The 107,949-nt window shown below is 56.9% G+C and overlaps 9 protein-coding genes across 11 annotated transcripts in view; all 9 read right to left on the minus strand.

Moving 5' to 3' along the window:
* The window catches only part of LOC136556834 (microtubule-associated protein 4-like), a 69,799-nt gene extending 51,976 nt beyond the window's left edge, over positions 1-17,823 (minus strand). For both annotated transcript variants that reach the window (XM_066550245.1, XM_066550237.1), the window contains exon 1: positions 17,699-17,823. The gene's annotated coding sequence lies outside the window, so the exon portion shown is untranslated. The remainder of the gene's footprint in view (positions 1-17,698) is intronic.
* A 22,440-nt stretch (positions 17,824-40,263) lies between these two features.
* Positions 40,264-55,018, minus strand: CDC25A (cell division cycle 25A). Of its 2 annotated transcripts, XM_066550055.1 has the most exons (16): positions 54,819-55,018; positions 53,036-53,106; positions 51,869-51,923; positions 51,467-51,499; positions 51,299-51,335; positions 50,829-50,930; positions 50,005-50,103; positions 49,249-49,380; positions 48,508-48,582; positions 47,780-47,929; positions 47,425-47,517; positions 46,921-46,983; positions 46,715-46,813; positions 43,461-43,591; positions 43,027-43,138; positions 40,264-41,682 (listed from the first exon to the last, which is right to left on the minus strand). In XM_066550055.1, the coding sequence occupies exons 1-16, from the start codon at positions 54,968-54,970 to the stop codon at positions 41,542-41,544; spliced, it is 1,545 nt and encodes a 514-aa protein (XP_066406152.1). In that variant the 5' UTR covers positions 54,971-55,018; the 3' UTR covers positions 40,264-41,541. The 2 variants fall into 2 exon arrangements, with proteins under 2 accessions (XP_066406152.1, XP_066406160.1); XM_066550063.1 differs by lacking the exon at positions 49,249-49,380.
* A 1,700-nt stretch (positions 55,019-56,718) lies between these two features.
* On the minus strand, positions 56,719-62,143 carry LOC136556851 (E3 ubiquitin-protein ligase TRIM7-like). Its single transcript, XM_066550256.1, is given in 7 exon segments — positions 56,719-57,424; positions 58,456-58,495; positions 58,733-58,848; positions 59,135-59,157; positions 60,067-60,297; positions 60,608-60,694; positions 61,733-62,143. Coding segments are annotated over 7 exon segments (1,431 nt in total). The 3' UTR covers positions 56,719-56,901.
* A 2,437-nt stretch (positions 62,144-64,580) lies between these two features.
* LOC136556706 (E3 ubiquitin-protein ligase TRIM7-like) lies at positions 64,581-70,065 on the minus strand. The gene is made up of 7 exons (XM_066550074.1): positions 69,655-70,065; positions 68,532-68,618; positions 67,990-68,220; positions 66,954-66,976; positions 66,552-66,667; positions 66,279-66,314; positions 64,581-65,269 (listed from the first exon to the last, which is right to left on the minus strand). The coding sequence occupies exons 1-7, from the start codon at positions 70,063-70,065 to the stop codon at positions 64,755-64,757; spliced, it is 1,419 nt and encodes a 472-aa protein (XP_066406171.1). The 3' UTR covers positions 64,581-64,754.
* A 2,568-nt stretch (positions 70,066-72,633) lies between these two features.
* Positions 72,634-77,451, minus strand: LOC136556751 (E3 ubiquitin-protein ligase TRIM7-like). Its single transcript, XM_066550132.1, has 7 exons — positions 77,041-77,451; positions 75,917-76,003; positions 75,376-75,606; positions 74,832-74,854; positions 74,431-74,546; positions 74,158-74,193; positions 72,634-73,148 (listed from the first exon to the last, which is right to left on the minus strand). Exons 1-7 carry the CDS (start codon positions 77,449-77,451, stop codon positions 72,634-72,636), a joined length of 1,419 nt encoding a protein of 472 aa, XP_066406229.1.
* Positions 77,452-79,896: 2,445 nt separating this feature from the next.
* Positions 79,897-84,828, minus strand: LOC136556724 (E3 ubiquitin-protein ligase TRIM7-like). The gene is made up of 7 exons (XM_066550096.1): positions 84,418-84,828; positions 83,294-83,380; positions 82,751-82,981; positions 82,220-82,242; positions 81,818-81,933; positions 81,545-81,580; positions 79,897-80,535 (listed from the first exon to the last, which is right to left on the minus strand). Exons 1-7 carry the CDS (start codon positions 84,826-84,828, stop codon positions 80,021-80,023), a joined length of 1,419 nt encoding a protein of 472 aa, XP_066406193.1. The 3' UTR covers positions 79,897-80,020.
* Positions 84,829-87,269: 2,441 nt separating this feature from the next.
* Positions 87,270-92,778, minus strand: LOC136556857 (E3 ubiquitin-protein ligase TRIM7-like). Its single transcript, XM_066550269.1, is given in 7 exon segments — positions 87,270-87,959; positions 88,988-89,027; positions 89,265-89,380; positions 89,667-89,689; positions 90,703-90,933; positions 91,245-91,331; positions 92,368-92,778. Coding segments are annotated over 7 exon segments (1,431 nt in total). The 3' UTR covers positions 87,270-87,436.
* Positions 92,779-95,331: 2,553 nt separating this feature from the next.
* Positions 95,332-100,149, minus strand: LOC136556761 (E3 ubiquitin-protein ligase TRIM7-like). The gene is made up of 7 exons (XM_066550143.1): positions 99,739-100,149; positions 98,615-98,701; positions 98,074-98,304; positions 97,530-97,552; positions 97,129-97,244; positions 96,856-96,891; positions 95,332-95,846 (listed from the first exon to the last, which is right to left on the minus strand). Exons 1-7 carry the CDS (start codon positions 100,147-100,149, stop codon positions 95,332-95,334), a joined length of 1,419 nt encoding a protein of 472 aa, XP_066406240.1.
* Positions 100,150-102,604: 2,455 nt separating this feature from the next.
* Positions 102,605-107,530, minus strand: LOC136556733 (E3 ubiquitin-protein ligase TRIM7-like). Its single transcript, XM_066550108.1, has 7 exons — positions 107,120-107,530; positions 105,996-106,082; positions 105,455-105,685; positions 104,919-104,941; positions 104,517-104,632; positions 104,244-104,279; positions 102,605-103,234 (listed from the first exon to the last, which is right to left on the minus strand). The coding sequence occupies exons 1-7, from the start codon at positions 107,528-107,530 to the stop codon at positions 102,720-102,722; spliced, it is 1,419 nt and encodes a 472-aa protein (XP_066406205.1). The 3' UTR covers positions 102,605-102,719.
* Between the last annotated feature and the right edge of the window lie 419 nt (positions 107,531-107,949).

The raw sequence follows: 107,949 nt of genomic DNA on the forward strand, positions 1-107,949 counted from the left end.
CAGCCCAGAGCTCTGAGCGCCACATCCAGGAATTCCTGGGGCACCTCCAGGGCTGGGCACTCCAAACCTCCCGATCCCTGAGCATCCTTTCCATGGGGAAATTCCTGCTGTGCCCACCCTGAGCCCATCCCCTCTGCTCCTGTCCCTTGCTCACCACAAACTCCTGTAGAGAGAGAAGTTCCCCCCTGAGAGCTGAGCACTTTCACTTTGCTGCATTTTTGAAGGTTCAGCCACAGTAAACAATGAGCTGGGTAAGAACTTCAGGGAAAATAAAAACCAAGGGAGAGATTCAGCACCTTCCAAGCTCCATCCCCACAGCCCCTCTTATCCTGGGAGAGCGGAGGAGCAGCTCTCACCCTGGCTGTGCTATCAGAGCAATGACAGCCTGAGCCCAGGGAGCTGCTGCAAGTGTTTGCTCTGATCCCTGCTCTGGGCTTATCAAGGAAAGCAACTCCTGCTCTGAAAATGCAGCAGGACCAGCAGCAGTTTCCTCATCAAGATTGGAACCAGTACAAAGTGTGTTACTTCACACCCCAACCAAATAAATCAGTGCACTCACTGCTCCAAAACCTCAAATAACCCCTTCAGAAATCAAAAGCTGCATTAATAAATACTGAATTATGACTGAATAAAAATGCTTCAGAGGTACCTGTAAAATGAATTTCCAGCACTATATTTAATCCACCTGATTTCTATTTCTCACAGCAACTGGAATTCAGAAAGTTCTGTGGTTTAATGCACAGGTTCTTACTGCAAAGACCAATTAAAAAATAATTATACCATCCAGCTTTTAATCTGGACTTAAAACTGTTCAGCTCAGACTCATTAACAAAAAAAAAAATAGAAAAAAGAAAAGCCCAGCTGTTCATACATGCATATCCACACTTTCACTTGCTCCTGGCTGGGACACAAACCCATTCCTGCTGCTGGTCACTCAGCCAGAGCCACAGGAAAGCAGCAGTGCTGAGGAAATGGGGTGTGCAGGTGTGTGAGACCCCACTGCAGAGCTGCCCCAGATCCACCAGCACAGGCACCTGGAGCTGCTGCAGGGCTGGAGCCAGGCTGGGAGAGCTGGGAATGTTCCCCTGGAGAGGAGAAGGCTCCAGGCAGAGCTCAGAGCCCCTGGCAGGGCCTGGAGGGGCTCCAGGAGAGCTGGAGAGGGACTGGGGACAAGGCATGGAGGGACAGGACACAGGGAATGGCTCCCAGTGCCAGAGGGCAGGCATGGATGGGAGACTGGGAATTGGGAATTCCTGGCTGGGATGGAATTGCCAGAGCAGCTGGGGCTGCCCCTGGATCCCTGGCAGTGCCCAAGGCCAGGTTGGACACTGGGGCTTGGAGCACCTGGGGCAGTGGGAGGTGTCCCTGCCATGGCAGGGGTGGCACTGGGTGATCCCCAAGCTCCCTTCCAGCCCAAACCATCCTGGGATCCCAGGATCCAGCAAAGCTCCTTCACTGCTGCTCTGTCCCTGCATGCCAGGCTCCACTCACCACTGCAGGAACACACCCAGGAGCTGGGAATGCTCCCTGGAGCTGGGAATGCAGTGCCACTGGCCTGTGCACCACATCTGACAGCTCCTGAGGAAACCAGAGCCCTGCTCCTGCAGGGCTTGGGCATCTGAGTCAGCCCCACCACGATGGATCAGCTGATCCTGCTGCACTCACGGGCAGGAGCTGCTACAACTCCAGCTCCTTCTCCCACAGCTTCAAAGACAAATCCCAGTGACAAGGGAGACAAGTCTAACACATTGTCTCACATGCAATTCCCTTATTTTCACTGTTCTCAGCATTTCTTTAGTTGGCAGAAATAAGAGATGTGTACTGGAGCTGCAGCAGCCTCCAAAGCTTCCAGCCTCCCCTGCACACAGATATTGCAACTGAACCTGGAACCAGCATCAGGCTCCCAGCGCCTCCAAGGACAACAAAGCAGCTATCAGGGTGAGAAACTGAGAGAACAAAGGATAATACAAAACTTCTGGTGTTTAAAGTTGACTTAGAATGAAGCAAACTCTGTGTTTCTGGCACATCACTGAATTCCCACTCAGCAAGATCCCGGTGTCAGCCCCCACAAGCACTGCACAAGTTGAATATTCAGGGTTTGCCCTTACTACAAGTAGTTTTAACAACCAAGTGCATCATTTTAAAAACAGAAGCAGGTAGAAAGCACAGAAGGCACACTGAATCACCATACTATGTTTTAAAAGGAGTTACTTAAAATTATGAAGCCAAGAGCCACTGATATATAATATTTAATTTCAATCTTGCCTGCCTCCACCTCAAGACCTAAGTGATGTTTCTCAGTGAAGATTGGGCCCACATTTTTTCACTCTTCTGTAACCTGTCCTCGTTAGAGAGGTTTGGGTTGGAGGGGCCTTAAGGATCACCCAGTGCCACCCCTGGCGTGGCAGGGACACCTCCCACTGTCCCAGGCTGCTCCAGCCCGGCCCTGGGCACGGCCAGGGATGCAGGGGCAGCCCCAGCTGCTCTGGGCACCAGTGCCAGGGCTCACCATGCTCACAGCCAGAACTCCTCCCCAATAAACAATTCAAATCCACCTCCTTCAGTTCCAAGCCATTCCCCCCTGCCCTGGCACTCCATGCCCTTTGTAAAGAGTCCCTCTCCAGCTCTCTCTATGCACCTCAAATCAATGCAATTGCCAGAAAAACAAATACAGCAAATCCACACTCCAAACTGGTGCTGAGCTCACCTGGAAGCTGCAGGTGGGAGGCTGGGATGGCCCCACACTCCCAGCAGGACCCCAGCCCACGCTGGGACCAGCAAACAGCTCCAGCCCTGCCCAGTGCCCAGCTGGGCACCAGGATGAGCTCATTCCAGCAGCAAACTCCATCAAAAAGCTTTTTGTTACAAGCTGCTGTCCTTCAGTTTGCTTGGGTTTTGGATTAATTAGTAAAGATGTTTCACAGAAAGATCCACTTTATTATTCAGAAAATGTTCAGTACTTCCCCCCCTCTCCTCCTCTTACACTTCTGCCTCTTTAGACTTAGAATATTTATAAGGCATTTTTCAATTTTTTAGCCAAATTGTTAGAATCATGAGGGGATGGATTCTGGAGGGGCTTTTTGGGTTTTTTCTCTCTTTGGTGTTTAAAAGAAGAAATACTTTCAGGTTCTACTTTCAGGTCTGTCCATCCCCTTCCTAACCAGGCATTCCAGGTTTTGACTTCTGTTTCAGGAACTGCTTCTGTGTTTCATGCAAGAAACTTTCTGGAATAAAACAAAAATAATTCCAGACTGTTTTGGGTTGGAAGGGACCTTAGGGATCATCCCAATCCACCCTATTCCATGGGCAGGGACACCTCCCATTGTCCCAGGGTGCTCCAGCCTGGCCTTGGGCACTGCCAGGGATCCAGGGGCAGCCACAGCTGCTCTGGAAATTCCATCCCAGCCAGGAATTCCTGCCCAATATCCCACCTACCCCTGTCCTGTGCCAGTTACAGAATTCAGACTGTACAGGCCAGAACTGCAATCACAGCACAGGGACATTTATGAACAGCCAGGAGTTAGGAGGGCACAAACCAGAAGCCCTGCAGTGTTTAGGAATCAAAGAACCTCTGATTATGTTCTGTGAAATGCCCAGCCTTGAGATCTGCACTGAGGCACAGGCTGCCCATTCCCCATTCACTCTCCAGAAGGAAGCTCAGATGCCTCAGAGAGTTTCACTCTGTGCTGGGTTTGTTTTTCCCTTCACCCCATCATGTGCAGCCTCAGCCAGACTGAATGAATGAGTCACTTAATTAACCCAGAATTTACACAAAGGACATGGGAGAGCAAAAGCCTGCCTTGAATCTGGTCAGCCTGATGAGCATCTGAAAACACTCCATTTTTCTTTTTTTAAAAATATTTTTTTAAAAAAATAGTAGAGTAACAGAATTCAGTAAAAACTTGCTGAGAGAACAATCCACATGCAACTTCCACATAAAAAACCATAAGATTTCAGTCAATTCCCTAAAACACAGCCTACATCCCTGCTTAGCAGCTGGAAATTCTCCTCCCAGTACACAACCCCCTTTTTTATGTTTCTGAAAAGTACCATATAAAGTACACAAGTACAATATAAAGCATTTCATCTGGAAATCCCAGCTCCTGTACTTGGAGAGATAACCAGAAAACTCCCACAGGAGATAAGCAGGGTTCAGTGTGAGCTGCAGGTGTGAAACCCTGGGCTGAGAGGACAAAGGTGACAGTGGCAGCCACAGATCATTTTTTATTTGCCAGTATTGAGACTTTAGAGCTGGGTTATTTCCTTGGCACCAGCAGGGCCAACCTGTGCACTTGGCTTGGAGGAGGGAAAGGCATTTGCTGCTGCAGAGAAGATGGAGAGACCCTGAAAAAGCCAAATTAGACACCTGGGATGGGGCACCCTGGGCACTCTGCTGGTGACACCGAGCTCTGGGTGCTGTCCCAGCCGCAGGGAGGGGATGGATGGGGCACCCACAGGGACCTGGACAGGTGGGGCTGTGCCAACCCCAGGAGGCTCAACAAGGCCAAGGGAATGGTCCTGCACCTGGGCTGGGACAATCCCAAGCACAAATCCACAAATCCAGGCTGGGAATGAACAGCCCTGGGGAGGAGGACTGAGGGATGAGGAGCTGAGCATTGCCTGGCCAGGGAGCCCCTGTGCCTGGGCTGATCCCAGCCTGGGCTGCAGGAAATGGGGGTTCTGCCCCTCAGGTGAGAGCCCACTGCAGAGCTGCCCCAGCCCTGAGCCAGCAGCACAGGGACCTGGAGCCAGGCTGGGAATGCTCCCCTGGAGAGGAGAAGGCTCCAGGGAGAGCTCAGAGGGGCTCCAGGAGGGGCAGGGATGACCCTCAGGGTTTGGATTGTGTGACCAGAACCCCACACAGCCCCCAGGACCCTCGGAGGCTGCAGCACAAACAAAGCCATGGGGACGCTGCCCCCACTCCCCCAGCACCCAAGAGTGAAAGCCAAGGAGATGAAAAAAGGACAGAACAGACACCAAACCTGCTCTGCACATGTACAGGAACCTTTTGCCTGATGTGCTGTCACAGTTTTTACAATCTGATTTAATATGCCATAAAATGGGGAGTGCAATTCTGTACTGCTGACTGCCAAACACACATCACAGTAACTGACTCACCTCACCCTCCTGCTCTGCTGTTCATGCTGAATTATTTGCATTTATTCCTCTGATCCAGCTTTTTTTTCTCCCTACCCCTAATCCCACAAAAAAAGTTTAGGCTTGAATTTAAAGCATTAACAGGATTGCTGAAAGAAAACTACTTTGAAAAGCCTGTTATCAGTCAGAGAGTGCAGCTGGTGGATACCCAGCCTCCCTTTGTAGCTGCAATTCTCTAATAAAGGAACATCTGAGCTTAATCCAAAGCCTCTGTTTGATAAATAATGAGATTCTGCAATCTATCATTTGAAAACTAAACTAATTTAAGGACAAAATGCAGGTCCCTCCGAGGCAATTTGGAAACCCTGGCTTTGAAGCAAGGGTTAAAAATTCAGTATGGAAAATTACACTGCTCAAGGTGATCTGTGTTAAACAAGATCTCCATCAGCAGAGCCCCCCTGCTTCACTGCTGCCTTTCAGAGGATCATTTCCCAATCTCTGTTTCTGTTGCACACCTCAGTTTACAAGTTGGGAAGTTTCTTTTAAGTTATACAACTATTTAGAATAAAGCAGGGTGTTACACTTGTACAACCAGGATGCTCTGATGCATTTCCATTTAGATTAACTATTTTCATTACTCCTTGTGCTCCCCCCACACATTTGCAAAATTACTTCAGCACAATGTTTAATTATTTAAATAGAGCTGAAAAAATAACTCCCACTGAAATTTTGATGAGGTGTAAATTTTGATGAGGTGTTAAGGATCTGTAACCTGCTTCCCCCCCTCCTCAGGCATAAACTGCCATCTCTTAATTAAAAAATGAGCAAAAGCAAAGTTACTGAATAGTACAAACAGCTACACGAAAAATACACAAAAGTAACAATTCCACACGGATTTTAAGAGCAAACTTTGCACTACATAATTTCTCGTTGAGGTCAAATTCAAGGGTTTGATTACATCAGCACCTCAAAATGATCCTGGAAGAAGTGAAGCTTGCCAGGGAATTTCACTGGGGAAACCTAACAAGCACAGTCAGCATATCTGGCTGCTGAAAAAATATTCTACAGATAAATTACATACTAGAAAAAATAAACATACCCCAGACTAGCAGGAAAACCAGCTTAATTTTGATGAATGGTGGGCATTTTCCATGTTTCTGTGGGCATACCCCAGCCCAGGGAAATCAATATTCAATTTTAAACGCCCAGGGAGCTCAGAGCTGCAGGAGCATTGTGTGCAGGGGGACTCTGAACTCCTGGGGCAGGAGCTAGGAAAGCTCAGGGAGCTCAGTGACTCCCTGCCAGAATCCAGCTGGGGTCCCCAGAGTGTATCCCAGCCTCCCAAAAACCCTGCTGAGGGACAGCAGCCTGCTCTGGGAATTCCCATCTTTACCCCATCCCAAAACCCAGCTGAGGGACAGCAACCTGCTCTGGGAACTGCCATCTTTACCCCATCCCAAAACCCTGCTGAGGGACAGCAACCTGCTCTGGGAATTCCCATCTTTACCCCATCCCAAAACCCAGCTGAGGGACAGCAACCTGCTCTGGGAACTGCCATCTTTACCCCAAAAACCCTGCTGAGGGACAGCAACCTGCTCTGGGAATTCCCATATTTACCCCAAAACCCAGCTGAGTGAGGGACAGCAACCTGCTCTGGGAATTCCCATATTTACCCCAAAACCCAGCTGAGTGAGGGACAGCAACCTGCTCTGGGAACTGCCATCTTTACCCCATCCCAAAAACCCTGCTGAGGGACAGCAACCTGCTCTGGGAACTGCCATCTTTACCCCAGCAACAGCAGAAAAAGGCAATTTTCACCCTGGCTCCTGCACAGGCCTTGGCACTCCTGGCAGGGAAGCAGAGGAATTAGTCAGTCCCCTGGAGACAAAGCCACATGCACAAATTCAAAATTAACTTCTACACGTGGCTTCAAATCCATCAGCCAAAGGCAGCACAGCTCTTGGAGGGTCAGACCTGGAGACTTCTGCTTGGGAGCAGCTTATGGAGGAGAGGAAATGCAGCTTGGAAAGGGTTAAATCCTGCAAGAGGAATCCTAGATGAGCACTGCCCAGCTCTGTCCCCAGCACAACCTTCCTTGCACTGCTCTGCCCTGGTCACTCCCTCATCTCATTCCTTAAATGTGCTCCTCTCACTTTCCCAAGAGCACTCGAGTTACCCATGCCCTCCTGAGCGAATTTCCTATTCTCCTGTCCAACGGTCAGCCACCAAAATAACTTTTCTATTCTCCCAGTGTCACTTTTGGAGTATTTCCTTCTCTCATTATATAACCACAGAGCTCTGCTTTAAAAGGGAATCTCCTTTTATCACAGGAAGTCAAACCCCTAGGGGAAAAAACATCAAGTCTGTGGTATGTTTAAACAAGACACCATCAGCTGATGCCAGCCAGAGTCAGGATCTCTGGGAGCAGTTGCCAAACTCTGTGCTCCAATCACCTTTTCTTTTTAAAAGGTCCTTGTAGGAAAAAGAAAAAAAGAAACCAACCCTATACTGAATACATTTAGATGGCCTAGAACAGGATCTGAGCAAACAAATATGGGAGAAAAAGCAGCAGCTGGGAGCTTTGGGGAGAGAGCAGAGGGAAACCTGTGGCACAAACACAGCTCAGGGCAATGAAGGGAAAAATGCAAATGGGGGCTCTGGAGCCGCAGGGCTTGGTGAATCCCAGCCTCTCCCTCCTCCAGCACCACCTGAGGGCTCCCAGAGCTGCAGTGGCACCCAGCAGGGCAGGGGGCTCAGAAAACCCCTCTGAAGCCCAGGCTGCAGGCAGAATTAGGTGCCAGGCTCTGCCCAGAGAGCAGAACACAGGGATGTGCCCAGGGGCAGAGTCTGTCAGCAGGAGCAGCAATTACTGCTCATTTCAAAACCTTCACTGCAGAAAACTCAGCTTGGAGGTGCAAGGAGCTTCCTTGATGCTCCCCAACGCCTTCAAATTCATGGGAATTCCTTCCAGGAGAGGGAAATCCCACTGAAGCTGCCAGCTAAGGGACACATACACCAAAATAATGCAGAACAGCATGGGTGAAAGAGTTGTTACAGTTCTAAGAACAAGACAGTGGCTGGTGCAATGGAAGAATCCTGGGAAGTTGGTAATGATAAAGGGGTTTTTCCACACCATTAACACCCAGAGGTCTCAAATCTGCAGCTTTTGGGATAAATTTGGGTTTCAGCCAGCAGACAATGCTGTGCAACACTGCTCTACATTCATATTTAGAACTATTAAATCCTGGCAAAACCACCATTGCTTTTAAAGGAAAATACAGGCAAATTATAGCATCCCTCCTTAAAAGTGAATTCCCCAAGCTGAAAATAGTTTGGAGCAAAAGCAAATCAGCTCGAGTCCCATCAAACCAGGGCTAATGCAGATATACATCCCTATAAATCCAGTCATTCACCAATTACACCCATGCAAGCTCCTAAGAGGGTCACTCCAGGACAAATATGTAATCCCAATGTGACACTTGATCCTATTGCCCTACATGCTCTGTCCAAATCCCAATGCAAAAAAAAAAAAGTACATTTTATCTAAAAAAAACCCCAAGTTAAAGAAAATCCAGCCCTCAGAACACGAGATGGAAATATCCTTTAATTCTCATGTCGTAAATGCTTAAATAGGTTAAAATACAGCCTAAGGAAAATTAATATGTATGCTTTAAGCATGAAGATATCCTGGAAAAATTAACCCTGCAGATTACAGACACTGTAGTTTCATGTATAAATGCAAATTTGTGATATCCAGTCCAGCACCAGCCACCCAGAGCACCCTGCAGTCCCATTGGGGTGGTGTCACAGGACCACCTGCCATGGACACTGTGTGCCACCCCCACAGCATGGCACCCCAAAGGGACTGAATGCAGGGCTCGGCCCCAGTGAGCCCCTGAGGGTGTGTCCATCATCCTGCAGGACCCTGCCCATGGAGGTGGAACCAACCTCCACTCTGGGGTCACATCCTGCAGACCTGGGCAGGAGCACTCACAGCACCCAGAGCAGCTGCTGAGCTGAGCAAACACTCCAGAATCAGAGACCCAGGATGGACTGGGCTGGAAGGGACCTCAGAGCCCACCCAGTGCCACCCCTGCCATGGCAGGGACACCTCCCTCTGTCCCAGGGTGATCCAGCCTGGCCTTGGGCACTGCCAGGGATCCAGGGGCAGCCACGGCTGCTCTGGCAATTCCAGCCCAGGCAGGAATTCCCAATTCCCAATCTCCCATCCATGCCTGCCCTCTGGCAGTGGGAGCCATTCCCTGTGTCCTGTCCCTCCATCCCTTGTCCCCAGCCCCTCTCCAGCTCTCCTGGAGCCCCTCCAGGCCCTGGAAGGCCACACTGAGCTCACCCCAAAGCTTCTCCTCTCCAGGGGAACATTCCCAGCTCTCCCAGCAGAGCTGCTCCATCCCTGGGATCCCCCGGTGCCTCCTCTGGGCTCTCTGCAGCAGCTCCAGCTCCTGCCTGTGCTGGGCCCAGGGCTGGGGGCTGCACTCAGAGCTGTGAAATCCACACTGCTGAGGCTGGGCAGCCACAGCATCCCAGAGGGAATCCAGCACCAGCCCATCACACACTCTGTTCCATTTACTGCTGCTTATTTATCCCACTTAAATCCACAGCTCCTGCTAAGTGAGGAGTTTGAATGATGCACCCATTAACATCCAGAACCCCGTTGCTAATTGCTCAGATTTATGACTTAAAACAGAAACGATTCCCTCCCACCACAAGAGTCCAAAGGAAGGAAGAGAGGGTGACTCAGTTCTTTGTCTCATTCTCTGCCTCCCCTGTCTGCAGAGCCTCATTCAGAGCCTCTGCTGGAGCTGCTTGGGGATTTTTGTCCTTGCTCTCCCAGGTTGGAAGTTTCCCCTAATTAACAGCAGTGGAAGTATCCATGGACAGCAGAAAAACTTCTGAGATTCCCTTAAAACCAGAGCTGAATAAAGTTGCAACAGAGAAATGGCTGAAACTGAGAGGTTCAACAGAAAACACCCACAGAGGAACACACCCCATCAACACCACCAAAATCCCCAGCCCTGGAAGTGCCCAAGGCCAGGCTGGACAGGGCCTGGAGCAGCCTGGGATAGTGAAGGGGTCCTGCCCATGGCAGGGGTAGAATGAGATGATCTTCCAACCCACACCATTCTGTGATTCTAGGGAAAATTAACACTGCAAATTCAGGGCTGTGTTTGGTGTTAACAGCATTTCAGTGCACCACAAAGGGCACCTGGGTGCAGAGAGCAGTGAGGGCACAGGCAGGAGTTAAACACTTGGAACTGCTATAAACAGCACCAACAATGACATTTAAAAACACTTTCTTTAAGCCGCTGTTCACAATTGGGTTTTGCTCAGTATTTCCAACAGCATTTCACATCCAACATCGTTGCTGACTTCACCTCATTGCTGATTTTCCCCTCGAGTGTGCACCAAGCTGTCCTTGCCCACAGGGAAGGGAGCAGGTGAACTTCCTGAGCAGATGTCGCTTCATCAGCAGATGGCACTGCCAGGGGCACCTCCCAGGGACCCTCAGCCTAAGCCAGGGAACTCCTCTCACCACCTCCTCCTCTGAGTAAGCCTGAAACCCAGGCAGATCTGAACTCCTGAGAGTCAGGTGCTTGAAAACACCCAGTGCTTTCCAGAGGGGGTTACAGGAAAGTGTCAGTGAAGCACAACTTTCAGATCTGCATTTGCATCCTGCTCAGAGCAGTTCCACGTGCTTCATTCCTGCCCTGTCCTCACTGAGCTCTGCACTCAGGTCCCTTTCTGATGAGCTGAAATGGAGTTAACAGCAAACACAGCAACACTGAATTTGGATTTGGCGTCTGGATCCTTTCCCAGATGAGGAGAGGCTGCAGGAGAAATCCCCGCTGGGCTGCAGGGGTCCTGCCTGCTCTGCTCAGCCCAGCTTTCCCACCACCTCCCACAGAGGACACCCACCCTTTCCCCCTGAGGGGAGCCCTGTGGAGATGGGGATGGCGCCAGACTCTGCTCAGTGACAGCACCAGGAGCAGTGGCACAAAGCAAAGCACAGCAGCTCCAGCCCAGCAGCAGGAACAGCCTCTGTCCATGCAGGGCCAGAGCCCTGGAACAGCTGCCCAGGGGGGCTGGAGTCTCCTCTCTGGAGACATCCCAGAGCCACCTGGACACAGCCCAGGGGACCCTGCCCTGGCAGGGGGCTGGCCTGGGTCATCTCCTTCCAGCTCCAACCATTCCGGGATCCAGGTGTGCCTGGCAGCCTCAGCCTTTCCAATGAAACCTGGCCAAGGATTTTTCACCCCAAGCTCTTACTCATCCCACTGACAGCATCTCCCCACCACATTTTCCCCAGCAAAGCCAGTGTGCTCAGTGCTTGGCATCCCCTCCTCCAAGAAGTTGTTTCTACTTCCCCTTTAACAGAATTGATGCAGCTTCTAAAATCAGTTGCAGAAATCCCACCTGAGCACTGACCCATTTCTCACTGCCCCATTTCACGGCACTGAACTTCTGCCACAACAACCTGACAGAAAGCATGAAGTGGAGGAGGGCTGCAACCTCAAACGAGCTCTGTTAGAGAAAACCAAGTCACAATATGGAAACAAACCCTCAGTATCAACTCCTGGAAGGACAAACTGCCAGAGTATCTCCAGCCAAGAGCCAACACACCACAGCCCCTGCAAGAAACACGTGGGAGGAGGGAGAAGTAAGAGCAGGTAAAAGCACCTGGATGTTTCTCTGCCCCTTCCTGAGGATTTTAAGCACTTCACAAACATCATTCAAGTTCCATGGAGATATTTGCCCCAGTCCTCAGAGTGAGAGCTGAGGGTTTCCACTCCCGAGGATGAATTGAGCCCCGGCACTTCGGGAGTCACAACTCCAGAGTATGTAAACACACTTGGAAATTGCTCTGATAAATGCTCCCATAGCTTTACTTTGTTTAGAGCGAGTGTCAACACCCTAAATTCAGCTGAAAAACAGCTTTTGGGGATGATGTAGCTCTAATACAATTTTACAAAAGACAATGACTCACTCCCAGGCGGGAATGTGTTGGAAGTGAATGACCTAATGCTCAGAGACGTTGGCTTTTCCAAAAAGGTCCAGTTTGAGAATGTACAGTATCTCCCCAACCAGCGAAGTTTTTAAAAAAGAGAGTTTTTGCACACAGGAATTCACACAATTACCTCATTTTTTGTCTTTTTTTCCATTTCTAGTCAAAATCCAACCAGCTGATGTGCAGTTTCCCTACCCTCAATTTCAGCCTTGTTTTTCCCTATCACCCCATCCCTGGACTTGTTCTCCAGCCCATTCAGCTCTGGCTGCTGGAGGCCAGAGGAGCCCTGCCCCAAGGTGCCAGCCAGCACAAGCAGCTCCTCAGCACACAGGGATGGAGATGTTAAAATCCAAGTGTCAGGACACAAGGACACACCAGGCATGGACTGTGAGCAAGACCAGCCTACTCTGTGCTCAGCTGGATTCCCCCCAGTCCTGCTGAGGCTCCTCCAGCTGTGAAGGGCTGATTTTTCAGATGTTCTCTTCAGCCAGCAGCTGGGCAGCTTTCTGAGGAACTTTGCTCCAACACAAAGCCCAGAATCCTGGGATCCATTCACTGCTGCTCACAGTTGCAAACGCCCCGGATAAACAGGGGCAAAGTGTAGGAGGAAAATGGGAGTGAGTGACACAGGCTAATCAGGATTTTAATCATGCTAATGGATGTGATTAACTGCATACTTGTCCCAGGAGCTCCTCGGAGTAGCCTGATAGGCAGCACGCAGCCAGGGCACCTGCTCATCCCACCTTAATCCACAGCTCCAGGAGGCTGGCACGTCACCTGTCACCTGCCCAGGTACACCTGGGGCTGAACCCTCCTCCCACCCACACAGCCACTCCTGGGCAGGGGACAGACTCCAGCACGGTGCTTGTCTGTATTAAACTCCCTTTACAAGGGCAGCTCCAGCTCCAGGAGGCTGGAAATCCAAGCTTGGCCGAGGAAAGCTAATCCAGGGCCTGTTGTGTTACACAAACCTCCCTCGATAACGCAACTACAACTCTTGGTTTTGTCTGCCAGTTTTGTTCAAATCACAGGGACACTGTGAGCTTTATCTCAGTGCTGCTATCTTGCTACTCCCCGGAGGAACTACCCATTCAGCAGTTGCCACTCTACCCGAGAAAAGTTCTAAGAGGCAGGGAGTAAAATAAAATAAGGCAAGGATTAAAAGAGCAGCAAGGAGCAGCAAGCCTTTACTGAGAGAGAGGGAAGAAATCAGCCCCTTCCCTCCCTGTCTCCAGGGGAGCACAGAATAAATAACCCAGCACCCTCCCAGCAGACATTTCCAGGGAACAATGTGCATCCTGGAGGTGGAATACACCATCATTTACATGCACAGCCATTTTTATCCAGGGAGTAACCTACACTTCCTATTAACTCGGTGTCTCCCCTGTTTTCTACAGCAGCAACTGCAAAAAGTTTTGTTCTTCAGCATCCAAAATACGGGCTCTTGTGGCAACACACAAAAATGAGTAATTTACTCCAAGGAGTCCAAGGCTGATCTTGTTTGGGGCAAATCCTCAGCACTATCCTGATGTAATTTTTAAGAGTGCTAGAGCATCATACCAATGTCTGCTCATAATCCTTCAGGGTCAGATTTCCCAATAATTTTAAATAAATTTAATATTTAATAATTTCTAACGTAATATTAAGAACCCAGAGCAACACAGGGCACCAGTGTGAGCCACAAGTATTTCATTCTTCTCACTACCAAGTTAAAATCTGCATAACATCTACAGCAACTGATTTCACTGACCTTTTCTTCCCACGAGAAATTCCTTCCCCTGTGCGCAACACTAAGCCATGGAATTGCTTTGTGAGCTGTAGGAGGAGAAATCCCCCATGGGATCCAGGAGTCCTACCTGCTCTGCCAGCCCAGCTTCTCCACCATCTCCCAGGAATCTGCTCCAGAGGACTTGCACCCTTCCTCCTGGAGATGAACCCTGTGGAGATGATGCAGCTCTGGTGGCTCCAGCTCAAGCTCTCTGCCCCCTCCCACGGGCTGTAATCACAGACCCCTGGCTGCTCTGATCTACAGCTGGCTATAATTCCATTTGCCTTCAAGGAGGAAAGAAAGAAAGCACAGAAATAATCAGTTCAATTGCTGTTAAAGCACGAGGAAGCTGTGGACACAGACATTTGACTAAGCAAGAGTTTCATCTGTTTCATTTGAGACAGGAAGCATAAACTCAGAGTTCCAGGAAATAACTCTGCCTTTCAGAGCACTATCAGCTTCTCCAATTTGCCTTTGAAACTGCACAGGTACCTACACAAATTATAATTTTGTTGTCTGCAATCTGACTCGCAACAACACGATGAGTAACACGCCTTGAACTCTTCATTCTCAGCGGAGGAGGCTGGAATTTTATCTTCCAATCTATGTCTGGCATAGCAAAATAAATTATTTGGGTTTTTTCTGGACCAAACCAAGGCATAGTCACACATTATTTCACTTTCAAGTAACCATCACTTTCATTTGAATTGCAAGTAGTTTGAATTCACCCTGACAGACCTAAACCCTGTCTGACCAGTGGTTTCCCTGAGTCATAACTTTGGTGTAGGTCAGAATTTGGAAGCTTGCACATCAAGACACAGTGCAGAGAGACAAATGCAGCCCAAGGACTGAGCAATGGAGACACCACTGGTTCAGCAAACAGCAGGTGAGTTTAAGCCTGAGGTGCGCAAGGGCAAGAACACGCAATGGGTGTAAAACCAGACCTGAACTCTGCCACAACTCAGAGCTGACTGAATGGCTCAGATTCATTTATTTCTAGGGAAGACAGACAACCACTAAAATACTACAGGGGTTGGGACCTCAAATATAATTACAGCTCCATTGGCTGAAATTACAGCTGTGTCAGCCCTTTTACCAGCAGGAATACGTAATTCATCTGGTCCAAGTGAGCACTCCTCAGACTGCACATAACGAGCTTAAGGCTGGAAATCCAGCCCTGCCCCAGCCTCCACTCAGCCTCACCTTCTGCCCCTCCAAAACCCAATTTGCTTCTGTTCTCACTGCTGCTCAGGCTGCTGGAGGCGTGGGGGTGTTTGATATCATCACAGAACAGTCTGGGCAATGCTCTGCTGCTTAAAACCTTGCCTTACACTGCCTGGTGTCCCTGGGAGGGAACAGACGAGTGCACTGAGCCGAAGAGTTCACAATTAGTACTGCCACCTGTAAATGACACTCAGCAGAGTAACTCCAGGTTGGTTCCAGCAGGGGCTGGGAGCCTCTGGGGGGACTATTCACCACTGGTCATTCCAGTGCTCACCCACACAGGGCTGCTCTCATCACTTCCCACAGCACCCACAGCCTTCAGAGCTCCCCACAGCCAAATCAGGCAGCTTGTTGGAGCAGATCTCCAGATGTGCTGCAGCTGGCAGAGAGGAGCCCTGGTGTGTCACGGTGTCCCCACTCCTGGGAGCCTGCCTGGCATCAGTGGCCAGCACAGGACAGTGCCTGGCACAGCCCTGCCTTGGAGGAACAAGCTGATAAAGCCAGGATCTGCTGCCATGAGTGTCCTCCAGCAGCCTCCCCGTTTGTTCTTTAAGGCCAGGAGTGACATAATCCTCTCCTAATATCAGCTGAGGGCTCGGGGGGAACCAGGGTGACCCACAAACTGTACCCATGGCAACACTGGGCTCTAGCTGAACTCCCCAGGCTGGCATCTTCAAACCACTGACACTTCTTTGTATTATCTGATCTTTCCCTGATGTCATTTCTGCAGAGACACATAAAAACAGATTTAATAATATCCACGGCCTTCAGCTTCAGAGTCAACAATCACAGTCACAAACAGATCAGCTATTCTGCTTCAAGCTTGTTATTTGTCACTAACATGTAATTATTACCAAACAAAACAAAAGACACAGGATATTGTTGCTGTTGCAACAGCAAGTAAGTTAAGCTCTTTTTCAAACTGAAAAAGCCCATTTCTTCTGATGCAAGAAGGCACAAAAGAATAAAAAAATTTAAAACTTCAAAAGAGCCCGTGAATCCTGCAAAATGCATCTGGAAGGACAATCAGAAATGTCATTGCTTCTCACAAAGAAAAACAAACAAAAGCCCCTAAAGTGAATTTGACAGACAGGTCTGTCCAGCCAATGACACCTTTGTCATAACTGTATTGTCAACCTGAATAATTCTGAGTTACAATCTCTCTTTCTCAAATAAAGGGGGAGTTCATCAAGCTGCAACAGCACCTTATGGATACAATACCAGCAAAACATACCAGATGGGACATCAGGCCCTGGCAAGGAGAAAAGAAGCTTTGGAGTTGTAAAACTCCAGTGCAGTCCTGTCCCTTCAGTTTACAAAATGAAGCTACAGCAGCATCACACGCAGAGCAGGAGGAGGCCCCGAGCAAGGCTTGTTACCCCACACTGAAACTCTGAGCAGGACTTGGGTGGCTACTGTATTATTATTCAAGAAGCCTTCCAGCTGGACTTGCAAACTGGGAAGAACGTGGTTCACTGAATAGATGATTCCAGCTTGAAAAATAAATTAAAACTTCTTTAAAAGCTCTAAAATCAATGGGTTAATCTGCTAAATCCGTACAGGAATCAGGGGAAGGAAATAAGAGAGGGAACAACCAAGAAGGAGAGATCAAGAACCACCTAAAGAAAAGAGAACTAAACATCCAAATTCAGGTTCAGTACGTTCACAGAGCAGGCTTTTAACACACCCCTCGAAGAGAGGCAGAGCCTACAACGCTCATACTACCAGGATACACTTAGAAGCAGCTTTTGGCAGCAGAACAGCATCTGCAGAACCCAAAACTGCACCGCCGTGAGCTTAAACTTATTAACAGCAGCCCCGCATGGCGCCGTGGCGAGCATTTGTTTAATTCCTGTACCCCGAGCCCGGCCGAGCTCTGCAGGAGAAATTTGCTCATCCCGAAAGCGGCCCCGCTCGGTTTGCGGCCGGGCTGCGGGGCGATGACTGAGCAGAGGCCTGGCTGGAGCCTGGCGCATCCCGGCCCGCCACACCCAGCGCTCCGAGCCGCGCTCTGCCCATGCTCATCATCATCCCCAGCCCGCGGCCGCTGCGAGCCCGCCGCCCTCCTTATAAAGCCGGCAATGAGGGACCCGGGGCGGCCAGCGGGGCAGCACGGGGCGCGAAGGCGGCACGGAAACTTTCCAGCCGTCCCGAGGAGAACTACGGAGCCGCTGCGCCGCCCTTGAGCGAAACGCGCGGCTCCGTGTGCCCGGGGCAGCCGGGCCCGGAGGGGCCCTGCGGGAGCAAGGCCGGGCAACGCCCGGGGCCCCCCGATCCCCGCACCCAGCCCCGCCGCTGCCCCCGAGCAACAAAGCCGCGCCCCGGCAGCGCCCGCTCCCTCCGCCGGCTCCCCCGGGAGATGCTCGGGGATGCTGCGGGCGCTCCCTGCGCGGCTCCCAAGCCCCGCAGCCCCGGCCACCTCCCGGCCCGGCCCGGCCCGGCCGGCCCCGGCCCCCCAGACACCGGCGAGGCCGGAGCCCCCGCTCGGCCCGGGCCGCCCCTCCGCCGCGTCGGAGGGCGCCGCGCCCGCAGCGCGGCGTCCCCGCGCCCCGTCCCCGGCCGCAGCCCCCTCCCCGCGGCCTTACCGAGCGGCGGGGGCGCGGGGCAGCGCCGGGACGGAGGCGCCTGGCGAGTGTCGCTGTCCCCTACGGGCCCGGCGGGAGGAGGAGCGGGGAGCGGAGCCGCGCTGGCCGCGCGCCGAGCGCACTACCCTGCTGGCTGGGGGGGCGGGGCTCGCGCCGCCTGACCAATCAGCGCCGCGCCGCGCCTGGCACCGACCAATCAGCGCCAGCGCGGGCGGCGCGCGGCCGCGCGGGGCGGAGGCGGCGTTGCGGTGAACGGGCAGAGCGGTTGGGTGCGGCGCGGGGCGGGGGTGGGGGCGGGGCCAGTTGTGGGGGGCGGGGCGGGGGTGGGGCCAAGGCGCGGCGATGGAGGACCGGGATGAGGGGACGGGGCTGAGGGGACACGGCTGAGGGGACACAGCTGAGGGGTCGTGGCTGAAGGGACAAGGCTGAGGGCATGAAGGAGATCCCACCTTTGGGAAGGGTGATGTGGGCAGGAAAGGGCGATATTTAAAGCAGGAGAGGAAGCCCTGGGAGCGTGTGCACGCCTGTGTGGCACAGCATGCGTGGCTGTGAGGGAGCTGAAGGAGGCTGCTGATAGAGCCGGGCCCAGGGACAGATGGAGCGCCCAGCCGCCCCCTCCAGGTGGCCGAACAGCAGGGACCACTCGTGCTGCTGCTCCTAATCCTCCGTGGCCCTTCTGGCCCAGAAAGGCAGCCCTCTGCACATGCAGGAGGGCAGGAAATCAGGATAAAGGGATGAAGTGTAGATAGCAGGACGGTGAGGGATGAAGGGATGTGTTTTTACAGCAGACACAGCTGCAGAGTCACAGAATCACAGACTGGCTTAGGTTGGAACCAACCTTAAGGATCATCCCAGTGCCACCCCTGCCATGGCAGGAACACCTTCCACTGTCCCAGGCTGCTCCAAGCCCTGTCCAGCCTGGCCTGAGACACTGCCAGGGATGCAGGGGCAGCCACAGCTGCTCTGGGCACCCTGTGCCAGGGACTGCCCACCCTCACATCGACCCCCCTTGACTTTAAAGCCATTCCCTGTGTCCTGTTCTTCCATCCCTTGTCCCCAGTCCCTCTGCAGCTCTCCTGGAGCCCCTTCAGGTCCTGGAACTCCCGAACCCTGAGTGTCCCTCTTGTCGCTGCTCTGCACTGACACTGAGCCAGTGACCACAAGTCTGAGTGTGACCACGCAGCCCCTTCCTCGTCCACCGAGTGTTGCACCCAGGAAATCCCTGTCCCTCAGTTTGGGGACAAGGACGTGGTGTGGGACAGTATGGAACACTTTGCACAAGTCCAGGTGGGTGACACGAGTCACTGTTCATCCACCACCACTGTCACCTCATCCATAACTGTTCCCTCATCCACCACCACTGTCAGCTCCAGTGTTTGTCCTCAGTGAAACCATTTGGCTGAAACTCCCTGGAACGAGTGTGAGGTGACGCTGGGTTGGTGCAGTGACAGCAAGCACGCAGGAGGAACATCCAGCCTCGTTCTTCAGGGAGAAACCATTACAACGTGCTTTGGGAGTGAACCCAGGCAGCAGGCAGGGAGGGACACTGTCCCCTGCCTGTTGACAGCCAAGCTCCTGCATGTCCCGAGGGCTCTGTGTCACCCATCTGCCCAGAGGGAGCTGCAGAGCTACTAAATCATGAAAATACGGGACACGCTGGCCTGCCAGATAAGCAAATCAAAGCACAGTGACTAAATTAAAACAAAAATAGGTGTGGCTCATGTCTGGTCACTGGAGGGTGGAAACACCCTTGGCATGAAGAGTGGGAGGGGGCACACCCCATCCAGGCAGGGTTAAGCTGCACCCTCTGCCCACCCCTCTCCCAGCCTCCCAAGCCTGGGTACCTTTCCAGGGCTGGAGCCGGTAAGGGGAAATCCCGTGTCCTGATGAAAGGCAGATCCATAACAACTGCTTGTACCATGTGCTATTTTTAAGCTCCGAGATAAAATAGCATCCTGATGGCTCTCTTTGGGAGGGTCAGGCAGCAGTTTGAATTTCAGGGCTGTCCCAGCCTACCCTGATCATCAGACACTTAAAGATCCCTCTCTCCTTAGGAAATCCACCTCTCTTCCCCTCTGGAGCCTTTCTGCTGCCTGTCTCTGAGACAGGGTGCACCCCAGCCCTAGAGCAGGACAGTGCTCCCTGTGTCTGTGGAACAGACTCAGTAACACAACAAAAAGCAGGGGTTACAACACAACAATACAACAAAAATTACTGAGTTACATCATTACGTGTCTGACCACTGGGCTGACTGCTTTTGGCTTCAAAAAGAGCTTCTGGGTCATTCCTTCTAAGTTCTGAGCCTAGAATTTATTCCCCAGAAGAAAAGCCTGAGAGCCCAAAGCCAGGCCTTCACTGCACAGTGATCACACAGGAGCAAACCTTTGGTGGATTAAGGACACAGTGTGCCCAGGCTTCTCCCTGTCACACCACAGCTCTGGCACCTCACCCAAATCCCAGCCAGGTACACCTGAAATCAGAGCAGGTAGAGCCCTGTAATACCACAGGTGTGTCCATTGTAAAGTATAAATTGCAGCAGGCAACTGTCCACTGTAATCCAGGCAACTGTAATCCAGGCATCCCTACGGAATTGCATGAGGGCTTCTGACCTCCCCAAGCCAGGAAGGAAGGAAGGAAGGAAGGAAGGAAGGAAGGAAGGAAGGAAGGAAGGAAGGAAGGAAGGAAGGAAGGATGGATTCCTAGCATGGCTTCCCAGGGCACTGTTTAATATGAAACTTCCTTGGTTTAGTTTAATCTGATGTCTGTTCTCTGCTTCCTGGGAGCAACCTCAGGCCACATGTTGCCTCCCCACATACTTCACCTGTGCAAAAATTCAAAGCATCTCCTTTATCTTTGTTTGTCCCTCTGAAGAAAATAACCTGTTTTCTTTCCACTTGCTTTTGCAGACTCTGAGTCCTCCCCATCTCCATGTGGCCTGGAAGGGAGGGCAGCAGGGGCCAATGTCCTTGGTGTGAGGCAGACAAGATCTGTGAGACACCACAGGTGTGTCTGTCCTTGTCCCAGCAGAGGGGGGGATTTGGTTTGGTGGGGTTGGTGGCAGGACAGAAGGTGTTTAGGCAATGGCTCTGCCCTTTCATCAGGCCAGACAGGGAAAGTGGCTGTGGAAAAGGGAAAGGGCCCAGCTCATCTCCCTAAGGAGTCACTCCTGGCCAGCCCCATTAGCCCAGCAGGGCAGGTAGGGCAGCCAGCACCGGGGCTGCTCTCAGTGTGGGCCTGGCCCGTGCTGGGTGAGTCCTCTGTGGGCAATGGGAGAGCTGGAAAGGGAAAGCTCAGTCTGGGGAATGCTCGTTTGTCACCGCTTTGATGGGAGCCGGTGCAAATGAAGGACGCTGGGTGACACAGGCGATCCCAGGGCACTGACAGCACAAGTGTTGGAGAGAAGCAGTAATGAACCAGGCACCTTTCCTGCCTGTTTGGCAAGAGTTCATCATTCCCTGCTCAAAGCAGAGTGCTGGGTGCCTACAGGGGCAGTGCTGCGGGGTCTGCCTGGATCCGGGGTCTGTCCGGGCTCTGGGGTCTGTCTGAGCTCCAGGATCTGTCCAGGCTCCGAGATCTGTCTGGGCTCCGGGGTCTGTCCAGGCTCTGGGGTCTGTCTGAGCTCCAGGATCTGTCCAGGCTCTGAGGTCTGTCTGAGCTCTGAGGTCTGTCCGAGCTCCAGGGTCTGTCTGAGCTCTGCGGTCTGTCCAGGCTCCAAGGTCTGTCCAGGCTCTGGGGTCTGTCTGAGCTCCAGGGTCTGTCTGAGCTCTGCGGTCTGTCCGAGCTCCGGGGTCTGTTCAGGCTCCAAGGTCTGTCCAGGCTCTGGGGGTCTGTCTGAGCTCTGGGGTCTGTCCATGCTCCAAGGTCTGTCCATGCTCTAAGGTCTGTCCAGACTCTGAGGTCTGTCTGAGCTCCGGGGTCTGTCCAGGCTCTGAGGTCTGTCTGAGCTCTGAGGTCTGTCTGAGCTCTGCGGTCTGTCCGAGCTCCGGGGTCTGTTCAGGCTCCAAGGTCTGTCCAGGCTCTGGGGGTCTGTCTGAGCTCTGGGGTCTGTCCATGCTCCAAGGTCTGTCCATGCTCCAAGGTCTGTCCAGGCTCTGAGGTCTGTCTGAGCTCCGGGGTCTGTCCAGGCTCTGAGGTCTGTCTGAGCTCTGAGGTCTGTCCGAGCTCCGGGCTCTGTCTGAGCTCTGGGGTCTGTCCAGGCTCTGGGGTCTGTCCAGGCTCTGGGGGTGTGTCTGAGCTCTGGGGTCTGTCCATGCTCCAAGGTCTGTCCATGCTCCAAGGTCTGTCCATGCTCTAAGGTCTGTCCAGGGTCTGGGGTCTGTCCATGCTCTGAGGTCTGTCTGAGCTCCAAGGTCTGTCCAGGCTCTGGGGTCCATCCCTGCTCCAGGGAAACGGCACTGCCGGGGCTGAGCTGTCACTCCTCACATCTCTCACTCATCCCAGACAGGCAGCAGAGCCCGTGCAGGGGTCATATCCAAAAAGGAGTGCCCAGCAGTGCAGTCAGTAAGTAATGAACCTGAACTCTATCGAGGAGAAAAACTCATGAAGCAGATCTGGAAAGGGTTTGAGTGGAATTGCCTCCACACTTGGAGCAGCACCCACAGACTCTCACCTTCAGGAAATTTCATCTCATTCACTTTTGAAAGTGAATGTCTGTGAGCAGCTTGGAGAATTTGAATACTCTTACAAAATAAATGTCTCATCACTGCCCTATCGTGGATCAGGGATGCAAGGAGAAGGTAACTACTCAATGAGGCAGGACGCTGCTCTGGAGACAACAAAAGCATTGTGGGTCACTGGCAGACATTTGCCAGCCAGACAGGGCTGTTCTGCTCATCAAAGCTGACTGCAGCACAATGGAAGGCATGGAATTTTGGCCAGGGATCCCTGCCATCCCAGAGACCTGTCAAGGCTCTCTGACTGGTCATGGGATTTGCCTTGCAGCTGGCACACCCTGTGATCTCCTGATCTGGGACCTCTCCGTCAGCTGTAACCTGGTGTGGGGCCCCAGAGAAGGAGGAAGAGGAGGAGGAAGGTGGCTGGGGGCTGCACTGAAGCTGGGGCAGTGACTTCCACTGCCAAGAGCTCTGTAGTCCCAAAAAACACAGCTCCTGCTGCTGTCCTGCACCACAGGTCCTGCTGTGGGTGACCTGGGACACTTCCCACCCGCAGCTCGGGAACAGGAGCTTGGGATTTCACATGTGGGAAGAGGAGAGCCTGCAGAGGCTTGTCAGGATGCAGGAGCTGATATTTGCATCGCTCTTTCTCCAAGCAGAGTCCTGGGAAGCACAGGGCAGCCTGGCCTTCTGCAGGGCTTCATCCTGCTCCTCTGGAGAGGCCTGTTGCTATCAGAGCTGATCTCTTCTCTAGCCTGGGCCTTCATAAACCGAGCCCAGTTATTCTGAGGCTGAAGAATCTGTGCTGTAATGACAGAATGAAATGTCCTCAGGAGTTTGCGCGTAGCCTTAAGTTACCTTTTATAAATAGGTTAACAGCTGGAGGGCCCGTGGTTGTTTAAAGGGAAAAGACATACAGGACATGCCCTATATGATATGTTCCATCCTAAGCAATTCTGCCACTCTGCTGATTTATATCTGCAGATTAAAGGATTTGCCTTTCAATCAAATTATTCTCCTCAAACTCCCAAGTGGGGGACAGAGGGGAGTGTGACATTCCCCACTCAGTGCAGCTCTCCCTGGTACAGCCATGGATGTTTTCTTCCTTGCTGTGTGAAAATGCAGCTCCCAAATTACTCCTGATCACTTGGATGGGGATTTGCTATTTCTGTCCTGCTTCTGGTGCACAGGACACTTGGGGGACAGGAGAGGGTGAGAGGTCTTTGGGCCCTGAGGAGCTCCCAGCCAGAACTAGACAGAGCATGTAACCAGGACTGACAAAAGCTGCCTGATGAGACAGAAGACGACTGTTCTGGGGGAAAGCCATCTGCAAAGAGCCCTCTCCACCAGGCCTGAGGGTCTGCAAGAAGGTTTGTGCAAGTCATTCCCTCCACTGACAAGGCCTGGCTGGTTTTATTGACTGTTCCTTCCCTGGGTGAGCAAGCACAAGATCAGGTGCAGAGAGCAGCAGAGGGGAAAGTTCTGCCCACTCACTGCAGGCTGGGAGGAGAGGCCTGAGGGCGCTCACATGAAGGACACGGTGTCCAGAGGATTTCCAGGCCTCTGCTGTGAGACCTGCTGGCACTGCTGGGACAAAAGGAGGGAATTGTGAAAGGCAACCAAAGGCCACATCTGGTGTGGGGCTGTGTGTGGGGACAGCTGTGCCAGGGGTGCTGTGCCAGGGGTGCTGTGCCAGGCACAGGCCAGGCCAAACCCAAATCAGGGGGTGATCTCCTCATGCTGAGTCTCCTCCTGGGCTGCTGGGAGCTCTGGGACAGGACTTTTCAGAGCACACACTTTTCACACCACTCCTCAGGACTACTCTGGGCAATGCTGGGACCCAGCAGTCCACTTCTTTCTGAGTCCTCCTAACCCAGGGACAGCACTTCCTCGGGGCTGTAATTTACAGAGGAGAGTGGTCCTGCCTTCTAATTCCTCTGTTTTCATGTTACAACAGATAAAACAATGGAGGCTTTCTGCTGCAGCTTCCCTTGGCCATTCAGAATTTGCTCTGGTTCCATCACATCATTTCTCACCTCTCCTGAGGTGGCTGATCTCTCAGTGTCTCACTAAATGCTCTCCTCTCTTCCACAGGTGTCCCTCCTGCTCTGGTGAACTCTCCTGAATCTTGCAGTGTGCTGTGGGAATTGCCTTTGCAAAGGCTGGGCTGTCTCCATGAATTTCCTGATCACTCATCCGTGTTCCAATATTTCCATCTCCCTTCATCTCCCTTCCCTTCAGTCTCTGGCACCGTGTTCCTCCTGCTCCAGCCTGGCAGAGGTCAGGACACTCTGTACAGTAGTGCCCAGGCCAGATTTTGGAAATGCCCCTTTAGAAACCTGACTCCCATGAAGCTCCCCTGGCCATGGGGATGGCTGGGGGCACTTGGGCTGCCTGAAGAATTCCCAGGGCATTTTTTTGTTGTTTATTTTCAGTTTGGGCAGCCAGGCCATTTGCATGCAGCCTGTGAAGGACATGGGTGCTGGGCAGGACACGAGTGATGCTCCTCATGAGCTGTGCAGCCACTGCTGGCCCTGTCCTGCACACTCAGCACTCCAGGCATGCAAATAAAGGGTGTGTGGCTTTCATGCAGATGCTACAGCTTTAAATATGAGCAGCACAGGGAAATTGCATGAAAAACACCTTTTCAGGCTAGAAGCCTGTGTGGATTAAAGGCAGTGTCACCTCAGCAGCAAGGGCAGAGCTCTGCTTGAGTGGAGAATTCCTGGTTTGGCTGGGAAGGGACCTTGAGGATGATCCCATTCCAACCCTGCCATGGGCAGAGGGGCCCAGCCCTCGGGGCAGCTCCGTGGCCTCCTCTGGATCCCCTGGAGGAGCCAGAGCTGGTTCCTGTCCCTGGCAGCCCCTCAGCCCCAGCTGCTTGTGCTGGGCTGGACTGGCAGCTCCAGTGCCAGGTAAGGAATCCCACACAGCTCCACAGCCCTGGAACATGAACCCTCCACACCAATCCCCTCACCAGGAAGGTTTTCCAGGCTCAGAAAAGTTTCCTGCCTCTGCTCCCAAGCCCCTGCTGCCAGAGCAGAGCAGAGCAGAGTGAATCAGCTCAGCCCTGAGGCTGGGGCAGAGAAGGGAACTCTGAGGAGCTGTCTCCCATCCAAAGCTGGGCTGAGGACAAGGGAGGGACAGCTGGGGTGAGGGTGTGACTGCAGAAAGGGTCCCAAGGAGCACAGTGAAAGTGCAGCACAGGCTGCAGCAGAGCTGCTCCAGTTACAGCTGAGCCAGAGGCTGGCTGACCGGGGAATTAAAAGTTGCCTGGAAATGCCGAAGGATGAAACTCAATCTGTCATCTAATTTAATCACCACGTTGGTAAAGCCCAGCTTTCTGGAAGAGACAACATAAACACAGGCTCTAGAAGGAGATTTCTTCCCTTGAGACTCCACAGCAGACCTGGAGACCTGATTGTGAAATTCCATCATTGCAGGAAGGAAAAAAAGGCCAATAATACCCAAAGCTTGTGCTCAAAGGCCACAAACTGCCATGATTTCTCTACATCTCTTTCTGCTCTTGCTTTTAAGACATGAGAGCTGGGGGAAATGACAGCAGCTCTCAGTACTGTGGGGGAGAATTCCCATTTAAATTCTTATTCATCTCCCAAAAATGAGCGGCTTTAAGGGGGAGGGGGTGAATGTGCTGCAGTTGCTTGGAATAGGAATACAACTTGTTATACAAAGCATGGAAAATAATGATAATCCAAGGGGAAAAAAATCTTGGCAGGCTATGAAATTCAAAAAAGACAGAAAACTAGAAAGTCTGAGCAATGGCAGAAGCAAAAAGACTGAGAGACAGCCCCTTTCCAGCATTCTGAGAGATAAAACAGCCTTTGGGGAGAGCAGGCAGGTCTGAGGGCCCAGCAAAGGAGGCTGTTGGCAACTGATCTTAAGTATTATCTTGGCATTTTAATTTTTGCAGCCAAGAGGATTTATCACAGAAAACAGCAGGGCAGCAGACAGGCAGGAATTAAGGAAAATTTAGGCCCCTACCTCTGTGAATTGATTATAATGGGAAGCATCCACCAGCCAAGGATCCAGGCAACCAAACAGCCCAATTCAGCTATTTTCAAGTTTTTGGTAAACTGAATGAATCCCTAATAGCAGCACTCAGCTGTGGAGTGGTGTCTGCATTAAAAACTGCTTTTAAGGGGAAGAAAACAAACTCTGAAGGAATCAAAGCCCCCCTTGTCGAAACTACTCCCAAATCCTCTGATGTAAAGAAGGTTTGTGGCAGCTGGGAAAGTGAAGGGCATGAAATGCCACACCAAGTAGGTGATAAAGAAATAAGTGCTGAAGACATCTATAAATAGAGGTGTGCAGTGCCAGCATCAGGCATTGAACAGGGCATGGTACAGGCAGAGCAAGCTTGGGAAAAGCTCCTGGAGAAGGAGAGGGGAAGATGACAGGAGAGTCGTGAAGATCAGAGAGCTCTGTGGTAATTAACTCGTGTCAGGGAGAGATGAAGGTGACAGACAAAGGAAGCCTCAGGATGCCACGTGAAATGGGGGCCATGGTGGCTGGGGAGCCTGAATGACTCAAGGATCCTTTCCCTAATTAAAGCCAGTCCCCAAAGGTCGTTACACATCATAATGAGACACCCAGTACAGTCTCTGCTCAGGAGAAAATCCTCAGGTCCTCAGCTGGCCCAGGCTCTGGGCTTGCCCAGTCTGTGAGCCACAGACTCACTGAGGGCCTGTGGGAGGGCCTCACCCCCTCCCAGCCAAGAATTTCCTCTCAATAAACAATCTAAATGTACCCTCCTTCAGTTTAAAGCCATTCCCTGTGTCCTGTCCCTCCATGCCTTGTCCCCAGCCCCTCTGCAGCTCTCCTGGAGCCCCTTCAGGCCCTGCCAGGGGCTCTGAGCTCTCCCTGGAGCTTCTCCTCTCCAGGTGAACACTCCCACGTGGGGTGGACTGAACCTGAGCTGAGGTAACAGGAGAGGCTGTAGAGGCAACAGGGAGTTTGGAATGCTGTGGGGTCATTTAGTGCCCAGACAGATGGGACAAGGCATTTAAGGTGTCTCAGCACGTCCCTGAGGGTGACCTTCAGGCTGCCATTCCTTCCAAGAGCAGCACCCACAGTCCATGGAAGAGCTGCTGGAGTTCAGCCTTTGCTGTGTGCAGTTCTTTCCAGGCCTGTTACTAAATCACTGATAAAAGATTTTAACTAAAATTCTGCAGAAAACAGGGTTTCAGCTGAAAACCCTGCAGGCTGTGCTTGTGGCTTCTATAAACCCCATCTGAACCCAGATGAGGCCAGGACAGCATCCAGATCCTGCTAGGAGAGCACTTGGAAACCTTCACAGGGCTTGGTTTCATGGAGCAGAGAGCCTTTTAATCTCTCTCTGCAGAGGCAGTTTTGGGAAGGGAATCTGCTTGAAGTCGTGTCCCATGTGGACATCGCTCCCTTTCCTCGTTAATGGATGGCTTCTGTCAGAGTTGGCCTCAGAGCAGTTTTCAAAGGCAGTGAATTAATTCTCCTCCCTCTGAGAACAGGCTCCCATGGCTGCTGTCTCCTCTCCTTGGCCGTGGAGTCTTCGGAAGGGAGAATTAGGGATAATCAGTTTGTCACAAGTGTCAGGAACGCGCTGCGCAGAGTTTTACATGCTGACAGAGTGGTGCTGGTTGTAACCAGCCCAAGCATTTCCCTAAAATTAGTATCTAAATAAATCCATTCCTCTGGGAAAGCATCTGCTTGGGAATTAAATTATTCCAGATCTGAACATTAGCAGGATTTTTGCTAAACTCGAGCTGTCACCCTACCAGAGCACAATTAAACATTAAATCTGCAACAAATTTCTCAGGAAACCTGAGAAGTCAAATGTGAAACCACTGAAAAGAACCAAATGACTTCAATGTCAAATTGCTGCTTCAGCAAATGGAAGCAGATTTGGGGCACTGGGGGAAGATGCAATTTCTGGGTTGAGAAGATGAGCCACAGCCATAATGAGTGTTTTGCCAAGCCTGTATCTAGTTTCAAAACCTTCCCACAGTCATCCCAAACAAGCACTGCTGAGAGGGAGTCATTAAAGAGGGGATGGACTAAGAGCAGCCTGAGCATTAATGAATGAGTGCAGGTTTGCAACAGAGCTTGTTACATCAGGGAACTGCTCGGGTTCTCACATGGGGACAGGATGGGGAGAGCAGCTGGAATGAGCTTTGCTGTGTCCCACCAGGGCTCCAGCAGCTGAGCTCTGCAGCCTCACAGCACTGCTGCTCCCAGCCTCTCCTCCCACAGTGGCTGGGCTGGAAGGGACCTCAAGGATCATCCAGTGCCACCCCTGCCATGGCAGGGACACTTCCACTGTCCCAGGCTGCTCCAAGCCCTGTCCAGCCTGGCCTGGGACACTGCCAGGGATCCAGGGGCAGCCACAGCTGCTCTGGGCACCCTGTGCCAGGGCCTGCCCACCCTCCCAGCAAAGAATTTCCTCTCAATAAACAATCTAAATGTACCCTCCTTCAGCTGAAGCCATTCCCTGGGTCCTGTCCCTCCATGCCTTGTCCCCAGTCCCTCTCCAGCTCTCCTGGAGCCCCTCCAGGCCCTGCCAGGGGCTCTGAGCTCTCCCTGGAGCCTTCTCCTCTCCAGGGGAACATTCCCAGCTCTCCCAGCCCGGCTCCAGCCCTGCAGCAGCTCCAGGTCCTTGTGCTGTTGGCTCAGGGCTGGGGCAGCTCTGCAGGTGGGGTCTCATCTGAGGGGCAGAGGGGCAGAATCCCCTCCCTCAGGATCACCCAGGAGCACCAGGATCCCCTCACTGCTGCTCCCTGTGTCCCTCTGTGTCCCCCAGGGCAGAGCTGTGGCCATTCCCTCCCTGTGTCCCTCTGTGTCCCCCAGGGCAGAGCTGAGGCCATTCCCTCTCTGTGTCCCCCAGGGCAGAGCTGAGGCCATTCCCTCCCTGTGTCCCTCTGTGTCCCCCAGGGCAGAGCTGTGGCCATTCCCTCCCTGTGTCCCTCTGTGTCCCCCAGGGCAGAGCTGTGGCCATTCCCTCCCTGTGTCCCTCTGTGTCCCCCAGGGCAGAGCTGTGGCCATTCCCTCCCTGTGTCCCTCTCTGTCCCCCAGGGCAGAGCTGTGGCCATTCCCTCTCTGTGTCCCCCAGGGCAGAGCTGAGGCCATTCCTCCCTGTGTCCCTCTGTGTCCCCCAGGGCAGAGCTGAGGCCATTCCTCCCTGTGTCCCTCGGTGTCCCCATGTCCCCCCAGCCAATCCTTGCCATGATCCTGGGCTCTGCCCTGCTCCAGCAGCCACAGCCCAGCCCTGACTGCTCCAGGGGAGCTGCACAGAGACAGGAGAGGAAATAAAAAGGAATTGAGGGTGGGGAAAGGGGCCTGACTGCAGAACTGCTGGACAGGCTCTTCCAGGAGCTCTGGGATCTGACCAAGGCCATGGGCTCAAGGGAGAGGTGACAGAAGGGCAGCAGTGCCCCTGATTGCCCTCTTCACTGCAAAAAGCCATGAGTGTAATTATGCCCTGTGTTAATTGCAGCCCAGACTCGCTGCCTCCACAAATGCACTCAGGTGTTTTAGCAGAGGTGACTCCTCTCCTTTTTTATATTCTGGCTGGGCCAGAGGAGCAAGGCCTTGCTGTTCCTCAGCAGCTTTAAACTGTCACCATGAAATGGAGACTGATAAAACCAAGAAACACTGAAAGAAACTTTCCTTACTTGTTTGGAAACTCCAGCATAACACCCCCAGGTCCTCCATGGAGCACTGGAGCTGATGGGAAGGGCTGGAGCAGGGGAGATCCCAGGAACTGGGACCACAGGAGCCCCTGCAGCTTCCCAATCCTCTCCTTTCACTTCAGGGATGGTGCATTGCAGGAAAAAGAAACCATTTTTTCCTTTGCTGATGGTTCTGCTGCCAAGGTCCTGCACCAAACTCTCCGTGAGCTGCCACCAAGTGAGGCTTTGGTCTGGGAGAAGAGAACCAACAACAGAATTTGGCAGGGTGCTGAAAGACCTCTGGAGGAAGGATTGTGTGCAAGCTTTCTCTAGGATTACATTAAAAGAGAAGAAATCCTAGAGGGTTTGTGATGAAAGAGAAATTTTTTGTCTGCATGGTAAACACGCCCCTTTATTAAAGCGCATTAGGATGTGATTTGTAACCAAATATTACAAATATGGCTATTTATTACCAAATTATCCCTGGTAATCCCTCAGGGCTTCCCAGCCAGGCCACTCCAGCATGGAGAGAGGGGAGATCATCTGTCCTCTGGCATCTGACAGCAGACAGGCTCTATTCAGAGAGAAAACCAGGCCCAAACTGCAAGAATGGCTCAGGAAAAGCAAGGCTGCTCTTAGGGAGGGTTGGAGCACCCACAAAAAACTGCTCAACCCCCCAAAAAAGGCATGGGCAGGGGGCTTGGCTGTTGGCTGCTATTCATTTATCACTGAAATGGCACTGAGCTGAAAACAATCAGCATATTTTGGAGCACTGGTGTTCATTAGAATAAAATATTTCCTTTTCTGCCAGGCCAGCAGAGGAAATGGAACCAAACCCCCCGAGATGGCACCGTGATTGTGCATAGCCTCACCACAGCGCCGGGGGGAGCAGCTTCAGCTGAGCCCCACAGCAGCTCTGTCTGGTTCTAATCTTTCCAGGCCATTAATCCTGCAGCAGTTAAAGCTGCCAAACAAAGAGACAGCGTAAAATAGACATTTTGGGCATATACATCTCTGTAACCATGTGCAGGAGGGATTGCTGCTATTGTTTCTTCAGGGAGTCATGGAAGCATGGGATCCCACAGTGGTGTGGCTTGGAAGGGATCTCCAAACTCACCTCCTGCCATGGGTGTGGAAATGAGTGGGTGATGTTGCTCTCTGTCACCTGGGGGTGGCTGTGGCAGGTCCTGCTCCTGGCTGTGTGCCATGGGAGCTGTGGGGCTGGAGGGACACTGGTGAAGGGAAGGGAGTCAGGATGCTGCCAAACCCCACACTTCAGAAAAGACCAGGCCTTTCATCCCTGCACCTCCTGTCCCCACCTTGAGCACCCCTCATTCAGGAGCTGGGCTCCATGGTCCTTGTGGGCCCTTCCAATTCAGGATATTCCCTGATTTACTTGTGGGAGAAAGGCTCAGGGGGTGCCAAAAAGCACCTTCTGCCCAGTTTGTCCATGCTGGCATACAAACCCCACAAAGGATCACGTTCCAGCGCTGAAATAATCCCACTGGCACAAATCTTGGCTGCTGCTATTTGAATATTGAATTTCTTCTCACAGGAAGTGTGATGGAGCATGGAAGTGCCTCAGGGCACTGATTTTGCTGGGGGGAGAAGATGGGAAGCCCTCATGTCTCCTGGGCTCCTTGAAGTGTTACAGACTGAACCTCCCTGCACATGCAGCCAGGCCGTGAAGTGCTGAACTGTTCTGTTCTTTTCTGCTGGAACAGCTTCTCCTCCTGGGCTGATTAAAATGTCTTGCACTGAAAGGCAGCCCCAGGAGAGCCAGGCTGCCCCGGATCAGCTGCAGAGGCAGCTCTGGCTGGGCTGCTCTGCTGGGAAAAGGAGCAGCGCTCACCACAGCACAGATCCAGGGGGATCATGGCAAAGGCCAGCTCTGTTAGGCAATAACCAAGTTATTTATGAGTGGGTGGGTGGCTACATGCTTCTGTCAATAGCAACATCGTCCCACAGAAAGAAAAGACTCTTCTGGCTGTCCTGTGGTGAGGGAGGAGAAAGAGCCTGGCAGGGAGCTCCTCATCACTTCCAGGAGGAAGATAAAGCACCCGAGCCCCAGTTTGGCCATCAATGTTCAGCAAGGCAGGGAAGCTCCTCCTTGGTTCCAGCCAAAAGCAGGCTGGGAGAGGAAGCTGCTCCAAGGGCTGAGAACAAAACACTCCACATTTTCCTGGGGCTCTCCTGTAACAGCAGCAAGATGTGAGTGCGGACAGCAGCCAGCGCTTCCTGCCCGCTCCGTGCAGAGGAGCAGCCCTGGGACAGCGCCTGGCTCCTGCTCCATGGGTAGGAAATGCCCAGGATGCCGCAAATTCCCTGCTGTGCTCAGCCAGACTCGGGGCAGCGCTGCCGGGAGATGCTCTGGGGGCAGGAGCGGTGACTGTGAGTGTGTGAGTGAGTGTGCAGGGGTGGTGACACTCAGGACAGGTGACACAGCTCCGTGCTCACCTGAACCCCGCGGAGGAACCGGCGCCTGTGACCCAGAAGGGATCCGGAGCTCCAGGCGGTCTCAGCCCGCCGGAACCGGAGCAGTTCTGCGGGGAAAGGGGCTGAGAATGCCCACCCTGTCCCTCAGACCCTCCCACGGGCCTCAGGGATGACACCAAGGGCAGCCCTGAGCACCCCGCAGCGCCCACCCGGGATGCCGGGAGCACGGGGTGCCATGGGCTGGCCCGGCTGGCACAGACAGGACGGGGACAGAGGGACAGGGGTACACAGCCCTCGGTGACATGTGGCTGCTCCCAGGGTGGCTGCTCTCCGTCTCAGCAGAAGCCAGGCGGAAATTCCCGGAGCTCTCCTGTCCGGAGGCGCTGCTGGATGCTCCCTCCAGCCCCCCGAGCCTGGTCCCCGGCCCAGCCTGGAGCTGCAGCGCTGCTGTCCCGGTGCCTGCCCGCTGCTCCGTGCCCAGCTGCCGGGCGGCTCCCAGTGCCCACAGGGGCACCGGGCAATTGTTTTCCGGGGCTCCAGCTGCTGCTTGGCAGCGCCCAGAGACCCCGGGGCAGCCTCGCTCCTCCCGAGCCCCGGCAGCAACAATCGCGCCTTTGTCCGCGCCTCCCGACGGCTCCCTGGCCGCTGCCAGCTCTGCGGGCAGGACACGGCTCCCAGGCCCGGCCACACGGACAGCAGCTGCTGCTGCTCCAGGGAATATCCCTCTCCTTGCTGCTTCTCCTGCCCAGCTCAGAGCGGGCCCTGCTCGGCCCCAGCCCCGCTGGGGACACGAATGGTGGCTCCCATCCTGCCTGAGGTGAATCTGGAGTGAAATGGCCCGGGAACAGGTCCTGGGGCACAGTGAGGGCTGTGCTGGGCACGGGGAGCACAGGGAGCCCTGGCACCCAAAGCCGCTGCTGCAGAGAGCTCCTGGTCACAGCTCCTGACAAAATCCACACTGGGAACAGCTCCACGATCCCAGCAGTGCCGCAGGCAGCCCCGGGCAGCTGGGAGCAGCTGGCAACGGGAACAAACAAACACCCTCAGGGCATGCAAAGGCCTCTGTGCACAGCTGCAGTGTGGGGCTGGGGTGTGCACGTACCGGGGCACGGGGAGCTTCTCTGTTGCCCGGGACAGTGCCAGGCAGTGCCCTGAGGGAAGCCCTGCCCTGAGGGATGGCCCTGCCCTGAGGGATGGCTCTGCTGCCCAAGGCCAGTGCCAGGCAGTGCCCTGAGGGGAGCCCTGCCCTGAGGGTGAGCCCTGCTACCCAGGGTCAGTGCCAGGCAGTGCCCTGAGGGTGAGCTCTGCCCTGAGGGATGGCTCTGCTGCCCGGGACAGTGCCAGGCAGTGCCCTGAGGGTGAGCCCTGCCCTAAGGGATGGCTCTGCTGCCCAGGGACCCCTCTGGCAGTGCCCTGAGGGATGGCCATGCCCTGAGGGTGAGCCCTGCTGCCCAGGGAACTCTGCTGCAAAGGGACCACTCTGGCAGTGCCAGGCCGGGCCCTGAGGGATGGCCCTGCCCTGAGGAATGGCCCTGCCCTGAGGGATGGCCCTGCCCTGAGGGATGGCCCTGCCCTGAGGGATGGCCTTGCCCTGAGGGATGGCCCTGCCCTGAGGAATGGCCCTGCTGCCAGGCCCAGGGAGGAGCAGCTCCTGCTGCTCCCCAGCAGGACATGCTGGAGAAGATGAGATGAGAGGAGAGCAGCTCTCCTGTGGAGGGCTGGGCTGTCGGGCCTGGAGAAGAGAAGGCCATTCCCCCTTACCCTGTCACTCCAGGGCCTTGCCCAGAGTCCCTCCCCATCGTTCTTGTAGCTCCTTCAGGCACTGGAAGGCCTCCGTGTAATCACCCCAAAGTTTCTCTTTTCCAGGCTGAACAATCCCAATTCTCTCTCCTTGCAGCAGAGCTGCTCCATCCCTCTGATCACCTTGGTGGCCCCATCTGGACTGGATCCAAGAGATGCATGCTCAGACCTCTTACCCAATTCCAGCCACACTGGATGGAGGGGAGAGGAGCAGCCCAGGGGCTGAGGATTGCTGAGGATGTGACCAGTTGTTCCCAGTGCAGAGTTGTGGCACCACTCCTGCTGCAACAGGAAAATGTTCAGCACCAAATTCATCCCTTCCACACACAAAACACCAGCTCTGCACCCAGGAGAGCCCCAAACACAGCCCCAAATTCCCTTGTGCTCACTCTGCCAGGACAGACCCCACATCTCCTGGGACCCTGGTGATAGTGGGAGAGTTCCCATGAGCACAACATTCCCCCATGGACCTCAGCACTCGCCAAACTGGTTCAGTGGGTTTGGATCCTTTGTAATGCTGCTTCTCAAAGCACAGCTCTTATCCTGAACCTGCTTCCCAAACCACAGCTCTGCTCCTGAACCTGCTTCCCAAAGCACAGCTCTGCCCCCCAAAGCACAGCTCTGCCCCCAAAGCACGGCTCAGCCCCCAAAGCACGGCTCTGCCCCCAAAGCACGGCTCTGCCCCCAAAGCACAGCTCTGCCCCCCAAAGCACAGCTCAGCCCACCAAAGCACAGCTCTGCCCCCAAAGCACAGCTCTGCCCCCCAAAGCACAGCTCTGCCCCCCAAAGCACGGCTCAGCCCCCAAAGCACGGCTCTGCCCTCAAAGCACAGCTCAGCCCCCAAAGCACAGCTCTGCCCCCACCAAAGCACAGCTCAGCCCACCAAAGCACAGCTCTGCCCCCCAAAGCACTGCTCTGCCCCCCAAAGCACAGCTCTGCCCCCCAAAGCACAGCTCAGCCCCCCAAAGCACAGCTCTGCCCCCCAAAGCACAGCTCAGCCCCCCAAAGCACAGCTCAGCCCCCCAAAGCACAGCTCTGTTCCCCAAAGCACAGCTCTGCCCCCAAAGCACAGCTCAGCCCCCCAAAGCACAGCTCTGCCCCCCAAAGCACAGCTCTGTTCCCCAAAGCACAGCTCTGTCCCCAAAGCACAGCTCTGTCCCCCAAAGCACAGCTCAGCCCCCAAAGCACAGCTCTGCCCCCCAAAGCACAGCTCTGCCCCCCAAAGCACAGCTCAGCCCCCCAAAGCACAGCTCTGTTCCCCAAAGCACAGCTCTGTCCCCAAAGCACAGCTCTGTCCCCCAAAGCACAGCTCAGCCCCCAAAGCACAGCTCTGCCCCCCAAAGCACTGCTCTGCCCCCCAAAGCACAGCTCTGCCCCCAAAGCACAGCTCAGCCCCCCAAAGCACAGCTCTGTTCCCCAAAGCACAGCTCTGCCCCCAAAGCACAGCTCAGCCCCCCAAAGCACAGCTCTGTTCCCCAAAGCACAGCTCTGCCCCCAAAGCACTGCTCTGCCCCCCAAAGCACAGCTCAGCCCCCAAAGCACAGCTCTGCCCTCCAAAGCACAGCTCTGCACAGCTTAGCCCCCCCCAAAGCACAGCTCTGCCCCTCAGTCTGTGTGCCAAGGGCTGCAGCGGGTGGGTATGGGCAGTGGGGGACCTGCGTGGGCCCAGCTGTGCCTCTGTGACTCCTCCCGGGAGGAGGAGGATGGTGGGAAGAGGAAGCAGGGCTGAAGCAGGGCTGAACCGGGGACAAACCCCAGCAGCACTGGCACCTGCTCATTATGGCAGTGGCAGTGCCAGCACAGGCAGGACTGTGGCTGCTCCCAGGGCACAGCCCAAAGCCTGGCACCTCCTCTGTCCCCTCCCAGGGCACAGCCACCTCCTGTGCCCAGAAAGGCTCCTTGGGGAGCCTCCACTGATCCGTGCTGGGTGTCACAGAGCCCTGATGTCACACGGGTCACACCCTGGGGCAGCTGCCAGGTGACCCTGGGTGCCAGCTCGGGATTCCCTTGTGGGGTTTCCTGAGCTGCCTGGGGCAGGAATCCCAGTGAGGAGGTGACAGAGACCAGCAGCACAGAGCTGGGGTTGTGCCCTCCCGTGGCACCTGGCAGGGGGTGGCAGGGGTTACCCGTGGGGTGTTTGCACCCACTGCTCTCCTCCCCACAGAGCAGCCACCATCTCCTTCCCCACCCTGCTCAATTCCTTCAGGGGAGACCGCCAGGAGCCAGCCCCAGCACCCCCAGCAGGGGGTCCTGGCACCTTCCCGTGCCACCAAAGGTGGTGGCAGGAGCCACCCTAAGTGGACAATCCCACACCGGAGGGGGAGCTCCAGCAGAGTTCCACCCTGCCCCTGGGCCCCTCTCCCCAGGTTCCCTGTCCTCCCTGGGCCTTAGCTGCTGTTGGGGTCATTCTTGTGGTGGCACAGCCATGGCCACGTCCCCGTGGTGGCAGAGCCATGGCCATGTCTGGCACAGGGATGTCCCCGTGGTGGCCATGTCCCTGTGGTGGCCATGTCCCCATGGTGGCACAGCTGTGGCCATGTCTGGCACAGGGATGTCCCTGTGGTGGCCATGTCCCTGTGGTGGCCATGTCCCCATGGTGGCACAGCTGTGGCCATGTCTGGCACAGGGATGTCCCTGTGGTGGCACAGCTGAGGCCATGTCTGGCACAGGGATGTCCCTGTGGTGGCCATGTCCCGGTGGTGGCAGAGCCATGGCCATGTCTGGCACAGGGATGTCCCCATGATGGCCATGTCCCCATGGCCATGTCTGGCACAGGGATGTCCCTGTGGTGGCCATGTCCCCATGGTGGCAGAGCCGTGGCCATGTCTGGCACAGGGATGTCCCACAGACTGGGGGATTTCCCTCACAGAGCAAAAGACAAAGAAGGAAAGGGCTCTTGGCCATGTTCCTCTTGGCCTCCTTCCACTTTCTGCTTTTGATGATGTTCTCCCTTTTACAGCTCCTTGCTCGAGCCCCAGTGAGTGTGGGGGGTTCATCCAGCAGGAGCAGCCAGGGAGGGAGAGCAGCACACACAGCCCTGGGCAGCGCTCCCGACGGGGCTGTGCCCCCCAGGGCAGACAGAGCCCAGACAGACCCCTCTGGTGGCCAGCTCAGTGACATCCCTCCCTTCTCCAAAGGTGCCCGAGGGCCTTCAGACACCCCAGAGAGTGGCCCATGTGCAGGAGGTGACAAGGCTGGATGGGACACACAAGGACCTGAATTGCTGCCTGCCCCCACTGCCACCTGCACTCTGCCCTTCCAGGGGAGGGATTTGGGGTCAGGAAAACCCTGTCAGTGCCACCCCTGCCCGCTGCCCTCTGCTGCCTGGGGTTGGTGGCAGTGATGGATCTGATGGCACCGGTGGATCCAGAGGCTGAGCAGAGCCTGCTCCCCTCAGGAAGGAGAACTTGGGGGAAGCCATCATTGCTCTGTGCCACCCCAGCTCCCCCTGTGCCACTGCCTTTGAGCAGCCCCAAGGCCACCCTGGGAACACAGTGGGACCCAGGGCCACTGCCAGCCCCAGAGCTGGCACTGCACCCACCAGAGCTTGGCTGGCCAGCAGGAGATCAGCTTCCTTCCAGCTCTGCCTGCATTTGGTGACCTCTAACAGGGACCTTGCACCCTGCCTGGCAAACCCCACTCCTTGCTGCTGCCCAGGATGCCTGGCACAGTCCCCTGGCCCTGCTGGGGAGCTGGCAATGTCCCCTGGGCCTGCCCCTGTGCAGCTGTGCCCAGAGGGAGCCCAGGTGAGGACCAGGCCGTGGCACAGCAGGATCACCCCGTGCAGGAGGGACTGTGGGCACTGGGGTGTGATGGAGCCCCAGGAATGTCCCTGTGGGAGCAGCCACCACCCAGCCCCAGTCCCACAGCTGGCAGCCTGGCCCCAGCCTGGCACCAACATTTCCAGGAATTTTGGGGCACTGCTGCCCACGCAGCAGCTCTCCAGGAGCCAGCTTGGCACTAAAGGCCACTGCCAGGACAAGAAGCCAAGAATTTTCTTAAAGCAGGTTCTGCCCAGCAAGGCCACGTGAATCCCCCTCAGGAAACAATCCACTCACCAAGATACAGCCAAGATTTCAGCCCAGGCAATTCCTGCTGTGTCTTCTCCTTGCCAAACCCCTCAGCTCTGGGGAGAGGGGGCTCTCCCAGCCACTGCCTGACACATCTGGCAGCACCACTTGCAAACCTGCAGGAACTTGGCTTGTTGGGGAATTTTAGTGAATTTTACCTGATTTGAACCTCAGCCCAAAGCAGCAGCAGCACTCAGGCCCTGCAGAGATCCTGCTTTGCCCTTTCCTGGGTCTCACCACGTGCTCCTGCCTCCAGCTGGGACAATCCCTCCTGGCCCAGCAGAGCCTCACCTGGGGCAGCTTCACTGGACAAAAAAAACTACAGAAAATTCCAAGTTTGGAATTCACAGGGGCTGGGCATGTGCAGGGCAGGAATAGGGATGTGGGAAAGGAGCAGGGATGTGGGAACAGGCTCCAAGAGGCCTGGGAAGAGAGCTGCTGCACAAAGAAAACAGAGGAGGCAAAAAGGCAAAGACAGAAAGTTTGTTTGAAAAGATGCAAAAGGATTTAAAACCAGAGAATTGCCTGGTTATGGCTAAAATCACCTTTTGGCTGTTCTTAAGGGAGCCTGAACACCCCTGAGGCAGCACTGGGGGGATGTCCAACACCCACTGCCAATTCCCAAGGGAATCCAGGGGCTCCAGGAGCTGCTGGCACAGCAGGGCAGCTGGCCCTTTGCAGCTGGCCTTTATGAGCCCCAGAGCATGAGAGTCCTTTAGGCCACAAGGGTAATGGGGTATGGGAGGAAGCACCGAGCTCTGCAGCCTTTGGGAGCTGGGGGCTGAGGCTGATGAAGGTTTAAGCTGCTTTCAGCATCAGTTTTCAGGGTGACAGATGGAGGGAAGGGGGAAAGAAACCCCACCCCATTCTCTGCCCGAGCCTTTGGAGGCACCATGCTGGAGTTCCAGGGAAGCTTTTCAATCTGATCCCATTGTCAGCCTCCTGCTTGTCACATCCTCGACACAAGAGGCCCTTCAGGTGCCCCCCTGGGAAAAAGTCCAGCACAGAGCAGGATCCTCAGCCAGAAGCCAGCTGTGACTGGCCCCAGCATGGATGGAGTGAGGGGAGCACACAGCTCTGATGCTCAGGGGGCTGCAGCCCTGACGGTGGAACCTCAAATGGTTTGGGTTCAAGGGCCCTCAAAGCCCACCCAGTGCCACCCCTGCCATGGCAGGGACACTTCCCACTGTCCCAGGCTGCTCCCACCTGGCCTTGGGCACTGCCAGGGATGCAGGGGCAGCCACAGCTGCTCTGGGAGTTTATCCTGGAAGCAACAAGCAAAGACACAGAAAGCACCCAACACCAGCCTGGGGTTCTGCCACCACGAGCAAGCAGCTCATCCACGTCCTGCTGCAAGGAGAGGTGCAGGCAGTAACTTGGGGTTTTAGGACTTTTTCCCTGTTCCCATGGCAATCTCTCAGTTTTGAGTTTGGATCCTGTTTAGATCCCTCTCACACAGAACAAGGTGGGCTGGGACAGGGACAGGGGGGTCTCCTCTGCACCCCTCTGGGGTTTCAGCCATTCCCAAATCCCTGCACTGCTGGGACTCAGCCACACCAGCCACCCCACACCCTGAGCACCAGGAGGGTGGGACAAGGAGCAGTGAGGGGAAGTGCAGCTGTGAACCAGGACTGCTGCCAGGGTTGTGCTGCAGCTGAGTGACCTTGGAAAGGAGCAGCCTGACCCAGGCCAGTGTCCATCTGCTCTTTCTGGACAGGAGGAGGAGTTAAACATTCCCATGGAGCAACAGCTGGATGGCAGAGGGGGACTGAGAGATCCTGCCCAGCCCTTGTGGTGCTGAGCTGGTGCTTCACCCCTGGGCTGGACCAAAGGGCAGTGTGGGGCACTCAGCGACCTTTCCTGACTCTCCAGCACCCCACATCCCCTTCCCAGAGTTCAGCCCTTCCCAAGGCAATGGGAGAAAATTGTAACCATCACCTCTTATTTAACATTTCATCATCTCCCCATTCAAGAGATTCAGCTCTGAGGGAAAACAGCAAATTCCAATATTTTTTTTAAACAAGAAAGAAGTCCAAGTTTAATCCTCTTGGGAGCAAAAGGATTAACAGCAGGTTTTAAGAAATAGGTTTCAAAAAAAAAGCAAGTTAAAATTCCACACAAGGCACCCCCATTTCAGTATTTTTTGACATGGATACAGAGTGAACCAGGAAGTTCCCAGGCACGTGGAGCTTCCCAGGAGCAGCAGTTTTCACCTGGAAGTTGGTGTGAGGAAGATGGCTTTAGGAGCTGGGGCTGAAGTGACCCCAAAACCAGCAGCAAAGCAGTTTGGGACTGCAGAACTCCCTCATCTGCAGGGGTCCAACACAGCTGAGGAAGTTCTGCTTCCCCCACGGATAAATTCCACCTCCTGCCTTTCCTAGCAGATGGAGAGGTGGCCACAGCCACTCCCAGGGAAGAGGTGTCAGAGTCAGAGCAGCTTCTGGGATCCCTCACAGCCAGGATCTGCTCTGGCACCGTTGCAGGATAAGAACAACAACTCACAGGCTCAGAGGCAGCAGCGGCACCACTGAGAATCCTGGGATCCCCCAACTGAGAATCCTGGGATCCCACAACTGCTGGAGCCCCTCAGCTCCCAAAACCTCTCCCTCCACCAAAACACCAACTCCTCCAGAACCACCACAGCCAACCCATGAAATGAAACACCCTGGAGTGAACGAGGTGAATGTGATATTTATGAACAATAAGCAGTTTCCCTCAGATGGGCTCCCAGGGCTTCCTGCAGCACTGGCCCAGGTGGGAATCCTGAGCCATCGTGGGATATTTCCCATTTTCCTTCCCATAATGCTACACAGAACCAAAACTGCATTGAGAAAAACAACAACCCCCCAGTCCCCCAGCAGGTCGCCCTGGAGCAGAAACAAGGTTTAAGTACAATCCAGATGATCCAACCGCAGCGGTATTGGCTTCATTTGACTGTATTTAAATAAAATTAAGCATTTAAAAAATTAACAGGCACTACAATTCCCTGGCAGTGCTGACACCGAGCCCAGCCCCACGAGGCTGTCCCCACCCTCCCTGGGTGATCTGGGGGTGTCACACAACACAAGAAGCCACAACATTTTCACGAAGCAACGTAACCAAAAGAATCCCAAGGCAGCTCCCAGCCGGAATCCGGCTCGCGGGGCCGAGGTCCAGGTGATCCCAGGGAGGAGACAGCCCAGGGGGGTGGGAGCACAGGAACACGTGGCTGTCCCACTGCAGCCCCCAGGCTGGGCAGTCCTTGCAGGTCCCTGCAGCCCTCAGAGCTTCTTGAGCCGACTGTACATCTCCCTCTTGCTCTTCTCCCCGGCCCAGGTCCGGCTCTTGGTGCGGAACCTCTTCAGGTCCTCCTTGAAGTCCTTGTGGTGCATCGGGCGGTAGCTCTGGGGCTCGCAGAAGCTCTGGGGAACCAAACAGGAGCTGGGGTCACCTCAGTGCCACCAGGGTGCTGATCCCAGCACCAGCAGCCACTGGAGCAAACAGGGACAGACCCCCCCCCTTCCAGGCAGGAGCTCCATGGCAGACACGCAGAGCCCAGGGAGATTCAGGTTACAGCCACCAAAACAAGGGCTTTGTGTACAGGGCTCTCATCCCAAATTTCCTGGCAGAGAACACACAGGCTGAGCCGATTGAGAGTTCACCTTGCAAGGCACAGACTGGGAGGATGTTCCAGCTCAGATGGTCAGAGCAGGGTGGCTGATCGTGGGTTTAGGGAACAATGATCACTGCGGGTCCCCTCCAGCCCCGAGCGTTCCATGATCCGCGTGCCTCGGGCCAGCTCCTGGCTCCCAGGGAGCTGCCCTTGCCTGTCCCGTGCTGCCACCTTGAGGCCTCGGTGCCCTCTCCTCAGGACAGCCCCAAGTCCACGGGGACACCCCAAACCCCAGGTGTCCCTCAGCCCAGGGGAGGGAGCAGATCACAGGGAGAGCCAAAACCCGGGCAGCACTGGCTGCCATCAACTGCCCGGCTGGGAGAGCCAACATCCCACAGGAGAGGAGCTGACAGCCCCATCCAGCTGGCCTTGAACAGGCCAGGGATCTCCCACCTCCCAGGGATGACTGGAAGTGTGGGGGCCTCAGGAGCTGAGGCCTGTTTGTGTCACAGCAGCAGGACAGATCCCAGGAGCGCTGGGACCATGGAAATGCTGCAGGAGCAGGAGCCAAGGACAGGAGAAATCCCAGCCCTCAAGTGCTGGGAAGAGCTGGGGGCGGGTTTTAATTTCCTTGTCTCAATTAGAGGCTGCAAACTCCAAGCTCAGGTTTTCAATTTTGCTGGTTTAGGACTGTACAAGATCTCAGGTTTCCATTTATTATCCAGCAATTACTGTCAAGCCTTGTGTTTGAGCAGGCTGAAATCCTTTCTCTGAGTGACAGTTTGTTCTAAAGGGGCAGAAACCTCTTCTATTTTACTTGAGACAAGTGGAAAAGCCCTTCAGCTATGGCAGGAAGACAGCTCCAAGACATGGAACAGGCTGAGCTGCTCTGGGACCAGCCCAGTGAAAAAGAGAGAGAGGAGGAAAAGCCCCTCAGCCAAACCACTCTGCCCCAAGAAGAAGTTTGAGTAGGAAGAAATTAATATTATTTGAGTGTGATAGAGACCACAGAAAGGTTGGGTTGGAGGACCCTAAAAGGTCTTGTTCCACACTCTGCCATGGGCAGGGACACCTTCCACTACCCCAGGCTGCTCCAAGCCCCTTCCTACCTGGCCTTGGACACTAGCAGGGATGAGAAATCCACATTACTCACCTGGCACCTCGAGAAGAAATCCTTGTAGCCTCCCTTGAGCACGTAGAGCTCTGGGTAGTGCAGGTTGGGGTACTCATTGCTCAGCCTGTCCTGCTCCCTCACAAACCGGCACCTGCAGCGGGGAAAATCCCATGTTAAATCCCACACTGACCCAGTAACTCCCAAATCTGCACCCCAAACCTCCCATCTCTCAAAGGAGGAGCTGGAGCTGCCTGTCAGGGAGAGCCTGAGCAGCCCCACAGCTCAGAGGCTTTTCCTTTCCCCTCTGAACACTGCAGTGCTCCAGCCCAGGCCCAGCACGGCTCCTCACCCCCCAGGCTGTGCCAACCTCTGCCAGAGGTGCCAACCACCCCGTGCACAGCAAGTGGAGGCAGCCCAGCCCCTCCCAGTGCTCCCAGTGCAGTGGGAAGCCTGCCCCAGGGAGAGGAGCTCACATGCGCGGGCCCCGCTCCGAGGAGAACTCGCAGTGGAACACCACGATGACGCGCTTGTCCTCCGACGGCTGGATGGGCTTCTTCAGCAGGAAATTCTGCACCTCCTCCTCCATGTGCAGGTTTATGGCACCCTGCAGGGCACAGTGCAAGCACTGAGTGCAGGGGAACAGCCACAAACTCACCCCGCTCCCTTGGGAACCAATGCCTCATCTGGGTCTGCTGGAGGAGCTCTGCAACCCTCTCCCAGCACAGCTCCAAACCCCACCAGGGCACCACAGACAGCCTGGAACCCTCTCCCAGCACAGCTCCAAACCCCACCAGGACACCACAGACAGCCTGGAACCCTCTCCCAGCACAGCTCCAAACCCCACCAGGGCACCACAGACAGCCTGGAACCCTCTCCCAGCACAGCTCCAAACCCCACCAGGACACCACAGACAGCCTGGAACCCTCTCCCAGCACAGCTCCAAACCCCACCAGGACACCACAGACAGCCTGGAACCCTCTCCCAGCACAGCTCCAAACCCCACCAGGACACCATGGACAGCCTGCAACCCTCTCCCAGCACAGCTCCAAACCCCACCAGGACATCACAGACAGCCTGGAACCCTCTCCCAGCACAGCTCCAAACCCCACCTGGACACCATGCACAGCCTGGAACCCTCTCCCAGCACAGCTCCAAACCCCACCAGGGCACCATGCACAGCCTGCAACCCTCTCCCAGCACAGCTCCAAACCCCACCAGGGCACCACAGACAGCCTGGAACCCTCTCCCAGCACAGCTCCAAACCCCACCAGGGCACCACAGACAGCCTGGAACCCTCTCCCAGCACAGCTCCAAACCCCACCAGGACACCATGCACAGCCTGGAACCCTCTCCCAGCACAGCTCCAAACCCCACCAGGACACCACAGACAGCCTGGAACCCTCTCCCAGCACAGCTCCAAACCCCACCAGGACACCACAGACAGCCTGGAACCCTCTCCCAGCACAGCTCCAAACCCCACCAGGACACCACAGACAGCCTGGAACCCTCTCCCAGCACAGCTCCAAACCCCACCAGGACATCACAGACAGCCTGGAACCCTCTCCCAGCACAGCTCCAAACCCCACCAGGACATCACAGACAGCCTGGAACCCTCTCCCAGCACAGCTCCAAACCCCACCAGGACACCATGCACAGCCTGGAACCCTCTCCCAGCACAGCTCCAAACCCCACCAGGGCACCACAGACAGCCTGGAACCCTCTCCCAGCACAGCTCCAAACCCCACCAGGGCACCACAGACAGCCTGGAACCCTCTCCCAGCACAGCTCCAAACCCCACCAGGACATCACAGACAGCCTGGAACCCTCTCCCAGCACAGCTCCAAACCCCACCAGGACATCACAGACAGCCTGGAACCCTCTCCCAGCACAGCTCCAAACCCCACCAGGACACCATGCACAGCCTGGAACCCTCTCCCAGCACAGCTCCAAACCCCACCAGGGCACCACAGACAGCCTGGAACCCTCTCCCAGCACAGCTCCAAACCCCACCAGGACACCACAGACAGCCTGGAACCCTCTCCCAGCACAGCTCCAAACCCCACCAGGGCACCACAGACAGCCTGGAACCCTCTCCCAGCACAGCTCCAAACCCCACCAGGACACCACAGACAGCCTGGAACCCTCTCCCAGCACAGCTCCAAACCCCACCAGGACACCACAGACAGCCTGGAACCCTCTCCCAGCACAGCTCCAAACCCCACCAGGACACCATGGACAGCCTGCAACCCTCTCCCAGCACAGCTCCAAACCCCACCAGGACATCACAGACAGCCTGGAACCCTCTCCCAGCACAGCTCCAAACCCCACCTGGACACCATGCACAGCCTGGAACCCTCTCCCAGCACAGCTCCAAACCCCACCAGGGCACCATGCACAGCCTGCAACCCTCTCCCAGCACAGCTCCAAACCCCACCAGGGCACCACAGACAGCCTGGAACCCTCTCCCAGCACAGCTCCAAACCCCACCAGGGCACCACAGACAGCCTGGAACCCTCTCCCAGCACAGCTCCAAACCCCACCAGGACACCATGCACAGCCTGGAACCCTCTCCCAGCACAGCTCCAAACCCCACCAGGACACCACAGACAGCCTGGAACCCTCTCCCAGCACAGCTCCAAACCCCACCAGGACACCACAGACAGCCTGGAACCCTCTCCCAGCACAGCTCCAAACCCCACCAGGACACCACAGACAGCCTGGAACCCTCTCCCAGCACAGCTCCAAACCCCACCAGGACATCACAGACAGCCTGGAACCCTCTCCCAGCACAGCTCCAAACCCCACCAGGACATCACAGACAGCCTGGAACCCTCTCCCAGCACAGCTCCAAACCCCACCAGGACACCATGCACAGCCTGGAACCCTCTCCCAGCACAGCTCCAAACCCCACCAGGGCACCACAGACAGCCTGGAACCCTCTCCCAGCACAGCTCCAAACCCCACCAGGGCACCACAGACAGCCTGGAACCCTCTCCCAGCACAGCTCCAAACCCCACCAGGGCACCACAGACAGCCTGGAACCCTCTCCCAGCACAGCTCCAAACCCCACCAGGACATCACAGACAGCCTGGAACCCTCTCCCAGCACAGCTCCAAACCCCACCAGGGCACCATGCACAGCCTGGAACTTGCTCTGTGTGATTCCTCAGCCAGGAATTCCCAATTCCCAATCTCCCATCCATCCCTGCCCTCTGGCAGTGGGAGCCATTCCCTGGGTCCTGTCCCTCCATGCCTTGTCCCCAGTCCCTCTCCAGCTCTGCTGGAGCCCCTCCAGGCACTGAAAGGGGCTCAAACACCACAAGGTCTGGGTGATCTGTTCCTGGTTGTTTTACACAGCCATTTTTCCTTTGAAGTCTGTCACTGAAATGAAGTTTAGCACTCCAATTTTAGCCTCCTGAGATATGAGGATGCTGGACACTGAGTGTCACATCCTCCTCAGGAACCTCTGTCACCCTGAGGGCCACAGGCCCCTCCTCTGCTTACAGAGAGCAGAACATCCCCTCTTCTGAGGGAACAGCCACTTCATGGCCCACGTGTGGGCTCAGGGTCCAAACCCAGGCAGTGGGTGAGCATGACAGGATCCCAGAGGGGCCCCTCAGGAATAACATTTCCACAGGGCCTTGGATAAAAATCAGCCCCACAGGGATCCCAGAGACCCCAGGCTGCAGCTTCAGAGCACCTGCCCTGCTCTTATGGGGCCAACATACCTTGATGTGCCCCCCTTCATACTCATAGGGGTATCTACAGTCAATTATCACACACTGCTTGATGAAGCTCTCAAACTTCCCAGTCAGCACAGACACAATCTGAGAAAAAAAGAGCACAAAAACCAGAGTTCAGCTGTTTCAAGCCATTTCTGTGTAGCTCCCCAGCCTCCACTAAAGGATTTTTCTGGCTCCCTTGGAGCACTCACCATTTCAGAGTCGATGTATTTTAAATCTTGATGTTTCCCATCAACAGTGTCAAATAAATAACTCTGGAAGGATTGAGAAAATTCCAGCTGTGAATCACATGGGTGACAGCATCCAGCAGTTCACTCTCTGACAGACACTCTGCTGGCCAGAACCTCTGCAGGAGTTAAAGCTCCTAAGAATGCTAAAATCAGGCACAGAATTTCGTTTTTGGCTCCCACAGTAGAGGATTTTATAGGGCTTTAACCACAAATGGATTAGTTTGTGTCCAACCTGGGCCATCCCCTTCTCACCAACAGCCTCTCCTGGTTGTTTGAAGACCAAAGAATTGTTAAGATTAGAAAAGACCTCCAAGATCAAGTCCAAAGAAGCAAGGCAGGTGTATGAGGGAACAGAAGAGCCTCTCTAAAGGGAAGTGTTTTTCTGGGCTGGTTTGAGACATCCCCACCAAGAGAGGCCCTTAAAACACTTCATTCAACATCTGGCCACGGAATCTCTGGAATTACCTTGGAGAAGTCCCCGATAAGGTCCCTCTGGTCACTGTCCAAAATGCTCTCAATCTCTGCTGTGGAGGGCTGGGTCCTCACCAGCTTCAGGCTCTGCAGGACACAGGTCAGAGATCCATGAGGGCAGACATGTCCCATTCCCCGTTTCCCACAGCTGACAGCTTGGAGTGCACTGCCAAGCCCTGAACTGCCCCCTCAGCTTCCCTGCTCAGGGCAGAGCTCGGGTTCAGCACTGTGGAATTGCTGCCCCAACAATCCACCAGGAAAAGCTCCCAGCAACCTTCACAAACCAGACCCCAGCTCTGCATGTCCCCTCATCAATTCTGTGTCACAAACTGGATGCTGAGCCACCAACCGTGGAGTCCTCAGAAGTTTCTGGCAGGCTTTTCCTCTTCTTGCTTTTCCCTGGAGAATTCTCCTCCTGGGATCTCTCCATCCTTTTCTGGGTGGTTCTTCCTGCAATGCTTGACATGGATGAAGAGCCAAACAGCCGGCACCGCTTGGCCTGCGAGGGAGGAGAGGAGTTGAGTTGTCCAGCAAAGGTTTATAAAAGAAAATAAACACAGCTCAGGCTTTCAGATTATTCCAATCTTGGCCTCATTTAAGGCACCATCACTGCAGAGCATCAGGGGGCTGTTAATCTGAATTATCCAGGCTTTGCATTTCCAGTAACACTTGTTACTGGGGGAGCTTGGGGCAGCACAAGCAAGATAAAGAGCCAGCAAAATGCTCTACATCAATTAGCAGCCAATTTATCAGCAGATTAAAGAGCTTTCTGCTGGAGCTGCTTTCCCAGTCTGTTATCAAAGCATCAGGTTACAGCATTGCAGGTGAGTCCCTGCAGAGTGAATTCCACATATGCCAAGATTCTGATAAGGGAAGTCAAGATCTTCTCACATTTATGAAGTGCAAGAAGAAATTCTATTCCTATAAGCACCACTTGTTCCACAGCGACAGAGTCTGCCAGGTGAACAGCCCCAGAGATAAGGGAATCGTGCAGGGGGTTATGCCAGGGCTTGTTCTGCTCTCAGGGATGCAGGGGACAGCGGGGTGACACAGTCCCTGTCCCTGTGGGACACTCACCCGGCTGTCCGCTCTCCTCATGACCAGCGGCGCCGTCCAGAGACTGGACACGTCCGAGGGCATCTCCTCGTGGTTCTGCAAGAGAGGGAATCCTGCTCATCCCTCCCCACAGACACACTGCAGCTACAGCTCCTGCCTGCCTCAGGTGCACATCCCAGCTGGAACCAGCTCCCAGAGCAGCTGCAGGGATTTAACTCCATCACCAGTGCAATTCTTCAGGAAATAATGGAACTGAGCGGAAACACGTTGGACAAGGTGAGTTTATCAATTCACTGATTGATTAACAAAGATGAGCCTCCAGGGCTTTAAGCATTTCAAACTCCCTTGAAAACAGTTTGGCTCAAAGCAATACCACCTCTGACTTTTTCAGCAAGTTTCTAAAGAAAAATGCCAACTGTTCCCTCAAGTCCTCAAACTAAAAATAACTCACTTGTTCAGACCCCAAACAAATCCCACTGGCTGCACTAGGAAAGAGCAGTTATGAGATAAAGGCACCCCAGTGTGAGTTAGAAAAGATAATGAAAACTAATTAATCTCCTTGTGGGAGATGTCCCTGCCCATGGCAGGGGATTGGAACTGGATAAGCTTTAAGGTCCCTTCCAACCCAGAGCAGTCTGGGCTTCTGTGACTGCCAAAAACCCAGCGTGGTGCACTCTGAGCACCATGACTGCAGCCACAGCACAGCAGACACATCAGGCAGAGCTGATCTGGGGATCTCCACCCCATCCCCTCTGCACACACCTTCAAGTCCTGGTCATCCAGCAGCTCCATGAAGCCATCATCATCCTCACTCTCCGAGGAGGGCAGGGAATGCTGCTGCAGGAAGGCTGCGCTGGAGTTCTGTTCCCCAGAGGCTGCTTCCCCCATGGGCAGCTGAGGGGAGACAGAGAGAGTTTGAACAGCATTCCCTCTGCTCCCTGCAGGATGCTGCAGCCAAGGAGGGGCTGCCAGGGCTCTCTGCACTCCAGGGAACACCGTGGTTACCCCCAGCCCTGAGCTGCAGCACAGGCAGGGATCAGCAGGATTCTGGAAGGGCTGCTGGATCCAGGGAGCTGACACAAGGCTTGCCCCCCCAGCTCTGTTTCTGTACAATCATTTTTCAGTTGCCTTTTCTAAACAACGGGGTATGAATAAGGTAATTTTTCTTCCTGGATGTCACATCTGGACACCAAATCCAGCTGCATTTACAGAGTTTGGTTTGTTGTTCCAAATGCATCTGCCTGAACATTCAGTACCAACTTTACTGATCATTTCCATCCAAATCAATGTCCACACTCCCTCCACTTACTGAGCAGAACCCCAGCTCTGTCCTGACTCATCTTTCCCAGAACAAGGTTTCAAATTTCTCATGAGCCAAAGGTGAGAAGAATTCTCTTATCTGGCAGATAAATAAGTTTTTCTATCTGGCACCTGACTGACATCACCACTTCAGAACCCTGATTTGGTTATTTTGATGGCAGAGAATTAGGTGAGAATTAATTGAGAAGAACCAAGTACCTGGGCTGGAGATGAGTTTTGCCTTGCTGCAGGAACACCCCTCCCATCACGGAAGCCACGAGAAGCTGGTTTGGTTGGCTTCTTGAACTCAAATGATTCCTGAAATTAAAAACAGCAAAATGACCATTTTACCAAAATTACAAACTGTGTTAAGCTGCTTGGATCCTTTTATCTTTTCCAATTTCTTAAAGTGCCTGACATTTTGGATTTAAGCTCCCTGCTGCCAACAGAATAGGCTGAAGGTGAATGTTTTCAAATTAAAGATGTTACAGCAGTGTTTCATCTAACATAATCCAGCATTTATGCTCTTGGCATCACCTACAGGCTTCAGGGCTTCTCTATTCCTGGTCAGTCAATTCTCTGCAGAATAAATCAATCATTCTTGGAGGCAGCCAAGCACTGACACTTCATCCCCCACAGGATTCCCAGCAGCCAGGGCAGACCCAGGACACAGAATCCAAGAGGAACCACAGGGCTCCCCATGGCAGCAGTGGGGACAGCCAGGGGTGACCTCCCCAAACCCCTTCTGGAGGCACTCCTACCCAGAGCAAGCAGGGGGAACAGATTTTCCTCTGCCACAGCCAGAAAGGAGTCAGGGTCAGTGGCACCAAGGCAGAACTGGGCAAAGCCTTCCCCATTTTTATTAACCAACAGCTCTAATCAGAGCTGCAAGTTCCCTTCAGAAAAACTGAGCTACAGGTGGCTGTGCTTGAAGAACAGCCTGGCAGGGAGGAACTGAAGCCTTTCCCATGACATTCCCTGTGCAGGGATGTGCTAATCCCCCTCTCCCTCCCCTCCCACAGGCATCAGGAAAGAGCACTCACATTTTCCTTATTTTCATCCTGATCCAAAGGCTGGAAAGCATCAGTGTCCAGAGAGTCAGAGTGGTTTCTCTTCAGAGCAGGGCTGGAGCCCAGCAGGCTTTGCTGCAACACAGAAGGGACGGTTCAGGACTGCATCAGTGCTTGCACAAGCACATTTCAAGCACTAAAGGGGTTAACAAAGACTGGAAAGCCTCTGACTACAGATTTTGCACACCCTGTGCAGGAATCCTCTGCTGACATCTTGGTACAGGGACCGAAATGCTTCAGTGCAGCAGAGATGGAGCCACATCACAGAAATTTCACACTAAATTAAGTGAGATTGGGAATTTACAAACTGCAGTTCTGACATTAAGTACCCCAGCATCTGGTGTTGAAGCCACAAAATTAACAAGTATTCAACTAAATGCGTTCAACTAAAACCATGCTAAATCCTTTAACATGTATAAAACATCAATCCCACTCTCACTTACTGGCAGGGAATGGATTCTTCTGAAAGGTATTCGAAGGCTACAATGAAAGAGAACCAAAGTTTATTTCAACATTTTGCTTTAAAAGGCAGGGACATGAATAGAAATCACCCCCAGTTCCATAATCTAAAAGAGACACCAAGGAAGAATTTAAAATAGAATTATACTTACTTCAGCCTGCTGGATTTGATTGCTTTCTCAAACCTAAAAGCAAAAGACCAAAGGTTGGACTTGAAGGTCTTAGAGGTCTTTCCCAAATTAAATGTTTCTGTGGCTCTAAAGGCACAGACTTAAACCAAACGTTAAAAGGTACAATTCAGACAGACCTTGGTGCAGCCCCAGGCTGCAGGTGGGTGCCAGTGCCATGTGGCTGGCACAACACCCAGCTCAGAGGCAGCACTGCAGTGCCCTGGGCAGGGGCAGGGCCAACCCCAGCATTCCAGCTCTGGAGCACAGGGAGAGGTGCAGCAGGGGAGCCCCAGTGCACTGGGCCAGCAGAGGAAAGCCCTGCCCAGGCCTCATCAGCCCAGGTTTGTTTGTTAACCATGCCAGGTTTCACACAGGGGCACTCACGTGTCCTCCATGGCGTCGTGTGAGGTCCCAGGGCCAGGAGAATCCAAAGCCAAACCTGCACAGGAGACACAGATTTCCCACTGATCCATACCCAGGGAGTACCACACACTGCTACACACTTCCACAGAAAAACCCAGGAAATTCCTGTGCAAAGTCCCACCTGCAGCCTGATCCGGTGCAGAATAAAAAAGAGTTACAGGCACTCCCCACCGTGGGTTTGGCTGTGGATCATCAAGTGCCAGTGCTTGAGAATTTAAAGAAACCCCCCAAGCCCTGCATGGAATACTCTGTTTACCCACCACACACCTTAATAAACAATTCAGTCCTTTAAGGGTTTTTTTAAGCCATGTTTTTAGTTACACCTATGAAGAAATTTTGGGCTCATTCCCAAAAATAAGCAGTCAAAAGGCCCTTCTGAATGTCCTGGAATTAACAGGAAGCACTTCAGAAGCACAAAGCAAGCCCAGCTTTATAGCCCCAGAGCATTTCAGACACATCCAGAGTCACTCCAGCACAGATTCCTGAGGAGCCACAGAAAGTGAGGATTTAGCAAGGCTGGTTGCTCTGTCCTGCTCCATGGTCTGTGAGTTGTACTCGTGCTTTAGCACTTCACAAAATTCTTTTTTAGGCTGAAAGTGCCCTCAAAATGGGGCATAAATCCAGGTGGAAACAGTGATTTCCCTCAGCTGGAGCAATGAACCACCAGAGGGAATCTACAGGTTATGGGGTGAGAGCTTATTTCATTTTCACTGATAAAACAACTCGTGTGAAAAACAGGAAATCCTCCCAGGAAGTAGCAGAACTGAGGGGTTTCAGATCATCAAGCAGCTCTTGGTGACAGGAGAACACAGGACAGAGCCACTCACTGGCACAGTTTGGGTTTAAAGAGAGAAAACACAGTGAGGACTTGTTTTCCCTCCCTACTGCTCACAGTCTCCAGGACAATGAAAGCAAAAAAAAAAAAAGAAAAAAAGAAAAAAAGAATTAAAAATATATATATCTATATACACCCACAGCCCAAACCCTGAGCTGCAGAGGTTTCTTGGGGCATTTTCCACCTGCCTCCCTCCTTCCAAGGGCCAGTTCTCTCTCCAAACCCCAGGTGCCATGTAGAAGTGCATTGCTTTCCAATTCCTAACCAATGTTTGTTAATAGAGGCAGCCCCACCTGAGTCTGTGGACTCTGAAGAGGCTGATCTGTGCAGTCCATTTTTGGTTCCCACGTCTTGATCACCCTGCCTGGAAAGGAAAGTTTGGGATTTGTTTTAAAAGCAAGAAACACAACACTGCAGGTAAGTACAGCACAGGTGGGCATCACTTGGATTCCTCCCAGAGTCCAGTTATCCTTCCTGGAACTGCAATCCTCTCTTTGGCAGCCACCTCTTTAATTCAGGTTTTGCATAGAGAAAATTGCCAAATTTCTAATTCAAACCCATTTTGATAAATAGTTACCTCCCAAATTTTGTTTTATCTGCTAAACCTTAGTGCTGTGAAGAAACTCATATGGAGCCCCACATATATAAGGGAAAAGCTACTTGAGTGAGGCTCCAGCAAGTGGTTAATTAAAAAAAAAAAAAAAAAAAGTAGCCAGGGCTACAAATTCAAAGGGCTGAATAACTTCCAAGGGGGGCACTGCCAATGGTCTGCAGGAATCCCAGGAATCTGAAGGAAGGAAGGACCATAAAGCAGGTGGTGGCAGAAATGAGAATGACAGAAAATCAACAAATAAAACCCAGGAGGGTCATTGAGACCTGAGTGGGCCAGGACAAAACAGGAGTCACAGAAGGGAGGAGCTGTGGGAATAATGGGATTAGAGGAGTTCAGAGAGCAGCAAAATGGAGCAGCTGTGGCTGCAGTTTGGGGAACGGGAGCAGCTGCAGAGCACAGACTGCGGCACCTGGAACACAGAGCAGAGAGCAGGAACGGGGCTGGCATGGAACAGGGCAGGCAGGGGGACACGGAAGGGACACAAAGGGATTTGTGGGACAGAGGGAAGGGCTCAGGAGGGAGGAGGATGCCCAGAGCAGAAGCAGGGCAGGGGGAAGGTGTCCCAGAGCGGGGATCCATGCGGGATGGGGCAGGAGGAGAGAACAGAGGGAGGCACCCGCAAAGGGGTGGGGGACACTAAGGGACACATGGAGGTGTGCAGGGTGGGAGGGCTAAAACTCAGGCCTCGTGGGTAGGGAGAAGAAACAGCTCCGGGAGGCGCCGATTTTGGGGGAAGGGCTGGGAGAAGGGGTGCTACAGGCCTGGGCTGGAGCGTGGGGAGTGGGGCTGGAAGGAGAGCAGGCAGGATGAGCCCGCAGTGCCTCACTGCAGGGGGAAGAAGGGCACGAAGAGACCCCCGAGGCCTCCAGTGGGGATGGGGGAAAGGAAAAGGAGGGATCCACGAGGCCTCGCTGGGTTTTTTTGCGGGTGAGGACAGAGGAGAACCCTGAGGCCTTCCTTCGGGAATGAGGGGGACAGGGAAGGAAATGAGAGCTCTCCTGAGAGGCGGCAGGGCCGAGGAGGGAGCAGAGACATTCCGGAGGGCCTGGGGAAGGGTGTGTTAAACTGGGGCTTTGGGGCTTCAGAGGGGCATGAAGGCATCCCAGGGGAGTTTGGGGTTTCGTTTTTTTTTTTTGGAGGGGCGGGCGGGAATTCCAAAAGGCTTCACTGCGCGGGAGGGAATTACGGGGGTGGATGGGACGGAAGGAAAACGACTCCAGGAGGCCTTGGGGGTTTTATATATGGGGGAGCCTCCCTAGGCCTCGCTTCGGGTCCGGGAGGGGGAAGAATACGTTCAGGAGAGGGGACAAAGTGCCCAGGAAGGCTCGGAGGGATGGCGGAAAGGAGAAAGAAGCTCTCTTGGAGCAGGAGGAAGAAGCGGGCGGTAAAGCCTCCAAACCTCGCTTTTTGGGGGGGATTAGGACAGCGGCGAGAAAAAGGAGAATGCCCGGGCCCCGACTCACCCGCGCCCCAGCTGCTCCATGGTGAGGCGGAGGTCCGAGACAGGCGAGAGCTCATCCTGAAAGAGCGCCTTGACCACGGCAGGCGAGGCGGGGGACGCCGGCGAGAGAAGCGAGAGGCGGCGGCGGTGGGAAGCGCTCGGGGTGGGATCCATCGGAGGGGGACCGGGAATCCAGCGCAGCCGCCCCGTCCCTGCCGACAGCGCGGCCGCCGCAGCGTTTTGACCCCAACCGGTACCCGTCGCCCGCTCCAAAGCTGGCGCCAAACCGCGGCTCAGCCAATCAGCGCGCGGAGCCCCGCGGGGGGCGGGTTGTTTTTTTTCAAACCTCCCCTCCCACCGCGCGCGCCCCGGCCAGTAGGAACGGCGGCGCCGCGGCCAGGCCCCGCCCACGGCGGTTGCTTGGCGTTGCTCTGGACCAATAAGAACGCGAGGAAACCAGTGGGGGGGGGATGCGCGCCAGTGCGGGGGGAGAACTACATTTCCCAGGATCCCTAGCAGGCGTGCCGCGTTATCGCTCTCTGCATTGCATGCTGGGGAATGTAGTTCCTGCCTCACAGAGGCGCGGCTTTGCCGCCATGTTTCCGGCCGTCTCCCTTTAGGCTGGGCGTGAGGGGAAAATGGGGAACATGAAGGAAAAAAGGCACAAATTCAGGAGATAACACCACCTCGCCGACACAAAGAGCCCTTCTCATACCATTTCTCCTCAAAGAGCCCTTCCCATATAATTTCTCTTCAAATAAGCTCTCCATGAGAACAAAACCCACTTTATAAAAGCCACTTTATGAGGGGTTTGGTGAGTGGCTGGAGAAACAAGGCAGTGCACAGCCCTGCAACACCAGGATGGGGTTCACGGAGAGACAAGCAAGAGAAGGGAGACCAACAGTCCCCCACTTGTACTCCACATAAACTCTTTAGGACGTGCAGCTTCTCCTCAGCACAGGGTTGGCAGATCTTGCTGTCCAGCCCCTGGCAAGTCCTCTGCCATGTCTTTCTGGTGGTTCCAGAGGCTGCTGATTGTGTCCAGCTGATTGCTTTGGATCCAGGACGTATCCAGAACACGACCCACAAGCTGTGTTGCTCTGCCTGGGCCCTGCTAGTCACATAATGCCGGTTCCTGGATTAAAATGTGGGGTGTTTGCTCCTTTCCTGAGCACGCCAAATCTCAGAGACCGCCATCACACCCTGATTCCTGCTGCTCTTCCCTTGTTCCTGCTATCGCTCCCCGAACATTTTCCTTTTTACAAAATTTTGAGCAGTTACCACCACTAATGGATAAGGCATTGGCTTCCAAAGCCAGGGACTGTGAGTTCTGTCCCATTGGAGTGCCAGAACTGAGGCCTTATGCAGATTGACCAAGAACAAAGGGTAGATAGAGTTAAAGAATTAAGTAGGGATTTGTAAAAGGCCTTAATGGCTACATCTTGGGCAGTAGCCTGGCCAGGGCTACACCCAAGATAGACCCAAAGTGGTCACAAAATGGACGAATGCTCACAAAATGGATGAGTGCTCACACTTTTAGAAGTGCGGACTCACGCTTTTATAAGTTCTGCTCCATTTGAATATTGGAGTTAACTGTCCAATTACAGCTTTAGGTTATCAAGTCCCATCCTCCTTGTTGCTCTCTCTTAAGTTCACCGTTGTTTCTATTTTTTGGGCCTGGACTTTGTATCCTTGGCCTCAAACTAGAAAAGGATTCCTGAGTGCGGGGTGCTGCATCCTCCAGCCCAGCCCAGCCCAGCCCAGCTGCCACCAGCCCTGCAGTGCTGCCAAAGGCTGGCACGGACAATCAGAGCCTCTTCCCCATTCCCTCCCGATTCTTCTGTGGCCTCAGTGCCCACAGGGAGAGGTAGGACACTATCCCCATGGCATCTAGGCAGGATAGCAGCACGCAGACAGCCCCAGGCAGGACAGCACTTCTTTAATGCTCCAAAGGACTGAGCGGGAGGAGATGCAGAAAATGGCAGAGAGGGTCCAGCCCAGGCAGAGCTGCAGTGAGGCTGCACTGTGATGCCGTCATTCCCACAGCTCCTCCCTGCTCAGCCAGCCAAGGGCAAGGGCAGGGGCCCAGCAGCCATCCCAACCTGTCAGTCACACACCTGGATGTGGATTTCTTGTGAGCAGATCCAAAAATATGGGAAGACTTTCTCAGTGAAGGTGGCCTCCAACTGCAAGATCTGCGTCAGGTCCTTTGCGTTGTAGAAAGTCACTCGGCCCATTTCATAGTCCAGGCAGACCCTGATTCTCTGGAGGTTTTCCCTGAGTGCCAGCACCTCAGAGCTCATGCAGATTGAACTGTACTGTCCTTGCCAGTCCATTAGCAGCCCCCAGAGCTTCTCAGATCTGGGCAAGTTGAGCGGCCTCTTCCTCGGCACAGACTCCGGGGCCACCCCCACGGCCCACCAGCCGTCTTCCCCAACCTCCACCTCCCAGTAATGCCTCCCAGATGTGAACCCCTGGGTGCCCAAGACACTGAAGTTGCCCGTGAACCTCTTGGGGGTGTCAGGGAGGTTTGGCTCTTGAAGTATGAACCGGACCATTTTGCAGTCCCGCGAGAGGATCAGCCGAGGATTCGCCGTCTCTGGGTCCAGAGATCACAGATCGCACCAGCTCTAAAGGTCCAGATCGCAGCCACGCTAAAGGGTGACAGAAACATCAGTCTGTGCCTGCTGAGAAGAGAACCAGCACCTCTCCTCCACCCTGCACCACGGGGCTGGGACCTGTCCTGGGAGCACAAGGGGCACTCCTGCAGCCCCCTCGGGTGGCATGGGACACGGCAGCCTCACTGTCCCCACGCTGGCAGCCGAGGGTGAAAAGATGCTCCCTGAGGCAGGACTGAGGCAGGCAGTGTCCCCACAGGCAGGGCACAGACACGATGGGCTTTGCTAAAGCTGCTCCCAGATGTGCTGCATATTGCAGCCTGTGGGGAGCAGTGCATGCCGTGGCTGTGAGCAGGCAGTGCTGCAGGGCAGGAGGGGCCAGGCCAGTCCCTGCTCCTGTGCCAAGGGCTCACCCAGCTCGGAGCCCTGCTCTGCCCAGCCAACAGGCAACCGAGCTGCAGAGCCTGAGCTGCCCATCCACCAGGGATGTTCTGCTGCCATCCCGTGGCCATCCCACAGGGCCACACAGCTGTCACTGTGCGGTGCCACCAGCCCAGACCCTCTGCCAAACCCACTCCTGCGGGGACTGCAGGGGGGAAACTGAGGCACGACTCTCCTGTGCTCAAGTGCATCATCCCAAAAACGGAGAGTGTGGAGAGCGGCCTCAGCACAAATGGTGCCAGCCACACCTCAGCCCAGCAATGCTGCACCATGTGGGCCCTGAGCACCTGCAGAAGCACTTCTGATCACACCAAAATGCCAGCTAAAATCACGTACAGCCCCTCTGCTTAACTGGGCACAGCCTGACACGGCCTCCTGCTGTCCTGGCCCTGGCCTGGCATCGCAGGACAGCATCCCTGGTGCTGCCTGGCACAAGGACAGACCTGGATTTTTATTGCAGGCCTAGTCACAACAACAGGACTCAGCTCTAGACAGATGCTGGGTTTAGATGTGCTGTGAGCTCATCTCAGCACCAAGGACATGAGGACACTCATCCTGGAAAGCTTTTCCCCCTCAGTTGTGCTCAGCAGCTCCATAAACTTACCCCTTATGCCCCAGTCTATCTCGCTCTGCAGGCTCACTGGAAGAAGGAAAGGAAGATGCATGAGTGTCTCTCCTGTGGCACCTGTCCTGCTCCCCATCAGGGCAGCAACCCAGATGTGGAGCCCCAGGCTCCAGCAAAGCCCATCCTGGGGATGGTTCCCACCTGGAGCAGCCGTTTTGCTCCTGAGCCCCAGGCAGAGGCAACAGGCAGTGAGGATTTCCCCCTGCCAGCCCAGCCCAGGGGAAGCACAGCACAGAGCCAGCAGGGCTTTACCTCTGAATTTATCCACCATGTCCACGACCCGCTGGCTCCTCCAAGTGAGGCTCTGAATGCTCTTCTGCAGCTCTGGGGAAACTGGCTCTGGGATCGGGGCCTTGGCTGCCTCACAGCTGAGGGGAACAGGGAGAGGAGCTCAGAGCCCAGCCACCAGCCAGGGCCAGCAGGGAAACAGGGAAATCCCTGCGGCCACAGAGCCCAGGGCAGCCCTGTCCCTGCTCTCAGCACAGCAACCCCATCTTTAGGAGGGGTGCAACAGCCTCTGGTTCCTGGTAACATCCCATGAAATCCCAAATCCCCAGCGGGGCAAACCACCTCCTTGCCGGCTCCTGCAGCGCTCTCAAAGCTCTGCCCAAAGGAGCTGAGCAGGAGGAGAGGGACACCGAGCCTGTTTCATACCTGCTCAGGATTCTGCCAACATCCTGCAAGAGAGAAAACACAGGAGAGCTGTGGCACTGCCGAGGGCCAGGGAGCTGCAGTGGCTGCCCAGCTGTGTGAAGCAGCTGAAGGGGGCTGGGGCTGAGCCCACACCTCATCCCAACCCTCCCTTCCCTCAGGGCCCTGACCCACAGCAGGCACAGCACAGTGTCACAGCACAGTGTCACAGCACAGTGTCACAGTGTCACAGTGTCACAGCACGGTGTCACAGTGTCACAGCACAGTGTCACAGCACAGTGTCACAGCACAGTGTCACAGTGTCACAGCACAGGGTCACAGTGTCACAGTGTCACAGCACGGTGTCACAGTGTCACAGTGTCACAGCACAGGGTCACAGTGTCACAGCACTGGTGTCACAGCATGGTGTCACGTCACAGTGTCACAGCACAGTGTCACAGTGTCACAGCACAGTGTCACAGCACAGTGTCACAGCGTCACGGTGTCACAGCACGGTGTCACAGTGTCACAGTACAGTGTGACAGCACAGTGTCACAGCACCGTGTCACACCACAGTGTCACGGTGTCACAGCACAGTGTCACAGCACGGTGTCACAGCACAGTCTCACAGTGTCAGAGCACGGTGTCACAGTGTCACAGCACGGTGTCACAGCACCATGTCACAGCACGGTGTCACAGTGTCACAGCACAGTGTCACAGCACAGTCTCACAGTATCACAGCACGGTGTCACAGCACGGTGTCACAGCACCGTGTCACAGTGTCACAGCATGGTGTCACAGCATGGTGTCACAGCACGGTGTCACAGCACCGTGTCACAGTGTCACAGCACGGTGTCCCACCATGGCCCCAGCCTGCACCAGGATGCATAGGGTGCCAGCTGGGTGTCCCCAGCCCCAGTAGGGGTCACAGTGCCCAGGGGCTGATGCTGCCTCACCTGGAGGAACTCGACCCCCGGCTGGTCCTGCTTCTCCTGGATCTGCGCTATCACCGTGTCCAGCAGCGACTGCCTCTCCAAAACCCTGGACGTGTATTCCTCGCTCTTATTCACCAGCTCCTGGGACATCTGCTCCAGCTGGCCCAGCAGGGCCTTCTTCTGCTCCTCCAGGCACTGCTGCAGCTCCTCAAAGCTCTCAGTCACACGCTGCAACTCCCACATCACTGTCACCTGCAAGGCACCGCACGGAGGCCCTGAGCCCAGCCAGGCTCCGGCTGCCCCCGCAGGGACACGGCTGCTGCACAGAGGGGGCCAGGATCACACACAACGGCACCAGAGGTTTGGAACAGGAATAGCAGGAAGAACAGAGACAGGGGGGGCAAGTCTGGATGTTGATGGGTCCAAGGAGGCCACATGAGATGGACAGAGAAAAGAATGTTGGCATGGATTAGGAGATAAGTATATATGGGGAGAGGGAAAGATGGGACATTCCTGGGGAGCCACATGGGTGAGCACTGGGGGGCATGGAGAGAACACACACCTGCAGGTCCTCGCTTTTCTGGTCTCCTGTGCTGTTCAATTTTTCCTTCTGCTTTTGTAGAAATAGCAGGTTTCTCTGGAGTGTCTCCTGGGGCAGGGATTAAACAAATGGCATTTCTGTTAATTTCGGAATGACATTCACAGCAGGGAGATGATGTTGCCAAACAACCCCTGTGCGGGCAAACCCAGTCTGGGGAGTCACTGGGGGTGACCCCTGCGTGTCTGGGAGTGAGTTTTGCGCTCAGAGACACCACGCAACTCTCCAAACTCAGCCTGGGGACATCCCCATCCACAGCTCTTATGGCCAGAAACATTGCTGGAATAACTTCATTGGATTTCCAGTCAATACGAGTCGAAACCCTGGAGTTTGGGGGTTTTTTAATGGTTTTTGAATTAGAAAAAAAACAACTCTCAACATTGGAAGTGTGATTTCTGGGAAGAGGTTTGCAGTGACAGTAGCAGGGACTCAGACAGGCCCCATCAATTTCCTGGAGTATTAACAAACTCCTCCTGCTCTGAGGCATCTCCTGCGTTGCAGTGAGCCAAGACCCCAGCCCACGCTGTGGGGAGAAAGCCTGGCTGGGGCCATGTGGGGCACAAGGGACCATGTGGGGACCCAGAGGGGTGAGCAGGGAGAGGGACCGGGGCTCCTGCGTGGGCTGGGGCCAGGCGGTGGCAGAAGCAGCAGCCCCAGCAGGGTGGGGTAGAGCAGCCCAAGCTGGCAGCCAGACAGGGAGCCCGGGCAGCAGCCGGCTGAGGCCCCAGATCCGTGGCTGGCCGGGGACACGGCCGAAGCTGTGTGTGGAGGGGAAGCAGAGCCGCGCCCTGAGGGAAGCCCAGACCCTGCTCAGAGCAGACCCAGAGCCACAGCCAGAGGAGCTCATGCCCAGAGCAGAGCCCAGACTGTCCTTGAAGGGAGCCCAGATGTGTGCCCGGACAGGACGCGGACCTGTGCCCACAGGGGACCCCAGCCTGTCCCCGAGGGAGCCCAGCCCCTGCTGCAGGGGATCCCCGCCTGTGGCCGGAGGGGACCCTGAGCTGTGCCCCTCGGCCGCCCCACCCCGGGCAGCCAAGGCCCCCAGGCCCTGCCCAAGCCCCCGGCCCCTCTCGCGGCGCCGCCCCGTACCCGCAGCTCCCGGGCGGCCTCTTCGGCGGGGCGGACACGGTGCCGGCGGTGCTCGGGCCCGTCCCGGCAGCAGGGCGCGCAGAGCAGGGCGGCGCAGGGCTCGCAGAACAGCGCCAGGGCCTTGCCGTGCTGGGGGCACCGCGGCCGCGCCGCCACCTCCTCCAGGGCCCGGGCCAGCCCGGCCATGTTGCCCAGGGAGCGGATGGGGCGCTGCGAGCCCGGCTCCAGCGGGGCGCGGCACTGCGGGCAGGCGGCGGGGCGCGGCGGGTCCCCCAGCACGCCCGCCAGGCACTGCCCGCAGAAGCTGTGCCCGCACGCCGTCAGCACGGGCTGCTCGAACACATCCAGGCACAGCGGGCAAGTGGCCTCGGCCACCAGCTGCTCTCGCAGGGCCAGCACCTCCTCAGCCATGGCCGCGACGGACGGGAACGGACGGGAAGGTGCCGAGGCGGGGCCGGGCCGGGGCCTTGCCCCGGGGCACAGTCCGCACGGTACGGCAGGCGCGGCTTGCTCCGGGAGTAGCGCTGCCATGGCCCGGTTAATGTTTAAATTCCTATAATCATCAATATGGTGGAACGTGTCCAGCCTGTCTCGCCCTTGGCGGCGGCTCGGCGCTGCCTAGCGGCAATCTCACCTCCAGGCCTTGCACTGTGTCCTGAGGTGACTTTTATGCTCATATCCCTCTTCGTCTGTGTCGCTCAGAAATAAATTTTGCACGTTTAGGATTGGTTCTGAGGGCGAAGAGGGGGGTCAGAAGAAGAAGCGCAGAGTTTGTTTTCAGAAAAATAGCGCTCCCTCCTTCTGCACATTCCTGCTGCAGTTCGGTGCTGTCCTCAGCAGGGACAGGCAGCAGGACAGAGCTCTGCTTTGCTCTTAGTTACTTTTAGCTGGCTGAGGCAGAGAAGATCTCTGGACTGTGGGGTTTTTTTTTTTTCCTTTTTCTTTGGAGCTGTTTAAACCTGTTCTGCACTGAACACCCAGAAGAGCACCGGCAGCTCACACCCGTGGCCCATCAGACCAGGCCTGGCTGCAGCATTTCCAGCACCAGAGGGACTGATAAGAGATTAAGTGAGCCAAGCTACAGCTCAAGATGGGGACTTTCTGAGTTTGTCATCTCTTTTGGAGCAGCAAGAGATTTTATTGTTGAATATGGCTCCTTTGTTGTGCTGATGAATTCTTTGCTCCTTAACCAACCATTTTTTTCAACTTTTCACCAAGGAAATCTTTATTTCTGAACCAGTTGAGGGAGGGGCCGCTTGAATTTGCTTTCCAGAGGAAAACCCTTTAAAGGTTTTTCTCCCAAAATTGCCCTAAACCAGGACACACTGCGATCCTTCCCGAGGCCCGGCTGTGGCCGGAGCCGCTCCCGGCCAGCGGGGCGGGCTTAGTGCGCTTTGAAGGGATTGGGTCGGGGCGGCAGCGGCGCCCTGAGGGAGCCCAGGGTGATCCTGCGCTGCCTCCCTGCGCTGCCGGCCCCGGCCTGCTCGCCCGAAATCCCCCCAAGGCCCGGCTGCTCCGGCCACGAGGGCTCCCGCCTCCATCCAATAAAAAGCTGAATTCATCCATTTCTAGGAAGAAAAAAGGATTCTGCCAGGTCAGTGACACTGCCAGTGTGACGGACACCAGCCACAGAGAACCAGAATCACTTCTGCTTTTCATTTCCTCCTTCCCCATAGCTGCATCCAGACCTGGTGAGGGGGATGCAGGGAGGCTGCTGAGGGACACAGGGCTGCAGCCAGGCCCTCCTGTCCTGCCCCCACACCTCCCTGCCAGGACATCAGCCCCACCACAGCACTTTTCAGGGAATCCCAGAATGGTTTGGGTGGGAAGGGACCTCCAAGCTCATCTTCTTCCACCTCCCTGGAAGGGGGCAGGAACACCTTCCACTATCCCAGGGTGCTCAAAGCCTCATCCAGCCTGGCCAACTTCCAGAGATGGAAGTGTCAACTCCTGTCAGACAGCACGCCCTGACCCGAAACCCCAAACTTCTTCCAGGGAGTTGCAGGCACCACCCCAGCAGTGGGAAGGCAGGAACCCTGGCAGGCTGCACACACAGCCCCAAATGCTGCCACCCACAGCAATGAGCAGCTGGTGGCTCTGAAAGAGTAAAGCAGGGATTTATTACAAGGTCTCCAGGGATTCACCTTAGGCAGCGGAAAAGCCCAGCCAGGGCTACACCCAAGATGGGCCCAAAGCGGTCACAAAATGGACGAGCGCTCACACTTTTAAAAGTGTGGTGGTCTCGTGCTTTTATAAGTTGTGCTCCATTTGAATAGTGGAGTTAACTGTCCAATTACACCTTTAGGTTATGAAGTCCCATCCTCCTTGTTGCTCTCTCTTCAGTTCACCGTTGTTTCTATTTTTTGGGCCTGGACTTTGTATCCTTGGCCTCAAGCTAGAACAGGATTGTTTTGTCTACCTACCCCGTGAAAAGACCTTGCTAACAATGAAGCTCAGAGCTACACACCAAAGCAGCACAGAATCAAAAAAAAAAAAGGATGCTAAAATGCAAGGCATCATTGTCAGCTCATGGCTCCAGCCTGGCTTCCTGAGTGCGGGGTGGCTGCATACTCCAGCCCAGCCCAGCCCAGCCCAGCCCAGCCTGGCCCGGCCCAGCCCGGCCCAGCCCAGCCCAGCCCAGCCCAGCCCAGCCCAGCCCAGCCCAGCCCAGCCCAGCCCAGCTGCCACCAGCCCTGCAGTGCTGCCAAAGGCTGGCACGGACAATCAGAGCCTCTTCCCTATTCCCTCCTGATTCTTCTGTGGCCTCAGTGCCCACAGGGAGAGGTAGGACACTATCCCCATGGCATCTAGGCAGGATAGCAGCACGCAGACAGCCCCAGGCAGGACACCACTTCTTTAATGCTCCAAGGGACTGAGCGGGAGGAGATGCAGAAAATGGCAGAGAGGGTCCAGCCCAGGCAGAGCTGCAGTGAGGCTGCACTGTGATGCCGTCATTCCCACAGCTCCTCCCTGCTCAGCCAGCCAAGGGCATGGGCAGGGGCCCAGCAGCCATCCCACCCTGTCAGTCACACACCTGGATGTGGATTTCTTGTGAGCAGATCCAAAAATATGGGAAGACTTTCTCAGTGAAGGTGGCCTCCAACTGCAAGATCTGCGTCAGGTCCTTTGCGTTGTAGAAAGTCACTCGGCCCATTTCATAGTCCAGGCAGACCCTGATTCTCTGGAGGTTTTCCTTCAGTGCCAGCACCTCAGAGCTCATGCAGATTGAACTGTACTGTCCTTCCCAGTCCATTAGCAGCCCCCAGAGCTTCTCAGATCTGGGCAGGTTGAGCGGCCTCTTCCTCGGCACAGACTCCGGGGCCACCCCCACGGCCCACCAGCCGTCTTCCCCAACCTCCACCTCCCAGTAATGCCTCCCAGATGTGAACCCCTGGGTGCCCAAGACACTGAAGTTGCCCGTGAACCTCTTGGGGGTGTCAGGGAGGTTTGGCTCTTGAAGTATGAACCGGACCATTTTGCAGTCCCGCGAGAGGATCAGGCAAGGATTCGCCGTCTCTGGGTCCAGCCGCACCCGCTCTAAAGGGTGACAGAAACATCAGTCTGTGCCTGCTGAGAAGAGAACCAGCACCTCTCCTCCACCCTGCACCACGGGGCTGGGACCTGTCCTGGGAGCACAAGGGGCACTCCTGCAGCCCCCTCGGGTGGCATGGGACACGGCAGCCTCACTGTCCCCACGCTGGCAGCCGAGGGTGAAAAGATGCTCCCTGAGGCAGGACTGAGGCAGGCAGTGTCCCCACAGGCAGGGCACAGACACGATGGGCTTTGCTAAAGCTGCTCCCAGATGTGCTGCATATTGCAGCCTGTGGGGAGCAGTGCATGCCGTGGCTGTGAGCAGGCAGTGCTGCAGGGCAGGAGGGGCCAGGCCAGTCCCTGCTCCTGTGCCAAGGGCTCACCCAGCTCGGAGCCCTGCTCTGCCCAGCCAGCAGGCAACCGAGCTGCAGAGCCCGAGCTGCCCATCCACCAGGGATGTTCTGCTGCCATCCCGTGGCCATCCCACAGGGCCACACAGCTGTCACTGTGCGGTGCCACCAGCCCAGACCCTCTGCCAAACCCACTCCTGCGGGGACTGCAGGGGGGAAGCTGAGGCACGACTCTCCTGTGCTCAAGTGCATCATCCCAAAAACGGAGAGTGTGGAGAGCGGCCTCAGCACAAATGGTGCCAGCCACACCTCAGCCCAGCAATGCTGCACCATGTGGGCCCTGAGCACCTGCAGAAGCACTTCTGATCACACCAAAATGCCAGCTAAAATCACGTACAGCCCCTCTGCTTAACTGGGCACAGCCTGACACGGCCTCCTGCTGTCCTGGCCCTGGCCTGGCATCGCAGGACAGCATCCCTGGTGCTGCCTGGCACAAGGACAGACCTGGATTTTTATTGCAGGCCTAGTCACAACAACAGGACTCAGCTCTAGACAGATGCTGGGTTTAGATGTGCTGTGAGCTCATCTCAGCACCAAGGACATGAGGACACTCATCCTGGAAAGCTTTTCCCCCTCAGTTGTGCTCAGCAGCTCCATAAACTTACCCCTTATGCCCCAGTCTATCTCGCTCTGCAGGCTCACTGGAAGAAGGAAAGGAAGATGCATGAGTGTCTCTCCTGTGGCACCTGTCCTGCTCCCCATCAGGGCAGCAACCCAGATGTGGAGCCCCAGGCTCCAGCAAAGCCCATCCTGGGGATGGTTCCCACCTGGAGCAGCCGTTTTGCTCCTGAGCCCCAGGCAGAGGCAACAGGCAGTGAGGATTTCCCCCTGCCAGCCCAGCCCAGGGGAAGCACAGCACAGAGCCAGCAGGGCTTTACCTCTGAATTTATCCACCATGTCCACGACCCGCTGGCTCCTCCAAGTGAGGCTCTGAATGCTCTTCTGCAGCTCTGGGGAAACTGGCTCTGGGATCGGGGCCTTGGCTGCCTCACAGCTGAGGGGAACAGGGAGAGGAGCTCAGAGCCCAGCCACCAGCCAGGGCCAGCAGGGAAACAGGGAAATCCCTGCGGCCACAGAGCCCAGGGCAGCCCTGTCCCTGCTCTCAGCACAGCAACCCCATCTTTAGGAGGGGTGCAACAGCCTCTGGTTCCTGGTAACATCCCATGAAATCCCAAATCCCCAGCGGGGCAAACCACCTCCTTGCCGGCTCCTGCAGCGCTCTCAAAGCTCTGCCCAAAGGAGCTGAGCAGGAGGAGAGGGACACCGAGCCCGTTTCATACCTGCTCAGGATTCTGCCAACATCCTGCAAGAGAGAAAACACAGGAGAGCTGTGGCACTGCTGAGGGCCAGGGAGCTGCAGTGGCTGCCCAGCTGTGTGAAGCAGCTGAAGGGGGCTGGGGCTGAGCCCACACCTCATCCCAACCCTCCCTTCCCTCATGGCCCTGACCCACAACAGGCACAGCACAGTGTCACAGCATGGTGTCACAGTGTCACAGCACAGTGTCACAGTGTCACAGTGTCACAGCACGGTGTCACAGTGTCACAGTGTCACAGCACAGGGTCACAGTGTCACAGCACAGTGTCACAGCACTGGTGTCACAGCATGGTGTCACGTCACAGTGTCACAGCACAGTGTCACAGCACAGTGTCACAGCTCAGTGTCACAGCAGAGTGTCACAGTGTCACAGCACAGTGTCACAGCACGGTGTCACAGAGTCACAGCACGGTGTCACAGTGTCACAGTACAGTGTGACAGCACAGTGTCACAGCATGGTGTCAGAACACAGTGTCACAGTGTCACAGCATGGTGTCACAGTGACACAGAACAGTGTCACAGCACGGTGTCAGAGTGTCATAGCACAGTGTCACAGCACCGTGTCACACCACAGTGTCACAGTGTCACAGCACAGTGTCACAGCACGGTGTCACAGCACAGTGTCACAGTGTCAGAGCACGGTGTCACAGTGTCACAGCACGGTGTCACAGCACCATGTCACAGCACGGTGTCACAGTGTCACAGCACCGTGTCACAGTGTCACAGCATGGTGTCACAGCATGGTGTCACAGCACAGTGTCACAGCACCGTGTCACAGCACGGTGTCACAGCACGGTGTCACAGTGTCACAGCACCGTGTCACAGTGTCACAGCATGGTGTCACAGCATGGTGTCACAGCACAGTGTCACAGCACCGTGTCACAGTGTCACAGCACGGTGTCCCACCATGGCCCCAGCCTGCACCAGGATGCAGAGGGTGCCAGCTGGGTGTCCCCAGCCCCAGTAGGGGTCACAGTGCCCAGGGGCTGATGCTGCCTCACCTGGAGGAACTCGACCCCCGGCTGGTCCTGCTTCTCCTGGATCTGCGCTATCACCGTGTCCAGCAGCGACTGCCTCTCCAAAACCCTGGACGTGTATTCCTCGCTCTTATTCACCAGCTCCTGGGACATCTGCTCCAGCTGGCCCAGCAGGGCCTTCTTCTGCTCCTCCAGGCACTGCTGCAGCTCCTCAAAGCTCTCCGTCACACGCTGCAACTCCCACATCACTGTCACCTGCAAGGCACCGCACGGAGGCCCTGAGCCCAGCCAGGCTCCGGCTGCCCCCGCAGGGACACGGCTGCTGCACAGAGGGGGCCAGGATCACACACAACGGCACCAGAGGTTTGGAACAGGAATAGCAGGAAGAACAGAGACAGGGGGGGGCAAGTCTGGATGTTGATGGGTCCAAGGAGGCCACATGAGATGGACAGAGAAAAGAATGTTGGCATGGATTAGGAGATAAGTATATATGGGGAGAGGGAAAGATGGGACATTCCTGGGGAGCCACATGGGTGAGCACTAGGGGGCATGGAGAGAACACACACCTGCAGGTCCTCGCTTTTCTGGTCTCCTGTGCTGTTCAATTTTTCCTTCTGCTTTTGTAGAAATAGCAGGTTTCTCTGGAGTGTCTCCTGGGGCAGGGATTAAACAATTGGCATTTCTGTTAATTTTGGAATGACATTCACAGCAGGGAGATGATGTTGCCAAACAACCCCTGTGCGGGCAAACCCAGTCTGGGGAGTCACTGGGGGTGACCCCTGCGTGTCTGGGAGTGAGTTTTGCGCTCAGAGACACCACACAACTCTCCAAACTCAGCCTGGGGACATCCCCATCCACAGCTCTTATGGCCAGAAACATTGCTGGAATAACTTCATTGGAGTTCCACTCCATTCCAGTGGAGACCCTGGATTTTGTGTTTATTTACATGTTTTTTTTAATTAGAAAAAACAACTCTCAACATTGGAAGTGTGATTTCTGGGAAGAGGTTTGCAGTGACAGTAGCAGGGACTCAGACAGGCCCCATCAATTTCCTGGAGTATTAACAAACTCCTCCTGCTCTGAGGCATCTCCTGCGTTGCAGTGAGCCGAGACCCCAGCCCACGCTGTGGGGAGAAAGCCTGGCTGGGGCCATGTGGGGCACAAGGGACCATGTGGGACCCAGAGGGGTGAGCAGGGAGAGGGACCGGGGCTCCTGCGTGGGCTGGGGCCAGGCGGTGGCAGAAGCAGCAGCCCCAGCAGGGTGGGGTAGAGCAGCCCAAGCTGGCAGCCAGACAGGGAGCCCGGGCAGCAGCCGGCTGAGGCCCCAGATCCGTGGCTGGCCGGGGACACGGCCGAAGCTGTGTGTGGAGGGGAAGCAGAGCCGCGCCCTGAGGGAAGCCCAGACCCTGCTCAGAGCAGACCCAGAGCCACAGCCAGAGGAGCTCATGCCCAGAGCAGAGCCCAGACTGTCCTTGAAGGGAGCCCAGATGTGTGCCCGGACAGGACGCGGACCTGTGCCCACAGGGGACCCCAGCCTGTCCCCGAGGGAGCCCAGCCCCTGCTGCAGGGGATCCCCGCCTGTGGCCGGAGGGGACCCTGAGCTGTGCCCCTCGGCCGCCCCACCCCGGGCAGCCAAGGCCCCCAGGCCCTGCCCAAGCCCCCGGCCCCTCTCGCGGCGCCGCCCCGTACCCGCAGCTCCCGAGCGGCCTCTTCGGCGGGGCGGACACGGTGCCGGCGGTGCTCGGGCCCGTCCCGGCAGCAGGGCGCGCAGAGCAGGGCGGCGCAGGGCTCGCAGAACAGCGCCAGGGCCTTGCCGTGCTGGGGGCACCGCGGCCGCGCCGCCACCTCCTCCAGGGCCCGGGCCAGCCCGGCCACGTTGCCCAGGGAGCGGATGGGGCGCTGCGAGCCCGGCTCCAGCGGGGCGCGGCACTGCGGGCAGGCGGCGGGGCGCGGCGGGTCCCCCAGCACGCCCGCCAGGCACTGCCCGCAGAAGCTGTGCCCGCACGCCGTCAGCACGGGCTGCTCGAACACATCCAGGCACAGCGGGCAAGTGGCCTCGGCCACCAGCTGCTCCCGCAGGGCCAGCACCTCCTCAGCCATGGCCGCGACGGCCGGGAACGGACGGGAAGGGGCCGCACCCGCGACCGCGGCGGGGGAGGGCCTGGGCACGACGGGAACGGGCTGGGCTGGGCTGGGGGCCGGCAATTGGCTCTGGGATGCGAGTGTGTGTTTGTGAGTGTGTGTGTCAGTGTGTGCGGGCGTGTGCGCATCCATGTCATTGCACACACATGTAGAATGCCGCACCTTGTGCACATCCATGTCACTGCAAGTGTGTCTGTGTGTGCCTCTGTGTGTTTCTGTGTGCCTGGGAGTGTCCCCGTCTCTCCCTGGGCAGATTCCTGTGCCTGGATCTCACATTACTCACACGCGTGTCCATGTCCAAGTGCGTGTGTGCAAGCTGGGGAGGAAGGAGCAGGAAAACCCCGGGGGAACACGGGCACGGGGCCGCAGTGTGCGCTGCGTGTGCCCGTGTCTGCAGCCCACGGCAGCGGGGATGCAGCAGCGGCCGCGCAAAGTGAGGGCTGGGGTGAGTGTGAGTGAGAGTGTGAGTGTGAGCATGAGCATGAGTGAGAGTGTGAATGTGAGTGTAAGTGTCAGTGCAAGTGTGAGCGTGAGGGTAAGTGTGAGTGTGAGTGTGAGCCTTCATCCCAGCCTTCCCCCGGGGCGCAGCCAGTACGGTTCTGCCAGGGCCCGCGCATGCTGGGGATGCTTAAATCAGTTGAATCGTTAATAACCTGCCAGGGGCTGGGAGCTTCGGCCCGGCCCGGCCCCTATGGCGGGTCGCAGCTGGCAGCGGGAGCCCCTTCCCCAGGCCGGGCCCCGCGATCCTTCCCGAGGCCCGGCTGTGGCCGGAGCCGCTCCCGGCCAGCGGGGCGGGCTTAGTGCGCTTTGAAGGGATTGGGTCGGGGCGGCAGCGGCGCCCTGAGGGAGCCCAGGGTGATCCTGCGCTGCCTCCCTGCGCTGCCGGCCCCGGCCTGCTCGCCCGAAATCCCCCCAAGGCCCGGCTGCTCCGGCCACGAGGGCTCCCGCCTCCATCCAATAAAAAGCTGAATTCATCCATTTCTAGGAAGAAAAAAGGATTCTGCCAGGTCAGTGACACTGCCAGTGTGACGGACACCAGCCACAGAGAACCAGAATCACTTCTGCTTTTCATTTCCTCCTTCCCCATAGCTGCATCCAGACCTGGTGAGGGGGATGCAGGGAGGCTGCTGAGGGACACAGGGCTGCAGCCAGGCCCTCCTGTCCTGCCCCCACACCTCCTTGCCAGGACATCAGCCCCACCACAGCACTTTTCAGGGAATCCCAGAATGGTTTGGGTGGGAAGGGACCTCCAAGCTCATCTTCTTCCACCTCCCTGGAAGGGGGCAGGAACACCTTCCACTATCCCAGGGTGCTCAAAGCCTCATCCAGCCTGGCCAACTTCCAGAGATGGAAGTGTCAACTCCTGTCAGACAGCACGCCCTGACCCGAAACCCCAAACTTCTTCCAGGGAGTTGCAGGCACCACCCCAGCAGTGGGAAGGCAGGAACCCTGGCAGGCTGCACACACAGCCCCAAAATGCTGCCACCCACAGCAATGAGCAGCTGGTGGCTCTGAAAGAGTAAAGCAGGGATTTATTACAAGGTCTCCAGGGATTCACCTTAGGCAGCGGAAAAGCCCAGCCAGGGCTACACCCAAGATGGGCCCAAAGCGGTCACAAAATGGACGAGCGCTCACACTTTTAAAAGTGTGGTGGTCTCGTGCTTTTATAAGTTGTGCTCCATTTGAATAGTGGAGTTAACTGTCCAATTACACCTTTAGGTTATGAAGTCCCATCCTCCTTGTTGCTCTCTCTTCAGTTCACCGTTGTTTCTATTTTTTGGGCCTGGACTTTGTATCCTTGGCCTCAAGCTAGAACAGGATTGTTTTGTCTACCTACCCCGTGAAAAGAACTTGCTAACAATGAAGCTCAGAGCTACACACCAAAGCAGCACAGAATCAAAAAAAAAAAAGGATGCTAAAATGCAAAGCATCATTGTCAGCTCATGGCTCCAGCCTGGCTTCCTGAGTGCGGGGTGGCTGCATACTCCAGCCCAGCCCAGACCGGCCAAGCCCAGCCCGGCCTGGCCCAGCCCAGCCCAGCCCAGCCCAGCCCGGTTCAGCCCGGCCCAGCCCAGCCCAGCCCAGCCCAGCCCAGCCCAGCCCAGCCCGGTTCAGCCCAGCCCAGCCCGGCCCAGCCCGGCCCAGCCCAGCCCAGCCCAGCCCAGCCCAGCCCAGCCCAGCCCAGCTGCCACCAGCCCTGCAGTGCTGCCAAAGGCTGGCACGGACAATCAGAGCCTCTTCCCCATTCCCTCCCGATTCTTCTGTGGCCTCAGTGCCCACAGGGAGAGGTAGGACACTATCCCCATGGCATCTAGGCAGGATAGCAGCACGCAGACAGCCCCAGGCAGGACAGCACTTCTTTAATGCTCCAAAGGACTGAGCGGGAGGAGATGCAGAAAATGGCAGAGAGGGTCCAGCCCAGGCAGAGCTGCAGTGAGGCTGCACTGTGATGCCGTCATTCCCACAGCTCCTCCCTGCTCAGCCAGCAAAGGGCATGGGCAGGGGCCCAGCAGCCATCCCAACCTGTCAGTCACACACCTGGATGTGGGTATTTTTTGAGCAGATTAAAAAATATGGGAAGACTTTCTCAGTGAAGGTGGCCTCCAACTGCTGGATCAGTCTCATGTCCTTTGCGTTGTAGAAAGTCACTTGGCCCATTTCATAGTCCAGGCAGACCCTGATTCTCTGGAGGTTTTCGCTGAGTGCCAGCGGGTGTGGGGTCATGCAGACTGTTCTATACTGGCTATTCTGGTTCATTAGCAGCCCCCAGAGCTTCTCAGATCTGGGCAGACTGAGCAGCTTCTCCCACCGAATGGACTCCAGAGCCAATCCCAGGGACCACCAGCCGTCTTCCCCAACCTCCACCTCCCAGTAATGCCTCCCAGATGTGAACCCCTGGGTGCCTAAGACACAGGGGCTGCCCGTGAACCTCTTGGGGGTGTCAGGGAAGTTTTCTTTTCCAGGTCCCACCCAGACCCTTTTGAAGTCCTGCGAGAGGATCAGGCAAGGATCCACGGTCTCTGGGTCCAGCCGCACCTGCTCTAAAGGGTGACAGAAACATCAGTCAGTGCCTGCTGAGAAGAGAACCAGCACCTCTCCTCCACCCTGCACCACGGGGCTGGGACCTGTCCTGGGAGCACAAGGGGCACTCCTGCAGCCCCCTCGGGTGGCATGGGACACGGCAGCCTCACTGTCCCCACGCTGGCAGCCGAGGGTGAAAAGATGCTCCCTGAGGCAGGACTGAGGCAGGCAGTGTCCCCACAGGCAGGGCACAGACACGATGGGCTTTGCTAAAGCTGCTCCCAGATGTGCTGCATATTGCAGCCTGTGGGGAGCAGTGCATGCCGTGGCTGTGAGCAGGCAGTGCTGCAGGGCAGGAGGGGCCAGGCCAGTCCCTGCTCCTGTGCCAAGGGCTCACCCAGCTCGGAGCCCTGCTCTGCCCAGCCAGCAGGCAACCGAGCTGCAGAGCCTGAGCTGCCCATCCACCAGGGATGTTCTGCTGCCATCCCGTGGCCATCCCACAGGGCCACACAGCTGTCACTGTGCGGTGCCACCAGCCCAGACCCTCTGCCAAACCCACTCCTGCGGGGACTGCAGGGGGGAAACTGAGGCACGACTCTCCTGTGCTCAAGTGCATCATCCCAAAAACGGAGAGTGTGGAGAGCGGCCTCAGCACAAATGGTGCCAGCCACACCTCAGCCCAGCAATGCTGCACCATGTGGGCCCTGAGCACCTGCAGAAGCACTTCTGATCACACCAAAATGCCAGCTAAAATCACGTACAGCCCCTCTGCTTAACTGGGCACAGCCTGACACGGCCTCCTGCTGTCCTGGCCCTGGCCTGGCATCGCAGGACAGCATCCCTGGTGCTGCCTGGCACAAGGACAGACCTGGATTTTTATTGCAGGCCTAGTCACAACAACAGGACTCAGCTCTAGACAGATGCTGGGTTTACATGTGCTGTGAACTCATCTCAGCACCAAGGACATGAGGACACTCATCCTGGAAAGCTTTTCCCCCTCAGTTGTGCTCAGCAGCTCCATAAACTTACCCCTTATGCCCCAGTCTATCTCGCTCTGCAGGCTCACTGGAAGAAGGAAAGGAAGATGCATGAGTGTCTCTCCTGTGGCACCTGTCCTGCTCCCCATCAGGGCAGCAACCCAGATGTGGAGCCCCAGGCTCCAGCAAAGCCCATCCTGGGGATGGTTCCCACCTGGAGCAGCCGTTTTGCTCCTGAGCCCCAGGCAGAGGCAACAGGCAGTGAGGATTTCCCCCTGCCAGCCCAGCCCAGGGGAAGCACAGCACAGAGCCAGCAGGGCTTTACCTCTGAATTTATCCACCATGTCCACGACCCGCTGGCTCCTCCAAGTGAGGCTCTGAATGCTCTTCTGCAGCTCTGGGGAAACTGGCTCTGGGATCGGGGCCTTGGCTGCCTCACAGCTGAGGGGAACAGGGAGAGGAGCTCAGAGCCCAGCCACCAGCCAGGGCCAGCAGGGAAACAGGGAAATCCCTGCGGCCACAGAGCCCAGGGCAGCCCTGTCCCTGCTCTCAGCACAGCAACCCCATCTTTAGGAGGGGTGCAACAGCCTCTGGTTCCTGGTAACATCCCATGAAATCCCAAATCCCCAGCAGGGCAAACCACCTCCTTGCCGGCTCCTGCAGCGCTCTCAAAGCTCTGCCAAAGGAGCTGAGCAGGAGGAGAGGGACACCGAGCCCGTTTCATACCTGCTCAGGATTCTGCCAACATCCTGCAAGAGAGAAAACACAGGAGAGCTGTGGCACTGCTGAGGGCCAGGGAGCTGCAGTGGCTGCCCAGCTGTGTGAAGCAGCTGAAGGGGGCTGGGGCTGAGCCCACACCTCATCCCAACCCTCCCTTCCATCAGGGCCCTGACCCACAGCAGGCACAGCACAGTGTCACAGCACAGTGTCACAGCATGGTGTCACAGCACAGTGTCACAGTGTCACAGTGTCACAGCACAGGGTCACAGTGTCACAGCACAGTGTCACAGCACAGTGTCACAGCACAGTGTCACAGTGTCACAGTGTCACAGCACCGTGTCACAGTGTCACAGCACGGTGTCACAGTGTCACAGCACAGTGTCACAGCATGGTGTCACAGTGTCACAGCACAGTGTCACAGCACCGTGTCACAGTGTCACCGCACGGTGTCCCACCATGGCCCCAGCCTGCACCAGGATGCAGAGGGTGCCAGCTGGGTGTCCCCAGCCCCAGTAGGGGTCACAGTGCCCAGGGGCTGATGCTGCCTCACCTGGAGGAACTCGACCCCCGGCTGGTCCTGCTTCTCCTGGATCTGCGCTATCACCGTGTCCAGCAGCGACTGCCTCTCCAAAACCCTGGACGTGTATTCCTCGCTCTTATTCACCAGCTCCTGGGACATCTGCTCCAGCTGGCCCAGCAGGGCCTTCTTCTGCTCCTCCAGGCACTGCTGCAGCTCCTCAAAGCTCTCCGTCACACGCTGCAACTCCGACCTCACTGTCACCTGCAAGGCACCGCACGGAGGCCCTGAGCCCAGCCAGGCTCCGGCTGCCCCCGCAGGGACACGGCTGCTGCACAGAGGGGGCCAGGATCACACACAACGGCACCAGAGGTTTGGAACAGGAACAGCAGGAAGAACAGAGACAGGGGGGCAAGTCTGGATGTTGACGGGCCCAAGGAGGCCACATGAGATGGACAGAGAAAAGAATGTTGGCATGGATTAGGAGATAAGTATATATGGGGAGAGGGAAATATGGGACATTCCTGGGGAGCCACATGGGTGAGCACTGGGGGGCATGGAGAGGAACACACACCTGCAGGACTAGACTTTTCTGGTCTCCTGTGCTGTTCAATTTTTCCTTCTGCTTTTGTAGAAATAGCAGGTTTCTCTGGAGTGTCTCCTGGGGCAGGGATTAAACAAATGGCATTTCTGTTAATTTTGGAATGACATTCACAGCAGGGAGATGATGTTGCCAAACAACCCCTGTGCGGACAAACCCAGTCTGGGGAGTCACTGGGGGTGACCCCTGCGTGTCTGGGAGTGAGTTTTGCGCTCAGAGACACCACGCAACTCTCCAAACTCAGCCTGGGGACATCCCCATCCACAGCTCTTATGGCCAGAAACATTGCTGGAATAACTTCATTGGAGTTCCACTCCATTCCAGTGGAGACCCTGGATTTTGTGTTTATTTAAATGGTTTTTTTTAATTAGAAAAAACAACTCTCAACATTGGAAGTGTGATTTCTGGGAAGAGGTTTGCAGTGACAGTAGCAGGGACTCAGACAGGCCCCATCAATTTCCTGGAGTATTAACAAACTCCTCCTGCTCTGAGGCATCTCCTGCGTTGCAGTGAGCCAAGACCCCAGCCCACGCTGTGGGGAGAAAGCCTGGCTGGGGCCATGTGGGGCACAAGGGACCATGTGGGACCCAGAGGGGTGAGCAGGGAGAGGGACCGGGGCTCCTGCGTGGGCTGGGGCCAGGCGGTGGCAGAAGCAGCAGCCCCAGCAGGGTGGGGTAGAGCAGCCCAAGCTGGCAGCCAGACAGGGAGCCCGGGCAGCAGCCGGCTGAGGCCCCAGATCCGTGGCTGGCCGGGGACACGGCCGAAGCTGTGTGTGGAGGGGAAGCAGAGCCGCGCCCTGAGGGAAGCCCAGACCCTGCTCAGAGCAGACCCAGAGCCACAGCCAGAGGAGCTCATGCCCAGAGCAGAGCCCAGACTGTCCTTGAAGGGAGCCCAGATGTGTGCCCGGACAGGACGCGGACCTGTGCCCACAGGGGACCCCAGCCTGTCCCCGAGGGAGCCCAGCCCCTGCTGCAGGGGATCCCCGCCTGTGGCCGGAGGGGACCCTGAGCTGTGCCCCTCGGCCGCCCCACCCCGGGCAGCCAAGGCCCCCAGGCCCTGCCCAAGCCCCCGGCCCCTCTCGCGGCGCCGCCCCGTACCCGCAGCTCCCGGGCGGCCTCTTCGGCGGGGCGGACACGGTGCCGGCGGTGCTCGGGCCCGTCCCGGCAGCAGGGCGCGCAGAGCAGGGCGGCGCAGGGCTCGCAGAACAGCGCCAGGGCCTTGCCGTGCTGGGGGCACCGCGGCCGCGCCGCCACCTCCTCCAGGGCCCGGGCCAGCCCGGCCATGTTGCCCAGGGAGCGGATGGGGCGCTGCGAGCCCGGCTCCAGCGGGGCGCGGCACTGCGGGCAGGCGGCGGGGCGCGGCGGGTCCCCCAGCACGCCCGCCAGGCACTGCCCGCAGAAGCTGTGCCCGCACGCCGTCAGCACGGGCTGCTCGAACACATCCAGGCACAGCGGGCAAGTGGCCTCGGCCACCAGCTGCTCCCGCAGGGCCAGCACCTCCTCAGCCATGGCCGCGACGGACGGGAACGGACGGGAAGGTGCCGAGGCGGGGCCGGGCCGGGGCCTTGCCCCGGGGCACAGTCCGCACGGTACGGCAGGCGCGGCTTGCTCCGGGAGTAGCGCTGCCATGGCCCGGTTAATGTTTAAATTCCTATAATCATCAATATGGTGGAACGTGTCCAGCCTGTCTCGCCCTTGGCGGCGGCTCGGCGCTGCCTAGCGGCAATCTCACCTCCAGGCCTTGCACTGTGTCCTGAGGTGACTTTTATGCTCATATCCCTCTTCGTCTGTGTCGCTCAGAAATAAATTTTGCACGTTTAGGATTGGTTCTGAGGGCGAAGAGGGGGGTCAGAAGAAGAAGCGCAGAGTTTGTTTTCAGAAAAATAGCGCTCCCTCCTTCTGCACATTCCTGCTGCAGTTCGGTGCTGTCCTCAGCAGGGACAGGCAGCAGGACAGAGCTCTGCTTTGCTCTTAGTTACTTTTAGCTGGCTGAGGCAGAGAAGATCTCTGGACTGTGGGGTTTTTTTTTTTTCCTTTTTCTTTGGAGCTGTTTAAACCTGTTCTGCACTGAACACCCAGAAGAGCACCGGCAGCTCACACCCGTGGCCCATCAGACCAGGCCTGGCTGCAGCATTTCCAGCACCAGAGGGACTGATAAGAGATTAAGTGAGCCAAGCTACAGCTCAAGATGGGGACTTTCTGAGTTTGTCATCTCTTTTGGAGCAGCAAGAGATTTTATTGTTGAATATGGCTCCTTTGTTGTGCTGATGAATTCTTTGCTCCTTAACCAACCATTTTTTTCAACTTTTCACCAAGGAAATCTTTATTTCTGAACCAGTTGAGGGAGGGGCCGCTTGAATTTGCTTTCCAGAGGAAAACCCTTTAAAGGTTTTTCTCCCAAAATTGCCCTAAACCAGGACACACTGCGATCCTTCCCGAGGCCCGGCTGTGGCCGGAGCCGCTCCCGGCCAGCGGGGCGGGCTTAGTGCGCTTTGAAGGGATTGGGTCGGGGCGGCAGCGGCGCCCTGAGGGAGCCCAGGGTGATCCTGCGCTGCCTCCCTGCGCTGCCGGCCCCGGCCTGCTCGCCCGAAATCCCCCCAAGGCCCGGCTGCTCCGGCCACGAGGGCTCCCGCCTCCATCCAATAAAAAGCTGAATTAATCCATTTCTAGGAAGAAAAAAGGATTCTGCCAGGTCAGTGACACTGCCGGTGTGACGGACACCAGCCACAGAGAACCAGAATCACTTCTGCTTTTCATTTCCTCCTTCCCCATAGCTGCATCCAGACCTGGTGAGGGGGATGCAGGGAGGCTGCTGAGGGACACAGGGCTGCAGCCAGGCCCTCCTGTCCTGCCCCCACACCTCCTTGCCAGGACATCAGCCCCACCACAGCACTTTTCAGGGAATCCCAGAATGGTTTGGGTGGGAAGGGACCTCCAAGCTCATCTTCTTCCACCTCCCTGGAAGGGGGCAGGAACACCTTCCACTATCCCAGGGTGCTCAAAGCCTCATCCAGCCTGGCCAACTTCCAGAGATGGAAGTGTCAACTCCTGTCAGACAGCACGCCCTGACCCGAAACCCCAAACTTCTTCCAGGGAGTTGCAGGCACCACCCCAGCAGTGGGAAGGCAGGAACCCTGGCAGGCTGCACACACAGCCCCAAATGCTGCCACCCACAGCAATGAGCAGCTGGTGGCTCTGAAAGAGTAAAGCAGGGATTTATTACAAGGTCTCCAGGGATTCACCTTAGGCAGCGGAAAAGCCCAGCCAGGGCTACACCCAAGATGGGCCCAAAGCGGTCACAAAATGGACGAGCGCTCACACTTTTAAAAGTGTGGTGGTCTCGTGCTTTTATAAGTTGTGCTCCATTTGAATAGTGGAGTTAACTGTCCAATTACACCTTTAGGTTATGAAGTCCCATCCTCCTTGTTGCTCTCTCTTCAGTTCACCGTTGTTTCTATTTTTTGGGCCTGGACTTTGTATCCTTGGCCTCAAGCTAGAAAAGGATTGTTTTGTCTACCTACCCCGTGAAAAGAACTTGCTAACAATGAAGCCCAGAGCTACACACCAAAGCAGCACAGAATCTAAAAAATATGAATTCTAAAATGCAAGGCATCATTGTCAGCTCATGGCTCCAGCCTGGCTTCCTGAGTGCGGGGTGGCTGCAACCTCCAGCCCAGCCCAGCCCAGCCCAGCCCGGCCCAGCCCGGCCCAGCCCAGCCCAGCCCAGCCCAGCCCAGCTGCCACCAGCCCTGCAGTGCTGCCAAAGGCTGGCACGGACAATCAGAGCCTCTTCCCTATTCCCTCCCGATTCTTCTGTGGCCTCAGTGCCCACAGGGAGAGGTAGGACACTATCCCCATGGCATCTAGGCAGGATAGCAGCACGCAGACAGCCCCAGGCAGGACAGCACTTCTTTAATGCTCCAAAGGACTGAGAGGGAGGAGATGCAGAAAATGGCAGAGAGGGTCCAGCCCAGGCAGAGCTGCAGTGAGGCTGCACTGTGATGCCGTCATTCCCACAGCTCCTCCCTGCTCAGCCAGCCAAGGGCATGGGCAGGGGCCCAGCAGCCATCCCAACCTGTCAGTCACACACCTGGATGAAGATATCTTCTGAGCAGATCCAAAAATATGGGAAGACTTTTTCAGTGAAGGTGGCCTCCAACTGCAAGATCTGCGTCAGGTCCTTTGCGTTGTAGAAAGTCACTCGGCCCATTTCATAGTCCAGGCAGACCCTGATTCTCTGGAGTATTTCCTTCAGTGCCAGCACCTCAGAGCTCATGCAGACTGTTCTGTACTGGCCACCCGGATACAATAGCAGCCCCCAGAGCTTCTCAGATATGGGCAGCCTGAGCAGCTCCTTCCTTGGCACGGACTCCAGGGCCACCCCAAGGGACCACCAGCCGTCTTCCCCAACCTCCACCTCCCAGTAATGCCTCCCAGATGTGAACCCCTGGGTGCCCAAGACACTGAAGTTGCCTCTGAACCTCTTGGGGGTGTCAGGGAGGTTTTGTTCTTGAGGTTTGAAGCAGACCCTTTTGCAGTCCTGCGAGAGGATCAGGCAAGGATCCGCCGTCTCTGGGTCCAGCCGCACCCGCTCTAAAGGGTGACAGAAACATCAGTCTGTGCCTGCTGAGAAGAGAACCAGCACCTCTCCTCCACCCTGCACCACGGGGCTGGGACCTGTCCTGGGAGCACAAGGGGCACTCCTGCAGCCCCCTCGGGTGGCATGGGACACGGCAGCCTCACTGTCCCCACGCTGGCAGCCGAGGGTGAAAAGATGCTCCCTGAGGCAGGACTGAGGCAGGCAGTGTCCCCACAGGCAGGGCACAGACACGATGGGCTTTGCTAAAGCTGCTCCCAGATGTGCTGCATATTGCAGCCTGTGGGGAGCAGTGCATGCCGTGGCTGTGAGCAGGCAGTGCTGCAGGGCAGGAGGGGCCAGGCCAGTCCCTGCTCCTGTGCCAAGGGCTCACCCAGCTCGGAGCCCTGCTCTGCCCAGCCAGCAGGCAACCGAGCTGCAGAGCCCGAGCTGCCCATCCACCAGGGATGTTCTGCTGCCATCCCGTGGCCATCCCACAGGGCCACACAGCTGTCACTGTGCGGTGCCACCAGCCCAGACCCTCTGCCAAACCCACTCCTGCGGGGACTGCAGGGGGGAAACTGAGGCACGACTCTCCTGTGCTCAAGTGCATCATCCCAAAAACGGAGAGTGTGGAGAGCGGCCTCAGCACAAATGGTGCCAGCCACACCTCAGCCCAGCAATGCTGCACCATGTGGGCCCTGAGCACCTGCAGAAGCACTTCTGATCACACCAAAATGCCAGCTAAAATCACGTACAGCCCCTCTGCTTAACTGGGCACAGCCTGACACGGCCTCCTGCTGTCCTGGCCCTGGCCTGGCATCGCAGGACAGCATCCCTGGTGCTGCCTGGCACAAGGACAGACCTGGATTTTTATTGCAGGCCTAGTCACAACAACAGGACTCAGCTCTAGACAGATGCTGGGTTTAGATGTGCTGTGAACTCATCTCAGCACCAAGGACATGAGGACACTCATCCTGGAAAGCTTTTCCCCCTCAGTTGTGCTCAGCAGCTCCATAAACTTACCCCTTATGCCCCAGTCTATCTCGCTCTGCAGGCTCACTGGAAGAAGGAAAGGAAGATGCATGAGTGTCTCTCCTGTGGCACCTGTCCTGCTCCCCATCAGGGCAGCAACCCAGATGTGGAGCCCCAGGCTCCAGCAAAGCCCATCCTGGGGATGGTTCCCACCTGGAGCAGCCGTTTTGCTCCTGAGCCCCAGGCAGAGGCACCAGGCAGTGAGGATTTCCCCCTGCCAGCCCAGCCCAGGGGAAGCACAGCACAGAGCCAGCAGGGCTTTACCTCTGAATTTATCCACCATGTCCACGACCCGCTGGCTCCTCCAAGTGAGGCTCTGAATGCTCTTCTGCAGCTCTGGGGAAACTGGCTCTGGGATCGGGGCCTTGGCTGCCTCACAGCTGAGGGGAACAGGGAGAGGAGCTCAGAGCCCAGCCACCAGCCAGGGCCAGCAGGGAAACAGGGAAATCCCTGCGGCCACAGAGCCCAGGGCAGCCCTGTCCCTGCTCTCAGCACAGCAACCCCATCTTTAGGAGGGGTGCAACAGCCTCTGGTTCCTGGTAACATCCCATGAAATCCCAAATCCCCAGCAGGGCAAACCACCTCCTTGCCGGCTCCTGCAGCGCTCTCAAAGCTCTGCCCAAAGGAGCTGAGCAGGAGGAGAGGGACACCGAGCCCGTTTCATACCTGCTCAGGATTCTGCCAACATCCTGCAAGAGAGAAAACACAGGAGAGCTGTGGCACTGCTGAGGGCCAGGGAGCTGCAGTGGCTGCCCAGCTGTGTGAAGCAGCTGAAGGGGGCTGGGGCTGAGCCCACACCTCATCCCAACCCTCCCTTCCATCAGGGCCCTGACCCACAGCAGGCACAGCACAGTGTCACAGCACAGTGTCACAGCACAGTGTCACAGTGTCACAGTGTCACAGCACAGGGTCACAGTGTCACAGCACAGTGTCACAGCACAGTGTCACAGCACAGTGTCACAGTGTCACAGTGTCACAGCACCGTGTCACAGTGTCACAGCACGGTGTCACAGTGTCACAGCACAGTGTCACAGCATGGTGTCACAGTGTCACAGCACAGTGTCACAGCACCGTGTCACAGTGTCACCGCACGGTGTCCCACCATGGCCCCAGCCTGCACCAGGATGCAGAGGGTGCCAGCTGGGTGTCCCCAGCCCCAGTAGGGGTCACAGTGCCCAGGGGCTGATGCTGCCTCACCTGGAGGAACTCGACCCCCGGCTGGTCCCGCTTCTCCTGGATCTGCGCTATCACCGTGTCCAGCAGCGACTGCCTCTCCAAAACCCTGGACGTGTATTCCTCGCTCTTATTCACCAGCTCCTGGGACATCTGCTCCAGCTGGCCCAGCAGGGCCTTCTTCTGCTCCTCCAGGCACTGCTGCAGCTCCTCAAAGCTCTCCGTCACACGCTGCAACTCTGACCTCACTGTCACCTGCAAGGCACCGCACGGAGGCCCTGAGCCCAGCCAGGCTCCGGCTGCCCCCGCAGGGACACGGCTGCTGCACAGAGGGGGCCAGGATCAGACACAACGGCACCAGAGGTTTGGAACAGGAACAGCAGGAAGAACAGAGACAGGGGGGGGCAAGTCTGGATGTTGATGGGCCCAAGGAGGCCACATGAGATGGACAGAGAAAAGAATGTTGGCATGGATTAGGAGATAAGTATATATGGGGAGAGGGAAATATGGGACATTCCTGGGGAGCCACATGGGTGAGCACTGGGGGGCATGGAGAGGAACACACACCTGCAGGACTAGACTTTTCTGGTCTCCTGTGCTGTTCAATTTTTCCTTCTGCTTTTGTAGAAATAGCAGGTTTCTCTGGAGTGTCTCCTGGGGCAGGGATTAAACAAATGGCATTTCTGTTAATTTTGGAATGACATTCACAGCAGGGAGATGATGTTGCCAAACAACCCCTGTGCGGACAAACCCAGTCTGGGGAGTCACTGGGGGTGACCCCTGCGTGTCTGGGAGTGAGTTTTGCGCTCAGAGACACCACGCAACTCTCCAAACTCAGCCTGGGGACATCCCCATCCACAGCTCTTATGGCCAGAAACATTGCTGGAATAACTTCATTGGAGTTCCACTCCATTCCAGTGGAGACCCTGGATTTTGTGTTTATTTAAATGGTTTTTTTTAATTAGAAAAAACAACTCTCAACATTGGAAGTGTGATTTCTGGGAAGAGGTTTGCAGTGACAGTAGCAGGGACTCAGACAGGCCCCATCAATTTCCTGGAGTATTAACAAACTCCTCCTGCTCTGAGGCATCTCCTGCGTTGCAGTGAGCCGAGACCCCAGCCCACGCTGTGGGGAGAAAGCCTGGCTGGGGACACGTGGGGCACAAGGGACCATGTGGGACCCAGAGGGGTGAGCAGGGAGAGGGACCGGGGCTCCTGCGTGGGCTGGGGCCAGGCGGTGGCAGAAGCAGCAGCCCCAGCAGGGTGGGGTAGAGCAGCCCAAGCTGGCAGCCAGACAGGGAGCCCGGGCAGCAGCCGGCTGAGGCCCCAGATCCGTGGCTGGCCGGGGACACGGCCGAAGCTGTGTGTGGAGGGGAAGCAGAGCCGCGCCCTGAGGGAAGCCCAGACCCTGCTCAGAGCAGACCCAGAGCCACAGCCAGAGGAGCTCATGCCCAGAGCAGAGCCCAGACTGTCCTTGAAGGGAGCCCAGATGTGTGCCCGGACAGGACGCGGACCTGTGCCCACAGGGGACCCCAGCCTGTCCCCGAGGGAGCCCAGCCCCTGCTGCAGGGGATCCCCGCCTGTGGCCGGAGGGGACCCTGAGCTGTGCCCCTCGGCCGCCCCACCCCGGGCAGCCAAGGCCCCCAGGCCCTGCCCAAGCCCCCGGCCCCTCTCGCGGCGCCGCCCCGTACCCGCAGCTCCCGGGCGGCCTCTTCGGCGGGGCGGACACGGTGCCGGCGGTGCTCGGGCCCGTCCCGGCAGCAGGGCGCGCAGAGCAGGGCGGCGCAGGGCTCGCAGAACAGCGCCAGGGCCTTGCCGTGCTGGGGGCACCGCGGCCGCGCCGCCACCTCCTCCAGGGCCCGGGCCAGCCCGGCCATGTTGCCCAGGGAGCGGATGGGGCGCTGCGAGCCCGGCTCCAGCGGGGCGCGGCACTGCGGGCAGGCGGCGGGGCGCGGCGGGTCCCCCAGCACGCCCGCCAGGCACTGCCCGCAGAAGCTGTGCCCGCACGCCGTCAGCACGGGCTGCTCGAACACATCCAGGCACAGCGGGCAAGTGGCCTCGGCCACCAGCTGCTCTCGCAGGGCCAGCACCTCCTCAGCCATGGCCGCGACGGACGGGAACGGACGGGAAGGTGCCGAGGCGGGGCCGGGCCGGGGCCTTGCCCCGGGGCACAGTCCGCACGGTACGGCAGGCGCGGCTTGCTCCGGGAGTAGCGCTGCCATGGCCCGGTTAATGTTTAAATTCCTATAATCATCAATATGGTGGAACGTGTCCAGCCTGTCTCGCCCTTGGCGGCGGCTCGGCGCTGCCTAGCGGCAATCTCACCTCCAGGCCTTGCACTGTGTCCTGAGGTGACTTTTATGCTCATATCCCTCTTCGTCTGTGTCGCTCAGAAATAAATTTTGCACGTTTAGGATTGGTTCTGAGGGCGAAGAGGGGGGTCAGAAGAAGAAGCGCAGAGTTTGTTTTCAGAAAAATAGCGCTCCCTCCTTCTGCACATTCCTGCTGCAGTTCGGTGCTGTCCTCAGCAGGGACAGGCAGCAGGACAGAGCTCTGCTTTGCTCTTAGTTACTTTTAGCTGGCTGAGGCAGAGAAGATCTCTGGACTGTGGGGTTTTTTTTTTTTCCTTTTTCTTTGGAGCTGTTTAAACCTGTTCTGCACTGAACACCCAGAAGAGCACCGGCAGCTCACACCCGTGGCCCATCAGACCAGGCCTGGCTGCAGCATTTCCAGCACCAGAGGGACTGATAAGAGATTAAGTGAGCCAAGCTACAGCTCAAGATGGGGACTTTCTGAGTTTGTCATCTCTTTTGGAGCAGCAAGAGATTTTATTGTTGAATATGGCTCCTTTGTTGTGCTGATGAATTCTTTGCTCCTTAACCAACCATTTTTTTCAACTTTTCACCAAGGAAATCTTTATTTCTGAACCAGTTGAGGGAGGGGCCGCTTGAATTTGCTTTCCAGAGGAAAACCCTTTAAAGGTTTTTCTCCCAAAATTGCCCTAAACCAGGACACACTGCGATCCTTCCCGAGGCCCGGCTGTGGCCGGAGCCGCTCCCGGCCAGCGGGGCGGGCTTAGTGCGCTTTGAAGGGATTGGGTCGGGGCGGCAGCGGCGCCCTGAGGGAGCCCAGGGTGATCCTGCGCTGCCTCCCTGCGCTGCCGGCCCCGGCCTGCTCGCCCGAAATCCCCCCAAGGCCCGGCTGCTCCGGCCACGAGGGCTCCCGCATCCATCCAATAAAAAGCTGAATTCATCCATTTTTAGGAAGAAAAAAAGGATTCTGCCAGGTCAGTGACACTGCCAGTGTGACGGACACCAGCCACAGAGAACCAGAATCACTTCTGCTTTTCATTTCCTCCTTCCCCATAGCTGCATCCAGACCTGGTGAGGGGGATGCAGGGAGGCTGCTGAGGGACACAGGGCTGCAGCCAGGCCCTCCTGTCCTGCCCCCACACCTCCCTGCCAGGACATCAGCCCCACCACAGCACTTTTCAGGGAATCCCAGAATGGTTTGGGTGGGAAGGGACCTCCAAGCTCATCTTCTTCCACCTCCCTGGAAGGGGGCAGGAACACCTTCCACTATCCCAGGGTGCTCAAAGCCTCATCCAGCCTGGCCAACTTCCAGAGATGGAAGTGTCAACTCCTGTCAGACAGCACGCCCTGACCCGAAACCCCAAACTTCTTCCAGGGAGTTGCAGGCACCACCCCAGCAGTGGGAAGGCAGGAACCCTGGCAGGCTGCACACACAGCCCCAAAATGCTGCCACCCACAGCAATGAGCAGCTGGTGGCTCTGAAAGAGTAAAGCAGGGATTTATTACAAGGTCTCCAGGGATTCACCTTAGGCAGCGGAAAAGCCCAGCCAGGGCTACACCCAAGATGGGACCAAAGCGGTCACAAAATGGACGAGCGCTCACACTTTTAAAAGTGTGGTGGTCTCGTGCTTTTATAAGTTGTGCTCCATTTGAATAGTGGAGTTAACTGTCCAATTACACCTTTAGGTTATGAAGTCCCATCCTCCTTGTTGCTCTCTCTTCAGTTCACCGTTGTTTCTATTTTTTGGGCCTGGACTTTGTATCCTTGGCCTCAAGCTAGAACAGGATTGTTTTGTCTACCTACCCCATGAAAAGACCTTGCTAACAATGAAGCTCAGAGCTACACACCAAAGCAGCACAGAATCAAAAAAAAAAAAGGATGCTAAAATGCAAGGCATCATTGTCAGCTCATGGCTCCAGCCTGGCTTCCTGAGTGCGGGGTGGCTGCATACTCCAGCCCAGCCCAGCCCAGCCCAGCCCAGCCTGGCCCGGCCCAGCCCGGCCCAGCCCAGCCCAGCCCAGCCCAGCCCAGCCCAGCCCAGCCCAGCCCAGCCCAGCTGCCACCAGCCCTGCAGTGCTGCCAAAGGCTGGCACGGACAATCAGAGCCTCTTCCCTATTCCCTCCTGATTCTTCTGTGGCCTCAGTGCCCACAGGGAGAGGTAGGACACTATCCCCATGGCATCTAGGCAGGATAGCAGCACGCAGACAGCCCCAGGCAGGACACCACTTCTTTAATGCTCCAAGGGACTGAGCGGGAGGAGATGCAGAAAATGGCAGAGAGGGTCCAGCCCAGGCAGAGCTGCAGTGAGGCTGCACTGTGATGCCGTCATTCCCACAGCTCCTCCCTGCTCAGCCAGCCAAGGGCATGGGCAGGGGCCCAGCAGCCATCCCACCCTGTCAGTCACACACCTGGATGTGGATTTCTTGTGAGCAGATCCAAAAATATGGGAAGACTTTCTCAGTGAAGGTGGCCTCCAACTGCAAGATCTGCGTCAGGTCCTTTGCGTTGTAGAAAGTCACTCGGCCCATTTCATAGTCCAGGCAGACCCTGATTCTCTGGAGGTTTTCCTTCAGTGCCAGCACCTCAGAGCTCATGCAGATTGAACTGTACTGTCCTTCCCAGTCCATTAGCAGCCCCCAGAGCTTCTCAGATCTGGGCAGGTTGAGCGGCCTCTTCCTCGGCACAGACTCCGGGGCCACCCCCACGGCCCACCAGCCGTCTTCCCCAACCTCCACCTCCCAGTAATGCCTCCCAGATGTGAACCCCTGGGTGCCCAAGACACTGAAGTTGCCCGTGAACCTCTTGGGGGTGTCAGGGAGGTTTGGCTCTTGAAGTATGAACCGGACCATTTTGCAGTCCCGCGAGAGGATCAGCCGAGGATTCGCCGTCTCTGGGTCCAGAGATCACAGATCGCACCAGCTCTAAAGGTCCAGATCGCAGCCACGCTAAAGGGTGACAGAAACATCAGTCTGTGCCTGCTGAGAAGAGAACCAGCACCTCTCCTCCACCCTGCACCACGGGGCTGGGACCTGTCCTGGGAGCACAAGGGGCACTCCTGCAGCCCCCTCGGGTGGCATGGGACACGGCAGCCTCACTGTCCCCACGCTGGCAGCCGAGGGTGAAAAGATGCTCCCTGAGGCAGGACTGAGGCAGGCAGTGTCCCCACAGGCAGGGCACAGACACGATGGGCTTTGCTAAAGCTGCTCCCAGATGTGCTGCATATTGCAGCCTGTGGGGAGCAGTGCATGCCGTGGCTGTGAGCAGGCAGTGCTGCAGGGCAGGAGGGGCCAGGCCAGTCCCTGCTCCTGTGCCAAGGGCTCACCCAGCTCGGAGCCCTGCTCTGCCCAGCCAGCAGGCAACCGAGCTGCAGAGCCCGAGCTGCCCATCCACCAGGGATGTTCTGCTGCCATCCCGTGGCCATCCCACAGGGCCACACAGCTGTCACTGTGCGGTGCCACCAGCCCAGACCCTCTGCCAAACCCACTCCTGCGGGGACTGCAGGGGGGAAGCTGAGGCACGACTCTCCTGTGCTCAAGTGCATCATCCCAAAAACGGAGAGTGTGGAGAGCGGCCTCAGCACAAATGGTGCCAGCCACACCTCAGCCCAGCAATGCTGCACCATGTGGGCCCTGAGCACCTGCAGAAGCACTTCTGATCACACCAAAATGCCAGCTAAAATCACGTACAGCCCCTCTGCTTAACTGGGCACAGCCTGACACGGCCTCCTGCTGTCCTGGCCCTGGCCTGGCATCGCAGGACAGCATCCCTGGTGCTGCCTGGCACAAGGACAGACCTGGATTTTTATTGCAGGCCTAGTCACAACAGGACTCAGCTCTAGACAGATGCTGGGTTTAGATGTGCTGTGAGCTCATCTCAGCACCAAGGACATGAGGACACTCATCCTGGAAAGCTTTTCCCCCTCAGTTGTGCTCAGCAGCTCCATAAACTTACCCCTTATGCCCCAGTCTATCTCGCTCTGCAGGCTCACTGGAAGAAGGAAAGGAAGATGCATGAGTGTCTCTCCTGTGGCACCTGTCCTGCTCCCCATCAGGGCAGCAACCCAGATGTGGAGCCCCAGGCTCCAGCAAAGCCCATCCTGGGGATGGTTCCCACCTGGAGCAGCCGTTTTGCTCCTGAGCCCCAGGCAGAGGCAACAGGCAGTGAGGATTTCCCCCTGCCAGCCCAGCCCAGGGGAAGCACAGCACAGAGCCAGCAGGGCTTTACCTCTGAATTTATCCACCATGTCCACGACCCGCTGGCTCCTCCAAGTGAGGCTCTGAATGCTCTTCTGCAGCTCTGGGGAAACTGGCTCTGGGATCGGGGCCTTGGCTGCCTCACAGCTGAGGGGAACAGGGAGAGGAGCTCAGAGCCCAGCCACCAGCCAGGGCCAGCAGGGAAACAGGGAAATCCCTGCGGCCACAGAGCCCAGGGCAGCCCTGTCCCTGCTCTCAGCACAGCAACCCCATCTTTAGGAGGGGTGCAACAGCCTCTGGTTCCTGGTAACATCCCATGAAATCCCAAATCCCCAGCGGGGCAAACCACCTCCTTGCCGGCTCCTGCAGCGCTCTCAAAGCTCTGCCCAAAGGAGCTGAGCAGGAGGAGAGGGACACCGAGCCCGTTTCATACCTGCTCAGGATTCTGCCAACATCCTGCAAGAGAGAAAACACAGGAGAGCTGTGGCACTGCTGAGGGCCGGGGAGCTGCAGTGGCTGCCCAGCTGTGTGAAGCAGCTGAAGGGGGCTGGGGCTGAGCCCACACCTCATCCCAACCCTCCCTTCCATCAGGGCCCTGACCCACAACAGGCACAGCACAGTGTCACAGCATGGTGTCACAGTGTCACAGCACAGTGTCACAGTGTCACAGTGTCACAGCACGGTGTCACAGTGTCACAGTGTCACAGCACAGGGTCACAGTGTCACAGCACACTGTCACAGCACTGGTGTCACAGCATGGTGTCACGTCACAGTGTCACAGCACAGTGTCACAGCACAGTGTCACAGCTCAGTGTCACAGCAGAGTGTCACAGTGTCACAGCACAGTGTCACAGCACGGTGTCACAGAGTCACAGCACGGTGTCACAGTGTCACAGTACAGTGTGACAGCACAGTGTCACAGCACGGTGTCAGAACACAGTGTCACAGTGTCACAGCATGGTGTCACAGTGACACAGAACAGTGTCACAGCACGGTGTCAGAGTGTCATAGCACAGTGTCACAGCACCGTGTCACACCACAGTGTCACAGTGTCACAGCACAGTGTCACAGCACGGTGTCACAGCACAGTGTCACAGTGTCAGAGCACGGTGTCACAGTGTCACAGCACGGTGTCACAGCACCATGTCACAGCACGGTGTCACAGTGTCACAGCACCGTGTCACAGTGTCACAGCATGGTGTCACAGCATGGTGTCACAGCACAGTGTCACAGCACCGTGTCACAGCACGGTGTCACAGCACGGTGTCACAGTGTCACAGCACCGTGTCACAGTGTCACAGCATGGTGTCACAGCATGGTGTCACAGCACAGTGTCACAGCACCGTGTCACAGTGTCACAGCACGGTGTCCCACCATGGCCCCAGCCTGCACCAGGATGCAGAGGGTGCCAGCTGGGTGTCCCCAGCCCCAGTAGGGGTCACAGTGCCCAGGGGCTGATGCTGCCTCACCTGGAGGAACTCGACCCCCGGCTGGTCCCGCTTCTCCTGGATCTGCGCTATCACCGTGTCCAGCAGCGACTGCCTCTCCAAAACCCTGGACGTGTATTCCTCGCTCTTATTCACCAGCTCCTGGGACATCTGCTCCAGCTGGCCCAGCAGGGCCTTCTTCTGCTCCTCCAGGCACTGCTGCAGCTCCTCAAAGCTCTCAGTCACACGCTGCAACTCCCACATCACTGTCACCTGCAAGGCACCGCACGGAGGCCCTGAGCCCAGCCAGGCTCCGGCTGCCCCCGCAGGGACACGGCTGCTGCACAGAGGGGGCCAGGATCACACACAACGGCACCAGAGGTTTGGAACAGGAATAGCAGGAAGAACAGAGACAGGGGGGGGCAAGTCTGGATGTTGATGGGCCCAAGGAGGCCACATGAGATGGACAGAGAAAAGAATGTTGGCATGGATTAGGAGATAAGTATATATGGGGAGAGGGAAAGATGGGACATTCCTGGGGAGCCACATGGGTGAGCACTAGGGGGCATGGAGAGAACACACACCTGCAGGTCCTCGCTTTTCTGGTCTCCTGTGCTGTTCAATTTTTCCTTCTGCTTTTGTAGAAATAGCAGGTTTCTCTGGAGTGTCTCCTGGGGCAGGGATTAAACAATTGGCATTTCTGTTAATTTTGGAATGACATTCACAGCAGGGAGATGATGTTGCCAAACAACCCCTGTGCGGGCAAACCCAGTCTGGGGAGTCACTGGGGGTGACCCCTGCGTGTCTGGGAGTGAGTTTTGCGCTCAGAGACACCACACAACTCTCCAAACTCAGCCTGGGGACATCCCCATCCACAGCTCTTATGGCCAGAAACATTGCTGGAATAACTTCATTGGAGTTCCACTCCATTCCAGTGGAGACCCTGGATTTTGTGTTTATTTACATGTTTTTTTTAATTAGAAAAAACAACTCTCAACATTGGAAGTGTGATTTCTGGGAAGAGGTTTGCAGTGACAGTAGCAGGGACTCAGACAGGCCCCATCAATTTCCTGGAGTATTAACAAACTCCTCCTGCTCTGAGGCATCTCCTGCGTTGCAGTGAGCCGAGACCCCAGCCCACGCTGTGGGGAGAAAGCCTGGCTGGGGACATGTGGGGCACAAGGGACCATGTGGGACCCAGAGGGGTGAGCAGGGAGAGGGACCGGGGCTCCTGCGTGGGCTGGGGCCAGGCGGTGGCAGAAGCAGCAGCCCCAGCAGGGTGGGGTAGAGCAGCCCAAGCTGGCAGCCAGACAGGGAGCCCGGGCAGCAGCCGGCTGAGGCCCCAGATCCGTGGCTGGCCGGGGACACGGCCGAAGCTGTGTGTGGAGGGGAAGCAGAGCCGCGCCCTGAGGGAAGCCCAGACCCTGCTCAGAGCAGACCCAGAGCCACAGCCAGAGGAGCTCATGCCCAGAGCAGAGCCCAGACTGTCCTTGAAGGGAGCCCAGATGTGTGCCCGGACAGGACGCGGACCTGTGCCCACAGGGGACCCCAGCCTGTCCCCGAGGGAGCCCAGCCCCTGCTGCAGGGGATCCCCGCCTGTGGCCGGAGGGGACCCTGAGCTGTGCCCCTCGGCCGCCCCACCCCGGGCAGCCAAGGCCCCCAGGCCCTGCCCAAGCCCCCGGCCCCTCTCGCGGCGCCGCCCCGTACCCGCAGCTCCCGAGCGGCCTCTTCGGCGGGGCGGACACGGTGCCGGCGGTGCTCGGGCCCGTCCCGGCAGCAGGGCGCGCAGAGCAGGGCGGCGCAGGGCTCGCAGAACAGCGCCAGGGCCTTGCCGTGCTGGGGGCACCGCGGCCGCGCCGCCACCTCCTCCAGGGCCCGGGCCAGCCCGGCCACGTTGCCCAGGGAGCGGATGGGGCGCTGCGAGCCCGGCTCCAGCGGGGCGCGGCACTGCGGGCAGGCGGCGGGGCGCGGCGGGTCCCCCAGCACGCCCGCCAGGCACTGCCCGCAGAAGCTGTGCCCGCACGCCGTCAGCACGGGCTGCTCGAACACATCCAGGCACAGCGGGCAAGTGGCCTCGGCCACCAGCTGCTCCCGCAGGGCCAGCACCTCCTCAGCCATGGCCGCGACGGCCGGGAACGGACGGGAAGGGGCCGCACCCGCGACCGCGGCGGGGGAGGGCCTGGGCACGACGGGAACGGGCTGGGCTGGGCTGGGGGCCGGCAATTGGCTCTGGGATGCGAGTGTGTGTTTGTGAGTGTGTGTGTCAGTGTGTGCGGGCGTGTGCGCATCCATGTCATTGCACACACATGTAGAATGCCGCACCTTGTGCACATCCATGTCACTGCAAGTGTGTCTGTGTGTGCCTCTGTGTGTTTCTGTGTGCCTGGGAGTGTCCCCGTCTCTCCCTGGGCAGATTCCTGTGCCTGGATCTCACATTACTCACACGCGTGTCCATGTCCAAGTGCGTGTGTGCAAGCTGGGGAGGAAGGAGCAGGAAAACCCCGGGGGAACACGGGCACGGGGCCGCAGTGTGCGCTGCGTGTGCCCGTGTCTGCAGCCCACGGCAGCGGGGATGCAGCAGCGGCCGCGCAAAGTGAGGGCTGGGGTGAGTGTGAGTGAGAGTGTGAGTGTGAGCATGAGCATGAGTGAGAGTGTGAATGTGAGTGTAAGTGTCAGTGCAAGTGTGAGCGTGAGGGTAAGTGTGAGTGTGAGTGTGAGCCTTCATCCCAGCCTTCCCCCGGGGCGCAGCCAGTACGGTTCTGCCAGGGCCCGCGCATGCTGGGGATGCTTAAATCAGTTGAATCGTTAATAACCTGCCAGGGGCTGGGAGCTTCGGCCCGGCCCGGCCCCTATGGCGGGTCGCAGCTGGCAGCGGGAGCCCCTTCCCCAGGCCGGGCCCCGCGATCCTTCCCGAGGCCCGGCTGTGGCCGGAGCCGCTCCCGGCCAGCGGGGCGGGCTTAGTGCGCTTTGAAGGGATTGGGTCGGGGCGGCAGCGGCGCCCTGAGGGAGCCCAGGGTGATCCTGCGCTGCCTCCCTGCGCTGCCGGCCCCGGCCTGCTCGCCCGAAATCCCCCCAAGGCCCGGCTGCTCCGGCCACGAGGGCTCCCGCCTCCATCCAATAAAAAGCTGAATTCATCCATTTCTAGGAAGAAAAAAGGATTCTGCCAGGTCAGTGACACTGCCAGTGTGACGGACACCAGCCACAGAGAACCAGAATCACTTCTGCTTTTCATTTCCTCCTTCCCCATAGCTGCATCCAGACCTGGTGAGGGGGATGCAGGGAGGCTGCTGAGGGACACAGGGCTGCAGCCAGGCCCTCCTGTCCTGCCCCCACACCTCCTTGCCAGGACATCAGCCCCACCACAGCACTTTTCAGGGAATCCCAGAATGGTTTGGGTGGGAAGGGACCTCCAAGCTCATCTTCTTCCACCTCCCTGGAAGGGGGCAGGAACACCTTCCACTATCCCAGGGTGCTCAAAGCCTCATCCAGCCTGGCCAACTTCCAGAGATGGAAGTGTCAACTCCTGTCAGACAGCACGCCCTGACCCGAAACCCCAAACTTCTTCCAGGGAGTTGCAGGCACCACCCCAGCAGTGGGAAGGCAGGAACCCTGGCAGGCTGCACACACAGCCCCAAAATGCTGCCACCCACAGCAATGAGCAGCTGGTGGCTCTGAAAGAGTAAAGCAGGGATTTATTACAAGGTCTCCAGGGATTCACCTTAGGCAGCGGAAAAGCCCAGCCAGGGCTACACCCAAGATGGGCCCAAAGCGGTCACAAAATGGACGAGCGCTCACACTTTTAAAAGTGTGGTGGTCTCGTGCTTTTATAAGTTGTGCTCCATTTGAATAGTGGAGTTAACTGTCCAATTACACCTTTAGGTTATGAAGTCCCATCCTCCTTGTTGCTCTCTCTTCAGTTCACCGTTGTTTCTATTTTTTGGGCCTGGACTTTGTATCCTTGGCCTCAAGCTAGAACAGGATTGTTTTGTCTACCTACCCCGTGAAAAGAACTTGCTAACAATGAAGCTCAGAGCTACACACCAAAGCAGCACAGAATCAAAAAAAAAAAAGGATGCTAAAATGCAAAGCATCATTGTCAGCTCATGGCTCCAGCCTGGCTTCCTGAGTGCGGGGTGGCTGCATACTCCAGCCCAGCCCAGACCGGCCAAGCCCAGCCCGGCCTGGCCCAGCCCAGCCCAGCCCAGCCCAGCCCGGTTCAGCCCGGCCCAGCCCAGCCCAGCCCAGCCCAGCCCAGCCCAGCCCAGCCCGGTTCAGCCCAGCCCAGCCCGGCCCAGCCCGGCCCAGCCCAGCCCAGCCCAGCCCAGCCCAGCTGCCACCAGCCCTGCAGTGCTGCCAAAGGCTGGCACGGACAATCAGAGCCTCTTCCCCATTCCGTCCCGATTCTTCTGTGGCCTCAGTGCCCACAGGGAGAGGTAGGACACTATCCCCATGGCATCTAGGCAGGATAGCAGCACGCAGACAGCCCCAGGCAGGACAGCACTTCTTTAATGCTCCAAAGGACTGAGCGGGAGGAGATGCAGAAAATGGCAGAGAGGGTCCAGCCCAGGCAGAGCTGCAGTGAGGCTGCACTGTGATGCCGTCATTCCCACAGCTCCTCCCTGCTCAGCCAGCAAAGGGCATGGGCAGGGGCCCAGCAGCCATCCCACCCTGTCAGTCACACACCTGGATGTGGGTATTTTTTGAGCAGATTAAAAAATATGGGAAGACTTTCTCAGTGAAGGTGGCCTCCAACTGCTGTATCAGTCTCATGTCCTTTGCGTTGTAGAAAGTCACTTGGCCCATTTCATAGTCCAGGCAGACCCTGATTCTCTGGAGGTTTTCGCTGAGTGCCAGCGGGTGTGGGGTCATGCAGACTGTTCTATACTGGCTATTCTGGTTCATTAGCAGCCCCCAGAGCTTCTCAGATCTGGGCAGGCTGAGCAGCTTCTCCCACCGAATGGACTCCAGAGCCAATCCCAGGGACCACCAGCCGTCTTCCCCAACCTCCACCTCCCAGTAATGCCTCCCAGATGTGAACCCCTGGGTGCCTAAGACACAGGGGCTGCCCGTGAACCTCTTGGGGGTGTCAGGGAAGTTTTCTTTTCCAGGTCCCACCCAGACCCTTTTGAAGTCCTGCGAGAGGATCAGGCAAGGATCCACGGTCTCTGGGTCCAGCCGCACCTGCTCTAAAGGGTGACAGAAACATCAGTCAGTGCCTGCTGAGAAGAGAACCAGCACCTCTCCTCCACCCTGCACCACGGGGCTGGGACCTGTCCTGGGAGCACAAGGGGCACTCCTGCAGCCCCCTCGGGTGGCATGGGACACGGCAGCCTCACTGTCCCCACGCTGGCAGCCGAGGGTGAAAAGATGCTCCCTGAGGCAGGACTGAGGCAGGCAGTGTCCCCACAGGCAGGGCACAGACACGATGGGCTTTGCTAAAGCTGCTCCCAGATGTGCTGCATATTGCAGCCTGTGGGGAGCAGTGCATGCCGTGGCTGTGAGCAGGCAGTGCTGCAGGGCAGGAGGGGCCAGGCCAGTCCCTGCTCCTGTGCCAAGGGCTCACCCAGCTCGGAGCCCTGCTCTGCCCAGCCAGCAGGCAACCGAGCTGCAGAGCCCGAGCTGCCCATCCACCAGGGATGTTCTGCTGCCATCCCGTGGCCATCCCACAGGGCCACACAGCTGTCACTGTGCGGTGCCACCAGCCCAGACCCTCTGCCAAACCCACTCCTGCGGGGACTGCAGGGGGGAAACTGAGGCACGACTCTCCTGTGCTCAAGTGCATCATCCCAAAAACGGAGAGTGTGGAGAGCGGCCTCAGCACAAATGGTGCCAGCCACACCTCAGCCCAGCAATGCTGCACCATGTGGGCCCTGAGCACCTGCAGAAGCACTTCTGATCACACCAAAATGCCAGCTAAAATCACGTACAGCCCCTCTGCTTAACTGGGCACAGCCTGACACGGCCTCCTGCTGTCCTGGCCCTGGCCTGGCATCGCAGGACAGCATCCCTGGTGCTGCCTGGCACAAGGACAGACCTGGATTTTTATTGCAGGCCTAGTCACAACAACAGGACTCAGCTCTAGACAGATGCTGGGTTTAGATGTGCTGTGAACTCATCTCAGCACCAAGGACATGAGGACACTCATCCTGGAAAGCTTTTCCCCCTCAGTTGTGCTCAGCAGCTCCATAAACTTACCCCTTATGCCCCAGTCTATCTCGCTCTGCAGGCTCACTGGAAGAAGGAAAGGAAGATGCATGAGTGTCTCTCCTGTGGCACCTGTCCTGCTCCCCATCAGGGCAGCAACCCAGATGTGGAGCCCCAGGCTCCAGCAAAGCCCATCCTGGGGATGGTTCCCACCTGGAGCAGCCGTTTTGCTCCTGAGCCCCAGGCAGAGGCACCAGGCAGTGAGGATTTCCCCCTGCCAGCCCAGCCCAGGGGAAGCACAGCACAGAGCCAGCAGGGCTTTACCTCTGAATTTATCCACCATGTCCACGACCCGCTGGCTCCTCCAAGTGAGGCTCTGAATGCTCTTCTGCAGCTCTGGGGAAACTGGCTCTGGGATCGGGGCCTTGGCTGCCTCACAGCTGAGGGGAACAGGGAGAGGAGCTCAGAGCCCAGCCACCAGCCAGGGCCAGCAGGGAAACAGGGAAATCCCTGCGGCCACAGAGCCCAGGGCAGCCCTGTCCCTGCTCTCAGCACAGCAACCCCATCTTTAGGAGGGGTGCAACAGCCTCTGGTTCCTGGTAACATCCCATGAAATCCCAAATCCCCAGCAGGGCAAACCACCTCCTTGCCGGCTCCTGCAGCGCTCTCAAAGCTCTGCCAAAGGAGCTGAGCAGGAGGAGAGGGACACCGAGCCCGTTTCATACCTGCTCAGGATTCTGCCAACATCCTGCAAGAGAGAAAACACAGGAGAGCTGTGGCACTGCTGAGGGCCAGGGAGCTGCAGTGGCTGCCCAGCTGTGTGAAGCAGCTGAAGGGGGCTGGGGCTGAGCCCACACCTCATCCCAACCCTCCCTTCCATCAGGGCCCTGACCCACAGCAGGCACAGCACAGTGTCACAGCACAGTGTCACAGCATGGTGTCACAGCACAGTGTCACAGTGTCACAGTGTCACAGCACAGGGTCACAGTGTCACAGCACAGTGTCACAGCACAGTGTCACAGCACAGTGTCACAGTGTCACAGTGTCACAGCACCGTGTCACAGTGTCACAGCACGGTGTCACAGTGTCACAGCACAGTGTCACAGCATGGTGTCACAGTGTCACAGCACAGTGTCACAGCACCGTGTCACAGTGTCACCGCACGGTGTCCCACCATGGCCCCAGCCTGCACCAGGATGCAGAGGGTGCCAGCTGGGTGTCCCCAGCCCCAGTAGGGGTCACAGTGCCCAGGGGCTGATGCTGCCTCACCTGGAGGAACTCGACCCCCGGCTGGTCCTGCTTCTCCTGGATCTGCGCTATCACCGTGTCCAGCAGCGACTGCCTCTCCAAAACCCTGGACGTGTATTCCTCGCTCTTATTCACCAGCTCCTGGGACATCTGCTCCAGCTGGCCCAGCAGGGCCTTCTTCTGCTCCTCCAGGCACTGCTGCAGCTCCTCAAAGCTCTCCGTCACACGCTGCAACTCTGACCTCACTGTCACCTGCAAGGCACCGCACGGAGGCCCTGAGCCCAGCCAGGCTCCGGCTGCCCCCGCAGGGACACGGCTGCTGCACAGAGGGGGCCAGGATCACACACAACGGCACCAGAGGTTTGGAACAGGAACAGCAGGAAGAACAGAGACAGGGGGGCAAGTCTGGATGTTGACGGGCCCAAGGAGGCCACATGAGATGGACAGAGAAAAGAATGTTGGCATGGATTAGGAGATAAGTATATATGGGGAGAGGGAAATATGGGACATTCCTGGGGAGCCACATGGGTGAGCACTGGGGGGCATGGAGAGGAACACACACCTGCAGGACTAGACTTTTCTGGTCTCCTGTGCTGTTCAATTTTTCCTTCTGCTTTTGTAGAAATAGCAGGTTTCTCTGGAGTGTCTCCTGGGGCAGGGATTAAACAAATGGCATTTCTGTTAATTTTGGAATGACATTCACAGCAGGGAGATGATGTTGCCAAACAACCCCTGTGCGGACAAACCCAGTCTGGGGAGTCACTGGGGGTGACCCCTGCGTGTCTGGGAGTGAGTTTTGCGCTCAGAGACACCACGCAACTCTCCAAACTCAGCCTGGGGACATCCCCATCCACAGCTCTTATGGCCAGAAACATTGCTGGAATAACTTCATTGGAGTTCCACTCCATTCCAGTGGAGACCCTGGATTTTGTGTTTATTTAAATGGTTTTTTTTAATTAGAAAAAACAACTCTCAACATTGGAAGTGTGATTTCTGGGAAGAGGTTTGCAGTGACAGTAGCAGGGACTCAGACAGGCCCCATCAATTTCCTGGAGTATTAACAAACTCCTCCTGCTCTGAGGCATCTCCTGCGTTGCAGTGAGCCAAGACCCCAGCCCACGCTGTGGGGAGAAAGCCTGGCTGGGGCCATGTGGGGCACAAGGGACCATGTGGGACCCAGAGGGGTGAGCAGGGAGAGGGACCGGGGCTCCTGCGTGGGCTGGGGCCAGGCGGTGGCAGAAGCAGCAGCCCCAGCAGGGTGGGGTAGAGCAGCCCAAGCTGGCAGCCAGACAGGGAGCCCGGGCAGCAGCCGGCTGAGGCCCCAGATCCGTGGCTGGCCGGGGACACGGCCGAAGCTGTGTGTGGAGGGGAAGCAGAGCCGCGCCCTGAGGGAAGCCCAGACCCTGCTCAGAGCAGACCCAGAGCCACAGCCAGAGGAGCTCATGCCCAGAGCAGAGCCCAGACTGTCCTTGAAGGGAGCCCAGATGTGTGCCCGGACAGGACGCGGACCTGTGCCCACAGGGGACCCCAGCCTGTCCCCGAGGGAGCCCAGCCCCTGCTGCAGGGGATCCCCGCCTGTGGCCGGAGGGGACCCTGAGCTGTGCCCCTCGGCCGCCCCACCCCGGGCAGCCAAGGCCCCCAGGCCCTGCCCAAGCCCCCGGCCCCTCTCGCGGCGCCGCCCCGTACCCGCAGCTCCCGGGCGGCCTCTTCGGCGGGGCGGACACGGTGCCGGCGGTGCTCGGGCCCGTCCCGGCAGCAGGGCGCGCAGAGCAGGGCGGCGCAGGGCTCGCAGAACAGCGCCAGGGCCTTGCCGTGCTGGGGGCACCGCGGCCGCGCCGCCACCTCCTCCAGGGCCCGGGCCAGCCCGGCCATGTTGCCCAGGGAGCGGATGGGGCGCTGCGAGCCCGGCTCCAGCGGGGCGCGGCACTGCGGGCAGGCGGCGGGGCGCGGCGGGTCCCCCAGCACGCCCGCCAGGCACTGCCCGCAGAAGCTGTGCCCGCACGCCGTCAGCACGGGCTGCTCGAACACATCCAGGCACAGCGGGCAAGTGGCCTCGGCCACCAGCTGCTCTCGCAGGGCCAGCACCTCCTCAGCCATGGCCGCGACGGACGGGAACGGACGGGAAGGTGCCGAGGCGGGGCCGGGCCGGGGCCTTGCCCCGGGGCACAGTCCGCACGGTACGGCAGGCGCGGCTTGCTCCGGGAGTAGCGCTGCCATGGCCCGGTTAATGTTTAAATTCCTATAATCATCAATATGGTGGAACGTGTCCAGCCTGTCTCGCCCTTGGCGGCGGCTCGGCGCTGCCTAGCGGCAATCTCACCTCCAGGCCTTGCACTGTGTCCTGAGGTGACTTTTATGCTCATATCCCTCTTCGTCTGTGTCGCTCAGAAATAAATTTTGCACGTTTAGGATTGGTTCTGAGGGCGAAGAGGGGGGTCAGAAGAAGAAGCGCAGAGTTTGTTTTCAGAAAAATAGCGCTCCCTCCTTCTGCACATTCCTGCTGCAGTTCGGTGCTGTCCTCAGCAGGGACAGGCAGCAGGACAGAGCTCTGCTTTGCTCTTAGTTACTTTTAGCTGGCTGAGGCAGAGAAGATCTCTGGACTGTGGGGTTTTTTTTTTTTCCTTTTTCTTTGGAGCTGTTTAAACCTGTTCTGCACTGAACACCCAGAAGAGCACCGGCAGCTCACACCCGTGGCCCATCAGACCAGGCCTGGCTGCAGCATTTCCAGCACCAGAGGGACTGATAAGAGATTAAGTGAGCCAAGCTACAGCTCAAGATGGGGACTTTCTGAGTTTGTCATCTCTTTTGGAGCAGCAAGAGATTTTATTGTTGAATATGGCTCCTTTGTTGTGCTGATGAATTCTTTGCTCCTTAACCAACCATTTTTTTCAACTTTTCACCAAGGAAATCTTTATTTCTGAACCAGTTGAGGGAGGGGCCGCTTGAATTTGCTTTCCAGAGGAAAACCCTTTAAAGGTTTTTCTCCCAAAATTGCCCTAAACCAGGACACACTGCGATCCTTCCCGAGGCCCGGCTGTGGCCGGAGCCGCTCCCGGCCAGCGGGGCGGGCTTAGTGCGCTTTGAAGGGATTGGGTCGGGGCGGCAGCGGCGCCCTGAGGGAGCCCAGGGTGATCCTGCGCTGCCTCCCTGCGCTGCCGGCCCCGGCCTGCTCGCCCGAAATCCCCCCAAGGCCCGGCTGCTCCGGCCACGAGGGCTCCCGCCTCCATCCAATAAAAAGCTGAATTAATCCATTTCTAGGAAGAAAAAAGGATTCTGCCAGGTCAGTGACACTGCCGGTGTGACGGACACCAGCCACAGAGAACCAGAATCACTTCTGCTTTTCATTTCCTCCTTCCCCATAGCTGCATCCAGACCTGGTGAGGGGGATGCAGGGAGGCTGCTGAGGGACACAGGGCTGCAGCCAGGCCCTCCTGTCCTGCCCCCACACCTCCCTGCCAGGACATCAGCCCCACCACAGCACTTTTCAGGGAATCCCAGAATGGTTTGGGTGGGAAGGGACCTCCAAGCTCATCTTCTTCCACCTCCCTGGAAGGGGGCAGGAACACCTTCCACTATCCCAGGGTGCTCAAAGCCTCATCCAGCCTGGCCAACTTCCAGAGATGGAAGTGTCAACTCCTGTCAGACAGCACGCCCTGACCCGAAACCCCAAACTTCTTCCAGGGAGTTGCAGGCACCACCCCAGCAGTGGGAAGGCAGGAACCCTGGCAGGCTGCACACACAGCCCCAAAATGCTGCCACCCACAGCAATGAGCAGCTGGTGGCTCTGAAAGAGTAAAGCAGGGATTTATTACAAGGTCTCCAGGGATTCACCTTAGGCAGCGGAAAAGCCCAGCCAGGGCTACACCCAAGATGGGCCCAAAGCGGTCACAAAATGGACGAGCGCTCACACTTTTAAAAGTGTGGTGGTCTCGTGCTTTTATAAGTTGTGCTCCATTTGAATAGTGGAGTTAACTGTCCAATTACACCTTTAGGTTATGAAGTCCCATCCTCCTTGTTGCTCTCTCTTCAGTTCACCGTTGTTTCTATTTTTTGGGCCTGGACTTTGTATCCTTGGCCTCAAGCTAGAAAAGGATTGTTTTGTCTACCTACCCCGTGAAAAGAACTTGCTAACAATGAAGCCCAGAGCTACACACCAAAGCAGCACAGAATCTAAAAAATATGAATTCTAAAATGCAAGGCATCATTGTCAGCTCATGGCTCCAGCCTGGCTTCCTGAGTGCGGGGTGGCTGCAACCTCCAGCCCAGCCCAGCCCAGCCCAGCCCGGCCCAGCCCGGCCCAGCCCAGCCCAGCCCAGCCCAGCCCAGCTGCCACCAGCCCTGCAGTGCTGCCAAAGGCTGGCACGGACAATCAGAGCCTCTTCCCTATTCCCTCCCGATTCTTCTGTGGCCTCAGTGCCCACAGGGAGAGGTAGGACACTATCCCCATGGCATCTAGGCAGGATAGCAGCACGCAGACAGCCCCAGGCAGGACAGCACTTCTTTAATGCTCCAAAGGACTGAGAGGGAGGAGATGCAGAAAATGGCAGAGAGGGTCCAGCCCAGGCAGAGCTGCAGTGAGGCTGCACTGTGATGCCGTCATTCCCACAGCTCCTCCCTGCTCAGCCAGCCAAGGGCATGGGCAGGGGCCCAGCAGCCATCCCAACCTGTCAGTCACACACCTGGATGAAGATATCTTCTGAGCAGATCCAAAAATATGGGAAGACTTTTTCAGTGAAGGTGGCCTCCAACTGCAAGATCTGCGTCAGGTCCTTTGCGTTGTAGAAAGTCACTCGGCCCATTTCATAGTCCAGGCAGACCCTGATTCTCTGGAGTATTTCCTTCAGTGCCAGCACCTCAGAGCTCATGCAGACTGTTCTGTACTGGCCACCCGGATACAATAGCAGCCCCCAGAGCTTCTCAGATATGGGCAGCCTGAGCAGCTCCTTCCTTGGCACGGACTCCAGGGCCACCCCAAGGGACCACCAGCCGTCTTCCCCAACCTCCACCTCCCAGTAATGCCTCCCAGATGTGAACCCCTGGGTGCCCAAGACACTGAAGTTGCCTCTGAACCTCTTGGGGGTGTCAGGGAGGTTTTGTTCTTGAGGTTTGAAGCAGACCCTTTTGCAGTCCTGCGAGAGGATCAGGCAAGGATCCGCCGTCTCTGGGTCCAGCCGCACCCGCTCTAAAGGGTGACAGAAACATCAGTCTGTGCCTGCTGAGAAGAGAACCAGCACCTCTCCTCCACCCTGCACCACGGGGCTGGGACCTGTCCTGGGAGCACAAGGGGCACTCCTGCAGCCCCCTCGGGTGGCATGGGACACGGCAGCCTCACTGTCCCCACGCTGGCAGCCGAGGGTGAAAAGATGCTCCCTGAGGCAGGACTGAGGCAGGCAGTGTCCCCACAGGCAGGGCACAGACACGATGGGCTTTGCTAAAGCTGCTCCCAGATGTGCTGCATATTGCAGCCTGTGGGGAGCAGTGCATGCCGTGGCTGTGAGCAGGCAGTGCTGCAGGGCAGGAGGGGCCAGGCCAGTCCCTGCTCCTGTGCCAAGGGCTCACCCAGCTCGGAGCCCTGCTCTGCCCAGCCAGCAGGCAACCGAGCTGCAGAGCCCGAGCTGCCCATCCACCAGGGATGTTCTGCTGCCATCCCGTGGCCATCCCACAGGGCCACACAGCTGTCACTGTGCGGTGCCACCAGCCCAGACCCTCTGCCAAACCCACTCCTGCGGGGACTGCAGGGGGGAAACTGAGGCACGACTCTCCTGTGCTCAAGTGCATCATCCCAAAAACGGAGAGTGTGGAGAGCGGCCTCAGCACAAATGGTGCCAGCCACACCTCAGCCCAGCAATGCTGCACCATGTGGGCCCTGAGCACCTGCAGAAGCACTTCTGATCACACCAAAATGCCAGCTAAAATCACGTACAGCCCCTCTGCTTAACTGGGCACAGCCTGACACGGCCTCCTGCTGTCCTGGCCCTGGCCTGGCATCGCAGGACAGCATCCCTGGTGCTGCCTGGCACAAGGACAGACCTGGATTTTTATTGCAGGCCTAGTCACAACAACAGGACTCAGCTCTAGACAGATGCTGGGTTTAGATGTGCTGTGAACTCATCTCAGCACCAAGGACATGAGGACACTCATCCTGGAAAGCTTTTCCCCCTCAGTTGTGCTCAGCAGCTCCATAAACTTACCCCTTATGCCCCAGTCTATCTCGCTCTGCAGGCTCACTGGAAGAAGGAAAGGAAGATGCATGAGTGTCTCTCCTGTGGCACCTGTCCTGCTCCCCATCAGGGCAGCAACCCAGATGTGGAGCCCCAGGCTCCAGCAAAGCCCATCCTGGGGATGGTTCCCACCTGGAGCAGCCGTTTTGCTCCTGAGCCCCAGGCAGAGGCAACAGGCAGTGAGGATTTCCCCCTGCCAGCCCAGCCCAGGGGAAGCACAGCACAGAGCCAGCAGGGCTTTACCTCTGAATTTATCCACCATGTCCACGACCCGCTGGCTCCTCCAAGTGAGGCTCTGAATGCTCTTCTGCAGCTCTGGGGAAACTGGCTCTGGGATCGGGGCCTTGGCTGCCTCACAGCTGAGGGGAACAGGGAGAGGAGCTCAGAGCCCAGCCACCAGCCAGGGCCAGCAGGGAAACAGGGAAATCCCTGCGGCCACAGAGCCCAGGGCAGCCCTGTCCCTGCTCTCAGCACAGCAACCCCATCTTTAGGAGGGGTGCAACAGCCTCTGGTTCCTGGTAACATCCCATGAAATCCCAAATCCCCAGCAGGGCAAACCACCTCCTTGCCGGCTCCTGCAGCGCTCTCAAAGCTCTGCCCAAAGGAGCTGAGCAGGAGGAGAGGGACACCGAGCCCGTTTCATACCTGCTCAGGATTCTGCCAACATCCTGCAAGAGAGAAAACACAGGAGAGCTGTGGCACTGCTGAGGGCCAGGGAGCTGCAGTGGCTGCCCAGCTGTGTGAAGCAGCTGAAGGGGGCTGGGGCTGAGCCCACACCTCATCCCAACCCTCCCTTCCATCAGGGCCCTGACCCACAGCAGGCACAGCACAGTGTCACAGCACAGTGTCACAGCACAGTGTCACAGTGTCACAGTGTCACAGCACAGGGTCACAGTGTCACAGCACAGTGTCACAGCACAGTGTCACAGCACAGTGTCACAGTGTCACAGTGTCACAGCACCGTGTCACAGTGTCACAGCACGGTGTCACAGTGTCACAGCACAGTGTCACAGCACGGTGTCACAGCACGGTGTCACAGCACAGTGTCACAGCACGGTGTCACAGTGTCACAGCACGGTGTCCCACCATGGCCCCAGCCTGCACCAGGATGCAGAGGGTGCCAGCTGGGTGTCCCCAGCCCCAGTAGGGGTCACAGTGCCCAGGGGCTGATGCTGCCTCACCTGGAGGAACTCGACCCCCGGCTGGTCCCGCTTCTCCTGGATCTGCGCTATCACCGTGTCCAGCAGCGACTGCCTCTCCAAAACCCTGGACGTGTATTCCTCGCTCTTATTCACCAGCTCCTGGGACATCTGCTCCAGCTGGCCCAGCAGGGCCTTCTTCTGCTCCTCCAGGCACTGCTGCAGCTCCTCAAAGCTCTCCGTCACACGCTGCAACTCTGACCTCACTGTCACCTGCAAGGCACCGCACGGAGGCCCTGAGCCCAGCCAGGCTCCGGCTGCCCCCGCAGGGACACGGCTGCTGCACAGAGGGGGCCAGGATCACACACAACGGCACCAGAGGTTTGGAACAGGAACAGCAGGAAGAACAGAGACAGGGGGGCAAGTCTGGATGTTGACGGGCCCAAGGAGGCCACATGAGATGGACAGAGAAAAGAATGTTGGCATGGATTAGGAGATAAGTATATATGGGGAGAGGGAAATATGGGACATTCCTGGGGAGCCACATGGGTGAGCACTGGGGGGCATGGAGAGGAACACACACCTGCAGGACTAGACTTTTCTGGTCTCCTGTGCTGTTCAATTTTTCCTTCTGCTTTTGTAGAAATAGCAGGTTTCTCTGGAGTGTCTCCTGGGGCAGGGATTAAACAAATGGCATTTCTGTTAATTTTGGAATGACATTCACAGCAGGGAGATGATGTTGCCAAACAACCCCTGTGCGGACAAACCCAGTCTGGGGAGTCACTGGGGGTGACCCCTGCGTGTCTGGGAGTGAGTTTTGCGCTCAGAGACACCACGCAACTCTCCAAACTCAGCCTGGGGACATCCCCATCCACAGCTCTTATGGCCAGAAACATTGCTGGAATAACTTCATTGGAGTTCCACTCCATTCCAGTGGAGACCCTGGATTTTGTGTTTATTTAAATGGTTTTTTTTAATTAGAAAAAACAACTCTCAACATTGGAAGTGTGATTTCTGGGAAGAGGTTTGCAGTGACAGTAGCAGGGACTCAGACAGGCCCCATCAATTTCCTGGAGTATTAACAAACTCCTCCTGCTCTGAGGCATCTCCTGCGTTGCAGTGAGCCAAGACCCCAGCCCACGCTGTGGGGAGAAAGCCTGGCTGGGGACATGTGGGGCACAAGGGACCATGTGGGACCCAGAGGGGTGAGCAGGGAGAGGGACCGGGGCTCCTGCGTGGGCTGGGGCCAGGCGGTGGCAGAAGCAGCAGCCCCAGCAGGGTGGGGTAGAGCAGCCCAAGCTGGCAGCCAGACAGGGAGCCCGGGCAGCAGCCGGCTGAGGCCCCAGATCCGTGGCTGGCCGGGGACACGGCCGAAGCTGTGTGTGGAGGGGAAGCAGAGCCGCGCCCTGAGGGAAGCCCAGACCCTGCTCAGAGCAGACCCAGAGCCACAGCCAGAGGAGCTCATGCCCAGAGCAGAGCCCAGACTGTCCTTGAAGGGAGCCCAGATGTGTGCCCGGACAGGACGCGGACCTGTGCCCACAGGGGACCCCAGCCTGTCCCCGAGGGAGCCCAGCCCCTGCTGCAGGGGATCCCCGCCTGTGGCCGGAGGGGACCCTGAGCTGTGCCCCTCGGCCGCCCCACCCCGGGCAGCCAAGGCCCCCAGGCCCTGCCCAAGCCCCCGGCCCCTCTCGCGGCGCCGCCCCGTACCCGCAGCTCCCGGGCGGCCTCTTCGGCGGGGCGGACACGGTGCCGGCGGTGCTCGGGCCCGTCCCGGCAGCAGGGCGCGCAGAGCAGGGCGGCGCAGGGCTCGCAGAACAGCGCCAGAGCCTTGCCGTGCTGGGGGCACCGCGGCCGCGCCGCCACCTCCTCCAGGGCCCGGGCCAGCCCGGCCATGTTGCCCAGGGAGCGGATGGGGCGCTGCGAGCCCGGCTCCAGCGGGGCGCGGCACTGCGGGCAGGCGGCGGGGCGCGGCGGGTCCCCCAGCACGCCCGCCAGGCACTGCCCGCAGAAGCTGTGCCCGCACGCCGTCAGCACGGGCTGCTCGAACACATCCAGGCACAGCGGGCAAGTGGCCTCGGCCACCAGCTGCTCTCGCAGGGCCAGCACCTCCTCAGCCATGGCCGCGACGGACGGGAACGGACGGGAAGGTGCCGAGGCGGGGCCGGGCCGGGGCCTTGCCCCGGGGCACAGTCCGCACGGTACGGCAGGCGCGGCTTGCTCCGGGAGTAGCGCTGCCATGGCCCGGTTAATGTTTAAATTCCTATAATCATCAATATGGTGGAACGTGTCCAGCCTGTCTCGCCCTTGGCGGCGGCTCGGCGCTGCCTAGCGGCAATCTCACCTCCAGGCCTTGCACTGTGTCCTGAGGTGACTTTTATGCTCATATCCCTCTTCGTCTGTGTCGCTCAGAAATAAATTTTGCACGTTTAGGATTGGTTCTGAGGGCGAAGAGGGGGGTCAGAAGAAGAAGCGCAGAGTTTGTTTTCAGAAAAATAGCGCTCCCTCCTTCTGCACATTCCTGCTGCGGTTCGGTGCTG

This window comes from Molothrus aeneus, chromosome 1 (genome assembly GCF_037042795.1).
Source record: "Molothrus aeneus isolate 106 chromosome 1, BPBGC_Maene_1.0, whole genome shotgun sequence".
Classification (NCBI taxonomy): Eukaryota; Metazoa; Chordata; class Aves; order Passeriformes; family Icteridae; genus Molothrus; species Molothrus aeneus.

Coding starts and splice junctions, on each gene's coding strand:
- LOC136556733 (XM_066550108.1), bottom strand. CDS start 107,530: ATGGCTGAGGAGGTGCTGGCCCTGCGAGAGCAGCTGGTGGCCGAGGCC. Junction 105,686..105,995: donor AGAAAAGTCTAGTCCTGCAG/GTGTGTGTTCCT, acceptor GGTGCCTTGCAG/GTGACAGTGAGGTCAGAGTT. Junction 104,942..105,454: donor CGGGGGTCGAGTTCCTCCAG/GTGAGGCAGCAT, acceptor TCTCTCTTGCAG/GATGTTGGCAGAATCCTGAG.
- LOC136556724 (XM_066550096.1), bottom strand. CDS start 84,828: ATGGCTGAGGAGGTGCTGGCCCTGCGAGAGCAGCTGGTGGCCGAGGCC. Junction 82,982..83,293: donor AGAAAAGTCTAGTCCTGCAG/GTGTGTGTTCCT, acceptor GGTGCCTTGCAG/GTGACAGTGAGGTCAGAGTT. Junction 82,243..82,750: donor CGGGGGTCGAGTTCCTCCAG/GTGAGGCAGCAT, acceptor TCTCTCTTGCAG/GATGTTGGCAGAATCCTGAG.
- LOC136556706 (XM_066550074.1), bottom strand. CDS start 70,065: ATGGCTGAGGAGGTGCTGGCCCTGCGGGAGCAGCTGGTGGCCGAGGCC. Junction 68,619..69,654: donor AGGCCGCTCGGGAGCTGCGG/GTACGGGGCGGC, acceptor TCCCTGCCCCAG/GAGACACTCCAGAGAAACCT. Junction 66,668..66,953: donor GTTGGCAGAATCCTGAGCAG/GTATGAAACGGG, acceptor TGTTCCCCTCAG/CTGTGAGGCAGCCAAGGCCC.
- LOC136556751 (XM_066550132.1), bottom strand. CDS start 77,451: ATGGCTGAGGAGGTGCTGGCCCTGCGGGAGCAGCTGGTGGCCGAGGCC. Junction 74,855..75,375: donor CGGGGGTCGAGTTCCTCCAG/GTGAGGCAGCAT, acceptor TCTCTCTTGCAG/GATGTTGGCAGAATCCTGAG. Junction 74,547..74,831: donor GTTGGCAGAATCCTGAGCAG/GTATGAAACGGG, acceptor TGTTCCCCTCAG/CTGTGAGGCAGCCAAGGCCC.
- LOC136556761 (XM_066550143.1), bottom strand. CDS start 100,149: ATGGCTGAGGAGGTGCTGGCCCTGCGAGAGCAGCTGGTGGCCGAGGCC. Junction 97,553..98,073: donor CGGGGGTCGAGTTCCTCCAG/GTGAGGCAGCAT, acceptor TCTCTCTTGCAG/GATGTTGGCAGAATCCTGAG. Junction 96,892..97,128: donor CATGGTGGATAAATTCAGAG/GTAAAGCCCTGC, acceptor TCCTTCTTCCAG/TGAGCCTGCAGAGCGAGATA.
- CDC25A (XM_066550055.1), bottom strand. CDS start 54,970: ATGGATCCCACCCCGAGCGCTTCCCACCGCCGCCGCCTCTCGCTTCTC. Junction 51,500..51,868: donor CACGACGCCATGGAGGACAC/GTGAGTGCCCCT, acceptor TTTTGCTTTTAG/GTTTGAGAAAGCAATCAAAT. Junction 50,104..50,828: donor AGGATGAAAATAAGGAAAAT/GTGAGTGCTCTT, acceptor TTTTAATTTCAG/GAATCATTTGAGTTCAAGAA.